At 46.1% G+C, this 144179-nt stretch overlaps 2 protein-coding genes and 1 long non-coding RNA gene across 5 annotated transcripts; 1 reads left to right on the forward strand and 2 right to left on the reverse strand.

The window, feature by feature from the left end:
* Positions 1 to 12287: 12287 nt before the first annotated feature.
* Positions 12288 to 45934, reverse strand: Creg2 (cellular repressor of E1A-stimulated genes 2). Of its 2 annotated transcripts, XM_006496005.4 has the most exons (5): positions 44388 to 45934; positions 41658 to 41827; positions 18752 to 18865; positions 17042 to 17125; positions 12456 to 16884 (listed from the first exon to the last, which is right to left on the reverse strand). In XM_006496005.4, the coding sequence occupies exons 1-5, from the start codon at positions 44820 to 44822 to the stop codon at positions 16839 to 16841; spliced, it is 849 nt and encodes a 282-aa protein (XP_006496068.1). In that variant the 5' UTR covers positions 44823 to 45934; the 3' UTR covers positions 12456 to 16838. The 2 variants fall into 2 exon arrangements, with proteins under 2 accessions (NP_733485.1, XP_006496068.1); NM_170597.4 differs by having other exon boundaries at positions 12288 to 17125; positions 44388 to 45064.
* Positions 45350 to 52301, forward strand: D930019O06Rik. Its single transcript, XR_001778897.2, has 2 exons — positions 45350 to 46151; positions 48859 to 52301. It is a non-coding gene; the product is annotated as an RIKEN cDNA D930019O06 (long non-coding RNA).
* A 6879-nt stretch (positions 52302 to 59180) lies between these two features.
* Positions 59181 to 114871, reverse strand: Rfx8 (regulatory factor X 8). Of its 2 annotated transcripts, NM_001145660.1 has the most exons (15): positions 114760 to 114871; positions 112300 to 112423; positions 105260 to 105321; positions 104040 to 104126; positions 89780 to 89843; positions 83973 to 84083; positions 82455 to 82532; positions 79377 to 79490; positions 77482 to 77632; positions 76791 to 76849; positions 74724 to 74880; positions 72539 to 72633; positions 66068 to 66182; positions 64152 to 64465; positions 59183 to 59539 (listed from the first exon to the last, which is right to left on the reverse strand). In NM_001145660.1, exons 1-15 carry the CDS (start codon positions 114822 to 114824, stop codon positions 59345 to 59347), a joined length of 1791 nt encoding a protein of 596 aa, NP_001139132.1. In that variant the 5' UTR covers positions 114825 to 114871; the 3' UTR covers positions 59183 to 59344. The 2 variants fall into 2 exon arrangements, with proteins under 2 accessions (XP_011236866.1, NP_001139132.1); XM_011238564.3 differs by lacking the exons at positions 89780 to 89843; positions 104040 to 104126; positions 105260 to 105321; positions 112300 to 112423; positions 114760 to 114871 and adding an exon at positions 85623 to 86115 and having other exon boundaries at positions 59181 to 59539.
* Positions 114872 to 144179: the final 29308 nt, after the last annotated feature.

A 144179-nucleotide genomic window follows, 5' to 3' on the forward strand; every position in this document is an offset into this window, starting at 1 on the left:
TTCATGTATTATTAATATTTGGTGACTAACTATGTTTAAACATCTGTGAAGATGAAATTTTGGAAAAAAAGGAGATTGTTTTGGTTGTACAATATGGTTGGATGTATGTAACACCATTGAATTGGGTTTAATTTTAACATGGTTAAATCTCTGTTTGGGGGATTTTGCTTCAATTAAAAAAAAATTAAGCATCCTTGTTTTACAATGAATATTTTGTGTGAACTGAAGTTCCTAGAAGAAAAAAAAAAAGCCATAGCTGTGTTAAAGATTCTGGAAGGATGAGGGGCAGATTAGAACTTTGGAATTGTAAAGACGTGCAATGTTGTATATCCGGAGCTAAATGAGTTTAGACGGCCTCTGCCCCTTTCCTAGTTATTCGCCGCCCACCTCTGTCTTACCTAATACCTCCTGACTCTCAGGAAAATGGATGAACTGACCATTCATGAGTTTTGTCCCTCCCAATGCTAAAACTGACAACGCCTGAGAGACACAGCACCTGAAACTTACAGCTAAGTTCGCTGTGACCGCCCACCTGCCGTTCTCACGAGTGTGTTTAGAAGCACTGTAATTCATGACTTTCTTTTGTTCTGTAAGTATAAAAACTTCATGAAACCATTTGCATGTTAGAACAAGGTATCTAGAGCAACTTGAATGAATCTGAGCTTCCAGGTTACGGCCACTTCTGTTTGGCTTCAGAACCAACTATGCCTTATTTCCTGTGACACCCGGGAAGCTGCAGTTTGCCCTGACAGGAGGGAGGCTGCCACCATTTCACCTTGATTCAAGGGTATCAACAGGAAAGCTCACTCACTGTCTGTTTTAGCTTATCTTTATGCCGAATGCCAGTTAAAAGACTTCTCAGATCTTAGGCAGTTTTTATCTTCAGTGAAGTTCATGAATTTTAATCGTATAATAGATAAAGCAAGCCGGGAGCGACTCCCACTAGCTATTAACTACATCAAAAGACTGAAAACGCCCAACTATTAAAAAGGCACAGTCGTCTCAAGATACTTCCTTATGAGAACTTTAAAAAGTGACTAACTTTAAATTTTCATGAACTCGCTAACAGGGGGTGATTGATTAAGAGAGTTATGATAAGATTGCATAACGTGAACACAAAGGCTCAGAGCCCTGCTCAGGAAGAATTTTCCGTGTTTGTGTCTATATGGATCTCAGCGTTCTCCTTTCAAAATAAGAAGAAGCAGGGCTGGCTGACGAGCATCCGTCATCTTCTTCAGATGCTGTCCAGGATTTTTCAGGGACGGTGAGATAGCTTAGTTGGTAATGGACTTCCTGCAAACATGCTGCCCCCATAAATAAATAATGTAATACACATTTTAATTAACTAATTAATTAATTTTGTTTTTGCTTTTTTCCAAGAAAAAAGCTCTGTGTAGCCCTGGCTGTCCTGGAACTCACTCTGTAGACCAGGCTGGCCTCGAACTCAGAAATCCACCTGCCTCTGCCTCCCAAGTGCTGGGATTAAAGGCATGCGCCACCACTGCTTGGCATAATACACATTTTAAAATATATCTTCAGGACTTAAAAATATTGTCTGTTGGTTTACAGAGCTGGGGATTGGACTCAGCGCTTTTTGCACGTGCCAAGAAAGGTCTCTTTCACTCAGCTATGACTCCCTCCCCCCGCCCTGAGGATGAACATCTTCTAATGTTTACAGGTATAAAGACAACAGTTTTAACTGTGTTTGGACAGTCAACTGGATGTGCATTGGAAGAATATATCCTTTGTTTATTACAGCTTATCTTTTAGTCTCAATTTAAAGCTTCAAATAATCTTTTTTTTTTTTTTTAAAGTCCAGGGTGTTATTTCCTTAATAGTAAATTTGTGGTGAGAAAAGTTGAATGTTGGGAAGGGGCTCCTTTCTGTCTTCTCACCTCATTCCATTTTGCCCCATTCTTACTTCTTAGGTCTTTGCCATAAAGAACTAACACGTATTACTCAATTATATTTGTTAATTTTTTTAAAAAAAATCTTCTTAATATGCCCCAGTACCAAGAAGTGGGAGTGGGTGGGTAGGGGAACAGGGCGGGGGGAGGGTATAGGGAACTTTCAGGATAGCAGTTGAAATGTAAATAAAGAAAATATCTCATAAAAAAAATAAAAAAACAAAAAAAAACCTTCCAGAGCCACCTGATTTGATCGACTCGAGCAAGGTGTTGCTCATTCATGTAAACTGAGGTTTGTTTTAGATTGGGTTCTGCATTCTGCATTAGTCAGCCTCCAGTTTACTGTGAGAAAACCCCTGGCTAACTGACGAAGAAGAAAAAGGTTCATTTGGCTCAAGATTTCGGCCTCTGACCACTTGGCTTCAGGGCACGACATGTGGTAAACATGTTCCAGAGCAAAGCCACCCACCTCATGGTGGTCATGGAAGGAGAGAAGAGGGAGGGCGAGAAGAGAGGTGAGAAGGGGAGAGATAGCTCATCACATACCCTTAAGGACAGACTTCAGTTAGGTTCTGACCTCCAGACAAAAGAGCTGCAAGGGGAAGTCTCAGATCAGGTTTATAACTGTAACTGACCTCTGAGTGGACGCCAAGGTCAGATTTGTAACAGTAAGTTTCCGCTTTCACTTGTTTGCCCTGCGAATAAATTTATCACTGTTATGTAGTGACCTGGCTTCCTCTTCCTGTATGACAAAACACCTTAAGCTCAATGGCCTAAGACCTGACACATTTATTATCTTAAAAAACGTGGGGGTGGCAGCGTCAGAATTGTAAATAAATTCTCGAGAAGAGTTAGAGTCGAGGTGTCAGCACAGCTGTGGCATTTTTCACGGGAGTGTCAGAACAGAATTCTTCTCTTCTTCCACCTCTGAGAAGGTGCCCATGTTCTCTGGCTCCTCGCTGTTTGTTCTTAAGCCAGATGACCTGGATGGTCTGGGGACTTATCAACAATAAGCCTAACCCTATTTGCAGTGAGCTTACTGAGTATATAGCAGGCCAGAGTACGAGAGTAACGAATAAGAGGTTGGTAGGTAAGAAGGTAGATAGTGCATCATCCAATATCAACAGAGAGAACACCATCAAATCTACGGTTCACAACATTGAAACTGACTGAGGAGGCGGAGGCAGTCAGGGGCGGTCCACACAGAGCCTTTTCTCCCTGGCTCAGCTCCTCACAGCGAAGCTTCAGGCCTCTCTGTATCACCGTAGTTATTTTTACTCCGTGAGATATTAAAATATAACATCATGAGAGATCAGATAAGGTCTGTTGGCACTGCTTCACTATCCACCGGTCTCAAGGGCACCAGGCTTGCAGTCGGGCTGTTTTGTTACTCTCTTTTGCCTGCTGCGGAGTTAAAGATGGAAAGAAAAATGATGGACAGGTGGGCGGGCGTGGGGATCTCAGGTCCAGACGAGGGTCTTGTGGGACGCTTGACATAAATACACTTAGGTCTAAAGTGTGCGTTAGAGGGGAGGAGGGAAAAAGAGGGAGGGAGGAAGGAAGAGAGAGAGAAGATGGGGGAGGGGAGAACAGGGGGCTGGGATATCCCACAGCCCTCCCCCTCCCCCTCCCCCTCCCACCTCCCCCCTCCCCTCCCCTGGGGAGGGGGCACAGTCAGGCATTGGTCAGCAGGCTTGAGAGTTTTCTGAAGTTTCTGGACCTAAATTGAACCAAGGCATCTTTGAACGTAAACCTCCAGATTTTATTTCTTACAGTGGGAAAAGGAGAAAGGAGGGAGAGAGAGAAAAATAGATAAATGATAGATGATAGAAATGGTTTATTTGTTCAAATAAAATTAAAAAGATGGCTTTTTAATGAATGGGTGTCTAGTATATTATAAAGATATACTTCATAATTCAAAAAGTAAGATGGAATTAATCAACTTCTCAAACAATCTTGAATGGTGTAAGATAACTCCAACCTGACATTATTGTTATAATTTATTATTGCAAATTATATTGTAAAATATATGTGACTATTATAAATCATTATTGCAATCCATTTTCAAAACAATCATAAAACATACTGGAGAATGATCGAAAATTTGTTTGAATTTGCTGTTTTGAGCGTGGAGCATTCAATTTGATAACTCAGCTCAAAGACTTTATATTTATTGGTTCGAGAAGGGTAAGTGCTTAGTCACAGCATTTGCACATTAGCCTGGTGATTGACAAGAAGAGCCAGAAGACAGGGAAGGAACCCATCTGGGGGTGAACGACTCCCCAGGTGTTATGGAGTGACACTGAGACGCCCCCACAGGTGTATGCTTTGATGCCTGGTCTCCGGCTGATGGTGCTAATTTAGAAGGCTCTGGAATCTCTAACAAGTGCTGTCTAGCAAGTACAAGTAGGTCATTAAGGGTGGGCTTCCTGCCTCACTGTCTGCTTACCCCGTCTACCAAGATGTGAACAGCCTTTACACACGTCTCCCCCAGTGTTCGGAGCTGTTAGGACACCATGGACCAAACAAACAAACACACACACACACACACACACACACACACACAAAACCAAAACAGAACAGAAAAAATACGTTTTTCTCTCTCTTAAGTTGTTTCCCATAGCTACTGTGGTTGCAGCAATGAAAAAGCAATGGCTACACAATTACTGGAAAAATTGAGAGAATTTACACCATCATTAATTAAATAAATCCACCAGAGAGATGACACTACCTGCCTGAGAATATCAGCATGTTGGAGGGGTGTGTGTGTGTGTGTGTCTCCTGCACCGTGGTGAGCCATGGTGTGTTCCAGGGGTTGAGGAAAAGGGAGGTTTCAAAAGCCAAGAAGAATTACATCTGATGTCTTGAATCAGTAATCCTTGGATTAGTAACAAAAGTGGCGTGGTGTCAATCTAAGGCTGGCCTGTTTGTGTGCACAGGTCCTTGTAGGACGCTGTGGTGTTCTTTGTTCAAGCTATACTTCCGGTGTAGCCTTCCAGATGGCTACTCTCCGGTAGCCACATGAACAAACCCTCCCTTCACAAGCTCCTCACCTTATCTTTTTTTTTTTTTTTTTTTTTGAGGGTGCAGGTGGTCCTATTTTGCCTCTGAGGGAGGTCTTCCACATGTCTGTCACACATGGATACAAATACTGTTTTCCTTGGTGACAGTATCCTTTGGCCATGGTAACAATGAGTAGTTTCTATTATAGGTGTCTCTGCAATAATTTTCACATTGTTCTAAAATAGCTTGACTCTTGATATTTTCATAGGGACTTCATTGACTCTGTAGATTACTTTGGGTAATGGACACTTAAACAATATTTATTCTACCCATGGGAAGATGAACATTGAAGCAATATTTATTCATCCCATGGGTAGATGGATATTTATACAATATTTATTCTTCCCATGCTCTTTCATTGAGCTACGCTCACAATCCCTATTTGTTTATTTTAAAGACTTAAGTCACAGTATGCTGCCTAGACTGATCTCAGACTCATGGATTCACGTGACTTCCCTGCCTCAGTTTCCCAAGGAACTGGACTACAGGCATATGATATTGTATCTGGTTGTACGGTGTTTAAAAAATTATATGTTGATGTGTGTGGGTTGGTGCATATGAGTGCAGTACCTGAGGTGGCCAGAAGAGGACGTTGGATATTCTGGCGTGAGCTATCCAAAGCTAGTGCTAATTACATATACATATACATATACATATACATATACATATACATATACATATACATATACATACATTCCCAGCCTCTGAAATTAAGTGAGATACTGGTGGATTTTTGTTTGTTTCTGGTCATTTGAGACAGTCTTTCATTGCGCAGCTCATACTTGCCTCAATTTGCCATCCTCCTGCCTCGGCCTCCTGAAAGCTAGGACTACAGGCATATACTACCATGCGTGGCTTATGTGTGTTGTTTTAAGTAACTAATTTGGGCTGTGTGCATAAGTAATCTGTATCAGAGCAGCAGATAACTAAAGCAATGAAACCCAGTCTATTACCTAAGCAGAGAAGTTGGTACTTGTCATTGTGGGGCATCCCCAAACTTTAGATGGTTGCAATTAAATCAACATATTACCTCACTAAAGAATGTCTCGTGAGCATGCAAGAGTGCCAGGAATGTTAGCTCCATCGGTGACATGGTGACACGGTGACATGGTGGCATTTAGTTGTCACGGTCTCCTGAGGAGGAATAGACCACCCAGTCTGGATTCTGGGTCACTTGACTGCATTCCCTGTTGGGAAATAAAGACTTTGTTCCATTTGTCTGTTTTGAATTTAGGTAAACACCTCTTCTAGACTTCCCCCTCCTCTCCTCCTCCTCCTCCTCTTCCTCCTCCTCCATCTTTTCCTCTTAAGACAGGGTCTCACTATGTAGCCCAGGCTTGTCTTAAACTCAGAGAGATCCACCTGCTCTGCTTCCCCATTGCTGGGATTAAAGGCACCACTGCCCAGCCATTCACTCTGCTCTTTAAGATCCGTGGGTGTGCTCATCACAGCTGTGTGGCTCCTTAACTCCTCTGGGGACTAGGGAGCAGGGTGGATTTGCCCTGACTATGATATTGGACTTGTGGGGGTCACTGTGTTGACTTAGTAAAATGCCACAGGGCACTTTAAATCAGGAGAGCATGGATCAGTGGAACTACTGGGCAGGCTACCAGAAACAGGTTAGGATGTTCCTTGGGGAAAAGAGGCTTATGGGTAAAAATTAAACCAAGTTAGGTTCGATGCCCTAAAGGCAGTGGCTCTCAACTTTCCAAATGCCGTGACCCCTGTGTCGTAGTGACTCCTCGAGCATAACATTATTCCATTTCTACTTCCTAACAGTAATTTTGCTACCTTTATGAATTGTAATATTAATATTTTTGGAAATAGAGGTTTGCCAAAGGGGTCTCGAGCCCCTTGAGGAAGGCTGAGAACCACTGCCTTAAGGTAAAGAGGCCTCCTGTGAGAGTCTAACCTACAGGTTAGATGCAGGGCTGTGCCTGGGACTGGGAAGCAGGGTGGCTGTTAGTATTGCGATGGAGCTGCACCTGTGTGGGAAAACTTCCGATCAAAGACTCAGAACCCCCCAGGCATAGGTGAAGCCTTTCTTGCCAAGCTGGTTCAAAAGTTTCTGATGTGTTAGGATGTGAGGAGAAAGTCTCTCTCCCACCCACTCCAGAAAGCCTAAAAGGCTCCATAGGGCTTTTGTCTGACCTTGGACAGCTGCACAGTGACCTTGAGGGGCTTACAGTTTTCAGTTTCTCTCACAGCTGGCGCTGTCTGTTGCTTATATCCTGGCCTGATTCATAAGACTCTTACTCTGAGGTAATTATTACTTTTTCAATAAAAGCATCTGGACAGAGATATTCTTTATAAGCGATATCCACCAGAATATACTTGCAGAATATAGGACACTATAGGACAAGCAGTAACAATGATTAATATGTCCCAAGACAAACAAACCCCACGAAACATTCAAGATAAATACATGATCTTTTCCAAGTATTTATGGAAAGATGACTTTTGCACAAGATAGATCTAAATCTAGAGGGCTTGGAGAGACGGTGCAGAGGTTAAGGGCCCACAGGACTCTGCAGCAGATGGAATTCTGGTCCTAGCAGCCTTTGGGGGCAGTTCACAACTGCTTGTAATTCCAGCTCCAGGGGATCTGGTGCCCGATTCTGGCCTCTGTGGGTGCTGCACTCACATGTACAACACTACATTTAGACACACACACACACACAACTTCAAAATAAATTCTAAAATAAAAAGATCTAGATGATGTTACTTTTAGTTTAAAGATCTTGACTGCCTCATTTGTGTTTCTGGAATCCGATGGCTCTTAGTTCTATCAGATGCAGTAAGTTTTCCTGGAACCAAGTACTGAAGGCTTACTTTATAGACAGTAAAATGATGAAGAAAATAGAAACAAGAAGGGGCTTTGCGGGCTCACGCTATTCCTCTTGGAAGGCTGCGACAGGAGGATGGACCAAGAGGATGAGATTAGGTTACCTCTGGTTTCTTTGTGTGAGTGTGAGCCCCTTGGCAGAGGCAGAAGGAAGTTAAGAATCACAACTGAAACAGGTTTGGGAAATTTGAGCATTAACCTTTTCTCCTGGTTTCTCAGAAAAATGGAGAAAAACTCCCTTTTGCCTTACTGAAGGGAAGTGTGGCCAGTGCGCTGGCCTTGCGCGCACTGGCCTTGCCTGTTTGTGGCAGTCACTGCGGTCTCTCTGCTAGGCCCTCGAGAGAAATGCTCTGACCCCCGTGGCAATGGCTACAGAGAAAAGTCCACACTGTTGGAAATAGATGTGTCTGGGGCCGGTACTTTCGGGAGCCGGTGCAAGCTGCGTAGCCTCTCTAGGTGTCTGAAAACATCTGGTGCTGATACGGCTCAAGGCCAAACAACCCAAAAGCCTCGGGCGGGCGAGCTGAGCAACTCCAGGACAGGTAGGTTAACACAAAGGCAGCATCTTCTGCAGGAAGTTAGGACCCAGTGAGCTCTTGATAAGAAGAGCATTTACAAGCTTGAAGACTGCAGGGGAAGGAAGCAGATGTAATCTCCCACTACAGAAGTTCCCTTTTCTGCCCTATAAAACTCCAACCCGCCCCACCCCCCACCCCCACTCCTAAGCACATTCCCCAGGAGTGGCTTCTGCCCTTGGCTGTTCTGATTAAAGGAAAACCTGCTTCTGTAGGGTCTGGTCTCCAATGTTCTCTAGCCTGGAGCGATTCTAACAATCAGCCAACTGATCTAACTCTAGCCTCCGGCTCACACAAGGCCTGAGTAAGCACACTTGGGAAAGGCTTCTCTGTTCTGCCCTCCTCATCTTTTACAAGTAGCTGTTCCTACAGCCTGTATCTGGATCCTGGACCCTGGCGGGGGCTTCAGTAGCTGCGCTGAGGATATTGAAGAAGTAAGAGAGGAGGGCAACCCCAGGAGCGGAGGAGTAAGACCCACCTCCATCCTTATTGGACTTCCCCAAAGCATGGGGGAAGGAAAGAAGTTGAGTCAAGATGGGGTTTAATGTTTGCTTCAAGGACAAGCGACTGTAAATAAAGTTCCACTGCTCAGTCACCAGGGGGCGCACTAAATCTTTGCCTCCTACAAAATTCCCAAGTTTGGAAACTGTAAGTTTGTTAGAAACTCCCAAAGGTCCCACCGCTTATCTAGAAATGTCCAGGAGATGAAGAAACCACCGTGAGACATGGAGCAGGTAAGGACGATCAGAGCAAGAAGTGAAACCATTCATCCTCAGATACCTCGGTTCTTGCCAGGGGGATCCGACAGTAGACAAAGGGCTTCTGTGGGATGTGAAAAAACGAGGGACGTCGAGGCACAGCCAGCACTATAGCCCCCCTACGGTGAGCCAAGCAGGCTTGGGGATAATCTCGTTCTAGTGGGGAGAAACTGAGGTAGAAACGAACCCCTCGTGCTTGAAAGTTGGTGAAGCAATGAAATGAAGTCAATTCTGTCTCCAAACCAATTTTAAGTTCTAGTATGGGGGAAGACACTACAGACCAGTGTTGGTGTCCCAGTGAGCTGAGAGGAGGAGGAGGAGGAGGAGCAGGAGGAGCAGGAGGAGGAGCGAAGCACAAACAAGAAGCAAGAAGCTAAATGGTGTTCCCGGCTTGTAGAGTCAGGGTAACTAACACCAATGACCAAAAAAAAAAAAAAAAAAAAAAAAAAAAAAAAAAAATGGCTGTTGCATGCCCGGTTATTTCTGTCACCGTATCCCATCCATTGAAACTAGTCTCTCTCTCTGATCTCTCCTCTGCTTGGTTACGTTTGTGCAGCTGTGATGGAAAGCAGAGAGCCAGACAGGAGTGAGGGGCAGCAATGACCTCGTAGGCCACCTCTATCAATTGGGACTTTTGCAGCTAGGCCCCACCCCAAACATTTCCCTACCTCTGTAAACTCCATCAATGGCTGGGGACCAGTGTTCAGACCACGCAGCAAGCCTGTGGGAGACTTGTTCTTTAAAACCAGAACATCCCTTAAGTCCAATTCCTCACAAGATTGCATTAGTCCCCTGGTTTCAGCATAATGGTTTTACACTCTAGCAATTGTGACTCCATCTTAAATTTTACCCTGGTCTTTTGGGGCTCAGTGTAGAAGCTCAGTCCAAAACAATAGCCCCCAGAAATTCCTATTTCTTTAAAAATTAATATTCCTGGGCCAGGGGATGTAGCTAGGTTGGTAGAATATTTATGTTGCATGCATGGAGCCCTGAAGGGTTCAGACACTGGCAGGACACAAACCTGGATGTGGTTGATCATGCCTGTAATCTCATGTTGAGGAGGAAGGATGCTCACAAGTGGAAGGATCAGATATTCAAAGTGATCTTCTGCCCAGTGAGTTCAAGGCCACTCGCAGGGACAGCCAGATGTCTCCTATAAGTCCCTTAACCATCCTTTTAGCTACTGTAGCTGTTCCCACCTGACTTTTGCTTTGCCTACACACAGAGCCATTCCGCAGGAAGAGAAAGCGTGGCTGCTGTCTAAGTAATCCCTTGAGGGCATGCCCAGTCAAATATGTGGACTTTAAAAATGTGGACTCCAGGTTTACAATGGGAGCCAGTCCTTGGGATGGATACATACACAGAGAGTCAGCACAGAGATAAATATAGGAATTGTCCAAGGATGGAGTGTGTTATGTGGTTAGCCTGGCAACGGCAGATGCTGAGGATGCTGGCTGAATTGGTGGACCTTGATATCCACAGGCCTACTTTGTGGGCAGGGTCACTGGCTTGCTGTCCACTGTAGACCTCTTCTGCTTCTCTAACCCTTCTGAATAGGCGTGGTGGGCAAGTAGCTGCTTGGGCTTTATGGCTAGAAGGAGGAAGAGTCTGGGCTCACAGTTAGAGGGAGATCAGTTCTGGAGATAGCCTGCTCCAAGGTGTGGGCAAGGGACTGAGGACTGAGGTGGGGGTGTAGCATTTCCCAACCTTGCTGCATGAAGACCCACATCCCACTCTGGGGTGAGCTGGCATTGTTAGCCTAAGGAGAGATATTGGTCCATCCGTGAAAGCCTCAGTCTCCCATGATGGAGCATTCTCATGGGTGCTCCACATTCTTGTATGACCTTTGATGTCTTCTTTTCGCGTATAAAGCAGGACTTTTTCTTAGTCCTGGTCTGTAGGAATAACAGCTGTATTTAAAACTTACTGTTTTTAATATAGCTGTTATGCTACACCCCTACCTCAGTCCCTTGCCCACACCTTGGAGCAGGCTATCTCCAGAAATGATCTCCCTCTAACTGTGAGCCCAGACTTTTCCTCCTTCTATATTATGCCAGGCAGTGGTGGCACATGCCTTTAATCCCAGCACTTGGGAGGCAGAGGCAGGCGGATTTCTGAGTTCGAGGCCAGCCTGGTCTACAGAGTGAGTTTCAGGACAGTCAGGGGGTACACAGAGAAACCCTGTCTAGAAAAACCAAAAGCCAAACAAAAGGAAACAAACTAGCAAATGCAGGGCCTGGGCAGTTGGCTCAGTCTGCAGAGTTCTAGCACACAAACCTGAGGACCTGGGTTCCTGTAAGCCCAGTACTGGGAGAACAGATTCAGGCAGAATGCTGAGCTCAGCAACCAGCCCAGCCAACTTAGTAAGCACCAGGGTTAGTGAGAGACCTCGTCTTAAAAACAAAGTGGAGGGAGCTGGGGTAATGGCTCAGCCAGTATAAATGCCTGTTAGGTACATATATGTCCTGATTTCAAATCCCAGCACCCATGTAAAAATCCAGGCCTGGCCACATCAGCACCACACACCTGTAACCCCATTCTGTGGAAGGACAAGATAGGAGGGTCACTTAGCTGCCAGTTAAGCTGTGGTTCAGAGAGACCCTGTTGCAGGGGAATAAGGTAAAGAGTAATGAATGGGACACATGATGTTCTCCTTTGATCTCTCTCTGTGTGTATATACACACATATACACATGCACACATACACACATGCACACATACAGACACATACACACTCACACATACATACACACACACTCCTACACATATACATATATACACACACACATACCATACACATACATATATACACATACACACACACATATACTCACACACACATACACACATACATATACACAAACACACACTCACATACACACACAAACACACACAAATACACAAACACACACTCTTAAAAGATTAAGGTGGGAAGCACTTAAGGAGAATGCCTAACATTGACTTCAGGCCTATAAATGTACACACATGGCATGTATGCACACCTGTATGCATATGTGCATACACAAATGTGTACATATGCAAACATATCTATATATAGTGTAGGCATACATACACACACACAATTAAATCAGCAGGCAATCAATTGGTTAACTACTTTAAGACTGGGAAATCTAAAACGTGGCAGCAATAGCATTTCTTTTTATTTATATATTGTTATTCTTTGACAATTTAGTATATGTTTACAAAGAAATATTATCATACCCCTCCACCCCAATTTCCCCCTCAGCTCCCCTGGGATCTACTCCCAAGTCCACCTCTCAATTTCACGCCCTCTTCTCTTCTCTTTGTTTTAGTTAAAAGAAAACCCCACTAAGCCCATTTATTCTGTGCATGTGTGTGCAGCCGTGGTTGCAGCTGGCAGCCAGGAACAGGGTCCCTTGCACTCCTGCCGCAGTTGGGCTGGAATTTACAACAGTATTTCTAGGTCAGTAGATAAAGTTCCCATAACTCAGAGCCTCATAAAGTCACAGCAGCCATGATCGATGGCAAAGCACGTGAGTCCCAGCAGCTCTGGAGGATTGCCTGAGCCTAGGGTTTCAGGATCAGCCTGGGCACGGCAGCAAGATCAGTCTCAGCAGGGAAGAGGTACAAACGCTCATTCTTTTCTTTCCGTTGGATGGGTTCTCAGCAGATGTACTGTATAGTAGCCTCTGTTCTTTTCAGGAACCTAATAATGTTGTTTATAACAGTTCATTAAGAAGACTGTGTAGAACTACCCAATATCTTTAGGATATCATAGTCAAGCACGGAAGTTGTACTAGGAATGAAACAGTCTTTGATGAAACAGACATACCTGGTGTGAAAACAGACTTTGTGCTCTCCGTGCAGTACCCGGGACAGACAAACCGCAATTAAGTTTCCCATGAGTGTCTTGCTACCACAATCGGATGAACATCAATGGGTGATCCTAGAGAAGTCTGCCATCAATAAATACTTCACTAGTGACAGCCATGTTATTAACAGTGAAATACAAGAACACATTTCAATCCTAAAAGAACACAGTCACCAAGAGTCAATATGTACTAAGGGCAGCAGAAGCAGCAGCGTCTCACTGACGTGCTAGCTTTGTGTTTGTGGCAAGCCATGACAAACTCATAGCAAAGACTACCTCCCATCCCAGATTAGAGGATGACTATTGGGGCGAGAAAACCTAATTGACAGACTTGATCACTTCTATATCCTCAACACGTATCTGCCAGAAACTTGAAGAAACCCATCTCTTCTAAATGTCTCGTAGAAAATTTGTACAGCATACCCAGGCACATCTAGCCAGTTTTCATTTTCATGGTGCTGGGGTTGCACCCCTGCTTCATGCTCAGCAAAGGCTCTGCTGAAAGGTACCCCAGCCCCTGCCAGGTGCTTAGTCATTTGTGTTCAGCATTAAATTGGATACATTTAGAAAACTTTTAAAAGAAGAGTCCATGGCTCCCGCAGATGTGTGTATATATATTAGTGATTAACAAGGGGAATGTCTCTTCTCTGCTACATTTTGATATGTAGTAGTTCATCTTGTCTCCTCTCTTGATATATTTTGGGAACAGTTCATCTTGTGTCATCTCTGCTATATTTTGATATATGACAGTTCATTTCCTTAGGGACTTACAAGTGAGATGCGAGAATGTCTACTTGAGTTTTCCCATTAAATAGTTCCCTCTGAGGTAATTGTAGATGCTATAGATAATTAAAGATGCAGATGCAGTTTTAAGAAGTAATATGAAGAGACCCTATATTCATCTTACCCAGTTTCCAATTTAATAATGATTTGGTTCAAGGTAGGGGGCTTCCATCACTGTAAGAATCCGTCATTATCTACTTACAGTTAGGTTCTCCTGTCTCACTCTACAGCCCCCTTTCTGAAAGGTCTTCATTCTTAAAGGTCACATTCAGAATGTTACATGAATAGAATTATATAATTTGAACACTCTTATGGCTTGCTTTAATCACTTAGCATAATCTTCTGAAGATTCACAAAAGCTGCCTCTTGTATCAGTAATTAGCTCCTTTATATTGTTGAGTACTATTCTATGGTATAGATATACCACAATTGGTCTCGCCAGACACCAGATCAAAGGATTGAAGGACATCTAGTTGATTCCAGGAGTGAGTGTGTTTGTGTGTTTGTGTGTGTGTGTGTGTGTGTGTGTGTGTGTGTGTGTGTGTGTGTGTGAGAGAGAGAGAGGGGGGGGGGGGTCTCTCTAGGTAACCCTGGCCGTCCTGAACATGTAGACCAGGCTGGCCTCGATTCCACAGAGATCTGCCTGCCTCTACCTCCCACGTGTTGGGATTAAAGACATGCAGCATCATGCCCAGCTGATTCCAGTTTTCTCATGTTAAGGATAATTCATGTGTAAGTGTTTTTTAATTGTGTGTGAATGGTGTGTGTGTGGGGGGGCACACATTATGCTGTAGTATACAGAAGGAGGTTAGAGGAAAACTTTGTGAAGTCATGTCTCTCTTCCCACCATTATTGGTGGGTTTCAGGAATTGAACTCAGGTCATCAGAGCTGCTTGGTTAGCGCCTTTACTGGCTGAACCATCTTGCTGGCCCCATCATTTGTAAGTCTTCATGTGTATGTTGGATCCCTTGGAACTGGAGTTCCAGACAGTTGTGAGCTGCCGTGTGGGTTCTGGGAATTGAACCTGGATCCTTTGGAAGAGCAGCCAGTGCTCTTAACAGCTGAACCATCTCTCCAGCTTCTGCTGTTTTTTTTTTTAAGTAGATTATGTGCAATTTTCTATGTAGTTAATCATGTCCTTGTAAATAAGGAGACTTTTATTCCTTTCTTTCCAATTTGTACACATTTAATTTCTTTTTCTTGCCTTGTTGCTATGTCTAAAACTACAAATTTAAACTTGCTATAAATTCCTGGAGATTTGCTGAAACACAAATTGCCTGAAGAGGGACCATCTGATTCAAGCCCATTGTTCTTGGTGTCCAGACCATTCAGATTTCATTTCTTGTAATTTTGATAAATAGCTGATAATGCTCTTTGGGGTTTCTAATTGGAACCTGCTCTTCAAAGCCTTTGACGCCTCAGGAGTCCTTAAGGAGCTAACTCATAACAAGCTAACATAGCAAAAGGTACCAGTGAGGTGGTCTGGGAAGCCATGATGAGGAAGCCATGAGAGGCAGTGATGCTTCAAGGACTGATATCTGAGGTTGACCTATGGAGTACCTGACACCTGCAGCTTGTTCTTCCGGCCCTCCACCTTCTTCTAAATTGGGAGTAGCAATAAATTTAAACCCTGGAAATAGGAAATACCTCTAACAAAGCCACCCTATAATTATGTATTAGAAATAATGATTGCTGGGAACTCTTGTGAGCTGGCTTATGTCAAATAAAAAAAGGATTCTGCAGCTCTGCTAGGTTTCTAGTAATTAGTACTTAGATAGGTTTTAACAACACAAGCTCTGTTCGCGTCTTACTTTGTTAAACAAAATTATTTTAAGAATGTGTATATTTTCTATGTTGGTGATGTGTTTTTTTGTTATACAACATACCTGATCCATCATAGAGAATGTCTTGTCATTGTGGAAAGTTAGAAAACTTGGCCTTGGCGGTGTGTGCTCTGGTCCAGTCAGGCCCCAGGTACGTACACAGTTTCAGTTTAGTCTCCTCCGAATGCCAGGAGCTCTTGTAAATGGTTTGTTGAACAAGTTCAGAGCATGCTACCTACCCCTGCACCGGGCACTCCCCCAGCAGGCCAGTTAGTCATTGTCCTTTAAAATCACAGCCTGTGTCTGATGACCCTCTGTGCATTTCAGTAACACATTTTAAAAATTGGAAACACAGGGGGAGCGTCTCGCCCACTGTGTGCGGTGAACACACAATGATCTTGGGGTGCTGACTGGTGCTTTCTAAGCCTCAGCCTCCGGGTCTGAAGGAGACACCAGGCCGAGCATCTGACTGGGTAGGGCTTAAGTGAGGTGATTCTATTGAGGGTCTGGCCTGAGGCTAGGCAGTGAGCCGACTCTCAGGCTCCTTCTGCCTTTGCTTTCTCCCTTGCATTCTTCCCTCTGTCTTTGCTACACCGTGTGGAAGGAGGCGCTTCTTACCTTGAACACCACACTTCCTGAATAGTAGAGGGGCACTTTCTACCGGAAATATTAACAGTGGGAATCCTGGAAGCTCAATGGCAAAGCTACTTCATTCTCGTTAATGTTCTGCTGTAGTCTGCTCACACAGAGCAGGCCATGCACAAACCTGCATGTGCTTACTCTATTTGCTATGCCACAGTGGGAGAAAGGCTCCCCAAGTGACCTGTACATTCTAGAAAACACATCTGCAACTCAGTGACCTAGTGAACAACCTTCAGACAAAGAGCCTCCCATCCCCCAACCCCACAGCCACGCTGTGTGATGCACGCCCAGCTCTTTTTATGCAACGAGCTTCCATCCAAAGCACGACTTGTGGATGGTAAGCAACACGGTGTTCTCATGATAGAAGGCAATAACATGCTACATACAGGCGTTGTTTGTTTGTTTGTTTTTAAAGGACAGGATTAGCAACTACCACTTCCATTTTGACAACCAAGATTTCCAAATGGGTGTGTCTGGATTGAGTACGGCGTACGGCATAAACAGAAACGTCTCTATGAGTGCCTGTGTAGATGATGGGTCGGCAAAGGACCACTCCGATGAATCTCAACTCTAGCCCAAGGCTCCCTGTTCATCTTTTCTCATTCTGCTGTAGGGTGACAGGGCAGCTGGGCACCCTTCAAACAAAGAGACGGCAGTCAGAGACTGTCTGGCTTCTTTACTTCAAAGGTCTTCATTTTGATGCAAACCCCAAGACTTTTGTGTTACTATCAGGCCTTCCTTGGAGCTGCCTTGAAGTATTCCTCCCTCGGGATGTCAGATACACCTCCATACCATTTCTGAAGCCAGATGTGTTCTACCCACATCTTCATGAAGAACCATTCATACTGTCGGGGCCACTTCCTCATCCCTGGGTGCCTGCAGGAGCAAAGGGATAGCGCAGTGAACCTTCAGTTCTCCACCTGGGCCAGTCCCAGGGGACCTCCCGCTTGTAGGCCTGATTTGGGTTGAGAGTTCTTCAACCCAGGCAGAGGTAGAATCTGATGAGCTGAGGGTGGGGGCCAGGGCTGGGGGAGCCCCAGGGAGGCAGGAAGCTGTAGTCTCTATACAGAGCAGCTAAGCGCTCAGTTCTGGAGCCTGCTAATGAGTTCAGATGCTAATGCTGCATCTATGGCTGTCTCCTCACCTGTTGCATCAGTGGTGGCTATGATTGATGTGTTTATAAAAAGGTAAAGAGAGAGACAATATGTCCTATGGGTGTGTAGTCAGGTATGGGGGAAGGCGATGTCTCAGCGGACCCATGCTGAGGCATTTCTTCGACGGTATAGTATAGAATAGAATTTACTTAGGGCATGGGGAAGGGAATTAAGAGGGTAGTACAGGCAGAGAAAGGTAGAGAGAGGGAGAGAGTAGAGAAGTAGAGGCAGGCCATGAACACGTGGAGAGAGAGGGAAGGGAATGGGGAAGGGAGAGGGGAGGGGAAAAGTCCAAGAGGGCAAGAGAGAAGCAAGAGAGAGAGGAGGGGGCCAACAGCCATTTTTACAGTGGGTTAGGCCTACCTGGCTGTTGCCAGGTAACTGTGGGGTGGAGTTTAGACAGAATGCTAACAGCAGTACTTATTACAGGGCTGTACAGGGAGCAAACAGGAGGCACCCACAGAGATAACATTCATTTCCAGCCAGTGCAGTGGATGGTGATAGTTGCTAGTGGGAAATATCAAAAAAGACCATGTGTGTGTCTGTAGGAAAGAATGGGGAGCCTGTGAAATGTGTCTCCTCCTGGGGAGATTTCCATTCCTGCAGGAAGCATGGACAGAGAGCTCCACCTGAGTCCCCTGCTACATTCTCGCCTGCCTTCCAAACACATTGTAATACCTACGGAGGCAGACACTACATTCCATCTGTTCTGTAAGATTTAATAAAAATAAAAGTCTCCATCACACACACACACACACACACACACACACACACATATATATATATATATATATATGTATATATATATATATATATATATATGATGTGATTATCACAAGTCAAGAGCCAATGGCAGGCCAGAAGGACGTCTGAAACAAACAAATACCATGGTGGTCTTTATAGAGATGTCTGAGCATGCCTGAGGCACAGATCGAGTTAGGAAAGCCCTCTTGCTTTCATGCAAGGCATGTATGTGTGCTGCTTGGTTCTTGCCAGCTTGACACAAGCCAGAGTCATCTGAGAGGAGGAAAGTTCAGTGGAGAAAAATGCCTCCATCAGAATGGCCTGTGCGCCGTTTCTTGATTAATGATTGTCCTGGATTAATGATGATGAGATGTGCCACCCCTATATAGGTTGGTCCTGGGGTGTTTGAAAAAGCAAACTGAGCAAGCCAGCGGCTACCATCTCTGAAATCCATTTATTCTTCTCTAGTTTGGGACAAGCCATTTAAAAAAACATATATATATATATCTTCCTGCCCCAGCCTTCCAAATGCAGGAGCTATAGGCACGCACCAACACACCTCACACCTGGCTTCGGGGAAACCAATTTTAAAGCATCCTCATACCTTGAAAACATGGCTTGCTTGGCGAACTCCACCTCCCCTGGTGGCACCGTGACCATCCGGCCGGTGAGCGTTAACCGGGCACATCGGGGGTCTTCTGGGTCGACGATGTTTTTTCTGCATGAGAAGAACATTGTTCATACGTGAAGGCAATGGCAACACAAGAGCCTGGAACACTGGGGATTTCATCAAACATTTAAAGTAGTCATATTGCCAATTATAGCACCTCAGATTTTTATCTTGTCCATAACCACTGTGAAATAGTTTATCATAGGCTGTGCAGGTTTTGTGCATATGCTGGATGCCAGCAGGGTAGTCAGAAGACATGGATACACTCCAGGCTCAGGTCCTCATGCCATGGAAATTGCAATTTGCTATTGTTACTATGGTAGCTTATGTGCTACCACACTTGGTGGGGAAAAGATCATCCTGAATTCTGGGTCGTGGTGGTGGGAGACTTTTATCCCAGCACTCACGAGGCAGGCAGATCTCTGAGTTTGGGGCCAGCCTGGTCTACAGAGTAAGTCCCAGGACAGCCAGGGCTACACAGAAAGACCCTGTCTTGGGAAAAAACAAAACAAACAAAACAAAACAAAACAACAAAAACACCCTGACATACTAAAACCAAGAAATCACAGGGTTAATGGAAAGCAAACCCAGGTTTATTTATGTGTAAAAGAGAGTCACAAATAGAGCAAAAGAGACAGAGAGAGAGAGAGTTCTGAGCCTCTTGGGCTACTCCCAGCTTGGCCCTTGGACGCCAAGTCTATCAGGGTGGTGTTCAATTTTGTCAGTGCATTGGAGTGTTCAGGTTAGGAGGAAAAACTGGTCACTCTGGTATTTCTCAAGCCTTGGAAGGCTTTGGTAGGTTCTGGAAAAAAAAGTGTTCCTCCAGGCAGGTTCAGTTCCAGACACTGTGTCTGTGAGGCCGTCCAGTCAGCAAATCTGTAAGGCTCAGGAAAGATTCATTTATCCTCTCCCCCATCGTGTGTGTGTGTGTGTGTGTGTGTGTGTGTGTGTGTGTGTGTGTGTGTGCTCACTTCTCGCCTCCTCCCTTGGTCTGTAGTCATGTTGAGTCATTTAAATAATACCCATCATGAAACCTTGTCAGATCTTAAAGTTTCATCATCTTTGCCCGGCCCTTCCTTCCTTCCTTCCTTCCTTCCTTCCTTCCTTCCTTCCTTCTTCATCTTTTTCTTTTCCTTCTCTTTGTCCTCCTCTTCTTCTCCTCTTCCTCCTCCTCTTTTTTCCTTCTCCTCTTCTTCTCCTTCTTTTTCTCCTCCTCTTCCTCAATTTCCTCTTCTCTTCTTTCTGCTCTTTCTACTCTTTTTCTCCTCTTCCTCTTTTCTCCTCCTCTTTCTTCTCCTCTTCCTCCTCTTCCCCCTTTCTTCTTCCCCCACTCCTCTATTTTTTTAAAGGAAGCAAGAGCAGTGACACCCTCCATATTTTTCCTGAATTCCATTTTCTTCCTGGAGTAACCTTTAGTGTTTCACATCTGACATTGTATTTTATTATTTATAGGCACCAGCAAGCAACATCTTGCTTTCTGTGGGCTTAACACGGTGTGCATATATCAAACTATAACCCTACCACTTGATGTTTCCCACCAGATTTGTGTCGAAGATTCGTTCATGCTGACAGCAGGTGGTTCGACTCCAATTATCTGTGTGCTGTCTGTATAGGTCTATGTGAAAATGTTTATGAAATTTATCTATTTGTTCTACTTTGGATGCCCTGTTTTCATTCTAACTTGGCTGTAAATGATTCCGTGGTAACCATTGCTGCATATGACTCCCTGGGCATAGATGGGAGAATGACCATTGGTTGGCACAGTCTCTTTGGCTTTGTGAAATGCTTTTGTAATTCATATTCTGACTAGGAAGGAATTTGTGGTTACTTATTCTCTCTGACATCTGATACTAACAGAATAAAGTTTTCACAGTTGAACATTTCAGTATTGTTTAGTTATAGCTTCTTGGTTGTATGTGAAGTTAAACATGTAACCTGTTTCTATGTTTATCACTCATTAGATTTTCTTTTCCAGTATTTCCTTTCCTGTTACGTTAAGTGGTTTGCCTCTTACTTATGTATCCATAACCATACTCTTGCATTCTCATATCAGCCCTGTCTCCAAATAGCAATCAATGTATATATGTATATGTTTATATTTATATCCAACTTTAAGTCTAAATCTTACTATGTAACATGTAAACCCAGTTAGAGTTTTCAGTTGAAAGAATTGACTAGGCCATACTCCCAGGAAGAAAAGCATTTGTTGATTATATGCAGTCAGTTTTTTAGCACTGAGCAAAGTCAGGAAATGGAGGAGGGTTCACTTTGGTCCACAGCTTCGGAGTTGTCAGCCTAGCATCAGCTGACCTGTTGCTGTGAGTCCTTAGAAAGCTGAACAGTATGATTAGGGAGCAGGGGGAAGGGAGATGCTGCTCACTCCATGGTGGATGGGAAGCAGAGAGGGACAGGAGAAAGGGATGCGAAGGTGCGATCTTTCTAGGGCTTTGTGATCCTTTGTGGCTATTGTTGGTTGTCAACCTGACTACATCTGGAATTAACTAAAATCTGAGTGGCTGGGCACACCTGTGAGGGATTTTTTTTTTTTCCCCCTTAAGTAAGTTATTTGAAATGGAAACAGCCAATTTTAATTCTGATCTTTTGTGGTGGGAAGACCCACCTTTAATCTGAATCACACCTTCTGTTGGCGGCCTGTATAAAGGACATGGAAGAAGGTAGCTTGCTATCTCTGCCTGCTTGCTCTTGCTGGCAAGTTCAGTTCCTCTCTGGTGTCCCAGCCTACTTGTTCTGGATTCCAGTGTATCCTGAAGACCATCCACCTTGTGGACTGAACTAAGAAGCCTTGGGCCTTCTGTTGGAGGACAGCCCTTGCTGGACTAGCAGGGCCACAACATGTAAGTCACTCCAATAAATCCTCAATCTCTCTCTCTCTCTCTCTCTCTCTCTCTCTCTCTCTCTCTCTCTTCTATAAGTTTTGCTTCTCTTAAGAACCCTGAATAACTCACTATACACTCTCTATAGAGTTATATACTCTAACTATGCTTCACCTTCTGAAGTTTTTCATCAGGCACCAAAATTATGCTATCAACTGGGGACTGAGTTTTCACCCATGAGGGAATCTTTTATATCCAAGCCATGCATTTTGCCTGGGCCCCAAAGGCTCATGGTCAACTCTTTTTTGTTTTTTTTTTAAAGGATTTATTTTATTTATATGAGTACACTTTAGCTGTTTTCAGACACACCAGAAGAGGGTATTGGGTCCCTGTTATAGATGGTTGTAAGCCACCATGTGGTTGCTGGGATTTGAACTCAGGATCTCTGGATGAGCAGTCAGTGCTCAGAACCCCTGAGCCATCTCTCCAGCCCTCATGGCCAACTCTTAATATCAATATGCATTTAGTCTATCTCCAATATTCCCCGCAAAGTCTGAACAGTTCTAGAATGGCTTAAAAGTTCAAGTCCAAAGTTTCTTCTGAGACTCAAGGCAAACCTGGCTGCAAGCCTCTGCAACTTCAAAAGACAAGTTGCACACTTACAACATAAAATAGTACAACCTAAACACTCCCAGATCAAAAAGGAAGGTGGGGACCAGAAGTAAGGGTGAGAGGGAAAGGAAGACCCAGACCTAGCAAGGTAAACGTTAAACCTTAAACCCTATAGCTCCATGCCCAGCTCCCGAGTGGTGTGCAGTGAGCTCCATTCCATGGCTTTGACGTTTGCAGCCCTGAAGGTTTCTCTCTCGTGTTGGCTCTATGTGCTGCCTGTAGCTTTCCTTAGGAGAAGTTTCACTTTCTGGGCTCTGACATCCAGAGTGTCCACTGCAGCTTAGGGTTCACCCTCAAGGCTTTACTCATTGCTCTCGCTAGGACTGCCGGAAGTGATTCTAGGACTGCCGGAAGTTACTCCAGGACTGCCAGAAGTGACTCCAGGACTGCCGGAAGTGACTCCAGGACTGCCGGAAGTGACTCCAGCCCCATTACATATTTTGGGGCCTTTTAAACTTTCCTTGACAATCTGGGTGTGTGCTTCCACGACTACATCACCTATGCATTCTGCATACATGCAAACTTAGGATGTACACAGACAGCGCCAAGTTCTGCTATCAGATCTAACAGTAGCCAGTCCTCCTTGGACCATGTCTTGGTGGTTTCTGAATGCCTATATAGCTGAGCAGAGTGAAATGAATTCTGGGAAGACAGTTTCCTTGGAGGCCTTTTGTGAGCAGAAAGTTCCAGAGCCCTCTTCTCCAAGCCAAATCTTTCAAACAAATTTATTCCTTTACATCTTTAGGCCAGAAGTGGACAGAATCTGGCCAATTCTCCTGCTACCCTCAGGAAATCTTTGCCAGTGTTATGGTGCAAAGTATGAAATTCCTTTTTTTATTGGTGTTAATCTGTTCTTTGATGCTGCCTTCCTTACCCCAAACTTGAAAACTACTTCTCTCCTGTCTAAACAAGTTTTTCAAATCTTCCTGATCTCTTTCTTCTTGCTCTCAAATTAAACACCCAGAGTTATTAAAAACACCCAATGTCTTACTTAGGGATTCTATTGCTAAGGCAAAAAAAAAAAAAAAAAAAAAAAAAAAAAAAAAAAAGCCATGACCCAAAAGCAAATTGGAGAAGAAAGGCTTAATTCAGCTTAATCCTCCAGGTCTTAGTCCATCACTGGAGGAAGTCAGGACAGAACTCAAGCAGGGCTGGAACCTGGATGTTGGAGCTGATGCAGAGGCCATGGAGGGTACTGCTTACTGGCTTGCCCATCATGGCTTGCTCAACCTGCTTTCTTATAGAACCCAGGACCACCAGCCCAGGGATGGCACCACCTACAACGGGTTGGGTCCTCCCCCATTGATCACTAATTGAGAAAAGGCCTTACAGTTGGATCTCATGGAGGCATCTCCTTAGTTGAAGCTCCTTCTTTTCTGACGACTCTAGTTTGTGTCAAGCTGACATACAAAACCAGTCTGTACACTCAAAATATCATACTGCTTAGCTTGAAAGCTGCAAAGCCTCCCACAAAGTCTCGGGGAAGGGATAAAATGCAGACCAGATGCTTGCTCCAATGTAGCCCACACAGACTGCCCTCGGTCCTTAATGGAGAGCTTGCTCCCACCTAATGTCAAATGTATCCTCTAGTCAACCAGAATCAGCCTCTTAGCTCACAGTGTTGTTCTCTGGCTTCTCCAGAGCACATTTCCAAACTTCTAGATTCATCCAGCAAACCAGTTCCAAAAGCTTCTAAATCACGTATCATGTTTTTACCACAGTTTTTCGCTGAGCAAATCAATTTAAGGAAGGAAATTTACTTTCTCTCATAGCTTCAGAGTTGCATCCCGCTGTCTGCTATTACTGTGGGCCCAAAGGGAGGCTGACTACCATAGAGCATCTGATGGAACAAGCTCGCCTTAAGATGGACAAGAGGCAGAGAGGACTGGGAGAAGGCAGCAACAGAATCTGTCTCTAATGACATGCTAGGCTCTAGTGATCCACTTGCTTCCACTGCCCCACCCCCCCAGAATTTTCTATCTCATTCCAAAGTAGTGCTGTGTTCTGGGGGCCAAGTCTTTACCAAGATGGAGGACACTTGACACTCAAACCATAATATGTGCAAGGCATGCCTTTCAACACAATAGTCCTTTAAATCCTCCTTTAAAGTTTGTTTATGTAATTATATACTTGGGCAGCCAGCACCATTGTCTAATTTTAGACCATGCATTATAGCTTGTGCCAGTCAGACTATGTGATGAGTATAACCTCATGTAGAGTCACAAAATTCCAACAGTCAGCATCACTATAATGAAGGGCAACAGGCTAGAGACCTTTCTCTGCCAGATGTTGACCTGCAGCAGAAGTCTGTAGTGTGTAGCTTTGATACCCTGCATAAGCTCTGGGAATGCGCTGTGCTACCAGCCCCAACCCAGATTACCTTGAATCCACAGATAAAATACGCGCACACACACACACACACACACACACACACACACACACACACAGCTCAATTTCAAGTTGCCTTTTGGTACAGTTGCTGGGTGCTATTTATCTCCCATCTGGAGAAGCAGACCCTTATCAATATCCTTACCTCCATACCTTTCCACCTGCCCTAAACTTTAGTTGCTCAGTTACATCTAGTCCCAGTTAAACAATCACTTTTAACCACCTGCCTATAGGAGTGGCCTCAGGCTGCCACTCTGCCCAAGATCTCAAATGGCTGGTCATCTTTTCTCCCTCAGAAGTGAACTCTCCTCTCCGCACCTTTTCTTGCATCTGTCTCCTGTCCATGGGACACTCCCCCCCCCAAGAAGTCCCACCTATTCCTTCAGCCCAGCAATTGGCCCATGGCTTCTTTACTGACAGATCAAGAACCAAATGGGGAACAGGACCTTACCATCAGTCCCACCCCTACAGAAGTCATATTCATTAAAGCAGTCCTCAGGCATTGATAAAAGAAGAAGGGAGAGAAAAGGCTCAGAAACACACCGTTCATATAGGATGCCTGATATTTGCGATAGAAACTAGCAGGTAAAGTTTTATTATTCAATAATCAGTGATGAAAAAGTTGACTATCTAGAAAAAGCTTTAACAATAGATCATTATAAACCAGACATAGTGGTGCACATCTTTAATTCCAGCACTCAGGAGGCAGAGGCAGGTAGATCTCTCTGAGTTTTAGGTCAGCCTGGTGTACAGAGTGAGCTTCAGGACAGCCAGAGCTATGTAGTGAGATCCCTTTTGGCTTTCTGGAACCTGTGCCCCAAATTCTTATGTTGCTTTGTGCACATATCGATTCTACACAGAATCAATGATTTAAATGTATAAAGCTGTAGAAGTTAGGGATGGTACTACATCCCAGCCCCATGCTCTCAAAAATAAAACTCAGACTCAAAATATATTTACAAATACCTTGTCCATATAGTTAGGTTCTTCTTTGACTAGATCATAATTTAAAATAACCTATTTCTTCTAATCTCCATTTTGCTACATGACTGGTTACCTGTGCTCAGGTACCATGTGTCCCTCTAGTCACAACTTCCTGGGTAAATCTTCTGTGCCTGACTTTCTCCCAGAATCCTTCATGCTTCCCAGATGTCTCACCTCCTATTTTCTGCCTAAGCCATAGGCCATCAAATTTATTATTGACAGGTGCCACATTCATACAGACAAAAGATATTCTTCTACATGAAGCAAAACTCTCTGCATTTGAGATGAAATATGGGAACTATATCATGTTTATAGCTTTAAATCTGGAGTTAAAGACAGTTATAAGCTGCCATGTGGGTGCTGGGAATTGAGCCCAAGGCCTCTGGAAGAGCAGTCAGTGCTCTCAACTGCTGAGCCATCTCTCTTGTCCCATAAATAGGATTTCTTAAATAAGACAGATGAATAGGTCATATAGACAGAATAGATTTCTTAAAATATCAATTTTGGCACTGAGGAGATGGCTCAGTGGATAGGGGGGCTTGCTATACAAGCAAGAAGACCTGAGTTCAGATCCAGCATCCAAGTAAAAGCTGGACATGGGTTTCACGCATTCCTGGAGCCTCAACACTGGAGAGCAGACACAGGTGGATCTGTGGAGCTCAATGGCCAGTCAGCCTAACTGAAATGTGAGCTTCAGCTTCTGCAAGGGACCCTGCCTCTCAAAAGAAGGGGGAGAAAAATTGAGAAAGACAACCTTGTTCTCCTCTGGCCTCTGCATGAGCATGCATGGATATACATTACAACCATGCACACACTACACTCGTGCACACACACCATGTAACCTTCTCATAACAAAATCTGCCTGCCTCTACCTCCTGAGTGCTGGGATTAAAGCTATTTGCCACATCACCTGGCTCACAATTAAATCTTTAAAGATCTAATCTTTGGGCTGTGGTGGTAGCACAGGTCTTTAATCTAAGCACTTGGAGTTCAGAGGCCATCTCTGCAGATCCAAATGGGTAGCTAAGAGTTGTGGATATAGCTCACAAACAACTTATTTTGGACTTCTGCATTGGTGTGAACTATTTTGATATGTAATTTTTATTCTCCTAACAGTTTATCTGGTCTTAAGTTGGTGTTCACTCTGTAAGATGATGGGGCACGTGGCACTCAAGGAACCACATGTCAGGTTATCCTCTGGCTCCATTCCCATGCACACATATGCATTATGAATCACATGGCCATCAAATCAATTCTATCTGGGTTTAACTATTTAAATGTGCAGAGCAGAATGCCAACACATTGGCAGAAGTTCATATTACATAGCTAACCTTTTCGCTATTAGAAGGTCTAACTAACTCCAGTAAGCCAAGACTGAGTCTTATATAATGTCTAACAAGCACTGGATTGCATCCCAGCACCCTTATTATGTTTGATTGAGCAGATAGGAGGCTTATATCCTGTCCATTCCCAAAGCAGAAGGGGTGAGTACACAGGTGCACAGAGATAGGGGTGAGTACACAGGTGCCCAGAGACAAGGGTGGGTACACAGGTGCACAGAGATAGGGGTGGGTACACAGGTGCACAGAGACAGGGGTGGGTGCACAGGTGCACAGAGCTTTGAGTTCTGCTGCCATCCTTACAGAGAGAATAAGAAACTAGACAAAAATTAGAAACAGAAAATTCAGCCAAAATGATAGCAATACTAGCGTGGACACAGCCAAGGTGGTCTCCAGAGTGCAATTGGAGGACCCAGACAACTATCCTTAATTGACTGTGCACACAGTAAGTATCCTGGTCAAGGAGTCAGAGCCCATGTCCTCTGGAAGAACAGTCAGTCAGTGCTTCCAACTGCTGAGCCATCTCTCCCTTGCACCACCACAGGTCCAGCTGTGTTTTTGGCAGATGTGGGTTGTTGTGGAGGAGGTTAAATGGAGGGGCAATGAATAATACACAATGCAAGCATGTATCAGTCTACACAAAAAACTTGAAAGTGTTTTTAAAGATTCAGGTTTCATAGAGACTGGTGGCTGTGTTTGTTACAGATCTTCTTCCAGGAAACCCAGGAGAGTATGGGAAAATACATTTTATATTTTCACAATCTTTAATATGATCAAACATGATGTCCTGGGGTTTATCACCAGGTAAGGACAACAGCGATGGTAGTGTTTGGCAGTACCATAGTGAAAGCCAGGCTCTATTTAAGTCAGATCGTGACTGAATCTTGTGGGCTACGCAGATTGGTTCAAATCTCCTAATTTAAGTCAGGTCTAACTATTTTTCAGGAGTATATTTTATATTTTAGAGGCTGATTAATTTTCACAGTGCCCATCTGATGAGGAACAGAGCAGCAATGTGCTGTCAGTAGAGGAGTAACTTGGAAGATGATCTAAGAAAGGTCCATCTTTAGGAGGACTGGCTGGCCCTCAGAGAGCCCCTGGGTGGCAGCCTCTGAGTCCTTTGAATGCCCTGACTGGCTCTGTACATCTGAGGACCTTGGCCACACCACACCATTTGGCCCCCTGGGGATTTAAAAAGTCCCGAGGAGCTAAGATCAGATGTAGTCAGTACGGTGTGCATAGGACCAGATTATACTAAACCTGGGTTACCCAGGACTGGAAGCTTGGTTGGCAATACTTTGTACCTGGCGCTAGGCATCATTGCTTGGAAAGTCGAGTTTGCCCCATGTAACTCCACCGCAGGAGACCCTTGGGAGCTTATGTCTGGTTTCTCTTGGACTTCAGGACACGCACCTCAAGCCTTCGTTCATCTCAGCCTGTACCTTTTCAATGCAGTAGCCCGTGAGCTTTTGAGTCCTGTGAATCTTTCTATTAAGTTATCAAGTCAGTGGAGCCTTGGGGGCTCTGATGTACCTGACCATACAAACGCTGACAACTACTTGTAACACTAACGGCAGGTATAAAACAGCTGTCTGGGGGCGTGACTCTCCCACACTCAGACTCATCCATCACGTTATGCTAATATCTTGAGAAAGATGCCTCTGTCAAGCCACATACATGCTTAGCTTAGACTTAAGAGACTTGCCTCTACCTGCCTGGAAGCTTCTCTTTATCACACACCCAGTGGAGTCCTAACAAGAGAGGGTAATAGTGACCGCACACACGTATTCAGACACATTGCTGCATGGGGGGAACATCGAGTTCCATCCAGAAGTGTTACCGTCGGTGTTTTCAACATGGCAAAAGTCTAGTTGCTGAGTTGGGAATTTTTCTCGTGGGCTAAGATAAAGGAATCACAGAATGCAATTGCAAGAAAAATGGAATCTACTCAGCAAGTTGTTAAAACAAACAAATGAACCAGCCCCGAGACACACAGGAGAAAATAAACACAACCAGCAAGTGAGAAATGACTCTACAAGCATTACAAGTAACTAGAATTTGTCCACACAAGAACATCATCAGCTTTATCTGTTCACAGTTAAAGCCAATTTCTTCTACAAAATCTCTCTTGAACAAAGCAATGGAATTAGCCCTCTTAAGTAAGTCACCACAGAATAATATTTATTTTTAATTTAGTTTAATTTTTTACTTATTCACTTTTACTTATTTACTTATTACTGCCCCTTCCTGATTACTGCCTCCCACAATCCTTCCCCCATGCCTCTTTCTCCTCTGAGTGGGTGGGGTCTCTTGGGTGTCCTCCGACTCTGGCACTTCAAGTCTCTGTGAGGCTAGGTGCCTCCTCTCCCACTGAGGCCAGACAAGGCAACCCAGCTAGAAGAACATATCCCATGTACAGGCAACAGCTCCAGTAAAACAGGATATTTAAATAAGGATTTTTTTCCTTCTCTATTGGTGATGGTCATACAGAATAAAAAAATTATATAGCTAATGTAACTATAGAACATTCCATGTGTACATTAGGTAGCAGCTTGTCTTGGCATCATTTTCTTTCTCTGTGATAGGCTGGCTAACAAGCCCTCAAAGGTGTTCACATTCACACGTCTGGAGCGAGTGAATACAATACCATAGGTGGCAAGAGAGAATTGAGGTTAGTAATCAGTCGGCATTGAAGGGGGGATTTTTCCTGGGCAGTCTGACTAGGTCCTAGATAATCATCAGCTTCTTTGCTCCTCCCCTTCTCTTCTCAATATTGGTGTATTGATATAAAGTCTCACTACCTTACCTAGGCTGGCCTGGAACTCCCAATCCTCCTGCCTCAGCTTCCTGGGTGCTGGGATTAAAGAACTAGGTCGCCACAGTTGACTACAATTTTAAAGTAGGAGAAGGAGGTTAAGGGTCATGTTGTGGGAGAGGATGTGAGAAAGACTTAGCCACCATTCCTGGCTTCAGAGTATGGCAGAGGGCACAAGCCATAGAAGCCAAGAGCCCTGACAACACCTCAATGTTGGTCCAGTGAGAGCTGCTGTTGCTTTCTGATGCCAGCCCTAAGATTACAACAACAACAACAACACAGCTTCTATCAGAATTCCGAGTTTCTCTGCGTGAAATCAAGCAGCCCAGGAGCTTGGCAAAAGCATCCAAAGGAAACTGTGGTTCCGTACATTTCCTCATTCACTGGGGCTAGAAACTTGACTCATTCTCCGTGAAGTCTTGTGATTCAACAGACACTGGCCAGCCACACACAATGGGCCAGGAAAAGCTGGAGGTAGAGCCCCTTGGGTGGGGAGGGAGGGTAAAACCACTCACTCTCCTGTGAGGGGCAAGTCACTGTCTGAATGAAGATTCTCTGGGCTTCCCTTTGTAGCTGCCTGCTGCTGGATTCAGGCTTGGAATACGGCAAGATTTGCCTTCACCAACTGAATACTGCCTGTATTAGACCCATGTTACCTTCTCTATATTTTTCTATGTGTGAAGGAAAATTTCCCTCAGCAGCAGGGCTTTAAAAGGGACCCATGGCTCTAGGGAGTCGGGCTCATGGAATTCCTACTGAGCAAATATGCCCCACCACACACCCAGAAGCCTGGAGGTTACACAAGCAGGCAATGTGACTTAGTCCCTGCCGCAGTTTCTAGGCAGTGGGAGCCATGCCCTCCCCGCGCTCTACCTCCAATTACAGAGATTGCTCTCAGACTCTGTGCTGGGTCCTGCCCTGCCCCCTCAGATCCTGCACCACAGAGGCGTGAGGCTCCTCCCCTCTCAGACCAGTCAGTCTGCTCTGGCCACTGAGGTTGATCTGAATCCTCATTTTTTTCATTTCTCTCTGGAAGAGATATATGCACCTGTGTGTGCCTTTTGTCCCTGTGTGTGCACATGTGTGTGGATGCTCTGGGGTTAGGATGTTAGGCATCTTCCTTGATCCCTCTCCACCTTTATTCTGTTTGAGGCAGACACTGTCCACTGAACTCAGAGCTTAAGTCCGGGTTTCACCAGCCAGCTGTTTCCTCCTTCTGCAGCTGGAACCATGGCTACCCAGCGGTGAAGAGTTCTGGGGATCCAAACCTGTCCTCTTGCTCATGTGGCAGATGCTCCAGTGGCTGGGCCACTTCCCCAGTCCAACGTCTATATTTTAAAACGTTTAGGTTATAAGTAGGCACAATCGTGACACCCCCAAAATATCAAAGGGAGGCGCTGCATACATTAGCATGAATGATCATGTTTTTGTCCTCATTTGCGAGCAGTAAAACCAGCACACTCGTCTGTGTTAGCTTAGAGGAACAGTTATAGATATAGATATAGAATATAGATAGAAACTCTAGAATTCAACAATGAAGTGGTAAATAACCCAGCTCTCCCAAGAAGAGGACAAATGGCCAATCAATACCACAGCCTTCAGGGACTGTACATCAAAACCACTGTGTGATGTCATCTCCACAACTGGACAGACTGAATAAAAAAAGACAGACAGTAACCAGATGGGCCAGGATAAGGAGGAGCCAGAATTCTCAGATACTGCTGCTGGTGTGGCCACTCGGGAAGACAGCGTGGCAGGTTCTTAAAGAGTTAATCATGGAATTAGCATGTGATCTAACAATTCGACTCCCATTACACACCAAACAGACTGGAACTATAGACCTGCCCAGAAACTGACCATGAATACCCACAGCAACAGGATTCTTGATTTCTGTAGCATGGGGACAAATGTTCACCAAACCACTCAGAGAGGGACAGAAACAGCCACGCATGGGGCACTTGAACAATGCAAAGCCTTTTGGCCACTAAAAGAAATGGATTATTGATAAACATTGTAAAATAATGATCCTTGAAAATATCAAGATAGGTCTTTTTAAAAATCACTTATAAATACCACACATTATGACTTCCATTTATATGATACCTGGAATGAATAAATAAGTTAGTTAAATGTCCAGAACACATAAGTCCATAGCGACATCATCTATGGGGCTGGGGCCCTTTGATAACACATTTTCATTCACCCTAAGAGGCTAAGTGCTTTTTAAAGTATCTACTCTGGGTGTTACTACCTTGTTTCATATTTAAGTCATTCCTGTTTAAGATGGAGACCTTTCCAACAACAATTGTGAACCAGAAGGAGTCAACAGAAATGTTCAGGCAAAGGCGAAGAGAAGGTGACATGGATCTGTGCGTCTACACACACATACATGCATGTACACACATATACATACATACATACACACACACACACCCGCACACACCACTTATTTAAAGGATTTATCAATTGCTTTCAAGAGGAGTGAATGAGAATTAGGAAAGAGAATTTGGATTCATCCCAGGTCTGATTAGGGCCGGGCCTTGTGCTTTGAAACACATGTCACATCTCTGGTAGATGAAGTTCTGCAGACAGAGTCACCACAGTCATTGCCTTAGTTGCTGCCAGCAGGTGCTTACAACACCTGATGGAGCTCAACTAGGAGCTGCTGAATCCTAGGAGGAGTTAGCGGAGAGTCGGTTAGCATCAGGCTAAGCAGAGGCTTACCACAGTCATTCACATTCATTCCCTTGTTTGTTTTTGTTCTCTGAAGCAGGGTCTTGCTATGCAGCCCTGACTGGTCTGGTGTTGACTATTTAGCTCAACTTGTGGAAATCCTCCTGCCTCAGCCTGCCAAGTGTTGGGATTACAGGAGTATACTACCCACTTTGCTCCACATTTTATTCTTGTAAGAACAATTAAGGGAAATCTACATAAAAACAAGGCATGGCCAACCCCACCCATGCCTGCAATCCCAGGGTTGGCAGGCACAGAGCAGTGGATTCTGGGAACAAAAATGTGAAAAGAGATAGAGGACACACACACACAAACACGCGTGCATGCACACACACACTAGTGCACACACGAGTGTACACACACACACACCCAAGTGCAAACACATATACACACATGGGTGTACACACATATACACATGCTCATACACATATGCACACACATCCTCAAGCACACATGCACACACACTCACACACACATGCATACACATGCACACACATACACACTTGCACATATATTCATACAGGCATGCACACACATATATACATACATGCATATACATACACACAAGTGCACACACACATATGGCTGTACACACATATACACAGGCTCATACACATATGCACACACACCCTCAAGCACACATGTGCACACATGCACATACACACATACACACTTGCACACATTCGTGCATATCCATACACACACATACATACATATGTGCACGTACACACACACACACACACACCATGTTATGATGAAGGGGCCACAGTGGCCATTGGTCACTGTTATTTCTAGAACCTATCTTTACATCTCACAAGGGAATCATTAAATTCAGCACCTACTAACTCCATTGTTTCTGCTTAGTAAGGATTGAGGGGGCTCTGAGCCCTGGTAGCATCTGTGACACCCCCGTATTTTTAATCAAGAGTCTTTGGGGGAAGAGAAGAAAGGCCTCTGAATCCTTGTTTATGATCAAGTCACACTCTCTGAGCATTTGTCCAATCTCCCTTCAAGTTGTTTTGACCTCAAGAAGAGCATTTATTAACTCTTTTAGTTCCATGGATAGCCCAGACATCAAAATGAAAACTGACCCATTACCCTCCAGGAGAACATAAATCAATAAAAGGCCCTGGCCCAGAGGCTATTAATGAGAGGCTAGCTTGCTCCTTAATAAGATACAGTGCTGAAGGCCACAGTGCAAGTCTGCATACTACAGAAAGGGAGAAACTACAACAGAATTTTTGCTTCTGAGATGCTGTCATTGAAAGTCACCACTGATTAGGTTTTCACACAGCCAAGTCTACTGTCTGAGTGTAAGTTCCCCTGAGGGTTGGGCACCTACCCATGCGGATGTGCATGTATGTGCTGACTGGGCAGCGAGTTGGTCCCTGCCCATCCATATGTGCGTGTATGTGCTGCCTGGAAGGGGAATGGAGGAAGGACTGCTGGTTGCCAGGATCTCTTTAAGATGGAGTCTTTTTCAATTTACATTCTTAACCTGGGCTGGGAAATAGATTCCCAGCCCTAATTCATTTGATTAATTAAATGAAGAAACCACAGCACCAGAATGTAAACAGACTAATTAAATAAAGTGCTCGAAATAAACTAATGATTATTAATAAAGACATAGGTGTGGGCCGTGATGGCTGACAAGTAGAGAACCCTCCTCCCTTGCTGTTCCTCAGACTAATCCCTTTCATTTCGAATATTTAATTATCAAATTCAGACTGAGTGCACAGAAGGTATGCAGTGCGATCACTCACTGTGTGCGTACATCGTGTGATGATTACCACAATCAACTTAGCGATTGCCTGCTGATCCGTGCTGAGCGTTTGAGCCCCAAACCCTCTTCCTGAGCAGGGGTGTCCTGTGCCCCACTCCTCTCTTCCCAGGTTCATGGGAAGCATAGTCTATTTTTGGCTTCCATGAGAGTTTAACTTCCTTAGATTCCACCTGTATGTGAACTCAGTCACTATTTCTTCTTTTGGCCAAACTCTCACTTTAATTTCAATGTACAATGGACATGAGCTATAGTATGGGCCAAATTACCACTACTCACAGGACTTTCTTGGCAGCACTAGAGATGAATTTTAGACTCACGAAAGTCTACATCTTCCAGAAGCATCAGGCTCACCATAGACCACCTTCAGACTACACACCTGTATACTTCCTAAGGTGGCCTAAGCGATGGATACGCCTGTCATTAATAAGTCTCTTTTGTCTCAGCCCTCCAAGTAATTGACAGGCCTCCTTCTCTTAAGTTTTGGGAGTTTGTACTTTATAATTTACCACCTTTGTAAAGATATACACACAGTTATCTCTTGGGACGCCTGTGGAATTCTGTTCAGAATGCTCCTCGGATGTCAAACTCTGCAGCTGCCTAATGCTCTCTATAAAGTAAAAGTATTCTATTACACCTTTTATGTAGTATATATATATATATATATATATATATGTATTGCATGTCATAGCACATGTATGGACATAAGAGAACAACTTGGGGAGCCAGTTCTCTATGCCATAAAGCTCTCAGGGATCAACTTTAGGTCTTAAGTCTTAGCCTCAGGCATCCTTATCTGCTAAACTAGCTCAGCTTACTAAAATAGAAGTATTTTAGTAGTAATATTTGCATATCATCCCACACTCCCCCGCAGACTTTAAATCATCTCAGGTTTCTTTTAACACCTATTTGATATAAATACTGTGCAAAGAATTGCTGTTCTAAACTGTTCAGGGGATAAAAGCTAGAAAATATCAGTTTATCTTCCATAGAGACAAATTTTTTCTGTAGTTGACTGAATCTGTGGATGGCACTCAAAGAAGGGCAGTCTTGCTGTAGGATACATGGCATCCTAAGTGCCTGTTCTCACCCAGGGTTCACTACGGCGAGGCCTACTCAACCACAGACTCAAAGGCCCTTGAAGTTCAACCCCACATTCTCCTGCATACCAAGGGAAATCTGAATATTTAATTTTATCCCAGCAGCAACATTTTGGCCACGAGGATGCATCAAAATGGCCAGTCTAGTGCTACCCCTATCTAGTACTGAATGTCACCTTAAATAGGTTTATTTATTTTTTTATGTATGTTTTTGCCTGCATGCACGTGTACTGCATGCATGCAGCACCTGCAAAGGCCAGTAGAGGGCATCTGAATCCTCGGAACTGGAGCTACGCACACTTGCAAGAGCAGCCGTGCTGGCGCTGAGAATCCATCCAGGGTCCTTTGCAAGAGCAGGCTGTCCTCTTAACGACCAAACCATCTCTCAAGTCCTGGATGTCACTTTTGAAGAGCAGGTGAAGCACTTAAACCAGTATGCCCTGGCCAGGACAACTTCACCCAGCTGACCTTAGTAACTATACTAGAACATTAAGCAACAGAGAACAACAGCAACCACAACAACCACAACCACAACAAATCAGTAAAACATCTGACTAGGTGAGGTGGCACAGCACAAATTCATTTTACAAGTTCACTTATAAACTCTCGGCCAGAATGGAGCGGTAGCTTGGTAGTTAAGTGCCAGGACTCAGGCATGAGGATTCAGGTTTGGATGCCAACACCCAGGTAACACACAGATGTTACCGCAGTCCCCTGTAACGCTATCTCTGAGGGATCTGTCACCCTCTTCTGGCCTTCACATGATTAAGCATGTTCACCTGTACACACATATGTACACATGACATACATATAAACAAAACAATAAATCTAACAATAACAAGACTCCTTCTGGGCCATTGAAAATCTGCCTCCCAGGAAGGAAGATGTATGTGTTTCATCTCTCAAGATACCAACTTCTCCCTCCTTTAGTTAAACAAATACCGTGAGCAATGTTCTCTTCATGGTTACGGTTCTCATGCCTCTGGAACCTGGATCCACAATCTCCTTCACCCATTTCCACTTAGATTTAACTTTTACAAAAAAAAAAAAAAGATTTTTATTTATGTGTGTGAGTGCATACCACATGTACACAGGTACCGGTGGAGGCTAGTAGGAACACTGGGATCCCTTGGAGCTGGCGGTTACAGATGGCTGTGAACTGCCCACCCTGGGGCTGCGAACCAAACTCAGGTCTTCTGCAAGAGCGGTAAGCATCATTAAGTGCTGAGCCATCTCTCCAGCCCCCCCGGATGGAACCTTTTAATACACAGCCAGCTAATGGACCGGAATACCATTTTGAGTGATACGCCGTGGGGGCCACTAAGTGGAAAGTGTTTTGTAGCTACCTGCCAAAGTACTTGTGCGAGCTTTGATCACAAAGAGCCTCGGGTCAGACTTTTAATTTGATAAAGCTGGATATAAATAAAATATTAAGAGAGTTGGCACAGTGAAGCAGCGGGCATCGTGATCTCTTCCGAGAAGGAATGGATGCCTGACCATTCAGGGCCCAGGAGGGCTCTGCAGATTTGCTTCATGCTTCCAGAGTTTAGCAGAGGGATGGCAGGATCTGAGTGGCCAGTAACTCAAGATGAAGAGTAAATGGGAGAGCAGCTGTGGTTGAATGTAGTGCGTGTTCTCGGAGAAAGATTGGCTATGTGAGAGGATCTAGTGGTTTGCTCTGGTTTGCGTGTGGTTTGAATAGGTCCCTAGAGGTTCATGTGCTTGGTCCCAGTGAAGCCATATTGAGAAGCAGAATCTTTAAGAGGTGGGATTTGGTGGTCATGGGGGCACCACCCTTGGAAAGGGTCAATGCTAATCTCGAAGTGGTCTAGTTATACTGGGAGTGCTTTTTTATTAAAAAAAAAAAGGGGGGGTTGGAGTTGGTCTGGTGATGCTATGTATTCAAATGCTAAAGACTTCCCCCAAGATCTAGTTGCCCCTGACAATGAGGAAAAGATAGAGCCTCGTGTACACCAAGTGATGCTACGTAACCATGCCCCCCCACACACCCCAGAGTTAATTGGTCAACAAAAGGCTAAAGCCTGTGATTGGGCAGTAGGTAGAGGTAGGCAGGTTTTCAGTTACCTGGCTGGAGTCACATGTGGAAGGGAAAGAGGGAGAAAGGACAGGACCATGAGCACATGGCCGGGAGAAACAGCAAGTAACAAGGGACTGAGATATAAATTAAAACAGCTCCAAACCGGCCCAGTCAAGGCTTACGGGTTGTAAATAAAACACCTGAATTGTGTGTCTTTTATACAGGCTAGCTAGAATATATAATTCCTTTTGCAAAACACCACGCCTGATCCCTCTTGCTTCCTGCCCTGTAATTCAATCTTTCCTCTGCACCTGCCAGTTGCTGGGGGTGGTGGTGGGGGGGGGGGGGCGGTAATGAAGCCAGGTGATCCTCACAGAGATGGGCACACACTAACACTACACTGTAAGTCTCTAGAAGTGTGAAACAAAAACCCTTTTCTTTACAAACCATCAAGCCTCAGGTCTGTTGTGACAGCCACAGGAAGTTGACTGATTTATCTATCCATGCTCTGCTTAGTAAGCACCCACCTTTTCTATGCAGCTTTATCAGGAAGTTGACTGATTTATCTATCCATGCTCTGCTTAGTAAGCACCCACCTTTTCTATGCAGCTTTATCAGGAAGTTGACTGATTTATCTATCCTTGCTCTGCTTAGTAAGCACCCACCTTTTCTATGCAGCTTTATCAGGAAGTTGACTGATTTATCTATCCATGCTCTGCTTAGTAAGCACCCACCTTTTCTATGCAGCTTTATCAAAGATCTGAATGTACAGAGACCTGATCAGTCTGCTCTTGTGACAGTCTTAAAGCTTATCCTGCTTGTCCTGGCTTATGTGTCCACATTGGTGAAGACAGAGCTCACCAAACTGTGCTGGCACCAAGCCTGTGGGAGTCAGGGTGTACCCTGATAAAGACATAGGTAGGCCAGCAGCCAAAGAGCTGCACACCCGAGGATGCCCAAGGAGCCATGGAGATGGTTTCCAAACCAGCCTTCCCTTTCCCTTCCAAACTTGGCTTGTGCTCTCTCTTCTGATGGCTCATCTAGGCCTGTGGGGACCCTGGGATGTGTCAGCTATGCTGCCCCACTGCACACAGCCCCAGAGGACTCTAAACAGAGCACACAGCAAATGGGCAAACAGCATGACTACAAGGTTCAGCCCACAGGATGCTTCATCACAGCACAAGGTGAGGCTGTTTCTTTGAACAAAAGTGACCGGAGCCTTCATGATCTTCACCATCATGCCATCTGGATGTTTCTGAATCCCCTTCCCAGTCCCCAGAATTGCTGTGAAGTATTTGACGACAAATCTTGGTCTCACCAGGGATATTTCCAGGTCTTGGGAACAGGCAGGAATTGTCTTGTTGGTCTCTCTAAACTCTACAAGGTTCTTTTCTGGGATGCAGTTCTGGTAATATCTTCTACCAGCTGTCTCTATCTGGTTAGGTGGCCCTGAGGAACTCCCTGCTTATCTGGGGGCTCTGGAACTTGCCTATCTTTTAATGCAGGCTTTGACTTACTAAGCCCTGAACTCAAATGTTTCTAACATTGTAGGTGAACCTCACATCTGGGCTTAAGTCATTCACAGGAAGGTAGAGCTTCATTTCAGAGCATCTGGTTGGAAGTCTGACCATTGCTAAGGCCAATTTAATTTATACTATGTTTCAACACTTCAGAATTTTGGGTAGTGCTAGGGATTGGCAGTTCTGGGGAACAGTTCTATGGAAAGATTCTAGACACAGGGGCCGGTAGGTGTGGCTGTTTCTGCGCATCAGTAGGGGATAGAGATGTGCCCTTGACCCTGGAGACATCATTTCTGGCCAGATGCTGTCTCATTTCTTACTCAGCATGGTACACCAATGTTTGTGCACATGTACACATACACACAGAGACATACAGACATATATATACACACATAGATGTTTGTGCACATGCACACATGCACACAGACACACACACAGATACACACATATACACAAACACAGAGACATACATGCAAACCAACACACACATGCACACACAGACATACACAGACACACATAAAACACACACACCGACACACAGAGTTACAGACACACAGATACACACACAGACAGACATACACAGACACACACACACAGATACACAGACACACACAGAGACACACGCAAACACACAGATACACACAGACACACACAGATACACAGACACAGACACACACAGATACACAGACACAGACACACACAGATACACACAGACACACACACAGATACACAGACACACACAGATACAGAGACATAGACAGACAGACCCCCCCCACAGAGACACACAGATACAGAGACACACACAAGCACACACACATAGAGACACAGATACACAGACACAGAAAGACAGACAGTCCAAAGTACGCAGGTAAGGGCAAGAGGCTGGAGACGGCCACTCTGAGACACTGCCCTCCTCCAGCCTCTATGAAGATTGCTTCCAACGCTCTGGTTTTCAGTCCCTGTATGTCTGCTTGAGGCCTGCTGGTAGGCAAATCTTGTGCAGCCAAGTGTGGCTGGCTGCACATTGCTCCTGGAACTGAACCCCATGGCTTGTCTTCCAGAGCAGTGCACTCTGGGTTCTGGGAGCAATGCCTTCCAATATGACTGCTTTTAGGACCGGCAATTTAGGAAATTCTCCTGGGAATATGTCTCTAGTAGCAGTGAGCTTGCTCAGAACAGGGAGAGCATTCCACGACAAAAGAATGCTATTTCCCTGGCTTCCCGTCATGACCTGGTGGGGAACAGCGGGAGTCCTGGAGTTTGAGTCTCTGTTGCTGAGGATAAATGGTGGGAGAGGGGCTAGCAAGGCCTTTCCCCGGCTGCATTTAGTACCCTGTTCTTGCTGTAATTGGTTTCCACAAGAACAAACAGGGTGGCTGCTTGTTTGCTATGCTATGTGTAGAGGGCAGAGCCTCAGAGGTGGCAGGGAGCCAGTTGCTGCTCTCAATCACCTCTGTGTTTGCAGATGAGATGGTAGATGCCCAGGCCTAATCTACCCTTCCCTCCAGGCCACCCTGTGATGATTGCTAATCTCTGGACTGCCACAGGATCTCAGAGCAGTGCCTCCCTGGCAGCAAGTGATTTGGGGGTTTGCATCTTGAATTTAGATGACAATGTCTGAATGAATGGATGCTCTGATTATTATTATTATTATTATTATTATTATTATTATTATTATTTTGCTTAAATGTTTTTAGAAGTCTTTTCTTCTTGAGAGTTTTTGAGAAATTGCATTAAAGGATTCTGGCTTGTATCCCATGCATCCCTTGGGGGAGAGAGGGGCTATAAATGAATTGAAAAAACAATAGGCTCCAGACTGAACATCCCAGGGAGACAAACTAACGGGTCTCCTTCTAGCCTGCAGCCTACTGTGCCCTTCTGGATGTCAGTCATATGAGGCATCTTGGGTTGGGCACATAGCTTAGATGGTAGAGTGCTCATCGAGGCCCTGGGTTCAATCCTCCAGTGCCACATTAACCAATGTGGTACACCCTTGGCTACAGGTTAGGTTCAAAGCCAGTCTGGGCTCCATGAAAACCAGTCTCAAAAGCATTTTGTCTCACAGAAGGCACCATGCCCAAGGCTCATAATCACTCCGTAGGGTAGACATGACTGCGCGTACCAACTGTGACTGTTCAGGGGAGTCTTCAGCTTTATGCCGGTTTCCAAGTGATCCACGCTCAACAAACCGTGCACTAGGGAATGTGCTCCTTTTCTAGACTGTGAGTACAGAAAAGTCCTCTGTGTTTCCCCTTTGAGTTCAGGATTCAACAAATTCCACCATCGAACTCTTACTAGTAAATAAGCTTTTTGTTCACCTGAAGTCAATGCTGGCACTCTGATGGAAGCTAAGGCAGGCCAGGCTGAGCAGAGAGGTCTGCTAGGCTAAGTGTAGCCTACACATTCCAACAGACAACAGTTTCTCTTTATAACAGGCTCACTGGATGTATCACCCCAGTGAAAGTCAAAACCCATGCACCCTCACGTTTTCAGATGAATACATGTGAGATAGCTTGGTCTACAGTGCAACTCTCTCAGAAGGATGTCAATGTACATCTAAGGTCCTATGACAGTGGCCATACAGCCCACCTTCTACCTCTGCCCAAACCCCTAGAAACAAACCCTCCCTCCTTTACCTGCAAAACTCCCCCTCAGACTCCGGCAGCACCAGCGAGGCTGTGGGATTCTTCACCAGGTCAGCCACCGCAGGGTCCTTGGCTGTCATGTAGAAGAAAGGGATCCCTGTGCTGTTGTGGACGGGGCCATCACTGATGGCCAGGCAGCTCCCAAAGGGCAGTCCTTGGATCTAACAAATACAACAATAACAAAGACAACAAGGGTTTGTGGTGGCAGAGCTACGAGTAACAAGCTGGGACCAAACTTGGTGTTTCCCGCTGGGACCGTGCTTGGACCACTTGCATGCCTCGGCGGATTTCACAGGGAGAATATTTGGGCTCTGTGGTCCCAATCTAAGCAACTCAAACCAGTGATGCTTTCAGAATTTCCCTGGGGGTGGGGCTGCGCGGGGAAGTGTATTCTGTCTGGAAGCTGAAGGGTTATTCTAGACGCTGACTTCACACAGTGAATGTAGCCGTTTTATTGAAGGGAGAGGACTACTAGGCTCTTGGAGAAGAAGACAGTGCTGGGCCTTTCCCACAAACTCCTCTTACATAACCACTGTGTTCCTCATCCCCTGCATTCTTTATTAAACTTTGGGGGATAGAACTTAATTAATTTTAACAAACTGCTTGGTCTTTGGAATGACAAGAATATTTTAAATTGCTTCAGATGGGGCAACAACATTTCTTCATCTATTTCTTCATCAGTTGTATGTTATATTATGATCAATAACTTTTCTTTATATAACTGAACAAGTTATGGGAAAGTGTTATGTTAGATACCATTCTAGCATAAATGGAAGCCACAGCAGCATGATATACTGATCTTTGCTTGTGCTCACCTAGTGGATGCTTATGTGACATTAAATTAAAGTGTTTAGGTCTTAGCTTTCCCCAAACTCTGCCATCCCTGCTTTGCCCCTTACAAAGAACCCTCCTGTTAGTGAAGCCGCCATTGTGTTCCAAGCACCTGATGTGGTGGGCAAGATTCTGAAAGGAAGGGCTTTAGTAATTTAGAAAAATGAAACATTAACGAGTTCTCCAAACGGTAGTATGACATCACCCACAGATTCTATTTCCAGGCTATCATGAACCGCTCAGCGGTTCATGCAAATGTTCTCTGAATTTACTGTTTGGATTCAAAGTCAACACTGGAAGAGCCTAAAGAAGCCAACAAAAGAGCTGTTGGAGGTCAAAGCAGCTTCAACACAACGACCCGCAAGGAAAGTGGATGGTTTCTCTTGTACATGTTTCTGTGAGGCAGGGCCGGGACATGTATCTAGAGTTGGCTCTGAACTCACAATTCTCCTGCCTTAGCTGTGTTAGCATGGGCCACCCAGGCTGACTGGCACCCGGCTTCTTCGTTTTGTGTGTGCCTAAGTGTGTGGTACTTCTGCATAGTGTGTATTCATGGCGGTCAGAGGTCCACCTCCTGGCCTCCCCATGTCTTTCCTCATGGTCCAGGACTGTTGTTTGGTTTTTTTTTTTTTTAAAGAAAGAGTCTGTCACTGGCCTGGGACTCCCGAAGTAGGCTAGGTTAGCTTGCCAGCAAACCCTAAAGATCCACCTGTTTCAGCAGACTCAGCACTGTGACCATAAATTAACACCACCCTGCTTGGCGCTTTATAAAAGAAAACAAACAAGCAAACAAAAGAACTCGGGTTCTGGAGGTTGAATAACACAGACTCTCAATCATTCTACAGCCGAGCCTCTTCCCTAGCGTCAGGCAGTAGATTTCTAATTGTCTGAACTGATTTGTTGTAAACCTAGAGATTAGCTTCATACTTAAAGTCTGTATTCTCTAAGGTATATGTTAAACGTGTAAAAAGTCTTTGAACCCTGGGAATACAGAACTGGCTTAGACTCAGATGTAGAAAGAGAACAAGATCATTGCCATTATTAGGATAAAGTTGTCATTAGATAATTTTTGAAGAAGAAGAAGAAAGAACTTTCAAGCTCTGCCCACCGAATTTCTTAGTTTTGTAGATGTTTTGGCCAAGCTGGGGTTAGTGAGACCCAGAGCTGTGGCAAGAACCAGACTCCCACACCGCGGGATACATAACAAAGCCCTTCCCTGCACAGATTCAACAGGGGCTGGGCCCACAGCTCTGTTTACCAGACAGGACTAGAAGCTTTCTGGAGGCTATTCTTAGGGAATACAGAGCCTCGGCCCCTCTCCATGCCATTCTGGGTGGAAGGAAGCAGGATAAAATGTGAATACAGTTTTGTGGATCGAAAGAGACGAACTGCAGCTGAAACAGCTCCTCCAGCTGTTACCTTTTGCTTAAGCCCTCTTTCTAAAAAACCTGAGTTCCATTTTTTTTTAAAGTGTAAATGTCTACCGGAGTGTGGATGGCGTTCCTCTTCCACACCCACTTGGTGTGGGAGGCGGTGCCAGAGTCTGTCTGCAGGACTGTCGGAGCCTGCAGGGAGCTGGGAGCTGGATGCGCCTCATCTGTGATTCCAAAAGCGATCCTGCCTACGTTCCAGGTTTCCAGCTTGTCACTGTTTATCTGATCATCTCTTTGGCCATTTTAGTACACAGGGATTCAATCACTAACCACGAGACTGTTTCCCAGCTTCTCCTTCCTCCCCACTCACATGCACTTGGCCAGATGGACCGACCCATGCACACGCTGGTTCCGTTATTCACAGGGCATTCACAGCCTATGAACCTGTGAAACCGGAGTCGCCCTGCGTCCTGGAAGGGAGACGCGCACCGCCCCCGCGTCCCGACCTCTGGCTTACCTTTTCGTGGGTGGACACAGTGGCCAGACAGCCCCAGGAGCTAGCGTGGGCTAGGGAGCGGGCGGTGCCGGCATGCACCCTGGGGCCAGGGGATGCCTCAGATGAGCCGCTCTCCCGCCGGTAGGAGAACATGCCACGCGCGGCCGGTGCGGGCCTGGCGCGGGCGGAGCCCCGAGGTCGCAGGTGCGTGTCCTCCTTGTGCGCCGAGGCCGGAAAGCTCTGCTGCCAGATGCTACTCGAGTCCTCCAGCAGCGCGGGCAGCGCCTCCTCAGTGGATGCACTGTCCAGCTCCTCATCTACCTCGTTGGTGACAGCCCAGGACACGGAGCTCACGATCACGTAGCCGGCGGCTGGGGACAACAGGGCGCTGCAGCATAGCAACCAGGACAGGCGACTCCCTGGCCAAGCAGGACGCTCCCTGCCGGACAGCGACATCTTCTTGGAGGCGACGCGCCCTGTGGCGGGGACCACTGACCAAGCAGCGGCCAGCCAGGGGCGCCCCCCTGCGGCGGAGCGTGCGTCGGAACCCTTCTCCTCGTGATAGGATTCCCGGGTTGAGGGTCTCCAATCAGTCCGGGGGCCGGGGTTCCCTATTGCCTTACACTCCCGTAAGAAGCGAAGTCTGCTGCACGACCAGAGTCCCCTGCGTCCACCGCCGCTGCTGGGCGCAGAGTCCACGCGTGTCTTGGTTTTCCGCAGGATGGCAAGCGTTTTGCAGCCAGAGGGTGGGCGTTCACAGCTCAGGCTCAATGCACTCCTCCGCTCGTCAGCTGTGCGACTCTACCAAGCTGATTAACTTCTCTGAGCCAACAAGAAGGGCATCACCAGGCTCAGTTATTGCACCCCATCACCTCCGCAGAACCGGGAACCACAATACACCCACATCTTCCATCACTCACCCAGTCAGCAGTGTCCTGCGGTTAGCGACACAGACTAATAGAACTTTATTGTTGTTGGGTGTTTTGTTTTGTTTTTTGTTTTTTGTTTTTTTTTTTTGTTTTTTTGTTTTTGTTTTTGTTTTTTTTCGAGACGGGGTTTCTCTGTATATCCCTGGCTGTCCTGGAACTCACTCTGTAGACCAGGCTAGCCTCGAACTCAGAAATCTGCCTGCCTCTGCCTCCCAAATGCTGGGATTAAAGGCGTGTGCCACCTCTGCCCGGCTTAATAGCGTATTTTAAAAACCATCTTGTTCCAGTAAGAAGTTTAATAGATATCAAAATAACTTCAAAGTAATTATAATTTCTTACCTGTTCTTATGATATCCAGTCTTTGTCCCACCATGGAATATTTTCTATCGCTTATATTCCTAAAATGCAAGAGTCCTGCACTAACTGGTTCTATAAGAAAGTATCTTGAAATGGGATTTGAGTTTTTCCTACATGTCTTCACTGTGCCCTGCTGTGAAACTCCTGTGACTCTTCCTGGATGCCTGGATGTCAGCTGTGAACACAGCTGGTCTCTTTCTCTTTGCATGGGAACTTCTTGTCTCTCCCTGGATGCCCCTGGCTGCTCTTTCTCTCTCTCTCCCCTCCCCACCCCCCACCCCACAACCCCTTCTCTGCTCTCCGTCTGCTTTGAAACATTGATGGTGTCTTCAGTTTCTCCCCAAGACATCTTGTTTACTCTCATGGCTTCTGCTGTTATCGGCTGCTGCTCTCTCCCCAGCTTCACAGACCCTCTTATCCCCTGTTTAGGGGAAAGATGTGTTCCATGGTCTTGAGAGGCACAATGGGGAGTCATGGAAATACTACACACTGCAGCCAGGTATGATGGCACACACCTGTTATCTATCCTAGCACTCGACAGGTGGAGGCAGGAGATTCAGGAGTTCAAGGTCAGACTTAGCTAGGTAAGCAAATTTGAGACCAGCCTAGACTACATGAGACACCACCTCAAGATCCACCATAAAAACCAACAACTCCTCCTCCCTGAAATACAAATTAAAAATAATCCAGATCTTGTCCTATCATGTTCTGATTGTGGGATAGTGGCATGTCACTGTTGCCTCTACAAAATGGGGACGGTTACATCTCCCCCACCGGGGTTTGGGTGTCAAGCCTGACATCTCTAGTTTCAGGGGAGAGCTTATCCTCAGAGGAAAAAGACGATGAATGTTTCAACCTCAGGAAAGGAAAAGGGATTGAACTGATATGTCAGTGTGGGGAGAGGACCTGCAGATGGTAATCTCAGTTCCTCTGTGGCTCTCACGGCAGGATCAATCCACCTTCTCTTTCCTCATGCCTGAGTTGGCCAGCTATGGCAGAGGCATGTGCCTCCTCTGCTGGAATGAGTTCAGCTGTAGAACCTCAGAGGAGTCCCACAGATCTCTTTTATTTCTATGGGTATCGAGATGTTGTATTGTAAAAGCTAGAGAGGGTATATTTGTACAGATTCACACGTCACTCCCGTGGACCTGTTAGAGGTCAAGACGTGGACTTGAGTGTATTTAACTTTGCTAGTTAATTCTGTGTAAAAAGTTGTTATGGGATGTCAAACTGGCTTAAACGCCAATTATACTATCAGAGTGTAAGAGCTCCTATTTTCTTCATTCTTATCTATTTAGATTATTGTCAGATTAAGAGACGTTATTGGCTCTTACCCATGTCTGGGAGAAGGGCAATGATAGGTACTCATTGACTTATTTGCTTTAACTTGATCACCAGTTGTATTAGCTGCCTTTTCTTCACTATGACCAAATTACCCAACACAGCAATGAAAGGAGGAAAGGTTTATTTTGGCTCCAGAATTAGTAGGATTTGGCCCATCATGGCAGGAAGGGCACAAGGCACAGAGAGGTTCATGTCGTGGCACATCAGGAAGCAGAGAGAGGGGAATTCTAGTGTTACCCTTTCCCCCATTTATTCCCTCAGACACACGCAGAGCTGTGCCTCGCCATCTTCTAGATGATTCTGCATCCAGTCAGATTGACAATTAAGGCCACATCACTGGAACAGGTTGTTTTCTGTTTAAGGATGTTGGCTCCTCACCCCACCACGGTGAGAGGCACAGCATCAAAGCTCTCCTCTTCACCATGGGTAAGAGGTCAGCTCAATACTATGCACCTTGCTGCGCATGCATCTGTAGAACATTGGTGTCCTGCCATCCTCCAAACATCAGCTTCCTGTTTCCTTAGCTCAGCCTCTGACAGGCATCACATTGCCTTCTGTTTTGATGAATTTGACCATTTTCATGCCTCAGACAAATTCAATCCTGCAGAGGACTGGCTAATTTCCTTCTTTCAAGGTTCACCCATGTTGTGGCATCTGACAGGGTTTTCTTCTTTTAAGAATAATATTCCACATTATTTGTGTGCTGATTTCTATCATTTGTCTATCAGTGAACATTTCAGCTGTTTCCACTTGGTGGCTATTATGAGGTATGCTATCATTAACTCAGGGGTCTAGATATATGGTGGAGGTGTTAAAGTGAAAATTCTGTTTGTTTGTTTGTTTGTTTGTTTGTTTGTTTGTTTTTTTGAGACTCAGTTAGGTTATAATGATGCTTTGCTGGGCAAATAGGTGAAAGAATGTTTTGCTAAAACAGACCCAAGAAAGAATGTTTTGCTGAAGGAGACACAGGTGAAAGGATTTTTTGCTATAGCAAACACGTAAAAGGATGTGTACTGCTTAGAAGGAATATACAAATGACCCTACAGTCAGTGGGAGCTCTAGTATTGGTTCACTTTGCTCTGCCTCTCTAGTCTTTACTGGCAATACACATGTATTGGTTCACCTTACATTGCATTGCTGAGTTCAACTTGTGGTGGCTTCATAGAGAGAAACTCGCCAAAGAACTTCTTGTGAGGTTCCTGTGGCTTCTTGCTGCTTTTGTGGACTCAGGCTGATTGGTGAGCCTAGAGGTTTCTTTTGGGTTGAACCACAGCTGCTGATTCATGTGTGGTATTGTTGGAGTTTGTTAAAAGATCCTCACTCACAAAGACCACAGAAATTGCCATTGCTGCAAACCTCATGAGGATTTTTATTGATCCAACATGTTGAGGATCCCCCTCTCAGCATGCAGGCCAGAGGAGAGACCCAGAACAAAGAAAGACACTTTTTATACCTTTGTAAGGGGCAGATTTGGGTATCAGGGTAGCTGGCTTATTCTAATTGGTGTAGAAAGTAACCTTTCCAGGCATTGGTTTGTTTGCATAGTGACTACCTTTGGCCTAGTGGCTCACTTTGCTTGCCCCCATGATGGGTTATTATGATTTGGTCAGCAAAGCAGTAGTACATTTTGAACTTATGGGTCAGCTATTAAGTTATAGCTGTTAACGTCAGGGGAATCCTAGCAAGGTCAGGATGGTTTGTGTTTTTAGGTTTTTTTTTTTTTTCCTCAGAATTCAGTGTAGGGCAGGGTGGGGGATTGCTAATCTTGTTATGGTAATTTCTCTGAGAACAGCTAATATTATTTTGGCAGCTGTAGGCTTAATCATTTTGACCACTAAGACTATGTTTTTATATTTGTTTAGTATCCCGAGCTTTTGTCCCCGCCGGCAAGAACACACTCAGGACAACCGGAATCTTCTGCGGCAAAAGGCTTTATTGCTTACTTCTTCAGGAGGAAGAGAGCGAATGTCGAAACCCCGTCCCTTTTATGGAGAATTGTCCTCAGCCTCGGACGTGTCGCTCCCTGATTGGCTGCAGCCCATCGGCCGAGTTGTCGTCAAGGGGAAGGCAGAGCACATGGAGTGGAAAACTACCCCGGCACATGCGCAGATTATTTGTTTACTACCTAGAACACAGGATGTCAGCGCCATCTTGTAATGGTGAATGTGAGGGCGGCTCCTCACAGTTTAGTCAGCCAGCTTTTTTATCTGACTCTGTACTTGGCCTGCTAGTACAGTTTGGAAAATCCTTTTCAAAGGGGGAAGGTACTGGGTGGTCTTGAATTCATTTTGGATATTATAGTATCTGCTGAGTGCACTGTACAGCGGCTGCTGATTCATGTTTGTGTTTGCTACTGGACTGAGAACAATGAAGATTGGGATTGTCCCAAAGAAATATTCAAAGAGGTCTACTTCTCCTGCATCCTAATAATCTTTCTTTTCCATTACTGGTAGGTGGTGGGCTAGAGGGGAGGTTAAATGCTTATTGATGTAAGTTATGAAAAATATATGCCTACAGGGTGTTATTCATTCTCTCAGATAAATACTCAGAAGTGGGATTAATGGGTCTTATGGTGGTTCTGTTTTTGTTTTCTTTTTTGAAATAGGGTCTTTCTACATATTCCTAACTGTTCTAGTTTATTTTTCCCTTTTGACATTAAATAATTAATGAAAATATATTTACATTATTTACCTCCTTCCCTTTCTTCCTCCGATCCTTAAAAAGTTACCCCCAATCACTGCCCTCTCTTCCCATCACTCCCTCTCAAACTCATGGCTTGGTTTTTTAAAATTATTTTATTTGTCTATACATACATACATACATACATACATACAGAAATGCAATCTGCTCAGTCCATTTAGAGTTGCTGCTGTGTACCTATGATTTCAGGGCTGAGCAATTGGTATTGCAAAACCAATCAGGGGGCTCACCTCTGAGGGAGACTAATTCTCTCTCTTTCGGGAGTCTTTATCTATGGGTGGGGCACCATGAGATTTCCCCTTCCATGTAAGAGTACCCAGGATAGCTGGTGTGCTTCTTCAGGTCCTGTCTGGACAGATCTATTATTGTGCTATCATGGCTAAAACTTCCCTGTTGCTCCCAGACACAATCACACAGTGGGTTTCTTGGTCCTTTGACTCTTACAATTTAATTTTTTTCATATTATCTCCAGCACTGGTTATTTTTTGGTTTTGCTTGTGTTTGCTTTTAAGCATTGGCTATCCTAGCAGGTGTGAGGTGATATGTCACTGTAACTTACGTCCATCCTTCCCTGATGACCACTAATGTCAGCCTCTTCTGGTGTGTGCTCTGCCCATGGACACAGCTTCTTGGTAGAGACTTTTATTTAGGTTATTTGCTCATCTAAAAACTGGATTTTATTTTTGCTGTTGAATTGTAGGAGGTTTCTGGATGTATTTTAGATGTTAACACTTTGACCAAGTTTGCTTTCTGTTAATGTGATAAAACACTTTGACCAAAAGCAACTTGAGGGCTATATCAGTTCAGTTTCTGTTGCTGTGATAAAACGTGGACCAGAAACAGCTTGGGAAAGAAAGGGTCTATTTTGTTCTCAAAACTCCCAGGTCACAATCTATTACTGAGAGAAGCCAAGGCAGGAACCTAGAGGCTGAAACTGAAGCAGAGCCCATGCAAGAAAGTCTGCTTTCAGGTCACATTCAGACACTTCTACACAACTCAGGACCACCCACCTAGGGGTGGCACCACCCACTAGTCTATTAATCAAGCAAATGCCGACAAGCCCACAAGACAATCTGATGGTGGCAATTCCTCAACTGAGGTTTCCTCTTCCCAGGTGTCTCCAGTTTGTGACAAATTGACACAAACTAGCCAATACAGGGGAGGAAAGGGAGGGTTTATTTCAACCTATACAGTATGGACTGCCATTGGAGGATCTCAAGGTAGGAACTAAAGCAGATACCGTGGAAGATCTCAGGTTGCTGGGTCACTCCCCGACACATGCCTAGCTGGTTTGTCTGTATAGCCAGCTTGCCTATCAGCAGTGGTGCCAGCCACAATGGGCTGAGCCTTTCCATATGAGTCAGACAGTCTCTCACAGACATGGCCACAGGCCAGCCTGACTGAAGCAGTGCTTCAGACAAGATTCCTGCTTTTTAGGTGACTTCTGTCAGGTTGACAGTAAGAACAAGCCAGCACACTCCTTGTCAGACACGTCGCTCACAACTATTTTCTCATTCCGTAACTTTCTGGTGTGTCATTCACCTTGTTGGGCCTTTTAATAAATGGATGCATCCCCACTTGTCTGGATTTGCACTTTCTGCCTGTACATGTGGTGTCATTTCTGATACATCACTGCCAAGACCAACCCGGGAAGCTCCCTTGCTGTGTTCTCTGCAAGCTTTCCCTGGATTTCACAACCAAGTCTTCAGTCTATTTTGAGTTAATTTTGTATGTGGTATAAGATCAAAGTATGCAGATATATAGCTTTTAAAACAACATTTGTGGAGGAGACTATTCTTCTCCCTGTTGTGTAGTTTCAGGGAACTTGCTGAAGATTAGCAGGCTCTGTCAAAAGCCACCTAATTTTTTTCTCCTTTCCTTGTGTTTATTTCTAATTAAATACTTTTATTTGTCTTCTTTCTACTACTTGTGGGGTTCATTTATTCTTTTGGCAATTTGCTGCAGTATAATCTTGAGTTATTTATTTATTTATTGAGACAGTGTTCCAGTGTGTAAGTCACTACATGGCCCAGGCTAGTCTCAAATTCCCAACATGTCTCTTACCCCATCAACCTCTCGAGTGCTGGGATTACAGGCTCACACAACTTTCTTCATTCTAAATGTAGGTATCTGATGCTATGAATTTCCTTTATTTCTGCTATTTCTGTGTCCCCTAAGTTTTGGTGTGTGTCTTTGGTTTTATTTGTTTGTTTGTTTGTTTTGTTTTTAATAGCTTGACATGACATCCTGGGAAGAGGAACCCCAGATGAGAAAATGCCTTCTTTAGATTGACCTGTAGGCAAACTGTAATGCATTTTCTTGATTCATGATTGGTATGGGAGGGCCCAGCTCTCTGGGGGATCCCTCCCCACCCTCATAGGCAGGTGGTCCTTGGTGGTGTAAGAAAGCAGGCTGAGCAAGACACAGGGAATACACTAGCATGGTGCACTCCTCCATGGTCCCTACTTCAATTCCTGCCTCCAGGTTCCAGTCCTAACTCTCTTTCGCGATGGATTGCAACTGTAAGACGACATAAACCCTTTGCTTCCTGTGTTGCCCTTTGGCCAGTGTTTCTCACAGTAGCAGAAATAAAACTAATATAGTATGTGCTTCGCTTCCTTTTTGTTTGTTTTAAAGTACACTCTAAATTTTTCTTTGGTTTGACCCCTTGGTTATTCAAGAGAGTATGATTTTCACATATTTTCAGATCTTCCAGGGCTTTTTCCCCCTGGTTTTAATTCTAGTTTCATGTAATTATGCTCAAATAATACTTAGTATAATTTCAGCTTCCTGGGGGCAAGTCCAATCTTCATTGTCAGGATATCCAATTTCTTCTTCTCCTCTTTTTGCTCATGACCACTTGACAAAATGCAACAGTAGCAACTTGGAGCAGCAGGGGCAGCAGCAGCCACCACAGGCCCTCTCAGGGCTCTCCCATTTACACCCTCTACAGAGTCCCCAAAGTTAAACTATCTGCAGCTGTCAAAAACATGCCCCTGCTAGAGCACAGGGCAAATCACAATCACCTGCTGTAAAGCAGCCTCTTATCACACACCTGGGACTAAAACAAAACTATATTCATACAACATAACTGGATTTTTAGAGAAACCAAAATTCTCAGTACGTTTTTTTTCTCCTTTATTTTAAAAATTTTCGTGTATGTGTGCTGTATTTACATCATTCCCTCAGTCCTTCCAGCTCTTCCTGTTTCTCCCCACTTCATCTCATATTCATGGTCTCCTTTTCTTTATAATTATTGCCACACACACACACACACACACACAAATATGCACACACACACACACACATACACCCCATAAATACAAATAAATGCACATAAATGCACACATACCATAGATACATGCACACACATATCCCCACACACACACCACTCCAACCCAGTTCAACTTTACCCTGTTTCCTCTCTCTCACAGTCCACCACCCCACATGAATACACTGTCTTTGTCTTCAGACACACCAGAAGAGGGCATCAGATACCATTACAGATGGTTTTGAGACACCATGTGGTTGCTGGGAATTGAACTCCCAACCTCTGAAAGAGAAGTTGGTGCTCTTAGCACTGAGCCACCTCTCCAGACCCCCCTCTCCATTTTTCTATAAGCTTGTGCATGCCCTGAAGTTTAAACATAGGCTATGTGGATAGATTATGTAGTTAGATTCCCGCTCCCACAAGCCCCCAGAAGTGTTTCTTTGCTCTGTCTTTCCACTGAACAGTGTAACCAACTAACATTTAAGGATGTTACTGATAGGGAAGAACCCATGGTCACCATCTGGCTGTTTTTGATCTAGTAGCTTCTGTCCCTTCCCCCTTCTGCTGTATTTGTGTACTGGCTAGTTTTGTGTCAACTTGACACAGCTGGAGTTATCACAGAGAAAGGAGCTTCAGTTGAGGAAATGCCTCCATGAGATCCAACTGTAAGGCATTTTCTCAATTAGTGATCAAGGGGGAAAGGCCCCTTGTGGGTGGGACCATCTCTGGGCTGGTAGTCTTGGTTCTATAAGAGAGCAGGCTGAGCAAGCCGGGGGAGGCAAGCCAGTAAAGAACATCCCTCCATGGCCTCTGCATCAGCTCCAGCTTCCTGACCTGCTTGAGTTCCAGTCCTGACTTCCTTGGTGATGAACAGCAGTATGGAAGTGTAAGCCGAATAAACCCTTTCCTCCCCAACTTGCTTCTTGGTCATGATGTTTGTGCAGGAATAGAAGCCCTAAGACAATTTGTATCCACTGACTGTCTTTGTTCTCAGTACTGACATACTTTGATTCTTTTTACAGTTTTGTTTGTAGGCCAATGCACTTGAAACTAATGAAACATTGTTTTAATTGCACACACAAATGTTACTCTTTTGAGTCCTCTGGACTTATGTAATTAATGTCATACACACACACACATATATAATATATCTTTTAGTATTGTATAGACATTAATATAATTTTATACATTCATATGTTCTTACACTTGTGGTTATTTACTCTTGTCTTTTCATTTCTTTTTGAAAAGATTTATTGTTATTTTACTTGTGCCTTTGGGAGTTCACATGCACCATGTGTGTTCATGGGTCTGTAGAGGCCATAAGAAGGCAGAGTTACAGGTATTTAACTGTTGCTTGCTGTGGGTGCAGGTCTTCTGCAAGAGCAGCAAGTGCTCTTAATCACTGAGCCATTTTCCAGCCCCTCTCTTAACTTCTATAACAGAATTAAATGTGTTTTTACACTATATCAGCATCAATACTATTTGTAGTTGTCTGTGTGTTTACTTTAATGTCTTAGTCAGTGTCCTATGGCTGTGAAGAGACACCATGACCACAGCAACTCTTATAAAAGAAAACATTTAATTGGGGCTGGCTATATGTTCACAGCTTTCGGCCATTATCATCATGACTAGGAGCATGGAATCATGTAGGAGACATGGTTCTGGGGAGTAGTTGAGAGTTCCACATCTTGATCCAGAGATAGGAGGAAGGGAGAGACAGAAGGGCGGGGAGCTAGCTTGAGCTTTTTAAACCCCAACACCCACTCTCAGTGACATAATTCCTCCCACAAGACCACACCTCCCAGTCCCTGTCAAGTAGTGCCACTCCCTAATGGCCAAGCATTGAAATATGTGAGCCTATGGGGGCCATTCCTATTTGAATCCATACTTGGCTATCCAGCTTTGGACTTTCATCTGATTTTCCGTGGCTGTCCGGTGTCTTTGAGCTCAAAGACCTCACTTGAGCATTTCTTGCAGCTAGATGTGATGGTGACAGGTTTGGGGTTTATCTGGCAGAATCTCTCCCCTTCATATTTGAAGGGCATCCCTGTTCGTTTTCTCCCTTATTATTATTCTGCATAGACTCCCTCTTCCTTCTGGCTGGCCATGCTTCCTGAGATCTTCCCATCACTACACAGAGCTCCCCTGTATGAGATGAGGCATTTTTTGTTTAGTTCAACTCCTTTGCTTCTTCCAAAATAGTTCAGCAGTGATGTGTCCTGAAGTGGACTTCTTTAGGTTCATGTGGTCAGAGTCCACTGGGCATCTTAAATTGGGGTAATCATTTCCCTTCACACGTGTGGGGAGTCCACAGCTATCATTTGAGTAAGCTTTGCATGTGTCTCTTTTTTGTTTTCTCTCTGGGGTCCTTATAGTATATTACTGGTACCTCAGTGGTGTCTGATGGGCCCTCACCTCTTTTTTCTTTTTATTCATTTGTCTTTTCTTCACCTCTGTTTGTCTCAAGTCTGCTTATGATTCTACCTTCTTGATCAAATCTAATGCTTAACTTCTCTGGTCATTTTTTAAAAATTTAGTTACTATGTTTTCATCTCTAAACATTCTGCTCTTTTCTCTCTCTCTTAGTTGATATAGGCTTATTAGATAATATTTCTTTTACAATTTTTTGATTAGATAGAAATTCTGCTATATAGGAACATTAAAATATTTACTGTTATAGTAATTACATATTATATATCTGATAACAGATTTATATCCATAATATGCAAAGGTCTTTTATAACTCAACAAAAAGAAAATAAAGAACCAAATTCTAAATAGGGGAAGAATTTAAACAGCTGTCTTCCCAAGGAGAGAAGCAAACGGCCTCCAAGTACAGGAGAGGATGCTCAGCATTTGTCAGTAGGGGTAGGCAACTGGAACCATGAAACACTCCTCCCTCCTTACCCAGGGTGGCTGCAATCAAACAGGGAGGGCACCCATAGGAGGAGCACGCTGATGAACTGGATCCTTCCTATATTGCTGATGGTTTAGCATGTCACCACTGGGAAATCACTTTGGTAGACACAGATAAGCCAGGAGTTCCACTGCTAGGCATAAATGTTGTGTATGTGTCAATAATTCTTGTGTATCTGTCCGGGCTGTTGGGTGTCTGCCAGTGCTGTTGTGTATCTGTCAGTGCTGTTGTGTCTCTGTCAGAGCTGTTGTGTGTCTGTCAGTGCTGTTGTGTGTCTGTCAGTGCTGTTGTGTATCTGTCAGTGCTGTTGTGTGTCTGTCAGTGCTGTTGTGTGTCTCTGTCAGTGCTGTTGTGTGTCTGCCAGTGCTGTTGTGTGTCTGTCAGTGCTGTTGTGTGTCTCTGTCAGTGCTGTTGTGTGTCTGTCAGTGCTGTTGTGTGTCTGTCAGTGCTGTTGTGTCTCTGTCAGAGCTGTTGTGTCTCTGTCAGAGCTGTTGTGTGTCTCTGCCAGTACTGTTGTATATCTGTCAGTGCTGTTGTGTGTCTGTCAGAGCTGTTGTGTGTCTCTGCCAGTACTGTTGTGTGTCTGTCAGGATGCTGTGCTATCAGATATCACAGCTTGATAGTAAAATGGATGTCTTAGCCTTGGGTTTTTGTTTCCTGGGGAATGAATGAATGCTTCCGTGTGTAGAGGACAAATGCTCTACAACTGAGTTACTTCTCCCTTAGAAGACAACACTGATCAGAAATCCAGGAACCATTTTAAATTCATGGCTCCTATCTCAAGGGTGACCCTGGACTGTGGGGTATGGCCACACACTTCATTCCGTTCTCTGGCCCTTCTGGAACTCACTCTTTCTTTTAACCTCCTTACATTTGATTTCAAATTGCACGCTGTGAGAGAGACTCTGCTCCTGTGCCCCTCAGGAAGCCCCCAGCCATCTCTGGTACCCTGTGGCTCTCTAATGCTAACCCCCAGCTAAGATATTCTGCTTTAATCTGTCCATTGAATCAGTCTCTGCGGTTCTCTCCCGGTGTGTAAGCTTCACCGACATCAGAGACTTGCTTCTTTACTCATGGTACCTGGGAAAAGAATAAATCTATGACAAATGCTTAATTTTGGAACATACTGCTATACATTTTAAATGAAAAATCCTTTTCCGGGAAATCTGTCTGCTGCCAGAATGTTAGTGGGTTTCTAACTTATCATCCTGAGGGAAAATTTATGTTCCAAGATGTCTGTGGGTGTAGCTATTATTACCCCAGAGAGAGATGTGATGTGCCTCCCTTTCTGTAAGCGCCACACTGACAAACAGTGGTATGCCTTGGGGCGATCCCTGTCTGTGCAGGGTCTCATCAGTATTCCTATTTCCAATTATTGTTCCAGAAAAAGTCCTATTGCTAGTGTGCATTCCTGGGGAGCCTGTGTTTCTGCTACGTCATTAATTTAGAAATGCCACAGAAGTGATATGGGGTCTGCAGAAGGTGCTTCCTCTTGTCTGATGTCATTGAGCAGCAGTTCAGGCTGTCCTAACAAGACAATCGGGGACGACTGCCTAGACGTTATTGGAGTGAGCTGAAGTCCATAAGTTGTGTGGCAAAGTGATCGAGGCAGCTCCGGACCCTGAACACCTCCTGGTGCTCACCTGTTAGTGCCACTTCTTCTCTGGCTCTGAGCACAGCAATATGACTCGCTTGGGCCAATGGCACATGAATAAAACGAAGATACCATGCTGTGGATCTCCGCCTCTGCTCTCCTTACGGCTCCCTCTGCAAAGAGAATGCGTGCTTCCCAGACGACAGCCAAGTCATCCCAGGCAAAGCTTTCCTGGCCCAATCGACCCTCAGCAGGTCTGTTAGGGGCCACCGCAGGAAACCCCAGCCCAAGCCTTGTCATGTGAGCAACTCATCTTAGTAGTCATCGATTTCCAATATCGGAGACAGAGCCCAAGATCTTATATGTGCTGAACAAGCGCTGTACCACTGGCCACATCCCCGGTGCTCAATTTCTTGTTTATTATTATTTTAAGATTTTAGTTCATTACATTTTTTGACTTTTCCAGTTGATTAATTGTGCATGTGGTGGTGGTTGGAGGGAGAATTTGGAATCAAGTCTCTCCTTCCACCATGTGGGTCCCAAGGACCGAACTCAAATCATCAGGCTTGGTAGCCAGTGCCTTCCCCTGCTGAGCTGTCTCAGTTGTAGCTTTTCGCCCATGACTCAGCAACCAACGGCCTGTCTGTTTATGTGTTAGCAAACAAGAGACACAAACAAAACAGCCTCTGGCGGGAAGGAGAGCATTGTCAGTGTCTGAATTGTCTCTGAGACTGTTTACCTCCAGAGAGCTTGGGGCGGAGGTAGTTAGGGTGGGGTCTAAAATGTGATTAGCTTAAAAACTATGGTGATGCTTATTTTAAAACAACTTTTATTTTGAAGTTTAATCTGTGTGTGTACACATGGATGTGGACTTATGCACGTGAGTGCAGTGAACAGAGAAGCCACAAGAGGGTGTTGGGTCCCCCAAAACTTAAGCTAGAGGTGGCTGCAAGCTGGGGACAGAACCTGACTCCTCTGAAGCAGGATGGAGCACTCCTACCAGCGGTGTGCTCTCTCCAGCCCCAAAGATGACAAATTCTGGTGTGACCCAGCTCCTTGTCTTCAAACTCCTATGCATATAGGAAATTAAATTCATTTCTGCAGGCAAATCTAATTCCCCTCATCTGTGGAACTAAATGATATGTAATTTCTCAAGTCATTTCATTTACACCAGGAATCGTGTTAATCATCAACCAGTTGCAGAAATTGTATCCGTACAGCAGGGATACACAAACTTTCAACAACTTTTAATATTGTGCTTCACAAAAGGGTCCTGTTGTAGACATTTTTGGATTATAATTCTACCTCATGCTTTGAAAACTGAGGTAATGAAGTGGGTGGTTAGCCACACCAGGGAGTGCTAGAGAGAGAGAGCGCGTGTGCGCGCGCGCGCGCGTGCACACACACACACACACACACACACACACACACACACACACACACACAGGAATGGGCAGAAGGGCAGGTCTCAGTGGGCTCCCTCCTGCTCTTCATGACTGATGGGTTTTTCTACAAGTTCTGTTTTGATGGGGCCACAACAAAGGGGACGAGAGAGAAATACCGGCTTGTATTTCTCAAACTGTACCCTTCTCGGGAAACCTAGCCATTTCTTACTCCACGTGAGATTTCTTAAACTGGTCTCCTGTCCTGTCCCCAGAGAGGACTGTCTAAAAAGATCCAAAGGAACAGCAAGAGGCAAGACGGATTATTCTCAAAATTAGTTTATAGTTTGATCAAATACAATTCCTCAAAATACATACAAACATAAAACGCCTCATCTATTATATACATTAAAGTCTCCGAGATCAATACAAAAACTTTAGGGTTCCACACATGTTTGGAGAACTCAAGCCTGCTTCCTCACACCCTACTCCAGCAAACCACCTTGCACGTTCGCGTTGCTTTTCCTGCAATACGTGTTTTCTGAGCTTTGGGGCACATCTGATATGTGGATCACAAACCTCTGTCCATTGCTTAGGGTTATGAGGGCCTCTTGTCCCACGGGAAGGCTGAGCTTCACAGCGCTCTCAGTGGTTTTGTCCTCCAGCAATACCTGGACAAGCTGCAGGGGTTGGGGAGGGAGGGAGGGAGGGGTGGGGCAGGGGGTGGCATTTGAAGGGAAAAGACAAAAGAATACCATTATTTTAGTCCTGGTTGCAGGAGCCACCCACTTGGGGACCTAACGGGAGTGAGTGCATTTCCTTTGCTCCTGCTGAGGGACCCTAATTTGCCACAGGATCGTCCACACCTTGTGGAGATTTCCTGGGAAGACCCGCCAATCAGAAGACGAGGCAAAAGGGATGGTTCATGTCAAGTGGATTGCCTTTAGGAAAGGCGTGAGGATCTGCAGTTTTGGGGAGACACCTGGGGCTGATTACGTCCCATAAAAACCTCCCCCACCATTCCTCAAAGTTAAACTTAGAGTGGGGGAGGGGCTGTGAAGACAGTTGCCCTCCGCTGGTTGACTGGACACTGGATTGGGCACTAAAGGATTGCAGAGGTTCACGGGCACAGCTCATATAATCTGTCTTGCTGACCTGCTCACACCAGGGGGACAGGGAATGGAGAGGGATGACTGTGTACCCCTCAGCTCTAGGGTACTTGGGAGATCTGCAAAGCATTGAGCATGACTTTAGGGACTTTAGATATGAGTATCCCTCATCTTGGTCTGAGTTCATCAACAAGTCTTCCGTAAGTGCATATATTTTTCAAAGATGTGGGCAAGACAAATGTTAGGTGCAGGACTCACAAAAATCTCTCTCTCCAACTGCAATAATAAACACTCTACCCTCGAGCACAACTCAAAAGTCTGTCTTTGGGCTAGTGAGATGGCTCAGCTGGTAAAGGTGCTACCAAGATGGATGAGTTTGATCCCAGGGACGTACATGGTGGAAGGAGTGAATCAACTCCCATGAGTTGTCCTCTGACCTCCACATGAGCACTCTCCTGCACACAACCAACCCCTACCATGGGTACAAAGTCTCTCTCTGCTTTAATTCTAAATATGTGAAGGTAAAAATCAGTTTGTTTTTTAACATTATTCTCCTTATCTGATGTCACCAACACCTGTGACTTTTTTCTTGAACATGCCTTGACATCTTAGTCTTTGGGGTGTTGCCATAGTTCACAAGACTGGCAGATGGATATGTCAGTCTGGAATGCTGACTTCGGCTGTTATCCTGGGTACAGGGCAGAACTAAATTGTTCTCAGAATGAGACTGTCATATAGATGTGCAGTGCACAGGGCGTTAACTCTCAGCAGATGAGTGCAGATGGGACACAGGCGTGTGCGTGTGTTTGTGTGTGTGCCTTTTTTCATTGATGATGCGCACACATGCTGGATAATGAATGCTATGGAAATCAGAGGCGTGTGACTTCTCAGTGTTCGCTTGTTTAAGTCATTACAGCTAAGTCAGCAGGCGTGAAGAAACAGAGCAGCTTTAATTAATCTCTAATGCATATTACCTTGGATTATCTGTCATTCATCTGCTTGTACTGCTTTATTACGAAGTTCAATTAAGTTTTTAATGTCTTCTCTATTGTTTCCGCCAATTAAACATAAGTCAGACTTCACTGTAATGAGCTTCCGGGACTATGGAGTTGGGTGGCGTTAAGGGCAGGTGCTCAGAGCAAGGAGCTTGCCAGGGGGAATCACCATGATGACTAGTGGATGACTGGATGTTGTTTTAAAGCATTTCTCAGTGATTGGCTTATTTAAACCTATGGAATTCAGCTGCTTGCTCTGGGTTCTCAGGTAACACGTGAAGAGGTGAGATTCTGCAATTTGTGTGCAAGAACTGCACACTTACCAAGTCACTGAATTAATTTAGAAGTAATTCCATTGGTGGAAGACCCACTGAAAAGAGGATGCTGGGAGGGTTAGCCTTGGAAAGGCACCAGTGCAGGTGTGAACCCTGAGTGCTCAGTGAGGTGATCTTGGGGAAAATCCACCATCCGAAAGCCTCAGGCGTGGCACTGTAACACAGATCTGGTGACATCCTCTTTCCCACATGGTGAGCTGATGCTCCTGCCTGCTCTCCAACCTGTTCAACTGCGGCTTGGGAGGTCAAAGTTCACTTGCTCACCTTCCTGACTGAAAGCAGGCAAACTTTGACAAGATTCTCTATTTAGCTAAACATAACCCCAGATCTATCTTCTCCTAGAATTATCTATTCACTTAAAGGAATCTCTAGTCCATTTGGAAAGATCCCTACCATCCCTGATACTCCAACATCCTCCATACACAGTTCCTCAGCCTTCACCATTCCCTGGGAAAGGTATGGGCACCGTGGTCCATTGTCAGAAATAATCCTATCAAGCTGATTTACTCGGAATCTTCCTGACGTTTGATGTCTCCTCCTAGTGATTTCTACTCACTGACTGCTCCTTGATCCGCACCTATTCGCCATCATTGTTTTTAAGAGTTGAGTGAGACCCCGTTCAGTGGTCTTTGTACCCACCAGAGTAGTCTTGAACAAAGTGTTCCCCGTCACGTCCTAACCTACATCACTGGATGACACTTTTTATTCTTCAACAGATTCCCATGCTGTAGTTCATGCTCTTACTGGATACTACAATCCAGCACTAATGTAGGTGGTACAATTGAGTTCTACGGAATGCTCTAGAATAGGCTCAGATGGGCCGGCTACACCTGCTGCTAGCCCACACAGATTTTCTAGGCTACTACCTGGGGAGAGTCATTCCCTGTTAGCCTTCTTCATAGGGGCCTGGGCCCCTTTCTGTCAACGCTCCTGGAATGTTGGTTCCAACTCCTCCTCACCTGAGGAGGCCCAGCTCCCACTGTAGTCAGGTCCTTGACTTTGGGGTCAACAGTCATTAGTTCCTGGCTCACTGACTAGGCTCACTCACACACAGGAGAAGTCTGTGGGACTTCATAGGGACATACATTGTAACAGGCTGACTCCTTTGGCGTCATCCTTGGAAGGACTACTGTTTATCCATCTACAAGGTTGCTTCCTCTCCCTAGTCCTTCTCCATCCTAGTTCTAGGCATTCTAAATCCTAAAGAGAAGCCCTGCCTAAATTAAGATCTTCCCTTAGATTGACAGAACCCAGAACCTCTGGTAAACACTAGAAAGTACGATACTCTGTAATCTTTAGTTTTCTATCCTCAATGAACACATAGCAGGAGACTAATAAGAGTCTACCAAGAAGAAAGGTGATATTTGTCTCTAAAGTTTAGAAGCCAGGCCATGGTGGCTAAGATCTACTGCAGTATTCTGGACAAGAAGGGAAACAGAGATGCACAGCATAGATGGCAAAGATGTACCTAGGATGGAGCCATCCCTCTTGGCTCCTCTCTTCCCTCCCTACCAGAGGTTTCAGCACTCCAATCCCTTCAGGATAGAGCTTTGAGTCACTGGCTCCTTTGTCTTTCCAAGACAGTGGCCCCTGAACAAGCCTGATTTCTTTCTCAGTGTCCATCTGAATGTTGGCCATGGGGAGGGTGAGCAGCCCATACCCACACCAGGAACACACAGAGGCTATTAACACAACTGGATGGACAAGTTGACTATTCCAAGATGAAAAAGCAAAGTCTAAGCAGAGACAGACAGACAGACAGACAGACAGATTATTTGATGCTTTTCTGAACATCTTGTACAGAATCTTTGAACTCTGAACACTTAAGGATTTGTTTTGCAAATACAGTTCCCTGTATTTCAGGGAATACTGGGTATGCACAGTTTTCATAGCCACTGCTGACTGGGTCGTGGGCAATGCATCGTCTTCTATGTAGTCCATCTGCTCTAGGGGGAAATCTGATCACAAATGGAGAACTAGGGATGGCGACTAAACTCCAAATGTGTGAAGGGGTTAAAGAAATCAGGGCTGCAGAAAGGGCTCAGTAAAGACCTTGCTTTGCAAGTATGAGCACAATTGCAGAAGCTTCTGAGAAAGGCCAGGTGGGGACAGAGACAGGTGGGTCTCTGTGACTCAGTTAAGCCAACCTAGCTTAATGGCCAGTTCTAGGGCAGTAAGAGATTCTCTCTCAAAAAAGCCAAGATGGACACACCACACACACATACACACAGATGCATAAACAGACACACATGCCCCCCACATGCACAAATGCACATACACACATGCTCCCTACATGTGCACACAGACATACACATTCACATACATGTTCCCCCATGCACACACATGCATGCACATACATGCATGCACATGTACACACACACACAGACAAACACACACAGACCAGCAGTGGGCAGGCAATCTATTACAGCAGCCCTTGACAAAATGACTACAAACAAGAGGGTTCTGGAGGCCCTTGCCACTCTTCAGGCCATGCATGCGCTCTTCATTAGTTTCATAACTATTTTTCATGTTATTAATTCTCTCCCTCTGTGTGTATGTCTCTCTGTCTGTCTCTGTATCCCTCTGTGTCTCTGTCTGTCTCTCTGCCTATGTATGTCTCTCTTTCTCTGTTTCTCTCTGTGTCTGTATGTCTCTCTCCCCATCCATGTCTCTCTTTCTCTGTCTGTCTCTGTCTCTATGTGTGTGTGTTCTGTCTGTCTGTCTGTCTGCCTTACTCTGTGTCTCTGTCTCTCTGTGTGTATATGTCTGTCTGTCTTTCTGCCTCTGTGTGTGTGTGTCTCTGTCTCTCTGTGTGCATGTGTCTGTCTGTCTTGTCTGTGTGGGTTTCTCTACCTTATTGCCTGTGGCGGTGTCCACCAGGAAGCCCAGCACCTGGAGAACCACGCTGCCCATGCCCATGGGACCGCAGCTCTGGCTCGTGTGTTTCAGCGTCACCTGAGGTGACTCCACATTCCGGCTTGCACATTCCGATGTTGGCAAAGAATCCAGAGGGTGGAAAAGGGCCTGGTCTGGCTGGGTGAGGAACTGGTCATCTGACAGCAGGTCCTGGAGGCTCCCCAGGTCCTCCTCTTCCTCCTCTTCTATGCATGACTCCAGGATGTGAATCACATATTCCAAGAGCAGCAGATGAAACAGATGCCAGGCACCTACATTTAAATGACATCCAAGGTGAACACGTGTGACAAGTGGCAGGAAGCGAGACAAAGGTCAATCTTTAGGGAACGGTGGCTTTGAACTCACTTGGTACCAGAGAGTGGCCTCAATGGCTGCTGCGGTTGGTGGGAAGGGACTTGAACTTTGACCCCTGCAGCTATCTACTACTCAGGGAGCCCTGCGAGTCAGCCAGACTGACAGAGAGGGCCAGAAGCTAGGGCTGACTCGGTAAGAGAGAAGTTGACACCCATCTGGTGTGAGACGGGAGGCAAGTGCACTACATAGGAGACCGGCGTAGTCCCTTCTGCTCTACCGGAGAGAGGTCTGCCCTTGATGTTTGCCCAGGAAACAGAATAGGAGACGTAGCCGGTGCAATCTTTAAAGATACTTTTAAAACAAAGCAAAACTGTGGCTCTTGTGTGACCTTTGTAAGTTATTAATGAGAAAGGGGCTGGGGGAGATGCTGTAAAAGGATAGAAGAATTGGAGTTACTAAACACAGGCAGCAGTGGGGAGCAGTGGCCACGTGTTTTACAAATCGACACAGAGTGAGGGTGCGCGGCAGCCTGTGGGGGGAGGCTGATCCTGCCTGACTAGTGCGTAGACCATGGGAGTGGAGGCTTGGTTTCCCTTTGCTGTACACTTCATCTCTGGGGTTGTTATCATCACTGGGTCCCACAGAAGCAGCCTGCGGGAGGGCCAGCTCCGCTCACTGTTTCAGAGGGTTCAGCCCATCTTGGTGGGGAAGGGACTGGCAGCAAAGCAGCTCAGACCATAATGTGCACACATGCCTTCTTTTATTCAGGCCCTAAAGACGGGATGCACCACTCACGGAAGGCAGCTCCTCCTTCTTCAAGTAATCCTTTCTGGTGATGTCTTCACAGACACACCTAGGGGCGTGCCCCACCAGTCTCCTACAGCATTCTAAATCCAGGAGAGTTGACGTGCTGTCTGCCCAGAGGCCATGACAGCACCTGGGACATTACCAGTGGGGACATGGAGGTTAGGGGGGAAAAAGCCTGTTCATTGACTGATTCATCTCAGGAAACTACAAAAAAAAAAAAAAGTTCCCTCCCATGACCTGGTTATCCTTCCCAGAGGAAGACCGTCACTGGGCAGGAACTCTGTCATCTGCACACGGTGACAGCTTTATCAATTGTTCCTAACAGTTGAAAACAGCTCTTCAGCGCTTCAAAGAACATGCCGCCACCCCCACCCCCGCCCCAATCCCTGGGTGATGTCCTCAAAATGTCAGTTTATGCCTCAAAAGCAGCAGTCTCCTACTGTGAGGGAGTGAGGAGGACACACAGTCTCTTTATTTAGTGGACACATAACTATGGTTTTCTGTGTTTGTGTCGCAAGCTACATAAAATATTAAGAGAAAGATAAGTAGATTCTACACAGCAACATGAAAACTTGTGCTATGGTAACATTCTTATTATATATTTATTTATCTTGTCTATTAGCATTTATCTCATAAAGCACTATTATTTACTTACCTAAAGTTTTATTATTTCTTTGTTTTTCAGTGTTAGGGCTTGAACTGTACACCATAAACAAGTGTAGTAACAATGTGTCTCTGAGTGTCAGACTCACCGAAACTGTCTCTGTGGCTCAGGGTCATGGCTTTGCTCACGGCGGTGAGAAGAAAATTCCATTTCAGTTGAAAGCTGGCAGCGAGCTTGATAAAATCCTCTTTGTTTTTGCTCGGCTATTATTGTTTTCCGAGTAAGAGGGAAAAATGGCATTTATGATAAAATAAGGAAAAAAACCCTCATGTTTTCAAAAGCCCATATTTGTCATGAGCAGACACTTTAAAAAGGAAAAGGACAGAGAGGGAGATGAGAGACTGACTGAGGCCAGCTCTGTGCAAGGGCCTCGGCCTGCTCTTACTGCGTTTTGTTTTGTTGGGTTGGCTGCTGTCTTTTGGAGGCCTGCTGTTTTCTCAAGGGAGGTAGAGAGGGAACGGGTCCAGGGAAGAGAGAGGGGTGTATCTGGGAGGACTGGAGGAAGGGGATACCAGGGTCTGGGTGTATTGTACAAGGGAAGAATCTATTTGCAGAAGGCAAAGGCAAGCAGGGGCCCTATTTCTAGTCTTGTAAGGACATAGTGGCTGCTTTTGCTTTTAGTCTGGACTCTTTGCTTGGACTACAGACACCTGCTGAGTCCTAAGGTCAGGGTTAAAGCTGGGCTCAGCAGATAGCTGTTGGCATAGTGTTCGCCTCATAAGCAAGAGGACCTGAGTTTGGTTCCAGAACGCAGAAGAATCCAGCCTGTCTACCAGTGAGTTCTCAGCCAGTGAAGGCGCCTGTCTCAAAGGATGCCGGGGATGTCTAGGGCCAGACACCAGCAGCAGAAAGAGGAGAGGCCCTGCCTCACACAACATAGGACAACCAACTCTAAACGTGACCTCTGACCTCCACACAGACTGCCTACACTTCAGCCCCCAGCAATCCTGCATTTATTTCTTTACAACATTTGCAGGGAGGTGGGAGGCGTCTCTATCTCAAGAAAAAATGGTGGCTGGGGTCTGAGGCCCAGTGGCAAGGTTGACCTTTGACCTGTGCACACGTGGGGATGGATGCACTGCTCCTCCACAGATAAGACTCCCCCTCTCCTCCCCTCCCTCTCTCCTTCCCTCCCCCTCTCCTTCCCTCCCCCTCTCCTTCCCTCCCCCTCTCCTTCCCTCCCCCTCTCCTTCCCTCCCCCTCTCCTTCCCTCCCTCCTTCCCTGCTTCCATTTGTCTCCTTTGCACGGAGTTACCTTTTAAGGAGGTCCCCTTTGATTTCAGAGTGGATAAGCCTCATGTGACAAGACTCATCCTCTTCCCACAGACAGGAGCAACTGTCATGTGACTGACAACCCCTCCTGGGCTACCATCCCCCCAGACAACCTTCCCCCATATTCATATCCTATCCAGTGCTGTGTGTGTGTGTGTGTGTGTGTGTGTGTGTGTGTGTGTGTGTGTGTGTGTACACGGGGCCTGGGAATGACATTAGATGGCACTAGATTCATTGGAGCAAGAGTTGCAGGCATGAGTTGTCCCATGTGGGTACTGGGAACTGAACTTGGGTCCTCAGGAAGAGCAGCAAAGTGCTCTTAACCACTGAGCTGTCTCTCCGGGCCCTGGGCCCTACGTTTCCCATTCGTTTTGAGGGATGAGTGGCCAGAGTTGATTTGTCAGGATCACTGGATTCAGGCCACCAGTCTAGCAGCAAGTTTGCTCCATTTCCTGTGGCTCATTCTGGGTCAGAGCCCTTTGAAGTAGGTAGAGAGGAGCAGGGAGGAGAGAGATTGGTCTGTTTTATTTTCAGTCCCCACACAATATTTAAAATGAGGTCTACTGTGAAATGTAGTAAGCAGACATTATGGGGGGATATTGATTTGAACTGAGTTCTCACACTGGGTCCCAACAGGTCCATATGGATTCACTCAGACTTAAGCTGTCACTGTGGTGGTTTGAATATGCTTGGCCCATGGGAAGTGGCACTATTAGAAGGTATGGCCTTGTTGGAGGAAGTGTGTCAGTGTGAGGGTGGGCTTTGGGGTCCTATGCCTAAGCTCTGCCCAGGACAGAAGGAACCCTCTTCCTAGCTGTCTGGGGAACCGTCTCCTTTCTGCTGCCTTCAGTTCAAGATGTAGAACTCTTGGCTCCTCTAAGTCGGCCTGCATGCTGCTATGCTTCCCACCATGGTGAATGGGACTCTGAAACTGTAAGACAGCCCCCATGAAAGGTTTTCCTTTGTGAGAGCTGCCTTGGCCATGGTGTCCCTTCACAGCAATAAAACCCAAACTAAGACAGTCACAGAGAGGAAACTAAGGTTTTTATTTGGCCTGAGATATCAAGAGAGAAGGGTATAGAAAAAGAAGGGGGTTGGGGGGAGAAGGGGAGCTAGCTAAAGTCTCAGCCCATAATTCTTGGCATGGTGTAGCTTTGCTTGACCCTTAATGGACAGTTGACTCTTTATCCTCATTTCTTCAGCCTATTCCTGTCAACAAACACTGCCCATATGACAGAGGGGGCCTTCTCTGGCTTTGAGGGTTGCTCAATGCAGGAAATATTCTTTGCTTAAATTAATTTGGTTCAATTAATTTTTCCCAAAGTGTTTCTTTAGTTGGTATCAGAGAGAAACATTGTAGCAGCCTCACTGAAGTGCCTTGGGGAGGCTCTGCTGGCAGGGTTGGTGGCAACTGCAGACTAGCTCTGCTGCAGGCCATGTCTGACTGACCGAGGGCCACAGAACCCCCAGCACTGAACCTGAGGGTGTCTGTGTGGGAAACTCAGCTCTGGCTGCTAGGGTGTGAGCATGTAGGATTGGTGAGCCCTTGTGCCCAGCAGAGCTCTGGCCATCTGATGGCCAAGGTTTGTATTAACCTGGCTGTCAATAGGATGCTGCCGTATGTAATAAAGATGCTCTTTGTGGAGAATGAGAGCAGCATCCAGTTACACGTGAACTACAACCATGAAATGTTGTGATTTTTTTTTCAAGACAGGGTTTCTCTGTATAGCCCTGGCTGTTCTGGAACTCACTCTGTAGACCAGGCTGGCCTCGAACTCAGAAATCCGCCTGCCTCTGCCTCCCAAGTGCTGGGATTAAAGGCATGCATGCGCCACCATACCCAGCTATGCTGTGACTTTTAAATGTGTATACTCGACTTGTGTCTCTAAGACCGAGTCTCTGTCTCAGGCCATGTGGTCCAGGCATGACTGACAACTGTATGCCTTTGAAGGTAAGAGGGAAAGTGTGGCTGGAAACAGGGAACTGTCTTTTCTTCTTAACTGCTTTTCATCACACCCCCACAGAAAACCAAAGGACATCTCTGTGGGTTACCATCTTTCTTACCACACTTCTCACCTCCGAGGGAGCTCCTCAGTGTGTGAGAGAGTGTGGGGTTGAGGGACATTGTGAAAATACAGGAGCATGTGTGTATGTGTGTGTGTGTACGTGTGTATGAATGTGTGTGTATGTATGTATAGTGTATGTATGTATGTATGTATGTATGTGTGTGTGTGTATTTATCTATTCATCATCTCTCTGTATGTTCATCCATCTATCCATCATCCATTCATCCATCCATCTATCCATCCATCTGTTATCTATCTATCCATCTATCCATTATCTATCATCTACCAATCCATTATCTATCCTTCTATGTATCTATGTATCTATGTATCTCTCTATCTCTCTATGTATCTCTCTATGTATATATGTATATATGTATCTGTAATTCTACCACCCTACCTACCTATCTACCTGTCATCTATCCATATATCTATTTTCTATCTATCTATCTATCTATCTATCTATCTATCTATCTATCTATCTATAATTCTACCTATCTACTTATCATCTATCCATACATCTATTTTCTATCTATCTATTTATCTATCTATCTATCTATCTATCTATCTATCTATCTATCTATCATTCTACCTACCTATCTACTTATCATCTATCCATACATCTATTTTCTATCTGTCTGTCTATCTATCTATCTATCTACCTACCTACCTGTCTATCATTTATTTATTTTTGAAGCAGGGTCTCATGTAAGCCTGACCGGCCTCAAGCTTGGTGGTGAATTTCTGGTTTTCCTGCCACACCTCTGAAGCTTGGGGTAACAGGCAAGCATCACTATGTACAGTTTTATGAGGCGCTGGGGATTAGACATCATCTATGCTAAGCAAGAACTCTACCAACTGAGCTACATCCTCAGTCCAGTGTGGGTGCTTCCTAGAGGCAATCGGGTGGGAGCTCTGGGGGCCATAAGTACCAGTGAGAATTTGTCCCACCGCCAGCAGGAACTTCTTGCATTCTACATTTAGAAAGTATTCTTGGATCCAAATTGCATAAGGCAAAAACAAAGTTGGACATTTTCCTCCACTAGCATCCTGCCAGATGCTGACAACCAAAGCCATTAGTCATCTCTGACAAGTCCAAAGCTCCACACTGACTGTTTTATTGACAATCATCTTTATTTTTAAAAAATCAGCTAAGCTATTTTATAGTAACAACCCCTTCCAAGGCATGTGCTTTAAAAACAACTTCACTTTTCTTAACATGCCTCACTGGTGAAGGATGCAGAGAGGGTGGTGGACCAGCAACACATGGTGGTGTCACATGGCTTGCAACGTGAACGAGTCAGTCTAGCTGCTTTGAGGCCAGAGTGGCATTAAAGATTTCATGGTTAAAGATGGTGGCTGAGTGACTATGCAGAAACAAGATCAGACCCTTGAAAGTGTCAATGACATGCCAAGTCAATCACTGTCCAGTACAGAATCTGGAACAATTATTATTATTATTATTATTATTATATTATTATTATTATTACTTCTATTTTTTTGCACAGGGTCCAGCTGTGTAGTGCAGGCTAGTCTTGAATTCGTGATGCCCCTGCCTCAGCTTCTAAGCATTGTGCACCCTCCTCACATAGTTTGGGTGGTTATCTTTTAAGAAGCAAAGAGTGGGGAGAAGAGTTAGGAAGGGCTTCCTGGCTCTTACCTTAGGCATTTTCCAGGCTCATCCCTTAGAGATGCAGATCCTGGTTGGAGCTACTAAGAAGGTTAGACAGGGAGGGCCGGGAGGTGCTGTCTGAAGCCCCTTTCCAGGTCTCAGGCCCAGGGTCAGGTTCTGGCCTGCCATGTCTATTCCTCCTTCTCCATAGGCTCATCTCTGCCTGTGGTTCGGTCCCCACACCTTTGCCCTTCTCTCTCCGCTAAGACATATGCTGTGTGCCTTTCACAAGCCACTTCAAGTCCCATGCTTTCTCCAAGCCCCCTGTGTCACCTTGAAGGTGTCTGGATCCCATCTCAGTTCCAGCTCAAAGCTCTGAGCTGCCCCTGTCCTATTGAGTTCAATAGGGACCTCGGGTACGTGGCTACAGCTTCTCCATAGCCGCCCTTGGCTCTTCACGGCTTGCTGTCCACTTGGACAGTGATGGAGGTCAAGCCTGGGACCCCAGTAAAAGGAGTCCCTAGAGGCACACCTGCCAGGAAGCAATCGCCTCACATCCACTGACAACTCAATCCACCTTTTTGTTTTTTTTGGTCCTGGGAGTGGAATCCTCAACCTCACATCATATGCAAGTGCTGTACCATGGATCTACACACAGCTTTAGCCCACCTTTCCATCTTTTCTTCCCTCCTCCTTCCCCCTCCTCCCCTCCCCCTCTCATTCCCTTCCTCCTTCCCTCGCTCTTTCCTTCCTTCTCTCCTCTCTCTCTCTTTCTTTTTTGAGACAGGGTCTCTCTATGTAGTCATGGCTGTGTTGGAGCTTGCTCTATAGACCAGAGTGGCTTCAGATTCATGGAGATCCTCCTGACTCTGTGCAGGAATTAAAAGCATGAACCACCACGCCCACTCTTTAAGGTTTTTCCAAACCACTTCATTGGGATATGTCTGTGAAACACCCGGATGGACACTGCTATTCCCAAAGGCAGAGCTTCCCTCCTCCTCAACTGTCTGCTTCATGCACACACACTCAGCACATGGTCTCCCTGTCTTTCAAATCCTCATGTGTACACCTACCTGTGCTCATCTGTACACACATCCCCTATTCTAACATATGCCCGCTTACCCAAACACATATACATGCACAACCGTGTTCCCTATTTCCTCCCATTTCACACTTAACACTCACAAATGTGTATGAAACCCACATTTACTCAAATACCACACACAGGCACACACACACACGCACACATACTCACACTTGAACACACACGCACACATACACATGTGCGCATGTACACAGTGCTATGCCACCTCATTTTGTGCCTTGTTAGAGAGGTGAGAGCCAATGTTCCTACATTAACACCCATACAACCCTGACTTCCTTGTGGCCCCCAGAGAACCTCTTTCTCATGCCCCCAGGGACAGATAGAACTTCAAAGGGTTCCTCCCAAGGCCTACACTCTTTGGAAACAAAGGATGAATTCTGAGCTGAGTTTACTGCCTCTATGGTCATCAAGGCTAGAGTCATGCAGGTAAGTGCTGGGTACCTGAGGCTGTAATTTAGCTAGAAGGATCAACGCCCACTTCTTTCCTGTAAAAATCCAGTTTCGTACCTGGAAGACAAGCACTTGGAGGTTTGAAGACACACAGTTCAGGAGTTCAGCAAGATCTGTTGAAGTTTCCAGCAAAGAAATTAAACAGCCTAAGCCTGCAAGGAGACAGAGTGAAATAAACAGGATTGTGTGAGCTAGGTGCTCATGTCAGACACCTAGGGCACAGACCTGAAGAACGTGCGGGGGCGGGGGGGGGGCTGTCCTGGGACCCCACATTCATCTTGGACACAAGGGATCAGTTCTCTGGCTGGAGCTTCTGGGGACGCCTTCATGAAAATCACAGTCCTGTCTCCACCACTTGTTGCGAAGGGAAGACGTGTCCTGAGACAATAGCCTCACCTGGCAATTACACGGAGTCTGGCTTCAGATGAGCTCACTGCACTGTGCAGACGTGACCTCACCTATCCTTGACAGCTTTGCAAATGAGCTGGCTCATTCATGTCACTTAAATGATGGGGGCATCAAAGGCTGTGAGCGCCTTGCCTGGGGTTATGTACACACACAGGTGGCACCCCAGCCTGTGTGTGAGCCTGTGTGTGACATGAGGTCTGGGTGTCCCAGGTAGCACAGCTGGAGGATGAACAATACGGATCAGCCTTCCCTCCCAAGGGCCGAGGCCCAGAAAGTGGAGTTCACGAAAACAGCAGGCCCTCCCTGTGGCCCCTGGCTTTAGAAACACCGGGCCTGCAGGTACCAAGAGCAGCTGGTAATACGCTGGCCGGACTCTGCATCCTCTTTGAGACACACAGGGGTGACAGTGCTCTAGGCAGGCCAAGAGGAAGTTTGTAGATATCTAGGGCTCTCTGTAGGTAGGTCAGGGCTGGGGGCAGGAGCATTGACGGGAGTCCCGTTTGGGTTTCCCGGGGAAGTCAGTGCTGTGGGAGGGGAGACTGTGAGGCTCCTATCATTGGTAATTGATGCCCAGAGCCCTGAAACTTGCTCGGCTGAGGAATTGGGACATCACAGGGGGCATGTGGATTGGGGAGAGCCAGGGTCTTAGGGACAAGAGACACACAAGTGAAAAGTGGTTACTGGGCACAATAATGAAAGCACGGATGTCTCTTAGTACCTTAATAACTAGCACAGCCGTAGCCAGGTCAACTCTACTTCAAAGTCAGAGAAAAGATTATTTTGCAGGTGGCGTTTGCTACAGAACCCATGTGTACACTGGGTCACAGAAACTGCAGTGTTGTTGTATAGAAGCCTAAGAGAGGCACAGCTGACACCCCAAGGGGCCTGCATTTTTACAGGCAGCCAGGGCTTTGCAGACTGGTGAGGGATTATGCCTGCAGAGGGAGCAGAGGAGCCTGGAACCCATGACCAACTTCTGGTAACTCCCAACTCCCCTCCTGAAAGTCACTCTGGGAAGGTCCCTGCCTCGTCCCTCAAGCAGTGTGTCACCAGCAACTGGGCCTATTTATAGAAGAGAGATTTCCCTTCTTTGGAAAACGATTGCAATGACTGAATATCAAGAGGATCTCTACATCAGTTGTTTGTGGAGTACCGCCATGGTGGGCGGCTCAACCCCTACGCCGCTCAGTGTTAGACGTCTACACGGCTAACTGCAGGTCAGCAGAACCCTGGTAACTCATGGAGCTAACTCCATCCAATCACACAGTGTGGAAGAGACACTGGGGTTTGTGTGTGTGCAAGATAGATGCACAAATGATCTCCCGTCATGCTCCTGGGGTGGGGGTGGGGTGTCTGCAAAGAAATACTGTCAAGCTGCAACACTGAGGTCTCATCTCTCTGTGTGCTTGCCCCTCAAACATGCTCTGGCACTGACATCCTATCTGACACTCAGGAAGGTCCTGGGAGCAGATGCTATAGAGCAGTGGTTCCCAACCCGTGGATCACGATCCTCTTGTGGGATGCCTGACCCTTTCACAAGAGCTGCGTATCAGATATTTACACTATGATTCAAAACAGTAGTGAAATTACAGTTATGAAGTAGCAATGCAATAATTTTATGATTGGGGAGTCACTACAGTATAAACTGTATTAAAGAGTCAGTCACAGCACTAGGAAGGCTGAGAACCACTGCTCTTGGGGAGTTCCTGGGTTGCCTGTCGCCCTCTACAGGAAGACAAGTGTGAGCACCTTCAACTAGGTAACTATTCTGCTGCAGTGATGTAGGGACACCTTCCCAGTGACGCCCCAAATGGAGAGTGTGAAGGAGGGTTACATTTCATCTCTGTGTGGCTCTCTGGCTCCTCTTCATGGTCGGAGTCACCTTCCAGGACCTTCTTCGAAATATCCAGAGTGCCTTCTCTGATGATGGCACGAAGGTCTGACTTCAAGAGGCCGATTCTCCTGCTGTTCTTCAGGACCATTTTCATCGTCTAAGGATGAGGAGAAGGAAAATGATCAATTTGTGTCGCATTCCCGTTGCCAATCCCACCTGGACATCACAGAGCATCCTGTTATTGTTGAGGGGGTAGGGACAGTGGCTGTGGGCACTGACATCCGATCTCAAATGACACGACACCTTCTAGCTCCCCATGTGGGGCTGCTAAGCTTCCTCTTCCCCAGTACCCACACCCAGGCCCAGGTTACTCTAGGAAGGAGAGTGGAGGGTAGCTGGTCAGTATCTTATAACATTGTCCTTGATCCTAAGCAGACAGCTGTGGGGTCGGAAGCCTGCCTTCTCTCCTCTCTACCTCTTTCCTTGCTCTGAAGTCACCCTCTGGGTCCTGCACACCACAAGCATTCACCGTCTCTGAGCTACATCCCTGCTCTGTCTCTCTGCTTCCTGTTGGGAATCTTCAAGCATGAATTTAGCCTTTTGGAGCTGATTTACTGAGCAGTCAAGTGGGGGATGACAGAAACCTTTTCATTTTGTGACTTCATACAATAGGCACTTGGTCATCCATAAACTACAGCAATCTCCATGTTCCAGAGGAGGAAACGGCATTGGGGACGGAAGTAAATGTCCTCAAGGACTCATAAGAGCAGAGACTGGCCCAGAGTGGGCTCACTTTAGAGCTCAAACGCGCAACTCTGGTGGGGTGAGATCAAGGACCATAGTCACTGCCAGATGGGCCCATCTAAGTGTATGCAGCCCAGGGATGGCTTGAGGACCAGCCGAGAGCCCAAGAAACGCTGGGTGCTAATGGATGGGCTGGTTCACAGAGGATCTGGTAAGCTCCTCTCCAGCTCTGATGGACTTGGGCCCACATCCAGGGTCTGGCATCATACCACTGCCCCTTGGCACCAACTTGGGGATTTTTCCTTGATGCCAGTGTACAGAGAGAACTGAGGAGATTGGAACTTTTCAGGGCAAGGGACAGGGTGGGATCTTGCTGAGTGCCATGAGGCCTGGGGCCCCTTCTGCTTGTGGGCGGGATGAAATGGATGCCAAGTTTTGTGGATGCTCAGGTCCCTTACATACGTAGTGTTTGCTCACAGTCCGGACAGTCTTCTGTACAGCTTAGACCATCTCTGGAGGACTTGGGGCGCCTGGTACACTACACTCCGTGTGAATAGCTATTGCATGGTATTGTCCAGGGGACAATGACAAGGGATGACTGTCCACACACAGTACAGATGCAGCTGTCAAAGACCTTGGAACCATTTTCAGTGAGAGGTAGGTTGAGCCCGTGGAGAAGAAATTAAACATCCAGGAGGATTGAACCATGTCACCATCCTCTAGCACAGGGGTTCTCACCCTTCCTAATGCTGCAACCCCTTAATACAGTTCCGCATGTTGTGGTGACCCCCAACCATAAAATTATTTTCATTACTACCCCAAAACTGTACTTTTTCTACTATTGTGAACTGTAATGTAAATATCTGATACGTGACCTCAAAGGGTTTGAAACCCACAGGTTGAGAGACATGGGGGCCTAACATGTCGGCTACAAAGTCAACACTGTAGACAAAGGCTCAGCGCTGAGGAGACTGGAACCCCAGACATGCGGAGTTCAGAGGGACACATGTAGAGGGGAAGGAATCTGTCTGTCTGTCCACCTGTCTGTCAGGGGCCTGCTATGATACCTCTTTACCTCTGACACCAGCACCCCCAGGCGCATCCCTCCCGCGTTTATTAGCTGCTGCCTGCCTTGTGTTCTCTCCTGTGTAGAGAGCAGAGATGGCTGGAGCTTTTCAGGGCAAGGGTGGGCTTCCAGCATTGCACCATGGGTTCTCCTGTCTGCCCTCTGCCTGTGGGTGGGGTGAAAGGGCTTCCTGCCTGCCTGCAGGGACTGCAGTGTGTTGACCTTGCCTCAGGAACCTTCAGGGAGCTGCAACATACCTTCGCCATGTTGGAAAGGTACGTCTTTCTCCTGAGTCTTTTGACGAATCCAGTGACTTCTGTGGAGGACAACACACAGGGCCATTACTGGTGCTGCCCACTCTAGCTCCTCTGTGCAGGTGGTAAGGCAGGCCCCCGAGGCTAAGCAGCAAAGCTGTCCTGCCTCAGTCTGTGCCTGCTCCTCCTCGCCCATTCGCCAGCTTCTTTCCCAGTGGCTTAGGGATTCTGCTAGGGGCAGCATGCCCAATCTAAGCCTGTGTGGCAGAGACTTGTAGAATCCTATTATCTGCTACGGGATGGCTGCTACGGGACGCTTGGTGTTCCTCTTATTCATGAGGTGAAGCACCACCCCACAGTGACAGTACTGAGAGGAGGTGCCCGATAAAGCAAACTCTTCGAAAACTCAAAACTTTCCTGAAGAGATTGGTGCTCCTAAAAGAGGAGACCTCAGAAAGAGTCCTCGCCTCTCCCTTAATGTGAGGGCAAAGCTGACAGACTGTCTCTGAACCAGAGAACAAGCCCTGACTAGATGAGATCTGCCACTGCCCTATGCTGGACTTGTGGCCTGTATGTTATCCATTGGCACAGAAGCAAGCGAGGAATGCATCTCAGCTGTTTGTGAGCTGCTCGGGGCATGATGCTGTACATTCCTCCTCGCTGTACAGAATTCATGCTTTGTGTGGAACTCTACCTTTGAGCTTAGAGATCTGTAAGATGGCAGGAAACCCTTCCAGAGCACCGAGAAGCCACAGTTTAAATCTCTTACTAAACAGCCGGACAGATTTCAGGTACTGGATACTAACGTCCTCCAGGAAGTCGGGGAGCAGCATGTCTTCCAGGCCCTACAGAGAAAGGAGCGAGCAGAGTGACTTGGCCTGCGAGGGCAGGGCCTTTCGACAAGTGACCCAGAGACAGGCTAGGTCATGGCAGGTCTGAGGGAGGTCACTAATGACCTAAGTCAGCCACTGCTTCCAGCACAGGACACCCTGCCACCTTGGTGTGTGCCGGAACTGGCAGCTCAGTATTTCAGATACCGATAATGGAATCTCCCCCACTCCCACCCCACATTCTGTGGATGGAACCCAAGGCCTTGTGCATATGCCACTGGGGCATACCCTCAGTGTAGGCCCTGATTCCATTAAAGTAAGCAAACAAAACCCAGAGCCAAAACAGAGCAAGCAACAGCACCACGCCCACTCTGGCGAACGCAGAGGGTCAGGACCAACATTAGGAGCCGCGTCAGTCAGCCCTTTTATTCTACGTCTGTGGTGACAAACTAGAAGCATGAGCTCCCTAAGTCCGAACCAGTGGGACTCTTGATGAACAAAGACCTCAGAACCGATGTCCACCTGACCTCCTAAGTGCTCCAGAGACCGGCGTTCCTGAGCAGAGCCAGCCTGGCAGTGGCGCTGCTTCAGAGTGATCAGCCATGGCTCTGCATTCTGAAACATCTTTTCTGGATGTTATTTGTTTTATGTGTATTAGTGTTAGCCTGAATGCATGTGTGCAGTGCCTGAGGAGACTCAGAAGCGGGCATAGATTCCCTGGAACTAGAACTACAGAAGGTTGTGAACCGCCGTGTGGGTGCTGGGAATCGATCCTGAGTCCTTTGGAAGAGCAGCCAGTGCTCCTAGCCTCTGAGTCTTCTCTCCAGCCCCCTGAAAATGCCTTTTTAAAAGACTGGCCTGGGAACACCTATAATCCCAGTACTCCAGAGACTGAGGCAGGAGGATTGTAAGTTCAAAGCCAGCTTTGATTACATCAAGGGGTCCTGTTTCCAAGAAATTATATATATGCAGAGAGAGAGAGAGACACACAGAGAGAGAGAGAGAGAGAGAGAGAGAGAGAGAGAGAGAGAGAGAGAGAGAGAGAGAGAGAGCGCACACACATCTTTGGTTGAAATGTTCAGAAAATAAAATGGGCTAAAATCTGAATCATGGATCATTATATTCTGTGTTTGAGGAAATTTAAAAGAGCAAAAGGTAAAAGGCCCTGTCCATTGTACACAGGTTTGTGTGTATTGTGGTGTGCTGTTCTGGGCTGGTGTGTATTGGAGGTGCTGTTCTGGGCTGGTGTGTATTGGGGGTGCTGTTCTGGGCTGGTGGGTTTTGGAGGTGCTGTTCTGGGCTGGTGGGTATTGGAAGTGCTGTTCTGGGCTGGTGGGTTTTGGAGGTGCTGTTCTGGTATGGTATGTATATTGGGGTGTGCTGTTCTGGGTTAGTATGTACTAGGGGGTGCTGCTCTGGGCTGGCATATGTATTGGGATATGCTGATCTGGACTGGTATGTTTATGGGGTATGTTCTGTGCTGTTGTGTATTGCGGTGTTGTGTATTGTGCTGTTGTGTATTGTGCTGTTGTGTATTGTGCTGTTGTGTATTGTGCTGTTGTGTATTGGAGGTGCTGTTCTGGGCTGGTGTGTATTGGGGTATGCTGTTCTGGGCTGGTATATATTGGAGGTGCTGTTCTGGGCTAGTGTGTATTGGGGGTGCTATTCTGTGTTGGTGTATATTGGGGGTGTTGTTCTCACCTGAGTACTGGCATTTGTTTCTGGAAGGGATGCCCAGGGGAGTCAAGGGTCCACCCACCTTATACAGCTGCATGTCATAGCATCCTAAGAGCTGGCGCACGTCGGGCAGAGACATGAGCATGACTGTGTCTTGCTGCCGAGATTTCCAGAAGGATGTGATTAAATCCTCCACCTAATGTGACAGAACATATCATCAGCAACCCAGGCTGTGCCTTGTGGGCCTCAGCCCTTCATAGTCAGTGACCCCACAGGCCATGGCAAGGCCTCACACCAGCGCATGCAAAGTTATGATATCAGCTTCACAGGCTGTGTTTGGAAACTACTCTTCTTACTTGGTGGGCGCTGGTGTTTTGCCTGCACTTATGTTTGTATGAGATGTCAGATCTCCTGGAACTGGAGTTATAGACAGTGGTGAGCCACCATGTGGGTGCTTGGAATTGAACCTGAGTCTTCTGGAAGAGTAGTCACCACTCTTAACCTCTGGACCATCTCTCCAGAGGAAACACCTCTTTTTAGCAACCATAGCAGATCACTCTGCCTTGGCCCTCCACTAGGAAACCTACTTCCTTGAGGGTGTTTCCTACAGGGAAAGCTGTTTCTGGCCACCAGAGGGCCCTGGTTGATTACCATAAGATGAAGGCTACAGGGGCTTTATCAAGGGTTGAGAAGAAAAGCTTACTGACTGACTGGCTGGCTGACTGATCACTTTGCTCTTTTTCCAGCTTAAAAAAAAAAAAAAAGAAAAAAGTAAGAGTATTGCTCCTCGTGCCTAACTCCTCAGCACCAATTGTGAAGCCACATGAGCCCCTCTCAGAGATCAAGTAGGGGACACATCAAGGGGCCAAAAGTCAGGTTCCTTCTTTTTCTGTTTTATTTGCCTGTTTCCAGATTCCAATTTTTGAATTAGATTGGCAGCTGCCAGCTGATAAAGACCACCCACCTCCTTTAAAGGTTTATTATTAATTCTGTATGTGCTCGCGTGTGTGCATGCCTACAGAGTCAGAAGAAGGCCTCAGAGCCCCCAGAGCAGGAGTTACAGCTGTGAGCCACCGTGCTGGTGCTGGGAAGTGGACTCAGGTCTTCCACAAAAGCAGCTAGTGCTCTTAACCACTGAGCCATTTCTCTAGCATAAGGCTCCTGTCCTGTGGGATTTCCATGGGCAGGGACATTCTAAGGTATCCAGGAACCCCAGGCCAGAAGTGATTCCTGGCCAGGTAGTGAGAGCCACCAGGAGGACCATGACTTGGGATCTGTGTCAGGAACACTGACAGACTTGTCCAAGTAGATTCAGGAAAGCTGTCCACTCATAGCCTGGTTGGCTACCCATGTTCCAAGCTCCCTGCTCCTGCTCATTAGTGAGTAAGAAACACAAGTGTTTCTCCAGTGTGTTCCCTCTACCTGATCCTGTGACTGCCTGGACTGAACTGCCTTGCATTACAGAAGGCCATCGAGGTAGAGGCCTGATGACTGGATGCTCATGACTCCATAAGAAGGCGAGACAGACAGATGGACAGACGCACATGCACACGCACACGAGCTCCTGTGTTGCTCTAGGCTGCCAACAAGAAAGCTATCATCCTTAGACCTTCAACCTTTAAAACTGTGACCCAAAATAAACTTTTCTCTTTATAAAGAAGCCCTCCCTAGGCATTTTGTTTATAATAATTGTTATAGTTTGAATCTAGAGTGTTTCCCCATGGCCCACTGCTTAAAGGTGTGGTCCTTGGCTGGTGTGCTAATCGGAGGTGGTGGCACATTTGGGAGTTAGGCCTAGTAGGCAGCATCCCGGCCACTGGGGCTGTGAGCTTTCAGAGGATGGTGAGACCTCCGGCTCTTCCTCTTTCTCAGTGTCTCGCCCAGGAGGAACAGGCTGTTCTGATGCTTGCTCCCTGCCTCTTCACAGATGCAAACTGGAGGGCAGTGCCAAGAAGACATGGGCCAAAATTCCCCAGACCATAAATTAAAGCCAGTATCCCTGCGTTTTAAGTTTCTTATCTCGGGTATTCTGTGGGAGTTAACAGTTGCTGACACACATCAGTCGAGAAGGGGTGACTAACGGACAGGGGCAGGACTCGTCAGCCTTACTGTGTAACGTTGTTCCCCTCATTACCAAATTACACATTCCTCAAGCCTTGTGGAAAATGACTTCCTAGTCCCAGAAACAGAGCTGTCACGGGACATGATTTAAGCAAGTATCTGCTGAGTGGAAGGAAGCTGTGAGAGGCTTGGCATCACGATGCTGCAGAGACAGAGAGGGGCACACTGGTGTCTCCCACTCTGCCATGCTTCACTCCGGCTCCACGGCGCGTGTGCTCACGCTGAGAGCCTTGCCGCTCAAAGCTGAAATGCTTAGATACCGGAAGCATCAGGAAAGCTCCCATTTGAATGTGCTCTTGCTTCTCTGGATTCTTATCTCATACATAGAGGAGTAAAGTCCAGGCAGTCGGATGGCTCAGTGTGTCCTGCCAAGCATGGGTTCTTGAGTTCCATCCCTGATTCCCACAGGCTGGCAGGACAGAGCTGAGTCCTGAACACTGTCCTCTGACCGCACGCGAGTCAGGCTCACAATAGGCTAGATAAACTCTAATTTAAAAATGTGTTTCCCACATTCAGTTTACACCCCTCCTTGTGTAATGGGGAGACCTCAGAGCGTCACCCTATAGGTAGGTGGTCACTATAGGTAGGTGGTCACTATAGGTACGTGGTCACTATAGGTAGGTGGTCACTATAGGTAGGTGGTGTGTCACTGAGCAGTCACCAGTTCTACAATAAAATCCGCAACACCCATCCGTGCCGGATCGATCACCTGCCTCAGAGTCCCTTTCCTTTGCCATGGCATGTCTTGATATGATGTGGCAGGCATTACTGGGGAAGAGGTCGGTATTACTACCTACACTCTACTCAGGCAGAGCTGAATCTGCTCTTCAAGCATCGTGACACCCATATCAGAACCTCTGAGAATTTCCAAATGACTAAGCCGAGACAAGACCACTTTCCAGAACTCACCGGTGACCAGACCAGCTGGATGAGCTGTTTGATGCAATGGGCTAGCTCTTGCTGTCCCTGGAGGGGTCCTATCAAGTTAAGTGGTTGACAGCCGGTCATAAGTGCCTGTATTTCATAGATAAAAGCCTACCTTCTCCAGTTCTTGGTTCCTCACATTCTGTAAAATGTCTCGACAGTAGTTGCAGTATTCATCAGCAAGAAAGACCACCTAGGAAGGCAATGAGTGTTAGCTCCTCTGTTGGGCCTTCACAAACAATCAGCCTGAGAGACCCAGGGGATCGGTTCTCTAGGGACAATCTTGTCACAGCTCTGGCGTGACAGTGACAGTAGCCAGGCTTTTCACCCGGCCTGTGCTGTGTGCATGGAGTCAGCACAACCTCCTGACAGCTCATGGCACTTCCGGTTTTCGGTGGTCACTCACACACTGCCAGGGTCAGTTCTAGCACTCTAACTTTTGAGGGTGTGTAATATTTTTTTTGTATGTGTTTTGTGTGTATGTGTACTTGTATGTCTGTGAACATGTACATGCATGTGCAGAGGCCAGAGGCAGACATCTAGTGTCTTCATCTATAATGTTCCACCCTTAAAGTCTTTAAAGGATTTTTGTATGTATTTATCCATGCATGTGGGTGTACATGGGAACATGCATGGCACAGCACATGTATAAGGTCACATTCATGAATGTGGATATATATGGGAACATGCATGGCACAGCACATATGTGAGGTCATAGTTATGGGTGTGAGCATATATGGGAACATGCATGACACAGCACATGTGTGAGGTCATATTCATGGGTGTGGGCATATATGGGAACATGCATGGCACAGCACATGTGTGAGGTCACATTCACGCATGTGGGTATATATGGGAACATGCATGACACAGCACATATGTGAGGTAGAGGAGGCTCTCTCCTGCTGTGTGAGTCCTAGGGATTGAACCTAGGCTGTCAGGCTTGGTGGTAAGCCTGCTGAGCCATCTTGTGGACTTCCTCTTTTTGAGGATTGGTGATGATGGTGGTGGTGGTGGTGGTGGTGGTGGTGGTGGTGGTGGTGGTATTGGTGGTAGTGTGTGTGTGTGTTATGCCTGTGTGTGCTTACATAGGCCCAAAGAGGACACTAAGTGTCCCCTCTATCACTTTCACCTCATTCCTTGAGACAGGGTAGCACTGAACCTGGGACCACTGTGGCTAGGCTAGCTGGCAAGTGATCAGCGATCCACTGTGGCGCTGAGACTTTAGACCTGTACCTCTGTGCTCAACTTTGCCTGGCTGATGGGTTCTGAGTTCTGACCCTCAAGCTGGCGAAGCACCTGCTTGTGATTGCACCAGTGTTCCAAAGGCCCCGACGGCTGACACCCGGGTTCCTGAACGCTGCCACCCGAGTTCCTAGAGGAGCCAGGGGTCTGCTTCCCTTTTCTAGTCCCTTCTTTCATGGGGAAGCCCTCACTTCAGAGGAGGAAAGACAGCAGTCCCAGGGGGCCTGGCACCAGTTCTGAGGGAAGACATCCATTTTCAGGCCCTGGAGGAATGCTGGCCCTCCTGGGTCTGAGAGTAAGGAGGCGGTTCCCCGGGGCAATGACCACACCACAGGAGGAATAAGAGGGCACTGATGTGAGACCCACACCCCTCGGGGCACAGACCTACCAGCTTACAGGAGTACTTGTTTGCCAGCTCTTGTTCCCAGACCGGACATCTTCTGAATGGAGACACAGGTGAGCCCATCGGGTCCTTCTTTATTGGTGAATGATTTTCACACTGCAAGTCATTTATACCATGATTGTTTCTTTAAAATAAAATGCATCCCCTGGCATATAAATGAAGTTGCAGTCACAGGTTACTCAAAGTTACCACAGTCTTGAATGTGGTGTTGTTTCTGCAACTTCCCCTCATATTTTGTTACAATGTTAATGGCTCCTATAATACTGTTCACTACAGCTGGGCGTGGTGGCGCATGCCTTTAATCCCAGCACTCCGGAGGCAGAGGCAAGCGATTTCTGAGTTCAAGGCCAGCCTGGTCTACAGAGTGAGTTCCAGGACAGCCAGGGCTACACAGAGAAACCTTGTCTCGAGAAAACAAACAAACAAACCAAAAATACTGTTTTGTAAAAAGTTAAAAAAAAAAAGGGAGGGCTTTAGGCTTTAATATGTTGCCCAAACATATCACTCTCGGTGGTGGTGGTGGAAAGTTCTGAGTTACAGTCAAGAGCTAAAAGAATCATCATGCGCAATACAAATATCATCTATGAGCAGCCTGATGTTGCTATGTATTTTTAGAACCTTCGTCTGTTGAATCGTTGCTCCCTGAAATAAAATTGAGTCCTGTCCTGTCAGGAACCCTGGGCTGACAGGAAAATGCAGGTTACTGACTTCATTTCTGAATGACAAATTTCAGACTAAAAAAACCCAAAAAAACAAAAAAACAAAAACAAAACAAAACAAAAAAACCCGGAAGGGTAAAGGGTCTCGGGCCCTCCTCACAGTGCTGACTGGCAGAAGAGGGACCCACTAGGGCCAGAGCACACAATTCTACTTGAAATGATTTCTCCGGGACTTCTGAAAGATTTCCTTGGAATTCTTTCAGTGGGCTGCCATGAGTCCCACTGATGGCACTTTGATGCAAAGTCAGCCACAAAGAACTGAGACTTTTTAATCTCTCTCCTTTTACCATCTGCTCACTTCTGCTGTGGAATTCTGGCAGCTTCAGGGTCAGCATTTCACACCCCAGCCGTGGCTTCCTCAGTTCCTATGTGCACCTGGCTGAGTTTGGCTACTTGCTGGTCTCTCAGGGTTTTGGCTCTTGGGGGTCAGCAGCTTCTTTGAACTCGCAGGCACCCTTCCTCAGGGCAGATGGCTGTGCTCAGCCATCATCCCGAAGTGAGCCACACACAGTAGTGAACACCTCCTGGGGGGTTGCTCTCTCTTTGTGATACCCCTGGTCATTACCGAGACCTACCCTGAGGACTAGAGAGTTGGGGATACTGCCCAGCAGCCATTGCTCCTGAACTCTGAGCACCTGACCCTGAACTTGGCGAAATGCGTCCTGTGAGTTCCGTGTTTCCAGTGTGCTGCATCCACACCCCTCCTGGAGGACTCTGTGACACACATGGGGCAGGAGTGTTGAGGGTGATGCTCAAGGCTTCCTTCCATGTCCTGCCTGTTCTTCCCACCCCCCTCACTGTCCACTGTTGTCTGGTCTGTGGGGGGTGCTGAGGTACTCGACCATCCGTTCCAGCCCTGAGCAGCTTCTCACGGTGACAGCCCAGTTAGGCCACCTGCCCTAAAGTCCAGACTGACCTGGATATTTCTGCTCTCTGGCTGCTGCTGCTGCTGCTGCTGCTGCTGCTGCTGCTGCTGCTGCCGTTCCCAAAGCAAAGTGTGGTTTCTCAAAGTGTGGTTCTGAAACCACGTCCTGGTGCTAGGGAGCCAGATTCCTCGTCCCTGGATGACTTGGAGGAGGCCAGAAATCTAGTGCTTCAAACATTTCTCTAAGAACACACTGGGCGACAGCTGTAAATGTAGGCAGGTGTGTGTGTGCACGCATGCATGTGTTTTGCACACATGAGCTCCCGTGTGGAGGAGAAGGTGGAATGCCAGGCATCTTCCTCTGTTGTCCAGCTTCTTGCCTCAAGACAGGGTCTCTCACTGAACTGGAAGCTCTATGTTTTGTCTAGGCTTGATGGCCAATGAGCCAGCCAAATCCTCCTGTCTCTGCTCCTTAATGCTGGTTTTACAGGCATGCACAGCTGTGCCTGGCTGTTTCTGTGCATGCCTGAGATTCAATTTCAGACCCACACTCTCACCACCTAGACACCCTACGTAAGCTCTCTATTTTCTTTTCCTCCCTCCCTCCCTCCCTCCCTCCCTCCCTCCCTCCCTCCCTCCCTCCTCCTCCTCCTCCTCCCTCCCTCCCTCCTTCTCTTCTCTTCTCTTCTCTTCTCTTCTCTTCTCTTCTCTTCTCTTCTCTTTTCTTCCTTTCTCCTCCCTTCCTTTCCCTCTCTCCCTCCTTTTATTCTGAGACCACCGACGTTCTCTATTTCAACATGACAAATGACTGTAGTGCCACCCAGATGTCACACTATAGTGTAATGTCAGGACACTGATGGCTTTTCAGTGCCAGACCGGACTTCTCTATCAATCAGTTACCCCCTGCAAGGCTCAGGGAACATCTCAGAAAGGGGTGAGGAAAAAAAAAGTAAGAGCCATGAACTGCTATCTTCTGGATGTAATGTGTCCGTTGTGCTCATGAGTTCACAGCTACACAAACACACAAAAGATGGAGCCATCCAAGCATCCAGTGTGGATGCAGGAGGGGCTCACCAGGCCCTACCCCTAGCTTAGGAGCTATTGGCATTTGATGGCTGCCAGAGGAGGAAGAGTCACCTTTTTCTGGGGATGTGGCCACTGACAGGTTGCTTGTGCTACGGGGAATGGCCCTCACTTGGGTGCATATGGAGAGAACACACTGGACTAAGAGGAGTGTGTTTGGAAGCTCTCTGGAGGGAGCGGGGTAGATATGATGAAAATGTAATATATACATTATGAAATTCTCAAAGGATAAATTGTATAGAGATACAAATGACTATAAGAATATAAAAGTGCATTGTCATGAGACATCAAATGGAAAATTCCTGAGTGCCTGAAACGTAGAACAATTGGTTTCTTCCTCCTTCTTTTTCATGTCACAGCCATGAAGTGAACAGCTTTTCTCCAGCACACACTCCATATCAGGACACTCTGCTTCACCACAGCCCCAGAGGCAGCGGGGCAAAACCATAAACGTTTATAAAAGTTCCAAAATGTAAGCCAAGGCAAACCTTTTCAATTTTTAAGTTGATCAAAGCAGGTATTTTGTTACAGTAACAGAGAGCTGACTAATGAGAAGCGTATGTATCCGCCCCTGAGGATACAATGAGATGCCTTCTTACTGTTGCCAGATCCCCAGGCGTCACGTGCCAGTTCTGAGTTACATCCCTCAGGAAAGTTTGCTGGCTTGCCTTTTGTCCTTTCTACATACTCTGTCACCCCTCCCAGGATGTCCTGTCCTTCTTTTGAAGAGGTTTGATAGTGTTCCATACCCTCCTGAGTCAAATCCAAATTCCGAAGGCTGGCATTAGCATGCTCTTCACACTTGGCATCTGTCAAGACCAGTCCTCGAGGCCTCCACACTGTTAGCCCTACCTCTCAGGTCAGATGCAAGCTACACCCCAAGGCGAATCCTCTCCCAACGAGGATTCTGTGCAAACCTTTGTACCAGGCAGAACTATGGTGACACAGAACACCCATGCTCTAATCTCCAGATACTGTGACTCTGTCACTTTGCGAGGCAGGGGGATCTCGACACAGGGAGACCTTCTCTTGCATGTCAAACAATCACAAGAGTTCTTGAAAACAGATGGCTGAACTCAGCTCAGAGAAGGACTTGGCTTACCCTGTGCTGGCTTTGAAGACAGAGTGTGGGGCTATAAACCCAGGAATATAGGTGGCCTTTAGATGCTGGAAAATTCCCCCAGCCTGCAGTTAGAAACCTGCTCTACAGACACCTTGACCTTAGCCTGATGAGAACTGATGGGGGGACTCACACCCCACAGGACACAAGACAACCATTCTGTGTTGTTCAGAGCACTGACTTTGTGTTGATGTCTTAGAGCGGCCACCTCACCTGTGAGGTTCTCCCTGGCCGTCTGTCATAGCTAAAATGAATGTCAGGCTAAAGCGGTCAGGCAGGAGCCCAGTACTATAGGGAAGACAAATAAGAGGCTTGCAGCTGGGTGTGAAATAGTCAAGCTGACTGGATAAGAGGAAGGACAGGATCCAATTAAAGTAAGTCAAGCCAGGCCGGGCAGTAGTGGCACATGCCTTTAATCCCAGCACTTGGGAGGCAGAGGCTGGCGGATCTCCGAGTTCGAGGCCAGCCTGGTCTACAGAGTGAGTTCCAGGACAGCCACAGGGCTACACAGAGAAGCCCTGTCTCGAAAAACCAAAAATAAAATAAAAATTTAAAAAGTCACAAAGCACCTTGACCCTTCTTTCCTCTGGCTAGCTTCTCAGTTTTATGGATAAATATTATTTTATTTTCTGTGTATAGGTATTTTGTCTGCTTGCACAGGTATGAGCACTATATACATGCCTCGTGTCATGAATCCCCAGGAATTGGAGTTACAGACAGCTGTGAGCTGCTGTGTGAGTGCTGGATCGAACCTGGGTTCTGTAGGGGAGCAGCCAGTGCTCTAACTCCTGAGCCACCTCTCCGGGCCCCTGGATGGTTACACTTTTTGATGCATTCTTGCATCTGACTTGAACAGACATTCTGAATTGTGGCTAAGGATGGCTTGGCTCCTAGGAAAGCTTCTGCCAATACCAGGAAGGAGATGACTCGGGGGAGAGAAAGAGCACCCTGAGACTTGGAAGTCCAGACACCATGGGTCTGCAGTCAGCTCAGTCGGCTTCCACAGCATGGCTGATGCTTAGCCAGCTGCTGAGCATCCACGCTGCTGGCCTGCTCTGCCGACCTGTGTCCTGGGGTGAATTCCTGGCAGTATAGAGACTGCCAGGGCACTTGGCGGGGATTCAAGAGGAGAGACCAGCCCTCGTGGGTAACATCTGACCCACCACAGCCCCTTCTGCAGTTCTGGACTCTCTGTCCCTCAACACAGTCCCAGTGTCTTTCTGAGTACAGACAATACTTTTCCAGCACAAGGCCACGAGATTTTGTCTTTATAACTTTTGGGTACTAGTTACCCCCCCCCAAATGTTTTAAAAAGTGGTTCTTGTCAGTGAGATCGTATCTGCTAGCAACAGTTCCTTCTAATCCCTATATTGATATTGTAATCAACCTGTGAACAGACTTTAGAAGTGGAACTCTGGGAGGTGGTTAGGTCTGGAGGGTGGGGTGGATATTCATTAACTGGTTCACTCACAAGTATGAGGTCAGAGAAGGCTCTGCTACCCAGGATCAGCAAAAGCAGCCTGCTGGCCACAGCTCAGCAGGCGCCCTCGCCAGAACCACCTGGAACTATGAGACATCAGTGTGTTTAAACTGCTCAGTTTAGAGTAATTTGCTTTAGCAAACTTAGCTGAAATGGGATCAAAGTCCTGTCATGATGTCTTAGCCAACTAAAGTGAGGCTCAACGCACAGTGTCAGAGATTGGCTATTAATAGCTCCGATGTCCTGATTCTAAGAGTTGAAAGAATACCATAGAGGCATGTTGCAGCAAATTAGTCACTAACCACCTGTGTACCCTTTAGAATTCTACCTCAAGAAGTACAGCTCTGCAGTGACTGCAGCTGAGCAGTGTGGTCCCCAAGGGCAGGGGCCAGGTCTGTCCTAGCTGAGAGTGATGTATGCTGGACACTCAAAGGCGAAACCAAAAGGGTGAAGGAATAAGGACACAGCTGACATGCGATCCCTAATACTGGTGGATTTGTTAGAATGTGGCTATTTTATACTCACTGTTTCTTCCTGCTGGAGAACGTTGCTATAGTCAGGAAATTTTCCGAAGGCAATAAGATTGCCACTGTGTAAAAACAGACAACAGAGAAACCGTATGACTAAGATACCCGTCCCGGAACATAAGAACAGAATTTCCTCTGCAGCGAGCTTATTTGTTTGGGGTAAAACTCTTTATCAAAAACTCATCCTCCAGGTTCCTGTGCACATATGGTGATTGTCACGTGCTTGGGGATTTTTTAAAAGTTTATTTCTGTATCTGGGACAACCTTGGAGTTTAATTTTAAATGCTTTGTTCCCTTCAAAAGCAAGGGTCTGACATCATTAAGGTCACAACTTCATTCCTGTGGGAAAAGAAAACCCACCGTGAAAATGGAGTCTTGCTGCTTTCTGATTTGGTGTTTTCCACTAGTGACCCAGACACGAGAGTGGCGTTAGGTGATAGATGCAGCGGGACATGCTTCCACAGAACACAGGAACTGGGGGGTTGATGGTAGATCTGTAAGCTCCATTTGTCATGTCTGTGGGGCTGCCATGTGTGTTAAGAGACATATACAGTAGACAACAGACTTCGTCCCAGTTGCACCAGGAAATGTGCCCCCTCTGGGTGTGAGAGAGGCGGGTGTCTTCTTCCCTGTCTGCCCCAGGGCTAAGGCTAAGCTGAGGAGGAGGCGTGGCTTAGAAGTTTCATCTACCCAAGTCAGCATAGTCCTCTTGCCCGAGAGTGCAGAGCTGTAGACTAGATTGTCTCTCTCCCCTCAGAGCATGGAGCCATGGTCAGGAGGACACCTAGGAGCGTTGGCCAGCACTGGCTTTCACTGCCTCCCAGAAGCCTCTCTTCTAAAAGTTTGTGTCATGGTGTCAGTCTGTCCTCCCTCCTGAGTATTTGATATATACATAAATGTGAATGATAATGTTTCTGCACAGTACTCTAACCGCAAGTGTGGTAGACTACCTGAATACAAGCCCTTCAGGGAGGCACACCCTTCATCCTGTGGTGAGAACTGTTATCGAAACATCCATGTTACTTTGGACATTCCAAATAGCTCATGGGATATGGGCTCCATGTCCCAGAGATATAGAAGGGTGGATTCTGCAAAAGTGCTAGAAAAAGGAGAATTTGAATGTTTTAGGAATTTCATTTAGGGCTTGTATTTTGGACTAAACTGTACCCCTCTTCATAGACTGCAGTGTTAGCCTCACTGTAGCTATAGTTGGAGACAGAATTGTGTGTGTATGTGTGTGAAAGAGAGAGAGAGAGAGAGAGAGGAGAGAGAGAGAGAGAGAGAGAGAGAGCACTTGTATGCTCTCACACTTGAAGCCTGAAAGAAGACTAAACTTTTGAACAGTGTTGAAACTATGAAGGTTTTGGAATGAATGCACTTCGAGTTATGGGGCAGCCATGAGCCCATGGGGCCAAGGGTAGAATTTTATGGTTTCAAAGTGGTCAGCTATCCAGTTGAAGAGGGTGGGCTTGTGATGGTGAACGTGGATCGATCGCCAACTTGCCTGGCTTTAGGAACACCTGGGCCTTAATGAGACGAGCTTTGGATGCCTATGTATGCACCCAGAACCCCCGAGTAGGAGGGAAGACCGAGCCTGAACGTGGCTCCACCATCTCCTGGGATGGAGTCTTGAACTGAATCAGGAGTGGGGAAGGCAGAAAGCCATGTGAGCATTAGGCTTTCTCCATTCTCTGCTTCCTGGCCAGCACCTAAGACAAGCTTCCTGCTGCGGCACCTCCCCCTCCACGAGGGAGCGTATCACTCCAAACTCTGGGCCAGCACACCTGCCTCTAGGCTTTTTTCCAGTGAAACAGGAGGAAATACGATTTCTCTACAATCCTACATTGTGCCAACACAGAATTCCTGGATCTTTTCTGTGCAGAAATGAATACAAGAACACATATAAGATGATATTCAGGTCCATTTATCCACCCACCGACCTTCCCTCTCTTCGTCCAGTCTGCCCATTTATCTATTCATCTTCCGGTCCACCCATCCACCCACCCACTCACCATTCATCCGTTTAACTATCCATCTGTTTCTCACTCAGTCACACTATGCATGTCAAGTGTCTATCACAGGACAGGCATTTTGTTAGCTCTTTGCCAGCATTTTGTAGGGGGGCATAGTTGTGATCAAGATATAACAAGAGCCTTTATCATCATCATTGTAATTATCACTATCACCAGCAGCAGCAGCATCACTAATAGTCTGGTTTTGCTTTTTGCTTTTTCGAGGCAGGGTGTTTCTGTGTAGTCCTGGCTGTCCTGGAACTTGCTCTGTAGACCAGGTTGGCCTCGAACTCAAAGAAATCCACCTGCCTCTTTTTCCCCCGAGTGCTGGGATTAAAGGCGTGTGCCACCACCATCCAACTAAAAGTTATTTTGAGAGACAGAGGGAGAGAGAGAGAGAGAACAGAGGACTCCTGAGGTCTGGCCATAAGTCTCAGTCAAAAGTGCTGGTACACACAGGACCTGGAAGACTGGACACAGGGAACATTGCAGACATTGGCTGTGCTTGAACATGCAGAGCTGGGCTAGCAAGTTAAGGCTGTGGTAGATCTGAGTTCCACTTTCCCTGCACTGGAGTCTACTGCCACCCAGGCTCAGCACAGTGAGAGTAAGGTCAGAGGGGGTCTGAGGGGGTCAGAGGGGAGGAGTCCAGGGTGCCAGACAAGAGGGCTGTGTGTCTCTGGGCTCACTGGCCCCTGCGTCATTTCCCCAGTGCGGTTCTGATTCAGACAATGAGGACATTTATTAGGCCCTAAGCCAAAGCACAGTTGTTGCTAAATTATGGCCACAGGGAAGCCACACACAATATCAGAGCTGGCCTTGAAGAGAAGGAGGGTCCACGTCCTGCCGGGCTGTCCCAAGCCTCTGGCAGTTTCTAATCACCAGAGCAGAATAGAGAGCAAGCCTACGGACCAGCGGTGGCCCTGTGGTTAGTCTGTGCCTTGAAGAACTGCAGTCCTCATCGGCCACCCCCTGAGCTGCTGTATCCTAACCTAGGTTGTTAGAATTTCATAAACAATGGGGCAGGGGCAAGGCCAGCCAGACCGGGGGAGGCAGGAGACCAGGGAGGACAGAGGTGACATCCCACTGCAGCAGCTAGTGGCTGCACTTCCTCCAGTAAGAAAGACCCTTGGGTTCTGGTGACCCTGGACAGGAAAGGCATGGGGTCAAATGACTCTAAGTACTATTTAAGTCCCAGAGTTTCACCGGGCATGGTGGCACACGCCTTTAATCCCAGCACTCGGGAGGCAGAGGCAGGCGGATTTTTGAGTTCAAGGCCAGCCTGGTCTACAAAGTGAGTTCCAGGACAGCCAGGACTATACAGAGAAACCCTGTCTTGAAAAACCAAAAAAAAAAAAAAAAAAAGTCCCAGAGTTTTTAAATATTTGGTAACATGTACACTCAGGCTTCCTTCAGACTCACCTATACTTAGATCCTGAGTCTCCCATGGAGAAAACCCAGGGAACTCTTGTTTCTTTGGGGTCCAGCAAGTGCCTGCTTGCTTTATGTAGCATGAGAATCACATTAGTTTAACCTGTTTTCATAATCACTTGGCACTAAGGAGACCAAGATATACTTCCAGGGCACACTGTGATCTTAAATAAGTAGGTAGGTAGATAGGTAGGCAGACAGACAGACAAATAGACAGACAGACATCCCAACAAGTCTTCCAAGCATGGTGTTAGCTCTAGCTCTGGTTTGCTTCCACATTCTCGGGCTTTGACATCACTGTCATTAATCCAGACTCCCATTACATCACGCTGGCACCCCCAATCTCCCTTGCACATCACTCAGCATCAGGGAAAACAATTTAAAGCAATTACAAAGATAAGGAGATAGTAATGTAATAAAATCCTACTCTCAGATCATGCTGTCTAGGCCGAGCACTGGGGCAGAGCACTATCCTCCAGTCCCCAGGGTCCACCTCTAGGGCTCTCTTACCACATCTGAAAGAATTATTTTGGTTCTGATCAGAAGTGACCCTTCACAGGTAGTTTTGGATATGAAGTTAAAATGTAAACATAGATTCATCTGGGGACACATAGTTGCATAATGATTATAAAAACTTGAGCAATGTTGTTACATTGCTTGCAGGCACCTGTAAGATGCAGCAATCCCTTATTTCTTTGGTGCTTTACTTCATTGGCCTAACCCTCAGACCACCCTGCAGATACTGGCAGTTGAGAACTGTTGTCCCATTTCTCAGATCTGGCAAGAGTTCAGAGCGATTACCTATTGTTCTGTTCTTTCAGGGTACATATATGGGGCAGAGGCAAGGTCAGCCAGACCAGGGGGAGGCAGGAGACCAGGGAGGACAGAGGTGACATCCTGCTGCAGCAGCTAGTGGCTGCACTTCCTCCAGTAAGACCTTTGGGCTCTGATGACCCTGGACAGGAAAGGCATGGGGTCAGAATAATATAGGGGCGGAGGATGTAGCTGAGTTGTAGAAGCTTACCTACCACACATGGGCACAGGGCTCCATTCCCAGCACACCAACACAGACATTCAAACACACACACACACACACACACACACACACACACACACACACACACACAGGCTCCATCCCTGCCAGAACACAGACCTAGACATTCACATAGCCACTGAAACACACACACACAACACAGTGCAAACGTGTTTTGAAACTAAAAATGTGCAAGAATTGTGCTACTGGGACAAGAGGCTAGCAGGCAAGAAGCCTTGCACGGCAGCTCAGTCAACTTCTGCATGAAGGGAGGTTGCTACTCAAGTATTTAACCATCTCCAGACCCATTAGATTTAATGAACAACTTAATTGCAAAATGAATACCTGCGGGAAGCGTTGAAAGTATAAGGGGTCCATGCTTGCTTTCTTATGCAAACTTCAGCCTCTGGGAGTGAGGGGATCAAGTTTCACAGGCAGCCAGCAAATAACACCAGGCACTGCATTGGGTGGCTTCCCACAGAGGAGGGCCAGGGAGGGGTGCTTGGAGTCAAGGATAAGTTCCTAAGGGTGGGAGGGTGGGGGTAAGGGTGGCCTCTGCTTCCAAAACCTTTGCAGAGCCAGGGTGTCGCCCAAGGCTTGTGTTTTTGTTTTGTTTTGTTTTGTTTTTGTTTTTTGTTTTGTTTTGTTTTAGGCTGCTAGAGAACAAGCGGGTAATGCATGCGTTCAACTTTAACAAGTTCTAACCAGCCCTGGGAACCACAGGGTGGACAGGGCCAAAAGGCTGGTTGTAACTTGGACACCTCATTAGGAGGGAGACTCATCACCAGTCTCGCTGGGGGGTCCTGGCCCCAAAGGCTCTGTCTCATCTTATTCCTTCTTATACCCTAGCTGACTAAACAAGGAAGAGAGACCCTTGCTAGGCCAGGCAGGGGACCCTCTGGCATCCTCCCGTGGTGGTGGCCACAACTGTCAGGCTGCAGCTGGCTCGTCGTGAGCCTGCTTTCCCCAAGGTGGGAGGGGCTGGAAGATGAGCACTCGGCCTGCCCGCCCCGTGGTGCTTTGTTGGTACATGGATCCAGCTGCCGACCCACAGCTGCATTCCACAGGCTCCTGCTGCCACCCCAAGGCAGCCCCCTGAGCTCAAGAGCTGGCAGGGGAACAAAGACAAGCAAGCACAAAGGCTCGGCATGTGAGGGAGGGACGGATTAGACAGTTGCTAAGCTGGGAAAGCAGTGTGTGCATATGTGCTTGTGCATGTGTGTGTGTGTGCGCGTATGTGTGTGTGTATGTGTGGATATGATGTGTGCATGTATGTCTCTGTACATATGTATCTGTGTGGCTATGTGTGTATGCATATGAATATGTGTGTATAGGCTATGTGTGCCTGTGTGTATACGTATCTGTGTGTGTATGTCTATGTACACATGTATCTTTGTGTGTGTCTCTGTGTGTGGTGGCAGGGAGGAAGGCAAAAGTTGGTTCCATGACATCCCGAAGAGAAACGGGATCACACACGATACTTTTCGGAGTTTATATTGAAGAGGATGGGAAAGGACAGACATTTCCTTTAAATTGTGTTAACTTGGGGGTTTAGGTTGAAGGGTTGCTTCCCTGGGTTTGATTAGGCATGTATGCACATGTACAGGTGCACACGCACACACACGCACACACACACAAACACAAAAGAGGCAAACATTTTGCTCCTTGGCCCCAGACTGTGAGTTTCTGGGTCCACAGCTCAGTCTGGTTGCCCGAGAAACACAGTGGGATCTTGGGAGCCCTGTTCCCTGAAAACTCGTGTGACCCTGGAGACCTAGCAGAGGAGAGATGGCTCTGGGCTTCTTTTTCATATGGTCATTTCATTTGACAGTCATTTTGATGAAGAAGCAAACAAAAATCTCATGTTTTTCTCAGATCTTGGCCTCTCCTGGGTCAAGGGTGAGAATAACTCCATCCATCCATCTCTCTCACAGAGACTTCTATCTATGCCTGTCACCTCTGCAGGCAGGCAGCAGACATCTGGGTCCTGGTCTCTCCGATGGGACCAGACCTCCTGCTGCATCTTGGCATATTTCTCCTTCCCAGCTCGGGATAAGGAGGGAGGGGTGTGGAGACTGTTCAGTGAGGTAGCCAGATTGAAGCGGTAGGGAGCAAACAAGACAGGCTTGTCTGGACATTGAATATATTTTAGCTAGGCTATGTGCTTATTTGGAGTGTTCGGGGACAGTGGCATAATGCTGAAAGCCACCTTTCCTGCTCTTGGACGAATCTCTGTGCTAATGTTTTCGTGGGGATGTGTGGCTGGGTGTTTCCATTTCTTTCCCCTAACACAAAGCCCAGCAAGTGTGTGTGGTGTGGGCGGGTGGGGGAGGGGTTAAACCAGACTCTCAGAAGCCTAGGCGCAGGTTAGTGTTCCAGCCGGTTGCTTTAAAGAGCATGTATGCTCCACTTATCTTTCTTTCCGTGGTGAGGCTGTAACTCAGGACTTCACAGAAGAGCTCCGACACTGGGCTACACCCCCAGCCCAAGGCTACCTCCCCGATGGAATCTCCACCTCGAGCGCCTCGGTAAATACCAGAGCTGTTATACATTAGCCTTCATCTCAACTCATAAAGAACCTCTGGCCTCGGGGAGGCGGACAGTTTCGGGGGAACCTCAAAAGCTCTCATCTGAAGGCTCTCCCTTGGGTTTTGAACCTGGGGAAGCAAGGGCAAGCAGACCCAGCTGCCTTCCCTGGGGCTGATGGCTTCCAGGTGTGCACAGCCAGGCTCTGCCTTGCTGGCTTCCCCTTGCTAAGGTCCCAGGCATTTCAGATCTGTTAGAGACAGACACTATCATCTCTCATCTCTCAGGTGAGGAGAAGGGCGAAGAGAGCTTTGAAGGGGAGCAAGGATTGGAACGGAAGTGGTTCACAAAGCTCTGAGAGCCCCCGAGGATCCCGCTGGGAGACAGCACGGGGCCTACCACAGCCTTTTCTCCACGATTATGGAGTTATGCTTGCTTTATTATTTTTAACTGCATTTTTTTACTGATGTAATTATAGATTTCTATGTAGCTGTAAGAAATAATTAAGGGAGAGGCCCCTTTTATGCTCAGCTCAGTTCCACCCACTGCTAACACTGTTCACAAACTGTGGTACAATCCTCCCTTCAGATCCAGAGGCACTGCCTCCAGAATCCTCTAAATCCCTGAGGAAGTCTACCTCCAAGGCTGCCAGGCCCCGGGTCTCCATATGAAACGTACAGTATTTGTAGAGACCTTGTTGTACACACCCCTGCACACTCAAAATCAGCCCCAGCTGACTCAGTACCTAGAACAATGGAAATCCTATGTAAAAAGCCGGGACACCATATTGTTTAGGAAATAATGCTAAAAACACAAACAAACAAAACCAGTTCCTATGTTCAGTCAAATTTTTTTTTTCCAAATAACTCCCACCCATGGTTAGTTGAATCTGAGAGAACAGAAGCTTCAGCGTCAGAGGTCGAGCTGTATCATATCACAGCCCAGATGCTGCCATTGGTACAGCCTCACCATCTTCCTTACAGTTTCTGTTTTACTTACACTTGTGCATATGCGTGTACGCATGCGTGTGCGTGCGTGTGCATGTGTGTTATGTGCATGACTCTGAGAGTGTGTTGTGTGCACATGTGCATGTGTGTGTGTTGTGTGAGCATATGTGTATGTATGTACCTATGTGTGTGCATGTATGTGTTGTGTGCATGTGCACATGCATATGCATGTTGTGTGCACGCACATGTGTGTGTATGTGTTGCATATGTGTGTGTAAAAAAATCTTATCATCTTCCTATGTTCATGTGTTTCTCACCACAGCCAAGATATTGTTCTAGGGAAATTCACGGGATAAAGATGAAAAGACAAGATACAGAATTCAAGAAAATATTTGCAAAGTACATAAACAAAAGAGGGATAGTATGTGAAATAGAGGACAATGAATCAGACTTGCAGAAAGAAAGCTGCCCGGAGGGATGGTGCTTTGATAACCATGTTCATTTCTTGCTCTCCTCACCCCTAGACCATTCACCTCTGCCAACCTCTAGCCTGTCCCTCATTTCCTTGTTTGAACTTGTTGTATAAACAGAATCATTTAGGGTTGGGGCTATTTTCATTTAGCCGAGTCCCACAGAGATCTCCATGCACATCAATGGTCTAGTCCTGTATACTGCTGGTGGTTTTCTGTGGTACAGATGTATCACCATTAGGTTAACCAGTCACCTGCTGAAGGACACCTGGGCTGCCTCCAGTCTGAGCTGCCACTACTACAGCCACTGAGGACATTCTTGTGAGGGTCTGCACGCAGGTGCTAGCTTTCATTTCTCAGGAACAAATGTCTAGATCAACAGATGGCTGGACGGGGCTCATGTCTGTTTTTATTAAAAACTGCTAAACCATTGTCTAGGGTGATGCATCATTTTCCATTCCCACCAGAGGAGTGGAACTGGCCCAGGTTCTCAGCATCCTCACCGGGATTTGGTGATTTATTCTTGTCAGTCTCACAGGTACGTAGGCAGTGTGCACCTCGGAAAGGGCTGGCTTTGTGACAGGTTTGTCTCTTGTCCATTTTCTAATAGGATTGTTCTGCGTTTTCATACTGTTGGGTTTTACAGACTCTTTCTAGATTCTAGAATCTGACAACAGTGCAGGCTGCATACATTCTCCTTCAGTCTGTGTCTTTTTCATCTCCTCTGCAGGACTTTTGAAAAAGCCTAAAGTTTTTCATTTTATGGCTCCTGCATTTAGTAGCCAGTCTGGGAACTTTCTGTCTAGCCATAGGTCCCATTAAGCTTATTCTACTTTTAAGTTTTGATATTCTTTTGTTTGTTTTTTGGTTTTTTCGAGACAGGGTTTCTCTGTATAGCCCTGGCTGTCCTGGAACTCACTTTGTAGACCAGGCTGTCCTCGAACTCAGAAATCCTCCAGCCTCTGCCTCCCAAGCACCAGGATTAAAGGCGTGCATGGCCATACTTGGCTCAGGTTTATTATGGCCCTTATGTTTTCAGTTTAAGCCTTGGATCTATCGAGCTAATGTTCATAAAAGTTGTTGGGTTTTTTGTTGAAGTTCATTTTTCTTTTGGACATGCAGTTTTCTTCTCCAAGCTCCCCTCTTCTATTACATTACTTGTGTACCTGTGTTTTCACCCGAGGGCTGGCAAGATGGCTCAGTGTTTTCTGTCAGGCCTGATAACACACATCTGATCCCTGGGACCCACATTGTGGAAGGCGACCCCATTCCCACAAGCTGTCCTCTGATCCCTCTGATCCTTGTGTACTATATAGTGTGTGTGTGCATGCACACATAATAAATAGCATATAAATATTTTAATTAAAAATCAGTTGGTCATATTTCTAGAGTCTCTCCCCTGCCTGGGTTCCCGTGTCACCACTGGAAGCACAAGACTTTGGTTGTTGCAGCTACACAGAGCGCTTGGTAAGATGGAGTGTTTCTAGTTATTCTGCCTTGTTAAGGCCTTTGAGCTCTCCGCTCTCCCATACAACCTTTGAATAAGCTTTTATGTCAAGAGAAAAATCTTGCTGGGATTTTTTTTCCAAAAACAACTTTAGTAAGAGACACAAGTCAATCATTTAGAGAGAGGAAGAGAGAGATTCAATGCTTTCTTAGTATATCCACAGACTTGTGTGCCTGCATATCTATGAAAGGTGACCCTCAGGTCAGCAACAGGGAGCCTTGGGAAGGCCTGTGCAAGGTCAGGCCTTGCTGGAATCTGGGAACTTGGCTTGCAGAGAGTTCCCATTCGAAGTTTGCTGGTAAGAGTGGCTCTCAGAGTGCAGACTACACAAGTACAGCTTATGCAGAACACCTGCCTTGCTTTGTTACTTAGACGTGTGCTGGGCAGAGGGGACTGCATGACAAATGCCCGATAGGAACTCTGAATATCCAGTATCTAATAGACATGCTTCCCCAAGTAAAAGCCGTGACTCACCTGCTGCTACATTTTGTTTGCTGAGGAATGGGCTCTGCAGGACTGAGCATGGAGACAGCCTAGGGCGACCTCATAGACGGTCCCTCCACTTTCACTGTTTCTATGTGTGTGCGTGTCTGTGTATGTCTGTCTCTGTGTGTGTGTGTCTGTATATCTCTGCATGTGTATGTCTGTGTATGTGTGTGTTTCTGTCTATATATCTCTGTGTATTTCTATGTGTATATGTGTCTCTCTGTGTCTGTCTCTATATGTGTATATGTGTGTGTCTGTATGTCACTGTATATGCCTGTGTGTGATTGTGTATGTCTGTGTATGTGTGTGTGTATATGTATCTCTATGTATCTCCCTCTCTGTGTCTCTGTGTGTATGTCTCTGTATGTGTCTCTGTATGTGTCTGTTTGTCTCTGTACATGTGTGTATGTCTGTGTATATGTGTTTCTCTGTATGTATCTCTACGTATCTCTCTCTCTGTGTTTATGTCTGTGTGTGTATGTCTCTCTGTGTGTCTATGTGTATATCTCTTTGTCTCTGTCTCTCTGTGTGTATGTCTGTGTATATGTGTTGTGTCTCTATATATGTATCTCTGTGTATCTCTCTGTCTCTACACACACACACACACACACACACACACACACACACACACACAAACACACACACACACTAGTACATGAGTGCAGGTGCTTACAGAGGCCAGAGGTGTCAGATCCCCCTGGAGCTAGAGTTATAGGCAGTTGTGAGCCACATGGTGTGGGTGTTGGGAATTGATCTGGGACCCTCTAAAAGAGCAGTACATGCCCTTAACTGCTAAGCCACCTCTCCAGCCCCCAGTGCTATATTATTTCCATTAAAAATTTAAAAATACCTTTCAGCTTATCTAGGCCTTCAAATTTGACATATGTTTCTTGTTGGCAATACAAACCTGAGTTATTTTCTTCTTTTTAAATCCACTCTGCCAGTTTTATCTTTCCGTTGGTGCTTGTAAATAATTTACAATTACGGTAATTGTTGGTATGCCAGCTCTTACTTCCCTTTTATGCGCCTTGTTTGCATTTGTTTCCTTGGGTTCTCTGTTCTGTTTCTGCGTCTTGCGTTTATCAGAGTTACTTTAAGCACAGGATTCCATCTTGCTCTAATTACGGCATCTTTTGGCACACGTCAACGTCACTCTTGTGGCAGTTGCCTGAACCCACAGCCCGATGTTCCTGTGCTTCATCCCCTCAGACGAAGTGTGGAAACCTCTCTCCATTTAGACCCATTTACCTTCCTTACTTTAATGCATCTCTGTGTGGGGCGCAGGTCTTTGTCAAAATGATGGACTATGGCCGGTACACCTCAAGAGGAGGAAGACAGCCCTGCCCTCTGGCACACTAAGATGGCACAGTGTCCTGTATCTCGATAGAGAAGATGGCAGAGAAAAGGGCCTATTCTCTATTCTCTCCACTCTATTCTCATGAAGCAGAAGAAACAAAAGGGCCAAGCAGTTTCATGAGGGTAAAATGTCACTCATTCGGGTACCATTCTTATGGTTTTTATTGCTCAAAAAGGCTGTGTCCCACAGTGTGTATGTGCACATGCGTGCACATGCATGCACATAGGCTCCAGCTTCTAACACTATACATTGGGGTTTTAATTCATCTTGGATCTTGGTGGGACGTACATGTATCTAAACCACAGCATGGTAGAAACAAATGAAGTTCTGTAGCTCTGCTGCTGTGAAGAGTCTATTCAGGAGCCCACCCAGTGTCTCAAGGGGCTCCTGGACTGCCCCGCCCCAGCCTCGAAGGCCATGGCCTCTCAAGTGCCTTCCAACATAGTCTTCTGCCACACTGCACAGATGGACAGCTGGGAGCCCACACTTTCCCATCCCTTCCTCTTCTCCACCCAAGCCATGCCTGCTGCTCTCTCCCACCCCACCCATCAGAATCCCATCCTGTCTGCCCTTCATGGCTCGGCTGGAACGCAACTCACTCCTCATTCCTTCTGACCTCTGTCAAGAGGCCTGTTATCCGCGCAGAGGCCTTGTGCATTTCCGACCTTCTGTCACACATGCACCACATTAAATGCACATCTTAGCTCTACTACTAAGCAAGCAGAGGAAGGGGCCATGTCTCATCCACACAGCAGCCTTCCTAACTTTGGGCCTCAGCAGCCACTCTCTACGGAGGGCCCCTCATACAAACTTGCTATTGTCAAAGTTGGAAAGCTTAGAGAGTGACAGGGTGGTGGTGGTGATGGTGATGGTGATGGTGATGATGGAGATGCTGTGATACAAGTGAAATCACCCTTGGTTTCTCAGGCACACAACCACCTATTTACCTATTTATAAGCCAAATGAAGGCCCAGTGGACAGCTAATACACAGGGCGGAAATGCTGGATGAGTAGAGTCCATGAGCAGTGTGGAAATGTGAGGCAAGGGGGCTATCCTGGAGCTGGCACTGTTGAAGATGGTCTCCCTGGAGGGCTGTCAACACAAATGGTAGATCCAAGAGGACCCCAGAAGGAGGGATTGTGGAAGGCTGGAGCAGGGTTGGGGGAGGGCACAAAATGGAGGCATGTGCTCCTGAGTCACAGAAAGGTGAGAATGGCTGGGGGCGTGCAGAAACACCAAGCAAGACAGACAGCCTGCCAGCAGCGCCTGGGGGTGGGGGGCGGCCTTCACCCCAGGTGCTTCTGGGAAAGAAAGAGGAAGGCAAACTAGCATTTGAGGAAGCTTAGTCGAGTGGCTGTGTTTAGAATAGGATGAGGCTGAGAAGAGAGCAGCTGTATGAGGTTCATAGAGTCCAGCTGTCCCTCAACATCCATGGGGGGCGGGGTCCCTCAGCATCCATAGGGGACTGAGGTCCCTCAGCATCCATAGGGGACTGGGGTTCCTCAGCATCCATAGGGACTGGCCCTGGAGTTCCTCCAGTGCTCAAGTCCCTTCTATAAAAAGGAGTTTCTGCAAAGAGCATAACTGACTCCCTGATTATGCTATAAGCCATCTCTAGATTACTTAATACTGAAAACTCCTATTTAGGATGTGGTCATGATGTATGTGCATGCTTAGGCCTAACTACCAAGCACCCAGGTTTAGGTTTGGTTGCATCTGAAGATGCTGGCCTTCAGTGTGGCTCCATCTGCAGATATGAAGCCGTAACGTAGCTGTTCTCTGAGTAGGGTGACAAGAGCATATGTGAACTCTTACCACCTCAAAAGGGAAGAGTGGAGAGGGTTTTGCAGCCCAGTGAAGTCAGGGGTGGCTCGGGGTGAGCATCAAGGAAAATCGAGGTGAAGACGATTTCTAGGGAGGTTCTGAGTCAAAGCTTCCATGTCCTGAGGGTGAGGCTCCCATGGGTCATCTCAGTGGTACTGTCCAGAAACAGCCAGAAGGGAATTCCTAGGGAGTGAGTGGGGCAAGGACGGACCCGAGGTGATGATAGAAAGCACCCTTCTGGAGGGAGGGAAGGGACGGTAACAGGCAGAGCACAAGAGTCTCCTGGGCCTCCCGGAGTGAAAGTCTGCACTGACTTTCACTGAGAAGGGGAGAGCTTAAAGTGAGGTTAGCCCTGCGACGGAACAGTGGGGTCATGAGGTCAATGACGTGTCTGGGAAGACCGGATCAGCAACGGCTTAGGTGACTGAGAAGATGGTTAGAATCAGTTATCTGAGGAAGTCAGGTAGAAATGGGTTTCTCTGGCCAGTAACATTGCCAGAGGTTTCCCCGGGGCATTAGCCACATGCTGGCCTGTGCTTTTCTGCTCTTCATAAGGACCTGTGGTAGACCATCCTACAAATCAGTTAGCTACAACTAAGATCCGAGTGGTTTTCAAAGAAACCAGGCCATGTCCCATGACCAAGGAACCCAAGGACAGACTAACCTGTGACAGCTCTTTTTACCCAGCAGGTAGCAGTAATGAGCGTAGAAGAAGGAGCTCTTCTTGATGTAGATCCCATCATAATGATACCTGAAAACAGAGGCGGCCTGTAACTTACCTCCGCATACGCCATTGCAGATAGTCCAACTTCTTGCCTGCCTCTGCAGTGGCTTGGTGCCATATGAATGTACTGTACACATATACACCCATATGTGCATATTGTATGGAGAATTTTGAATGTGCATCTTTTCACTGGCTAGTATCTGTAGGATGATAGTCACAACCCTGGACAGCAGCAGGGAGCCCCACACCCCACAGTGCGGCACCTCTCACTGAAAATGGCAGGCAGGTTAGGTGAACCCACCACATCCTCTACCCATCATAAGACACAGCCCATTACACGCGTTTCGTTGTGGCAGCCTACAAAAGCACTGTTGGGTGCTTGGTTCTGTTTTCTCGGTTTCTCATCTCAGAGAGATGTCCTGGGACAGGCCTCCTGTCCTGACGCCTGACCTTTCGGAGGACTCAGCCTGCAGGAAGCCAGACTCCCCCCACACAGTCTCATCTCCTCTGTGGCATCCAGGAAACTACAGTGTGTGCCCGGGCTAAGAACCAGGTTTCTTCAGCTTACTTCCTGCCCAAGGTTAGATTTGGCAAACTTGCCACTGTCTTCAGTTTCTTTATGGGCTGCTGGCCTTTCCTCTAATTGGCTTCTGTCCCTGCTCACTGATTTCCTGTCTTGATTTTAAACAAATGGCAAAGGACAATGACAACTGTGTGGCAATTATTATAAGGACATGCTTGATGACACTGGAGCTTCCATCCCTGTTAAAACTATCACCACAGGCCCCAGCCTCCTGAATACAACTGATAGGCTAATTGGCCAAATGCTTAAGTTATTTCAGTCCAAAGAGTAATTAAAAGCAATTGGCATTATTCTATGTGTGCAATCATTTGAACATTTTAATAATTGGGCACATTTCTTAAATCTAAAGTATATGTGGTAATCTCTATATTTTAACAAGATTTTGAATCACATGAGCGCGGTGCTGCCTGGAGTCTCCAGATGATTGGGGGTCGGGGGGGGGTAGTCTCAGCCACAGCACCCTTTGGTGAGAGCTGCCGAGTACAGCTTACTCTGTGTCACACATTTTATTGATTATTGTGATTTCCCTGCATTGTCATTTTCTTCATTTAACACAAAACAAACATTAAAACCCTACCTGGCACTTCCTCGTGTGCCCAGCCTCCGGGTGCCCAGGTCAGGGAAAACCAAGCGCACAAGCTGTGGGAATGAGACAGATTTAAAGATGCAGTTTGAAAACTGAAAACAAACTCACTTCATCTACACTTACTGAGGAGCCATACAAATGATCCAAGCTGGTTCCAAAAGGGATACATACAAAGGAAATTAGAACACACCAGATGGGCAAAGTCACAGAATGAAATCCTGGTGTCCCATCTGGGGCAGGTAATGTCCTGGCTTAGGTTCCCAGTACCAAAACTCTAAGGCAGCAGTTCTCAGCCTGGGGGTCTCAACCTCTGTGGGGGAGGTCAAACCTTTCACAGGGTCGCCTAAGACTATGAGGAAACACAGATATTTGTATTACGATTCATAACAGTAGCAAAATTACAGTTGTGAAGTATCATTGAAAATAATGTTATGGTTGGGGTCACCACAGCACGAGGAACTGTATTAAAGGGTCGCAGTGTCGGGAGGTTGAGAGCCTCTGCGTACTGTCCCAACAGTCAGGCTCTCCAGACTGAATTGCTGGCAACGAACTCCGTTTGGTCTTGCTTTCTGCTCTCTTCAATGCTACATTGCTGACTGGCATCACGAAGACTCTCTGGAAATTGGATTATTGACAGCTGTTGGGTCTAGCCTGTGGCTGCTGGGTCTAGCTTGTGGTTGCCGGGTCTAGCCTATGGCTGCTGTTGCTCTTCTGCTGTTTTCCTCTTTCTCTGGTATCATAGCTACTTTCAGAGTTGACCATGGGTCTTCTCATTTCAGAGGGTTTAGTGAGTGGATGGTACTCAACTGTAGAATAACAGTCACTTGGATTCCGATTCTCATCTCCCGCCCGGCTGAGTTACCTTGATGTGTTTTATATTCAGGGACACTACTCGTGTTCCAGTTTTCAACCGGACTCTATCCCGGTGGCCATATCCAGGGATTAACTACAGGTAGGGTATCTAGGCTCACACCTGCTGGAAGGGGAAACCCTGCATGTAGGGACAGTTTAGAAGCCGGGGCAGGGAAAGCCACAGGCCTGCCAATGACTTCTGTTGTTCCTCTGCAGAGCTGTTCCGCCCAGCTCCTGCTTGGCTGTGTGCCGCAGCCTCCCTTTGTATGAGCTCCCAGGAGCAGCATTTGAGAGAAGTGAGACGGGCTTCCCCTTATCTGACTTCTCATCTTTCTCTTGTCCATATCTGTCTGTCTGTCTGTCTACCTATGCACCTATCATCTATCCATCTATCCAGCTACCTGTCTGCCTACCCATCAGGCCTCCATCCATCCATGAGTCCATCTTTAATCTACTTACCCTTGCAGTATCTACACAACAGGATGGAGCAAAGAGATGACAGATGGATGAAAGAATGGATGGACAGACAGACAGATGGATAGATGGATGGATGGATGATCAAATGGAGGGATAGGACAGAAGGATGGATGGATGGATGGACAATAGACAGATAGATGGGCAGATGGATAGGTGGCAGATGGATGGACGAACGGATGGATGGATGGATGGATGGATGGATGGATGGATGGATGGAAGAACAAACTGCCTGACAACACATTCAAGGGGCTTGCATCTGTGGGCATCTGCAGTGAAGCAAAGATGAGGACGTGTGAATGGCTTCTTGCACAGAGGCCCCCTTCCTGGCTGTGAGGGAGTGTGGGAAGGTTAGTCCAGTCACTCAAAGTGTTTTCTGGGAGGCTACTGCAGTTGCCATCTTCTGACAACCCAGAATTCATGTGGGTAGGACGAGGAGGGCCTCAGTAGCTGAACAGAAAGGCCACTGTGAGCACCATCCACAGTCTGTTCAGGCCAAGAATCATCACGCACTTTCTGCAGTCAGCAGGGCAGGAGAAAGATGGGCTTGCCCTGTGTTGTTCTTGAACATGCAGAAAGCAGGCAGATGCCAGCAGGCTCCTCCAGAACACCGACTACCAAGCCAAGGAACACGTACTGGAAAGTGCCCAAGGCGGGTACCAAAGAGCCCACCACACCAAAGGGTCCAACTGGCTCGTATAGAGTAAAGCCTCTCTCATTTTCCTTTCTTCTTCCTTCCTCCCAGGAAGGTTCAATCAACAGCTGGCAGCACAGTCGGAAGGAGAGGCAGGAAACGAGCCTCTACACCTGCTTTGTGGCATGCCACAGTGCTGGAGGAGAAGGGGAGACCACACCACTTGAAAGCTGTGTTGAGTCTGGCCACTCGTCGAGTGTGGTTAATCCCAGAACTTGAGAGGCAGAGGCAGGCAGATCTCTGTGAGTTCAGGGCTAGCCTGGTCTACAAGGCAAGTTCCAGGATAGACAGGTGTCTTGCACAGCCCTAACAAAGCAAAGCAAACAAAACAAAGAATTTGTATACTCTAAGAGGCTGGGGTTTCAAGAAGCAAGCTGCTATGGTTGAGTGGATTAGGAGGACAAGAGACGTTCGCCTCACCCAGGGCTTCCAGGGAGGCCTGCTGCTTGCTCACCAGCTTGTCAGGACAGAAGGAGACAGATGGCAGGACACAGGGACAAGGGCAGGATATGAAGGCTGTGCTTCCTCCCAGCTCCTGCTTGCTGTTCACACTAGTGTGTGTGCACACGTGTACAAATGGACCATGGGAGCAAGTACACCTTTGGGGGTGGGGCCTCAGCCAGTCTTTATTTTTTTCCCTTCTTAACACTTTTCGATTTCCACACTGCTCACAAAGGAGACGCAATCTGATTCTAATCAGAGACACAGTCGTTGACGTTATTTTAGCAGAGGAAGCCAACCTCCGGAAACTCCCCAATCTGTGGAAGATACGGTTTGCGGCCAGAATGAGCACCACACAGAGCACGCCGATCCTGAATCATCTGTGCAGGAACTCCTTCGGAATCAACTCAGTCCCCGGGGGAGGAGGGAGGAAGTGAGAATTGGATATTTTGTTGTTTTTCTTGTAAACATGGTTTGTGGTCATATCCTTTCCCCTTCCTTTCCCTTCCCCGTTTAGAGCAGCTTTGGCACACAGGATACATTCCCAACAATCGGTCCCTTCCACTGGCCTATTCTCTAGGCAACTTGCCAGCCAAACTTAATGTTAGAACCTTGGCATCTCTTGAGTGGATTCTAAGGGAAACATTAAGACAAAGAATTCAAAATAAACGGAGGGGTCAGACACTGAGGTCTCCTTGCTTTCCTTTGGAATGCTCTGCAGCGTGAAACAGCCTCCTGACAAGAACTTTTTCCTGTTGTTCAGTGCAGAGACTGGACAAGGGGGTTCCACATGGCTAAGCAAGAGCTCTACCACTGAGCTATATATTCCTGGACCCTAGATCTTAAAAAGAAGGGGAAAGAGAATTTTCTGCTAGAAGTGAACAACCTCTAATGACACCATTCTGGAGAAAGAAAAATCTCCACAACCTTAGCAAAGATTGGACCCGGTGGAAGTTACCTTCTTCCCTCCGAGGAGGCCCGCAAGTGGGCAGCTAAGAAAAGGCTGCTGTGCCAGGCTACCTAGGGCTCATCAGAGCCTTTGATGACATTTCCTAAAACACTGAGTGTCAAAATGACAACTGTTTGGGCTGCAGGGTAACAGCTGGGAACTCCCAGTGGGTCAGAAAACCTTTCTGAGTCACCCTGTAGGACACAGAGATAAAAGGGACCTTAAATGCAGTTTCCCTCTTTGGTTTTTATCTACTTATGTTAGAGTATTTACAGTTTATAAGCCAGTCTTGGGAGACCTAGATTAATTTGACTTGTATGTGTGTGTTTTGGGGGCGGGGGGAGTATTTATTCTTGTTGGTGACACATTTAAATTGAAACAGAGAGAATGACCGGAAGGATAAAAGCCCCAAAGAAAATAAAAACAAACGGAAAACAAATGAATGGAGCAAAGGAGAAAGCAAGCCTGTGCCCGCACACACCGGAGAGGAGAGGCCTAGGCGGCATCCACAAACTGAAGCCCACAAACTAAAATGGGTCTGCAGGAAGGCAATCAGGAGCAGCCGTGACCGAGGCTCGGCGACGAAAGTAATTGCTCCCTATATTAAAGCAGCGGACGTGTTGGAAGATCCAACCACGCTTCAGAAGCACAGAATGGCCGTCAGGGCTGGACACGTCAGCCTCAAGGACTGAGTTGGAAGAAAAGGTCTAAACGGTTCAGTGTTTGGGAAAACACGGCAGCATCCCCAGGATTGCTGCTGGAAGATAAGGAGAAGCCGCTTTGCGAAGAGCTTGGTCTGTGTGTGTGATCAGACACCTTGTGACTCTCCCTTGTCACTCTTCAGGTTCACGCCTGATAGAAGATCCTCACTTGCTTTGCCCTGGCACAGGCTTGGTCCCAACAGCAATGCCAGGAAACAGTCCTGATGCCTGCCACCGTGGAGGGTTTCACAAAGCGGGATGTCACACATAGTATTTAATGACAAAAAGCTCACCAGTTGGCTGGAGGCTGTTAAGACCCTGGATGTGCCTGTCTCTGTCTCCTTAGTGCTGAGATCACAGATTTGCATGACCACACCCAGCTTCTCCCAGGGATGCCGGGGACCTGAACTCAGGTCCTCAAGCTTGCTAGCAACGCCTTCCCCTGAATTATCTCCTCCATTAAAGTAGATCTTTTGTCTTCATCAAACTCTTTGGTCTTACTATCCAGACAACAAGAAGGAGGTAGAGAAAGAGGAGGAGAAAGACAACAAGAAGGAGGTAGAGAAAGAGGAGGAGAAAGGACGAGGAAGAGGAAGCTTAACAATCAGGCCATACATTTACCAGTGATCAAATAACATCCTAAAACAACCCAATTCTGTATACACAAGGATCCTTGCAAAGAAGGGGGGGAGTGACTGGTCAGCGTTATGACCCCCTGAGCAGGCTTCTTGTCACTATAGTTGTAAGAGATAGGTAGGTATTGGCTCAGGACTCACAAGACCAAATTCTCAGCACAAAAGCAATGTATTTGATCTAGAGAGACAAAGGGCATGATAAGAGATGAACACAGGAGATAAAAGACAAAAGAGAAGGGGAAGGGAACAAGAGAGAGGGAGGAGGGATATTTGTCCCAAGGGGACCAAAGGGCTGCCTCTGGATAGAGAGGAGACAGCCATAGCCCATTGACAAATGGCGGTTTGTAAAGGGACAAAGGAAAACCCAGTGTTAGGATGAGGTATTTAATTTTAATTGGGCATGTTAATTAGGTGAGCCAGTGGGGGCTGCTGATTGCTGGACTAAAATACTTTGACGGCTGGACCTTGGAAGTCAGTTCAGCCTCAGGAGGAGGAAGTGGCCAAATAAGGGAATAGAGCTGTTAGGAATGTCATCTAACAGTTTTTAGCAAGGCAGAAAAAATGAGGGAAAAGGGAAAGGTCTGTCAGAGGTGTGCTTATTAGATTTGAGCTAGCTAGAGTCCCTTCACCTGCCATTTAAGATTAGCTAGGATACATGATGTGGGTTGTCACCTGTGCTGAGGCCCCCCAGGGAGGACCTCGGCGATTTTCATCAGCCTGCATTCTGTGGTCGGACTACAGACCTGGCATGGGCTGTGTCTGTCCAGAGGCAATGCCACGCTCCCCTTGGCACCAACGTACTTGCTTGGTCCTCACTTAGCTTCAGACAGGGCACACAGCTCTCTGATGAAGTTTACAGCCAAGGTAAGGTGCTTAGAAGGCGCTTGTGCCCGATGGGCATCACTCAGACCAGGTGACCTCCAGTGACTCTGTACACTGTGTTTTGTTTTGTTTTGTTTTTAATTCTGTTTTGTTTTATTTCGGTGGAGTCAACAAGTGGCTGTAACTCTGCACCTGGTTCAGGAGGTTAGCTCTGCTAACCATGCATCGTGGCCAGCCGTGGGACCCTTGGCTTTAATAATTCTGGGTTTATTTTGCTAAGCATAAAACAACACAATGCTATCTGCCTCAGCCTGGCAGCCCGGACAGTTAAGAATCCAGCTTCAGAGAGGGCTGGACCCCAGCAGCTAAAGCAGGGCCTACCATTAAGGAGCTGCTCCTAGGAGCTGTTGAACCAAGAGGGTCTCAGACTGTCACTTGGTCGTGTATCAAGTGTTCTCAGGTGAAGTTCTCAGATGTGAGTGCCAACTTCCGAAGCCAATGAGATCTCTAAATCCCAATGAGCTGCAGAGAGCATCAATCCTTGGGTATCATGAGTGGCTCAGAGCTGTGTTCTGAGAGCTTTGACAGTTCTGTGCAGAAGTAAGGGTCCAGCAAACCGGGTCTTTGCGGGGAGTGTTGGGGTTGCCATGGAAACAAAACTGCAGCTTCCCCCTAACCACTGTAAAGTGTGGAGACCCCCCAACCCACTATAAAGTGTGGGGACCCCAACCCACTGTAAAGTGTGGAAAGGCAAAGTGGATTTTTCAATACAAACAACTAGCTGCTCCTGAGGACAAAGCCACTGTACCCGCTTGTATTGGCTAGTTTTGTGTCAACTTGACACAGCTGGAGTTATCACAGAGAAAGGAGCTTCAGTTGAGGAAATGCCTCCATGAGATCCAGCTGTAAGGCATTTTCTCAATTAGTGATCAAGGGGGAAAGGCCCCTTGTGGGTGGGACCATCTCTGGGCTGGTAGTCTTGGTTCTATAAGAGAGCAGGCTGAGCAAGCCAGTAAAGAACATCCCTCCATGGCCTCTGTATCAGCTCCTGCTCCCTGACCTGCTTGAGTTCCAGTCCTGACTTCTTTCAGTGATGAACAGCAATGTGGAAATGTAAGCCGAATAAACCCTTTCCTCCCCAACTTGCTTCTTGGTCATGATGTTTGTGCAGGAATAGAAATCCTGACTAAGACACCGCTGAAACCTCATTAGACCCAAACACACTTTAGACTTTCCTCAGAGAGTCAGCAGTCCGTAAGGCTTTACCATCAGCGACACTAGCTAGCTCAGTCTGTGTTTGGCCAATGGCATAAGCTAGCATTACTCAGCATGTATCTCCACCCGTCCCACCTGGGGCTGTAACATTGAAAGAAAAAAAAAAAAAACAAAAACAAACCCTCCAAAAACCCAATGAGAAACAAAACAGCTCAGCAAGCATAGACTTGTCACATCTCCACACTTACCTTCCCAAATGTCGCTGGGTTGACTTGGTTCTGAGCACTCTGCCCACAGGTCTCGACATAAATCTCATACATGAGACATCGGGGCACGCTGAACCCTTCACAGATGCAGAAATTGTCAACCAGCCTGCAAGGGGGGCGGAGGGGTGGGAGAAACAGGACATTGGTGGCTATTTTTCCCTGAAGTAAGGATGTTCTGACAGAACTCATGACTAGACATGGGTGTGTCCAACCAACCAACCTCTGTCTAGGTGACTGAATGGAACTGTAGAAGCTCACAGGCAGAAGACAATGATCTCTTTTATCCTGGGGTCAGGGTTAGGAATACAGACTATGGGTTTTCAGTTGTCAACCTTGGAGAAGAATCTGCATGCTAAAAAGAAGTAGCTACTGTCTGATGGACCGTTTAGGAGCTGCAGCCGAGATTTATGTTAACCACAGGGTAGAGAGAATGATGTGCCTGGTAAATTAAAATAATACCACAGTGGACTGTGAAGGAGTCCAGGCAGGTAGGATGGTGTGGATGTTGACTGGTCCCTGAGCCCCACAGGCTGACTGACAGCCTGACTTCTCTTCCTTATGGTGGAGCCTTTAGAAGGTGGAACTGGTTAAGGAAGTAAACGACTCGGGGTGGGCCTTTGATGGGGATTATTCTACCTGGGGTCCCCTCCTCTCGGATTTAAGGCTGCCATTAGCAGTACGGCTGCCTAAGATATTCTCCACAATGCTCTGTCCTGCTGCAGACACAGGAACAGTGGGGCGGGTTGAGGACCGAAAATTCTGGAGGAGCTATTGGTTAAACCATTTTCTTTATTAACCTGATTTTTTTTTTCAGCGATTGCCATTTTTATCTCTCCCATCATAATGTAAACAGAAGCAAGAAAGTCACGGGCATGGCGGCAGCACACTGCCCCCCAGGGAGCCAGTCCCAAGGGAAACCTGCTCTGCTAAGCCTGACCTCTATTGCATGCGGCTCTGAGGAGAGGGTGTGAGGCAGGTGACCACCACAGGTGACTCTGGTTAAGGGGCTGCCATTGTGCCACCAAAATGCCCCTGTGCTTTACCTGAGATTAGATGCCAAGGCCTGACCCGGGGTCTGCGTCTACACTATTGTGTCCAGGCTTGTGCTCCCTCGTCTGACCATGTCTCTTCCTGTCTCTGACTTGGAGACCTTACTTCTGTTCCCCCAGACTGGCCAACATCCTGACCTTTCTCCCAGGGACAATTTATCATGTTCAGATGACAGTGGTAATCATGGCCCAGATAGGACCCCACCTGACTGATCGTTGTCCCTTCTAACAAGGCACTGACTGGAAAACAGGGAGTGATGTAATCCATAAACAGGGCCCTTCTTCCACAGGACATCTGGGGCCTCTCCCTACTCTCTCTTGAGCTGCCTCCCATGGTTCCTCCAGCTCTAGCCACTGCTGCCCCCATTCTGGGCAGCCTGATATCTTTGTTCCAGGATTCTATCTTAGACACTGGGGCAGTGGTTTGAATGCCAGTGTTAGGAGAATTGAAGTCTTTTGGTTTTCTCAGTTCTGAAGAACCTATGGCAAAAGGAAATCTGGCCACAGTACCTGACCTAAAGAGGATGCCCAAGTAGTTTAAACTTTGTAATCATTCTTTCACTTCTCTGTAGCAAAAGTCTCTGTAGCAGTGGTGAGCTGAAGTAGCTAATTAAGGCACCGAACTGACTCTTTTGCTAAGAAGGCAGGCAAGGGGGTCTGACTACATTTTTTTTTCCTCTCGCAAGATAAGATGGGCAATAAATTCTCTTTTGGAACAAAGTAGTAACTATAATCATAAACATATTCTTCTCTTTTTTAAAAACTACTTCTTCCTCAGGTGACTCTTAAAAAAAAAAGTTTCCCCTGAGAAATATTTCTTAAAGCTCACACAAAGAAAAATGTATGCTGATATATAATAGTCACCTTATAAAGCTACAGTCTGAGGACTGGCTTTAATTATTTTCCTATTTATAAAGAGCCACAGACTCTTTTGAGTTCAGGCCCATGAGCTGAGGGTATTTTTTTTTTTTATAGTTTTCCTCTCCTCTATTGAAATAGCCAAGAAATGACTTTCACAAGTAATACGTAGTGCATTGTTGAAGCTAAACGTTGTTTTAAGTTAAGACACTTCCATTCTAGAGCTCTTGCCAGGAGGAAAACAACAACAACAACAACACGCTTCCTCCAAGGCCAAGGCCTGCCAGTGTTTCAGTAACAGGGCTTCGCTCTGGTTGGAACAGGCTGGATTGCTCCCCCACGGGAAGTGGGACCCACCGGGACAGCTAGGTGGAAAACCAGCACCACACCGGGTGCAGATACGAAGACCTTGTGTGTGTGTGTGTGTGTTCCCTCGTTCTCCGCCAGGGTCTCCTGAACCAGGGGTGCTCCTCTCCCGTCCTCCGGGGCTCCCCACCTGCCGGCAGCGCCCGTATCTCCCTGTCCTGACACTCACCATTGAATGATACCCCGGTGCAGGCCCAGGCCACTCGCAGGAGAGGCCGGCACCGCCTCCGCCATGCCTCGCCCAGCGGGCAGCGAGCGGGGCACCGGTCCTCTCCGCCGTGTTTACTTTAGAGCGGGGGCGCGCGGGGGGCGCGTGCAGCTGGGGGGTGGGAGGGGGGATGCTGGGCCCACGCCTTGCACCCAGAGGTGCGGGTTGGGGTCTCTTCCCCGCCCACCGCCACCAAAGGTCGGAGAGGCACCTCCCATGTCGTTCCCCATCCCCCATGCTGCCGCCCTTCCCCTCTCTGGCCAACGTTGGGCTAACGGATCAAACCAGGGAACAGAGAAAAGCTCAGGCATAAACTTTCGGCCAGGTCGGTGGCAGTGTTTGATCACCAAGGGTCTGTAACTGGACAGCACTTGAGAATTATTTGATTATTTCCGCACTTTGAAAAATACTGATGATCAGCTAACACCTCCTTTCCCAAAGGGTTCAGTATAACGGGCCCGGGTGGTGGTGGGACATGGGGAGGGGAGTTGGCCCGGGAAAAGCCCTTCTCTGGACAAGAGGCTGTGTTCCAGGTGACCTAGATGGTGAAAATAGAATCCCAGGGAGAGGGGCCAACGTGCAGCTTCCGGTGGCTGCTGCTGCAGACCGATCCCTCCAAGCCTGCAGGGACAGCTGTCTCAGAAGCTCACACCTTTCATGGGGAAATAGGCTATTGTATCCAGTGCTACTGGACAGGCGTGGCACACTTTTAAGACTCCGACCATAGGGATGTGACATTGGCTGCTCACTGGTTACAAGTCTCAGAAGGATGTCTCAATCTCGATGAAAAAAAAAAACATACTTGCCAATCATAATAACACAACATCAAAGTTCAACTTATAAACGAGTGAAGGGCATGAACAGGCCGTTCTCCAGAGATGACACACAGCTGTCCACAAAGTTCCTGCTCGATTCTAGACGACAAGGAGACGCAAGCCCAGGCTGAACCCATTAGAATGACTTTTTTGTTTTTGTTTTTTAAAAAAGATTTATCTATTTATCTATCTATCTATCTATCTACTTATTTTTTTTTAATTTTTTATTAGGTATTTAGCTCATTTACATTTCCAATGCTATACCATAAGTCCCCCATACCTACCCACCCCCACTCCGCTACCCACCCACTCCCCCTTTTTGGCCCTGTACTGGGGCATATAAAATTTGCGTGTCCAATGGGCCTCTCTTTCCAGTGATGGCCGACTAGGCCATCTTTTGATACATATGCAGCTAGAGTCAAGAGCTCCGGGGTACTGGTTAGTTCATAATGTTGATCCACCTATAGGGTTGCAGATCCCTTTAGCTCCTTGGGTACTTTCTCTAGCTCCTCCATTGGGAGCCCTGTGATCCATCCATTAGCTGACTGTGAGCATCCACTTTTGTGTTTGCTAGGCCCCGGCATAGTCTCACAAGAGACAGCTACATCTGGGTCCTTTCGATAAAATCTTGCTAGTGTGTGCAATGGTGTCAGCGTTTGGATGCTGATTATGGGGTGGATCCCTGGATATGGCAGTCTCTACATGGTCCATCCTTTCATCTCAGCTCCAAACTTTGTCTCTGTAACTCCTTCCAAGGGTGTTTTGTTCCCACATCTAAGGAGGGGCATAGTGTCCACACTTCAGTCTTCATTTTTCTTGAGTTTCATGTGTTTAGGAAATTGTATCTTATATCTTGGGTATACTAGATTTTGGGCTAATATCCACTTATCAGTGAGTACATATTGTGTGAGTTCCTTTGTGAATGTGTTACCTCACTCAGGATGATGCCCTCCAGGTCCATCCATTTGGCTAGGAATTTCATAAATTCATTCTTTTTAATAGCTGAGTAGTACTCCATTGTGTAGATGTACCACACTTTCTGTATCCATTCCTCTGTTGAGGGGCATCTGGGTTCTTTCCAGCTTCTGTCTATTATAAATAGGGCTGCTATGAACATAGTGGAGCATGTGTCCTTCTTACCAGTTGGGGCATCTTCTGGATATATGCCCAGGAGAGGTATTGCTGGCTCCTCCGGTAGTACTATGTCCAATTTTCTGAGGAACCGCCAGACTGATTTCCAGAGTGGTTGTACAAGCCTGCAATCCCACCAACAATGGAGGAGTGTTCCTCTTTCTCCACATCCACGCCAGCATCTGCTGTCACCTGAATTTTTGATCTTAGCCATTCTGACTGGTGTGAGGTGGAATCTCAGGGTTGTTTTGATTTGCATTTCCCTGATGATTAAGGATGTTGAACATTTTTTCAGGTGCTTCTCTGCCATTCAGTATTCCTCAGGTGAGAATTCTTTGTTCAGTTCTGAGCCCCATTTTTTAATGGGGTTATTTGATTTTCTGAAGTCCACCTTCTTGAGTTCTTTATATATGTTGGATATTAGTCCCCTATCTGATTTAGGATAGGTAAAGATCCTTTCCCAATCTGTTGGTGGTCTTTTTGTCTTATTGACGGTGTCTTTTGCCTTGCAGAAACTTTGGAGTTTCATTAGGTCCCATTTGTCAATTCTCGATCTTACAGCCCAAGCCATTGCTGTTCTGTTCAGGAATTTTTCCCCTGTGCCCATATCTTCAAGGCTTTCCCCCACTTTCTCCTCTATAAGTTTCAGTGTCTCTGGTTTTAAGTGAAGTTCCTTGATCCACTTAGATTTGACCTTAGTACAAGGAGATAAGTATGGATTGATTCGCATTCTTCTACATGATAACAACCAGTTGTGCCAGCACCAATTGTTGAAGATGCTGTCTTTCTTCCACTGGATGGTTTTAGCTCCCTTGTCGAAGATCAAGTGACCATAGGTGTGTGGGTTCATTTCTGGGTCTTCAATTCTATTCCATTGGTCTACTTGTCTGTCTCTATATCAGTACCATGCAGTTTTTATCACAATTGCTCTGTAGTAAAGCTTTAGGTCAGGCATGGTGATTCCACCAGAGGTTCTTTTATCCTTGAGAAGAGTTTTTGCTATCCTAGGTTTTTTGTTATTCCAGATGAATTTGCAAATTGCTCCTTCTAATTCATTGAAGAATTGAGTTGGAATTTTGATGGGGATTGCATTGAATCTGTAAATTGCTTTTGGCAAGATAGCCATTTTTACAATGTTGATCCTGCCAATCCATGAGCATGGGAGATCCTTCCATCTTCTGAGATCTTCTTTAATTTCTTTCTTCAGAGACTTGAAGTTTTTATCATACAGATCTTTCACTTCCTTAGTTAGAGTCATGCCAAGATATTTTATATTATTTGTGACTATTGAGAAGGGTGTTGTTTCCCTAATTTCTTTCTCAGCCTGTTTATTCTTTGTATAGAGAAAGGCCATTGACTTGTTTGAGTTTATTTTATATCCAGCTACTTCACCGAAGCTGTTTATTAGGTTTAGGAGTTCTCTGGTGGAATTTTTGGGGTCACTTATATATACTATCATATCATCTGCAAAAAGTGATATTTTGACTTCCTCTTTTCCAATTTGAATCCCCTTGATCTCCTCTTGTTGTCGAATTGCTCTGGCTAATACTTCAAGTACTATGTTGAAAAGGTAGGGAGAAAGTGGGCAGCCTTGTCTAGTCCCTGATTTTAGTGGGATTGCTTCCAGCTTCTCTCCATTTACTTTGATGTTGGCTACTGGTTTGCTGTAGATTGCTTTTATCATGTTTAGGTATGGGCCTTGAATTCCTGATCTTTCCAGAACTTTTATCATGAATGGGTGTTGGATCTTGTCAAATGCTTTTTCTGCATCTAACGAGATGATCATGTGGTTTTTGTCTTTGAGTTTGTTTATATAATGGATTACATTGATAGATTTTCGTATATTAAACCATCCCTGCATCCCTGGAATAAAACCTACTTGGTCAGGATGGATGATTGCTTTAATGTGTTTTTGGATTTGGTTAGCGAGAATTTTATTGAGGATTTTTGCATCGATATTCATAAGAGAAATTGGTCTGAAGTTCTCTATCTTTGTTGGATCTTTCTGTGGTTTAGGTATCAGAGTAATAGTGGCTTCATAAAATGAGTTGGGTAGAGTACCTTCTACTTCTATCTTGTGAAAAAGTTTGTGCAGAACTGGAATTAGATCTTCTTTGAAGGTCTGATAGAACTCTGCACTAAACCCATCTGGTCCTGGGCTTTTTTTGGCTGGGAGACTATTTATAACTGCTTCTATTTCTTTAGGGGATATAGGACTGTTTAGAAGGTCAACTTGATCCTGATTCAACTTTGGTACCTGGTATCTGTCCAGAAATTTGTCCATTTCGTCCAGGTTTTCCAGTTTTGTTGAGTATAGCCTTTTGTAGAAGGATCTGATGGTGTTTTGGATTTCTTCAGGATCTGTTGTTATGTCTCCCTTTTCATTTCTGATTTTGTTAATTAGGATTTTGTCCCTGTGTCCTCTAGTGAGTCTAGCTAAGGGTTTATCTATCTTGTTGATTTTCTCAAAGAACCAACTCCTCGTTTGGTTAATTCTTTGAATAGTTCTTCTTGTTTCCACTTGGTTGATTTCACCCCTGAGTTTGATTATTTCCTGCCGTCTACTCCTCTTGGGTGAATTTGCTTCCTTTTTTTCTAGAGCTTTTAGATGTGTTGTCAAGCTGATAGTATGTGCTCTCTCCCGTTTCTTCTTGGAGGCACTCAGAGCTATGAGTTTCCCTCTTAGAAATGCTTTCATTGTGTCCCAAAGGTTTGGGTACGTTGTGGCTTCATTTTCATTAAACTCTAAAAAGTCTTTAATTTCTTTCTTTATTCCTTCCTTGACCAAGGTATCATTGAGAAGAATGTTGTTCAGTTTCCACGTGAATGTTGGTTTTCTATTATTTATTTTGTTATTGAAGATCAGCCTTAGTGCATGGTGATCTGATAGGATACATGGGACAATTTCAATATTTTTGAATCTGTTGAGGCCTGTTTTGTGACCTATTATGTGGTCAATTTTGGAGAAGGTACCATGAGGTGCTGAGAAGAAGGTATATCCTTTTGTTTTAGGATAAAATGTTCTGTAGATATCTGTCAGATCCATTTGTTTCATCACTTCTGTTAGTTTCAGTGTGTCCCTGTTTAGTTTCTGTTTCCATGATTTGTCCATTGGTGAAAGTGGTGTGTTGAAGTCTACCACTATTATTGTGTGAGGTGCAATGTGTGCTTTGAGCTTTACTAAAGTTTCTTTAATGAATGTGGCTGCCCTTGTATTTGGAGCATAGATATTCAGTATTGAGAGTTCCTCTTGGAGGATTTTACCTTTGATGAGAACGAAGTGCCCCTCCTTGTCTTTTTTGATGACTTTGGGTTGGAAGTCAATCTTATCAGATATTAGGATGGCTACTCCAGCTTGTTTCTTCATACCATTTGCTTGGAAAATTGTTTTCCAGCCTTTCATTCTGAGGTAGTGTCTATCTTTTTCTCTGAGATGAGTTTCCTGTAAGCAGCAAAATGTTGGGTCTTGTTTGTGTAGCCAGTTTGTTAGTCTATGTCTTTTTATTGGGGAGTTGAGACCATTGATGTTAAGAGATATTAAGGAAAAGTAATTATTGCTTCCTGTTATTTTTGTTGTTAAAGTTGGCATTCTGTTCTTGTGGCTGTCTTCTTTTAGGTTTGTTGAGGGATTACCTTCCTGTTTTTTCTAGGGCGTTGTTCCCGTTCTTGTATTGGTTTTTTTCTGTTATTATCCTTTGAAGGGCTGGATTCGTGGAGAGATAATGTGTGAATTTGGTTTTGTCGTGGAATACTTTGGTTTCTCCATCTATGGTAATTGAGAGTTTGGCTGGGTATAGTAGCCTGGGCTGGAATTTGTGTTCTCTTAGTGTCTGTAAAACATCTCTCCAGGCTCTTCTGGCTTTCATAGTCTCTGGTGAAAAATCTGGTGTAATTCTGATAGGCTTGCCTTTATATGTTACTTGACCTTTTTCCCTTACTGCTTTTAGTATTCTATCTTTATTTAGTGCATTTGTTGTTCTGATTATTATGTGTCGGGAGGAATTTCTTTTCTGGTCCAGTCTATTTGGAGTTCTGTAGGCTTCTTGTATGTTCATAGGCATCTCTTTCTTTAGATTTGGGAAGTTTTCTTCAATAATTTTGTTGAAGATGTTTGCTGGTCCTTTGAGTTGAAAATCTTCATTCTCATCCACTCCTATTATCCATAGGTTTGGTCTTCTCATTGTGTCCTGGATCTCCTGGATATTTTGAGTTAGGATCTTTTTGCATTTTCCATTTTCTTTGATTGTTGTGCCGATGTTCTCTATGGAATCTTCTGCACCTGAGATTCTCTCTTCCATCTCTTGTATTCTGTTGCTGATGCTCAAATCTATGGTTCCAGATTTCTTTCCTAGGGTTTCTATCTCCAGTGTTGCCTCACTTTGAGTTTTCTTTATTGTGTCTACTTCCCTTTTTAGGTCTAGTATGGTTTTGTTCATTTCCATCACCTGTTTGTATGTTTTTTCCTCTTTTTCTGTAAGGACTTCTACCTGTTTGATTGTGTTTTCCTGTTTTTCTTTAAGGACTTGTAACTCTTTAGCAGTGTTCTCCTGTATTTCTTTAAGTGATTTATTAAAGTCCTTCTTGATGTCCTCTACCATCATCATGAGATATGCTTTTAAATCTAGGTCTAGGTTTACGGGTGTGTTGGGGTGTCCTGGACTGGACGAAGTGGGAGTGCTGGGTTCTGATGATGGTGAGTGGTCTTGGTTCCTGTTAGAAAGATTCCTACGTTTACCTTTTGCCATCTGGTAATCTCTGGAATTAGTAGTTATAGTTGACTCTGTTTAGAGATTGTTCTTCTGGTGATTCTGTTACCGTCTATCAGCAGACCTGGGAGACAGATTCTCTCCTCTGAGTTTCAGTGCTCAGAGCACTCTCTGCTGGCAAGCTCTCTTACAGGGAAGGTGCGCAGATATCTTGTTTTTGGACCTCCTCCTGGCCGAAAAAGAAGGCCCAAAACAGGGCCTTTCTCAAAAGCTGTGTTGCTTTGGCAGTTCCCAGAAGCTGTCAGCTTCTGTGGTGCAGACTCTCACCTGTGCAGACTAAAATCCTAAGTTCCAGGGAGTCCTGGAACCAAGATGGCGACCGCTGCTGCTGAGGCCGCCTCCCAAGCCAGGCGGACACCTGTCCTCTGGTCCGGACGGTGGCCGGCTGTCTGCGGCCCGCCAAGGGTGCTGCCTCAGCGGCTCTGTGCTTCTGCCTGTTCCAGAAGCTGTCCGGTTCTCTGGCACACCCTCTCACCTGTTCAGACTAATTTCCTAAGTTCTGCTGAGTCCCGGAACCAAGATGGCGACCGCTGCTGCTGAGGCTGAGGCCGCCTCCCCCTACTTATTTATTTAGTGTATATGCGTACACTGTCACCTCTCCAGACAGCAGAAGAGAACATCAGATCCCATTACTGTTGGTTGTGAGCCACCACATGGTTGCTGGGAATTGAACTCAGGACGTCTGGAAGAACAGTCAGTGCTCTAAACCCCTGAGCCATCTCTCCAGACCTGGAATGACTTTTTAAACTAGAAAGCAAATGTTGATGAAGAGGGAGAGAAAAATTGGGACCCTTGTTTCCTGCTGCCAGTACTGCATCAAGTAGAGGAGTTGCTATTGGAACCAGTTTGACTGTTTGTTCCTCCGGCTGTGGAATTAACAAGGGACCAGGTGGTGTCCACTTCTCGATGCACACTCAAAGAAACTGAGAGTGAGCATTGCTGTTGTGCAGCTGAGTTCACAGCAGCACTATCCATGGGGAAACCATGTGTCTATGGACAGACAAATGGGTAAAGTAGATGTGGCATATCCAAACCATAAGCTAGTAGTCATTCTAAAAAGGTAATCAAACCAGACACGTGCTGCAACGTGGATGGATTTTCAAAGCCGTTACACTGATCGAGGAAGACCCCAAAGCATGTTCCTACTTATATATCTGGTAATCAAACTCAGAGAAAAACATAAATGGTAGTTGTCTAGCTGTATTTGAGATGGGTCTTAATTGGGGAATTTGTATCTATCACGGTAGAGTGTCCATCTAGCACAGTGGGTTTCCACCTAGCAAAGTGCTGGCTTGTGACCCCCTTCACAGGGGTCACCTAAGACCACCAGAAAACACAGATCTTTACGATTCATAATGGCAGCAAAATTACAAAGTAACGGCAAAAATAACTTTTTCTTATTAAAGGGTTGCAGCATTGGACCATGGTCTTGCACGATGAAATCCTCTAACAATAGATTATCGTTACCAGCAGTGTGAATATACCTGATGCTGCTGAGTAAATGGGAAAATGCTTTATGTGATATACACTTATCACTTTTTGAAACAAAACACACCTATTTGAAAGCCACTTCCAAAAGCAGGACAGAGAGATTCATTAAGCCAACTGCCTCCCACATTTGCGTACATCCCATTGTGGCAGCCTCCCTTCCCTGAGAACAGCATCATCAGGGGTAAGCTTCCAAGGCGGTTCAAAAGGAGCGATTACAGGGGGAACCTTAACCTGAGGTGTGACTGGGTCACTGGAGCTGATAGAGGATGGTGTCTGGGCTTTCCTGGGGACACTGCACTACACCGGGTGACTTCAGCCTTGTCCTGGAGCAGAGAATGTTCAGGGCTGGAGTGAGGGTCGGGTCCAGGAGCTGATTCAGCCAACAAGTGGCACCAGTTTTTTGACTGAATTTTCTCAGTTCAGTCTCTTTGTTCGAGAAAGGCTGTTTAAAAAGCCACCTGATAGGGACCAGTGACCTTGCCTAATGCTCTCAGAGTTCCAGGTTGAGAGGGATACTCTTCTGGAGAGTACACTTCAGGACAGGGAAGGCTGGGTGTAGGTGTAGGTGAGAAGCAGGTCTGAATGCTGGTCCCAGGCTCATGCAGGAGAAACAGCTGCAGGGAGAGAGGGCAGCAAAATGGCGACTTCATTGGAGAATTAGCAGCAAGAGAAGAAAGAAGGGGAAGAAGGCTGGGAAGGACCCCCACAGCAGCTGTCTTCCAGCCAGCCCTCTCCCAGTCAGCGCTCTTTCTTCAGTTGTATCTCTAAGTGGTGCTAGGTCCTTTTCTGCTCCAAGAGGAGAGTGGAGACCCTTTCACGTGCTTTACCCAAGAGCTCAGATCCTGGGCTTCCTGCAGTGAACAGGTGGCTCCTGCTCACTGGTTCAGGGCAACAGAGGCCATGGCTCCTCCCATCCCAGAGGCTGATTCATCATCAGCCGATCCCCCTGCCACTCAGGTAGTGGCGCAAGATACCAGCTCCTGTCCCCAGAGACTAGACAGAACCAAGGCGAATGCCTGTCTGTCATTCCAGATCTTGTTACCCCACTTAGATTGTGTAATGTTTGTGTGTGGGGCGAGCACCAACGAGTTCCTGGCTTATTGTTGGACATCAGAAATACAGGTGACACTGTGACTCTTGGGTTGACTACTGGTTTCTGTGAGTTGTTACTTCCAATGGTTGATGCTACACAATGCAAGCATTACCTCATTTTAGCCCAAAGCTATTGATGCCTATTGATTAGAGGGCTCAGGAAGTAAGGCTGCAGGTCGAAACAGGGTCAACTTCACACCTTCTATGCCTCAAGGGCCACCCACATCATGTGATCAAGCATGTGACAGATTCAAACTTTGATTAGTTACATGCCAATGCAGTGACATTCTTAGAAGGTTTATCCCCCAGCCCAAGCCTTCTTAATGAGCTAAGTATGCAAAGGGCGCATGACTTTTTACCAGCATAATATTTGTAAAACTACCTAAGTGCTATGTAAAAGTACACTTAGAGACCATTTTCATTTCAAAGGATCCACAGCAACTGACATAATAAAAACTTTTACTTGTAGCTGAAGGGACAGCCTGACCCATGCCTAGAACTCTCCCAGATCAGAAAAGCCCCATCGCTGTCTGATTCTGGCTCAGCATTTCTGCTGTCTTACACCGATGCAAAGAAAATAGGTTTGAATATTTCTATCACATAGAATTTCAGTTCTTTAAGCTGCATCTTAGGCACACAACACTCCTCTGACGGAGAATGCATCTCTTATATCTACAGCGACTTCTTTTTCCCCCTTCAGGCTAATTGGTCTCTAGATTATCCAATTAGTCTCCATTCACCTTCTAAGAGGGCAGCAGCTGGGCTTTATCTGTGCACAAAGCCACCTCTGATGATCCTGGATGCTTAATTTTGTCCAATTCTTGCAATTATCCACGTTCAGTGGATGGACCCAGGTGCCCCCAGGCAATGATAGGTTTTTAAATAAACCTAATGAGCACAAGGAATGCATCGGGTCAGAAACTCACAGTGTAGCAGGCAAATGAGCAAAGGGGCCATTGCAGAGAACAGCCAGCTTGGACTGTCCGTCTGGGCCTGCAAGACACTATTTAAACCGGTAGGCTGCAGACTTTCAAATTATAGTGCATTAAAATTCTCACTGGAGAGAGTCAAAATCATTCCTACATAGCACTGTACTTTCCTACTCTACACTTTGCTTTTGACTAGTTGGATGTTGCCCCAATTGAGATCAATAGGAACATTGAAACTAACAATATCCCCTCCTCCCCACCAGGTCTTACTATGTTGTGTAGGCTATCCTGGAACCCCTGGGCTCAAGTGATCTCTTTGCTTCAGTCTCCTAAGTAGCTAGGACTACTTAGGACTACAAGGTAGTAATCTGGGGCACCATAGAGACACCCACTTGTCATAGAGGTCTCTTTCCTTTCTCCTGTTCCCCAAGGCTGTACGGAAAGCTAGCTATGTGGTGTAACAAACAACATTATCTTCGGAGGAACTCAGAGAATTCGAGGAATGAGAAGAAACTGCCCTCATTTGTCACAGAAAGCGGAGCCCATTGCAACTCAGAGTGTATTGTATTTGAACTCTGGCACACCGGAAGCAGACTTCTCCGGAAGGCTAATAGAAGATCAGGCAAGAGAAAACTGGGAAGCACAGGGCTGGCAGGAGCTTAATGAGCTGTTGCGTAAAAGCTGTCAAATAAGGGTGCGTGGGGTGGACAGTTAGGCACCGTCTCAAATTGTAGCTGCCCACAAAAGTGTAAGCCTTTGTCTACTTTGTTGAGCAATTTTTTTTAAAGAATGGGTGAAAACCCACCCTAAATCGTTACTTTAGATGTGTGGAAATATTTTTAAGCATTTTAAGGGTGAAAGGGTTAGTTTGTAAAAGTGGGGCACAGTTCTTCGTCTTCCTCTTGCCTTATGCTGTGGGTCACTCTGGTACGAACACAGACAAACAGCTGCTGGCTCCTGTCATCTTGCATGGAATCATCTCCCTGTGCAGACCCCACCATGAAATGAGTTTTACTGAGGCATCTTCAAACCGCACATGTGTTTGAGATAGCTTCCTGTTGGTCATGGGATGCTCCCACTAATTACCATTGGGATTCCTCCGCAGAAGGAAGCCGGAAGGAGGCATCGTTTACAAGGGCATCTGCCTGAACTCCGCTGGAGAACAAAGGTACACGAATCCCAGTGGATGTCTGCAGATGGTTACAGCAGAGTGGGTTTTATAATCCCCGCCTTCGCAAACAAGCCTGTCTTCATAAATGCTGCCAGCGGTAAGACCCTCACAAGGCCATGCCAAGTGGTAAATAGAGGCCGAGTCTTTGAATTGAATGGTGGGTCCAGAAGAGTCTCTGATCTCAGATTTATGTATTATATTTGGAACATTTGCATAGACATAATGAAATATCTTGGGGACAGGAGTCGAGTCCAATCACAAAATTTACTTATGTTTCACATACACCACTGGGTTGATTGTAAGTGGTCACACCCTGGTGTGTGAAAGGTCTCCACTCCTGGCATCATGTGACCGATCAGAAAGGTTTAACTTGTGGCCCCTTTCAGATTTGTGATGTCTGGATTAGGTGTGCTCAGCTTTCGTTGTCAAGGGCAACTTCTTTTTTTGTTCTTTTTGGTTTTTCGAGAAAGGGTTTCTCTGTGTAGCCCTGGCTGTCCTGGAACTCACTCTGTAGACCAGGCTGGCCTCAAACTCAGAAATCTGCCTGCCTCTGAATTAAAGGCATGCACCACTCCTGCCCAGCCAAGGTCAACTTCTTAAATAAAGTTTTCATACATCATAGCTGTGCCAGACTCCTGACAATGTGTTCAGAGCCTTTTCCAAGCAGACGCAGCTAGACCTCTCTACCTCCCTCTGATTACACTACCCGACCACTCATTGTGGTCATGGTTCCCAAAACTATGCCCAGGGAAGCTGGGGGGAGAGGCCACAGAAGCCCAGTTGAGGGACCAGAAAGGACAGATGCCTAAGAGGTCTTTGGTTCTATGTAACCTAACTATCCCTCCTAAAGCGAAGGACCGCATGGGTTCTCTGTGTTCCCTGGCAGACTGACATTCCACTTGAGCAAGCTTGCTCTCTTTTTTGAATGGATGGACTTCTAATATCTGTTGTTTCTCCTCTACAGAGAAAACCCTGAGATAATCTTATACCAGCCCAGAGGAGCTGTCTTAGTAAGGGTTGCTATTGCTGTGATGAAACGCCAGGACCTTTTAAAAAAGCAAGTTGGAGAGGAAAGGGTTAATTCAGCTCACACTTCCAGATCACAGTCCTCACTGGAGGAAGTCAGGACAGGAACTCCTGCAGGGCTGGAATACAGAGGCAGGAGCTGATGCAGAAGCCATGGAGGGGTGCTGCTTACTGGCTTGCTCTGCAAAGCTTGCTTAGCCTACTTTCTTATAGAACTTGGGACCACCAGCCCAGGGATGGCACCACACACAATGGGCTGAGCTTCCCCCGACCCCTATTGATCACTAACTGAGAAAAGGCCTTACAGTTGGATCTCATGGAGGCATTTCCTCAAATGAAGCTCCTTCTTCTCTGATGACTCTAGCTTGTTTCAAGTTGACCCACAAAACCAACCAGAGTAAGGGCGGCACTCAGTTATTCATTCACACAGCAAATATCCAGGAAACCCCTGTGTCCAGTTTTATGCTGGGGCTTGGAGACCCCAGTAAAGGCAGGTTGCAGTGTCTGCTTATGCACCTATGATAACTGCCATGCTTCATAGATAAGCAAAAATAAAATATGGCTACTCCCAACATGCCTCCAAAATAGACTATATTGGATAATAGCTAGAGACCTGAGAGGTCATGTGCCCAAACCACAGGGATCCTACAGGGAACACCTGGACCACAGGGGCCGGAACACCACAGGGATACATCTGAGATGAGAGGAAGGTGGGGGCTGAGGTCCAGTCACGCCCAGTCCCGTGTGGCCATGGCCGTCACCGGAGCAACCATTACTCCAAAGCACAAGGGCTTAATGAAGACGACAAAGCCTTGGAAGAGATCATACAGTCGGAAACTGCCTGGGACGGTGCCCGTGTATGTCTGTCACCTCCCTACAGTTCGTCCTGTGTTTCTTACCCACTCTGGAGGGTGTTGGGACTTGATCTGTGAGTCACAGTTGCCCTCCACACTCGCCGATCTAACCAACGTGCTCAAGGATGTTCAGGGGAAATGAAACACAAGTTAACCTTCCCAATCCTAGTAGATAGGATGCAGAACGCTTTGGGGCTGGAATCAGAAATGGATGCCACCTCCAAGGGCCTTCAGCCACCTGTGTCTGAGAAGTGTTAGTGACATTTGCCCTCCCCACTTGTGGCAGACGGTGCCCACACAGAGATAAATATTCGTTTGTCCCGAGCGGGCTAGGAAACAGATGGCTGCAGTGGTTTCTTTCGGGCCTCGCTTCCTGCCTCGCATCCTGAGTCACAATCACACACATACACATCCTCTGGTTTTCCTCTCAGCTCGCACAGGAACTCGCATTTCGGTGGACTGAAGAATGCCCAGAAGTTCCAACACTCTTGGCACGGGATTTTTCTGCTCCTGGACGTTTATTGGGCCTTTTGATTCAGAGTAAGATGATAACTTTGCAGTGGGTCCCACCTGCTCGGGCTGAATCGCAGGCTGCATTTAAAGACATTTTACACCTCCACTCAGCACGCAACGGACCAACCTCTCTGCCTTGTCACCCTCTTGTAGCCCCGGCAAGGACCTCACCTCTTCCCACTGTCCAGGCAGGCTTTCCTCAGTGGCCCCTCAGAGGCTCGGGAGGCTGGAGTTCTGTGTGCCCACTCTTTCCGTCTCCATTCTTCTCTATTCCACACTTTCCATCTCTCATATTCCTAGGGTTGGGGTGATGAAGATCAGAGTGAAACTAACGTAAAACCTGACTGAAGTGCTCCGTGATGTCACCCTGTCACGGTGGCTCAAAGCACCCATCTAGTACTAAGGCTGGGATGCCTGTCCTCCTCCCCCACTGCAGAGCACCCACGTGGAGACCTGGTCCCATCCTTAGCCCCAAGACAAACAGAAACTTGTTAAAAAAAAACTTTCATGTCTACTAGTCTATGGAATAAGTATTTTATCTATCTATCTATCTATCTGTCTGTCTATCTATCTATCTATCTACCTATCTATCTATTTATTTATTTATTGTTGGACAGGTTCTAACTTTGTAGCCCAGGCTGACCTCAAACTCAAAGTCCTCTGCCCCAGCCTTCAGTGACATGATTATAGGTATGCACACCCATGCCCCTGGGCTTGGATGTATCTATTGTTTTATAAATGGGATCCCTGTGAATGTAAGCAGTTTGCTCACAATGTATCATTGTCATCATTTCAATGGTAACTAAGTCTGGGATCACATACACAGGTTCTGTCCTTTACATAAACTTCCCTTTGCGCCCAGTCCACTTCTCTTTCTCCTGGTTTACTGGTGTCCACACTGCTTCAGCTAATCTGCCTTTGTGCTGAAAGCCCTCCCAAGGGGCTCCCAGTTTCAGCCTTGCCCTGCCTGTGGCTCATGTGTGTCAGCATTGCACAGATAAGACTCTAACACACACCCTGTGCTTCACTCTTTGCCAGAGTGACAAGGACTAGTCTGGTGGTCATCCAGATATATACTGATATCCAGCATGTGTCCGTGTGGGCCAAGTAAGGTTCCATAGCATGGCTGAGGAAAAAAGTCTTCTACCCAGAGGTGGTAGAACCAAAAGCTGTGTGTTTTTAAGGCACCGTTGGTTTGTGTGTGTGTGTGTGTGTGTGCCTTTTGCTGTAACATTGAAGCTTCAGTTTCTCAGGGTGGGGGTGGTGCTTTTGTTTGGAGCCACCAGGAGCTGACACTTGTCACTTGAACTTCCTGACTTTGTTGGCTCTGCCAGGCATGCAGGGGCCTTTGCGTTTGATTTCCTCTGTGAGGAAGAAAAACAAAACAAAACAAAAAGTCTCAATTTATCATGGGACCCAGCACAGGAAAGCTTGCACAATAGACCCCAAGCTCCCTCACTTGGGAAAGCTGTCTCAGCCCGGGGAAGAGAGCTCCTCAAATCCAACAAAGGCCACTTTTCTTCCTGGAGAAAGCAGCTCTGCCTGTAGCTGGGAGACATTCACGCGGAGGCGGCTGATGGTTCAGTGGCTCTGTGAACCCACAGGCCAGTCAAGGAAGGAAGGAAGGCAGTTAGGGTCCCCTGGGGAACAGAGCCATTTTACTGGGGCCACTGGAGGACAGCAGCAATGAATTACGACTTCTCTGGCTAATCCGAGTGTTTGAAAACATAGTGAGGCCATCAAGTGTTTAGGAGGAAGCCAGAAGCCCCAGACCTGAGTCAGCAGATTAACATCTGCCCTATCTTGTTTGCCCCTCCCTCTCTTATAGTCAGTAAAGAGTGCGCTTTGTGGCTCCACCCACAATCCCACCCATTGGCCCTTCTCAAGGCTGTCTAGTGCAGTTGGTTAACCATCCGGATCTCATTACAAAGCCTTAAGAACCTTCCTCCCCTTTCTTACCTCTTTTTGGATTAACTTAATATTTTCATCACTTCATTTCGAAAAAATCCTTGAAAAAATGGCAGCAGTAACTGTTCTTCTGCTGTTAATAATAACTACAGAAAGTATGGCACAAACAGTTATCCTCTTGGAGTCTAAATCGGTCCAGCAGCCTCGCACTGACGATGGAAGCGCATAAACGCTCCCTTTTGCTCGTTTGCCTTTCCACACCCGCCTAGCCTGAGACGCCATCAATTTCCACATTTCTCCAGCCCCACTGTCAACCATAAAGCTGTGGCCCAGTTACCTACCTACCTAGTCTATTCTGTTGTTTCCTTTATGGCGGCTCGATCTACCATCGCTCTCCTACCTAAAATCCATCCTTTAGGATTAGCCTAGTTGATAATCCATTCTTGGAAAGCCTAGTTTTTGTTTCTAAATATGTCTTATCTTCCCACTTTCTTGAACTGTGTTTACACTGGTCTAAAAGTCCTTGATGGCGCTTACTGCCTTTGGCACATAGACGGTGGGCTCCACCATCTTCTCTCTCCCATGAGCCACTGGGAAGTTTGGCATCTGTTTACAAGTGATGTGCCTTGTTGTTTTTAACCCTTTTGCTCCTCTAATAGTGTGGTCTGTGTGCATTGCCCTCCAGTTTCACAATAATGGAATTCGGGGCACATTTCTTAAACTTGGTTTAGTTTGGGAATGGTTAGGTCTCTTCAATCTTACAGCTTAGAGTCTCCCTTTGGTTGTGAGAAACTCAGCCACTGTCTCCAAATGTCTCTCCTGTCCTTTTGGGGATGTTACCACGTGACAATAGATTGTCACTTTTTAAATCTGCTTTTATATATTTTCTTTTATTTTGGTTAACATGTGGATTTTAACTTTGTTGTTTTGTTTTGTTTTTGAATTGCAGCACATACTGTTTTAGAATCCACCAGAGAGCTGAACATAGAGGCGTTGGCAGCTGGGTGCCTCTAATTACCGGCTGTGTTTTGGTCACTTGACAATTTATCTTTGGGGACTTACCTGTCTTAGACAGAGGAAGGCACGTCTCTTCTGGAGAGAGTCCTTAGGTGTGGCAGGACCTTATGAGTACAGAAGTATAAATTCAGAACACGAACTTTTTGGACCACACAGAAAATCTGCTTGTGGTCATGATTCTGTAGGGAAAGCGCGATTGTCTTTGCCTTGCTTGGTATTGATTGAATATTCCTTAAAGTCTTTTTTTGCTGGAAGTTTACTTAAGGATCAACTTAAAATTTGTTGATTTTAGCTTTATGAAGGGAGGGTCCCCTGAGACCAGGCCACTCTGATGATGTCCAGTGTTGATTTTTATCCACCGTCCTGTGAGGCCCATGGTCGATGCCTTCAAAACGCAGGTGTTAGAATTCCTCTTGCCCACTTAGAATCTTGTCAGTTCTGTGCTGCTTTAATATATATTTAAAAAACATCCCATATGTTAGCCTTCACTGACTTTGAGTAAGAATACTATTTCTCTGCATTTATTGAGAGAATCACATGATGCTTCGCCTTTACATTGGACACATGTGGCAGTAGAAGGAGGTGTCCCCTGTAACTCGCCGCCATTTGAATACTTGGTCCCTAGCTGCCGTTCCAGCTGCCATGCCTGCCTGACGCCATGCTTCCCCACCATTGGTGGTGGGCTTTTAGCCCTTTGTAACTAGAAGCTGAGATAAACCCTTTTTCTGTTGCCTTGGTTATGGTGTTTTATCACAGCAATGGAAAAGTAACTAAGGCAGAGCAAATTATTCTAGTTGTCCTTTTTGGACTAAACCCAACTCGATCTGATATATCACACTGTTAATACATTTGTTTATTGATACTGTTGATACTACCGACTGTGTTCGTCTCCCACCCAGGCTTGAACACTGAAACTGACTCCTCAATGTGATAAGATTTTGAGTTAGGATCTAATGGATAACTTAGGCTGTCAGTTTGACAGAATTTAGAATCACTTCAGACACCTCGGACGGTGTCTATGGGGAATTTTCTAGTCTAGGCTAAGGGAGGCTGGAAGACACACACTAAATTTGGGTGACCCAGTCCATAGGCTGGAATCCTGGGCTGAATAAAAAGGAGAAAGCCAATGGAGCCAGCCAGCGGCATCTCTCTTTGCTTCCTGACTGTGACTGCTGCTTGACACCCTGGCATTCCCAGCAGGATGGACTGAGCCCTCAAACTGTGAGACAAAACAAACAAGGCTTCCTTTTACTTTGCCTTTGTTGGGGTGTTTTGTCATAGCAGCAGGAACGATGGGAGGGGAGAAGAGAACGCCTCCACCCACCTGTGAGTCAGGCAGGACTCTTCCTTCTGTCTTCTCTGACCTGTGTGTACTACCTGGGAGGGACCACCTGGATCGGGGATGCCGCTCAAGGTTGCAGTCGTGGTTCCAACAGTAAACCGCCTACAGGGTCTGTGAAGTATCTTTTTCATTTCCCCCCCCCCCCTTGGCACCAAATTGGCAAACTGGACTTTCCTGGGATTTTTTTTTTCTCTCTTGCCATTTTGTTATCTGCAATGACATCCTTTATCTTTCTTGTATTATCTGTCTGTCTTTTTCTTTTTTTTCCTCAAGAGTTCTTGCCACATGAATGTTTATTTATTCTTAATCTTTTATTTTCTATTCTTTATAAAAAATTATTTTATATTTTGGGGAAACGAATCTTTATCTTTTTCCAGACCCCCCTTTTTCTTTTATTTTCCAAATCTTACTGTTTTGAGCTATTTGAAAAATTATCATTGTATGTGCATGCATGGTGTCGCGTGCTGTGTATGTGTGTGTGTGTTCATACATACTGTGAGGTGCATTTGTATGTGTGTGTATGTGTCTGCATTCATGTTCTGTAGGGGGTGTGCGTTTGTGTGTGTGTGTTTGTATGTGCATGCATGCTGTGGGGCACGTTTGTGTGTGTGCACATATGGTGTGGTGTGTGGTATGTGTGTGTTTGTATGTGAACGTGCCTGCATAGTGTTGTGGTGTGTGTGCGAGTATGTGCATATGTGCTGTGGGGTTCATGCATGTTTGTGTGTGTGTATGTGCATATGTGCTGTGGGGTTCATGCATGTTTGTGTGTGTGTACATGCATATGTGCTGTGGGGTTCATGCATGTTTGTGTGTGTGTATGTGCATATGTGCTGTGGGGTTCATGCATGTTTGTGTGTATGTATGTGCATATGTGCTCTGGGGTTCATGCATGTTTGTGTGTGTGTATGTGCATATTTGCTGTGGGGTTCATGCATGTTTGTGTGTGTGTATGTGCATATGTGCTGTGCGGTTCATGCATGTTTATGTGTATGTTCACATATGGTGTGGTGTGTGGTGCATGTGCCACAGCAAGTAAGTGAGGGTCAGAGTTATAAAACTTCTTTGAGCCAATCCTCTCCTTCTACCTTTGAGTGGATTCTGAGGATTGAACTTGGGTCTTGAGGCTTATGTTGCAAACTTCTTTACCTACTGAGCTACCTTGCTGGCCACCGCAAAGGGGCTGCAGAGATGACTCAGTGGTTAGGAGCACTCGCTGTTCTTGCCAAGGATCCAAGTTCCTCTTCCAGTCTCAACACTGAGACACACAAGTGCCTGCACCTCCACCGCCAGGGTTGCCTTTAGCCTCGGGCTCTCCTGCACTCTCCTGTGTGCATGCCAACCCCCCAGATACACACCATTTAAAACAAAATATATCTTTAAAAATGCTAAGTGACTGTTATTAGCATATTGCTTATGCAATACATTAAACAGCTAAGGAAAGTTCTTGATTCCAGGCCACATGGTGTCCTTTTGATGACTCTCATTAGGTGCTGGATGCTACTGTGACCTTCGGTGTCCAGGGTAGGCACTAGGGGACTGCAGACAGAATTCTTCACTCTGTGTGAAGTGATGCTAAACAGTGACATGGCACGTCACTCCTGCCCCAGAGAACACACAGCTCACACCTTCCAAACACAGACATTTAAATATATATATATTGCTCATTCCTTCTTGGGCACTAAGGAAAATGGGGTCATATTTCATTTTCTGTCCCAAGTCCCTCCCAAGGGGTTTCTAGTGTCCTACTGAGTCCCCTTTCCTGCATCTCTTTCCAGGGTAGCCTGAACTCGGACTCTGAGTCAGTGTCTGCCAGTTATTAATTAATTATCTTAGTTAATGGTTTCATTTAAAATTATTTAATTATTACATAATTATTGCAAATGCCCTCACACCATTAATTTTCTGCATCGGGCTAAGTGCTTCCTGTATCGGCCCCTGCCACCATGAAGGGACAGAGCCTACTTCTCCTGCCATACAAGTGCTAACTGGCCTGACACTGCTTTAGACAGTCTCAGGCAAGGTCAGGATGGTATGGTCATAGACAAATCCGTGTTTTTCTAAGTTATCTGGCGTATTTCCCTTCCTTTTCACTGTGGAGACAGGGCCTGTTCTCTCTGCTTTGGCAACTTGAGAGAAGTAATCGCCCCCGTGAGCAGCTGTTTGACTGCACACAGAGGGAGGCCTTGCTGTGAGCAGAGCATCAGATGACTGCACACAGAGGGAGGCCTTGCTGTGAGCAGAGCATCCGATTCTGGTTTTGAGATCATTTGTCCCAGGTGAACTGCAAAGGGCTAGTGTCAGATTTTATGTCTACTAACATCACGGAGCCATTCTGATACAGAACACTCAATGTCACCCTCCTTCAGAGCCCCGGTGGCATAACGCAGAGCTTCTACAGCCTGGACATACCTCCACTTCCTCTGGTACTCCCTGGACCTGGCTTCATTTGATGATCTGAAAGTCTCTTGTGGCTGGCCCTTTGGATACTGAAAACCTCTCAGGCTTGCTTGACCTAGGACAACACCAAGCATGAATTGGAGGACTGTCCGGGCAGCAGGCTAGCTCAGGTCCCACTGGGAGGCTCAAAGCCAAAAAATCTGCTGAGAATGCTGATCACTACCCCAGATAGCAGGGGCATCAACAATAACACATTCAGAAATGAGCCCCGAAGGCACAGTGCCAAACAGGAGGCAGCCAGGGGGAGGATTTTCGTGGGCATTTTTATTTTGTTTTTTCTTTTCCCCACATTTGTTTTTATTTTTGTTATTGTTGTTTTAAATGGGGAGGAACTAGGGCCTCACTTGGTAGTCTAGGCTGGCCTTGAACTTTTGATTCTCCTGTGTCAGCCTCCCAAGTACTGGGAATAAAGGTATAAGCAGTCTTGTCCTAATAGTTTACTATCATGTATGTGTGCATGCGTTTGTGTACATGCACACGTGCATGTGTGTGTGTGTGTGTGTGTATACTCCTTAATACATAAATACAAGCTGTTTAATCTCTATAATGTTACTTGTATGTATGCTCCAGGATTAGCCATTCAGGAAATCCTAACCGGAAACCTAGCCCCAGGACTAGTGAAGTCTTGAATCTTGGAGGAGAACCTGTAGCCTCCACTTTACTGAAACAACATAATCCTTAACTATATTCTAAACATCTGTCCTTAGGCTCACAGATAAGTATAGTCCTCACCCTTCACCAAAGAGATGTCTCTTTGCAACAGATGAGGCTACTACAGAAATCCACCCTTCATCAAAATGCAGAGCTGTGGAGCTCTGATATGTTTACAAAACAGCTCTTCACCTACAGCTCTGGCATGTTGTGAAAGACTCTCAGAGCCAAAAGATCAAAACCAAAAGAGTTTGCTGTGTGACTATGTCTCCTATGAAGTTACGCCCATGAAGTCTCACCAGCATGACTGCCTACACATGCCTAAAGATGACATCAATCCTGCCAAAGTGGATGGAGAAAAACACACAAAGAGCCACAGGGAACTAAGGCATGCTGAGAGCAGGAGAAATAGTCTTCCCCAGGGAAGAGCGCACAAACCCAATGCCAAATGGTCGGCCCTGAAAACATACACGCAAGTGTGGGGATCAACCATGTCAAATTACAATGTTCAGAGGGGAAAAACACAGGTTTATTTAACACATCATTAAACCTTATCTTAAAAAAAAAGAAGCTGTCTTAGTTAGGGTTTTATTGTTGTGAAGAGACACCTTGACCAAGGCAGCTCTGATAAAGGCAAACATTTAATCGGAGCTGGCTTACAGATTCAGAGGTTCAGTCCATTATCATCATGGCAGGAAGCATGGCAGCACCCAGGCAGGCAGGGTGCTGGAGAAGGAGCTGTAAGTTCTACAACTTAATTCGAAGGCAGCCAGGAAGAGATGGTCTTCTTCAAGTCGCCAGGGGAGGCTCTCTTTTGGACTGGGTGGAGCTTCAGCATAGAACACCTCAAAGCCCTCCTATACAATGACACACTTCCTCCAGCAAGGCCACGCCCACCCCAACAAGGCCATTCCTATTTTTTATTTCATCCCAATTCCTTATTCAAGAGCTGGTGACACAATACTTCAGAGCAGAGAACTTGCAAGCATCCTTCCATCTCAATACTGCAAAACCCAAAACTTTCATCAGCCAGGAGAGGCATGCTGAGATGACCTCAGAGTATCAGTTCTCCTGGGAAGCTGTAACAAAATGCTAGCCACAGGATGGTTTAAACATCAGAAATATATTTTAACACAGTCTAAGCTCTGTTTTGGCAAGGCTGGCCCCTCCTTGGCCATCCCTGTTGGATTACCTACTTGTGGGTCCCTCCTCACCCTCTTGGGCACACACTCCTCCTTCTGTATCTGTGTTCGTCTTTTGTTGTTGTTGTTGTTTTGTTTTTGTTTTTCGAGACAGGGTTTCTCTGTAGCCCTGGCTGTCCTGGAACTCACTCTGTAGACCAGGCTGGCCTCGAACACAGAAATCCACCTGCCTCTGCCTCCCAAGTGCTGGGATTAAAGGCATGTGCCACCACTGCCCGGCTTGTGTTCGTCTTTTTAATGAGGACATGGGTCATATTTGGTTAGGGCTCACCCCAGTGACTTTATTTTACCTTGATCAGCTCTGAAAGGACCCAGTTGCTAATTATTCTGAGGAATGTGGATCAAGGCTTTAACGTGAATTCTGAAGTGCAACCCACAGTTCACCCTCTAACAATAAGCAGCGAACAAAACTGTCTAGTGGCCTAAGGTGGAAAGAAAAACACTATCTTTGACATTTAAAAAGTATTTTTATTTTAATTATTCCTGTGTGTGTGGGGTATGTGCAGATGAATGTAGTGCCTGTGGAGGCCAGAAAAGGGCGAGACACCCTAGTGCTAGAGTTTCAGGTAGTTGTGAGCCATCCTGGTACTTGGAACAAAATTGCAGTCCCCTGGAAGAGCAGCAAGAACTCTTAACCACTGAGCCATTTCTCTATTCCTGAAATTACAAGTCTTACAGTAGATTGAAACCATTTGCAACTCTACTGGACAAAGGTAAGAAGAAGCCCTGGACCATCAACTGTCATCAGTAACTTCAGAAAAGGTACATCCCTGGAACCGGTCTGAGCCAGTTCAACAATATCCGCCAATGACTCTATCCTCCAATGACTCTAAGAGGAAATGCAGTCACTCTTTGATCCTATTTCCTACTTTTGCAAATATAACAAAACCAACAAAGTGGTAAAAACACCAGAATGACAAGGCCAGAGGCTGGGAGAACACATGATTCATGTGTATACTGCATGGTCACAAGCCTTGACCGCTCTCCTTCAGTGCAACCCTCCAGTGGATTTGCAAAAATCCACTTACTAACACTGAACTGTTTTGTTGGTTGCTTCAATTTATTTGTAGATTTAAAAGTTACAGGCTGAGAGATAGCTCGGCATCAATAGCACATGCTTGGCAGCTCGCGGCCATGTACAACTCCAACCTCAGCTTCAGGGAGTCCAGTGCCCTCTTTGGGTATGCACACGCACACGCGCGCACACACACACAGAGTAAATAAGTACATAAATAAATTAATTAAATCTTTTAAAAGTCCCTGTAAAACTCTAGGTATTCATTTACTTGCTTAGTCACAGGCTCAACAGCACTGCATTGTGTAAAGATTCTTAAGAAACGGACTCTATTTTCCCCCAAATAATTACGTTTACTTCAACAAGAGTTCTTTTCACTTTTGTGTGCCCAATAATAATTCTTTCCATCTCTCAGGATAGTGGATTCTCAGAACCTGCCTTCCCTACTACCGTTATGCTGGCTGAAACTGACTTTGGTGAGACCTTCAGAATTCAGTCATATCCACAGTTTTCAAGTTGTCTTTCTCCATGGTTTATAAAGTGGAAATATTTTACCATCCATTTTGGAACATGCCAATCACACACTTTTGTCTTGCCTTCCATAGACTTGGGCTTCCTGATACACTCTAAAGGCAATGTGTACTCCCTGCTTAATGAGCAGCAGGTGTTATGCTACCTCGCTGGAAACAATAAGCAACGGGTGAAAGTCTATGGCTACACACTGCGTGAATTACTAATCTTTTCCTGGAAGTAGAATTGTTGGGTTAAGTAGCGTGTGTGTTTAAATTATTATTTTTAATTTTTGTTTTCTTTATGTATACGTGTCTGTGTGAGTGTGCTTGCTTATGAGCACAGGAGCCCATCAAGGTTAGAAGAGGGCTCAGATCCCCTGGGGCTGGAGTTATAGGAGGTTTCGAGCCATTTTAACCCTGGTGCTGGGAACAGAACTCAGGACTCTGTAAGATCAGCCCATGTTTAAAGTTTAATGATATGTCAGATTGAGCTAATAAAAGGCTATTATAACTTTTCCTGCCATACACCATTCAGATGCTTGCCTGCTTCCGAATGCCCTACCCAACCCCATTCTACTGGACGTTAGTGATCAGCAAACCCTGCCCCTGGTACTATTCACATGTGCCTCGATTTCCCTTCTGCTTCTCAGATACTGTCTGGCCTTGTAGCCTCACCCTGCCTTCAAGCTGTTGGGTCCTCTCTAGCGCAGGATTATAGGTGTGCACTGTTCTGCCTGGTTCTGTTGTTTGGCATTTGTATGCTCTTTTATTAATTGACTAAATCTGTTAACTCACTTCCTATCAGTGATTGATCTTGTAGTGATTGGAAAAGGACTTTCCTATGTAAAGACTGTAATTTGTATAGTAACTGTTTCAGTTAGAAACTATTTCCTCCTAGTTTTTCTTTTGATTGATGGACTGATTAATTTGGTTTTGATGAGTTCTTGCCATGTATGAGTCAAATGCATATATATATATATATACATACATATATGTATATAACATATACATATATAATAAAATGCTGTTGCATATATGCATATATGTGTGTATGTTGCACACATGCATATATGTATATGTATACATACATATATGTGTATATACATGTATGTTGCATATATGTATATATGTATGCATATATGTATGTGTATACATATATATGTGTATATGTTTATGTATATACATATGTGTATATGTGTATATATATGTGTATATGTATATATATATATATATATATATATCTATGTGTGTTTATCACTTGGCATCATGCTAAAATAAGTATATATTTTAAAGTAATTTCTTATAGGGATACAGGCATCTCCTTTATAATATTCTGGAAGTTGAGTAATGGTGAAACAACAAATTTAAATACAAAACCAAAAATCGATTACATGGCAACAACTAGTGTCAAGTTAAGAAAAAAGATGTCTGAGAGAAAAACAGAAGACTGAAAAATTTCCGAGGATGTACATATAGAAAAATGTAAAGAAACGGGAGATGATGAGAGCAGCAGTTGGTTCATTCTGGACCTTCCTGCCAATATAATTGATCTTGAAAAGCTGAAGTCTCTGGAAAAAGAAAGGCTTGGGAAAGTGGGCTAATTTTGTTTAAAAATGCATGAAGCCCTTTGATAATAACGGCCTGTTTGGGGGAGATGCCAGGAATTGAGATTTAGCCACAAGAACAAAGCTTAAGGTCTTATGTCATGAAACAAAGTAAAAATGTTCAAAGGAGAATTCCAGCAACTTCCCAGCTGTTTTCCAGGAGCCCCTTCACAACCACAGGCGGCAGCTGTGGTGACCAAGAGTTATCTGGGTCGCCTCAGCGTGGGATGATAACAAGGGCTCAAAGAAGCCTGAGCTCAGAGCCAAGAAAAACTCGAGTGACAAACACGAACCATAAAAGGAAAGGTTAAGCTAGCGGATAAACGTGTGGGGTGTGAGTTTGTGGTCTTGAAATTCAGAAAGACCAAAGAGGTAAACTCTCTTGTCACTATTGCCTTTGCATTTTCTAAGAGCCACTGGAAAATTCTAGAGGCTTCTCAAACAACAGGTGTTCAGATGCAGCTTCCAGCCTGAAATCCTGCTGATTCCAGTTTCATTCACCATGATGTCAGGGCAGAAAAGCTGGAGTTAGCCTGGACATCGGTCCTGCTTTGTTTCCTGTGTTTTAGACAAACAACAGACATGGCGTTTCTCTTCCAGGCTTTCTCCACTTCTGGTGAATGCCATTTGGTCCTTTGACTATGATACTTTCCCTCCCTCCCTCCCTCCCTCCCTCCCTCCCTCCCTCCCTCCCTCCCTCCCTCTCTTCCCCCTCCCTCTCTCCCTGCCCCCCTCCCTCCCTCCCTCCCTCCCTCCCTTTCTCCCTCCCTCCCTCCCTCCCTGTCTTCTCCTTGTCTTTGTCCCTCCCTCCCTTCCTCCCTTAAAAAAAAAAAAGATGTTATTTGATTTTTAATTGTCTGTGCGTGTAAGTGCAGTTTCCCTCGTAAATCAGCAGCAGATTGCTGGAGCTGACGTCACAGGTGGCTGGGGACCACCCAACATGGATGCTGGTATCACACATAGACCCTCTGTGAGAGCAACACAGCAGCCTCGCCAAACCCTCTCATCTTCCGTCTAAAAACAAAAACAAACACACTTTTATTTTATTACATTTTTCTTCATTTAGTGTGCATGTGTGTGCTCCCGCAGGCACAGCCAACCGCACACCTGAAGGTCACAGTGCAACTTGAGGGAGTTGGTTCTCTTCCACCATGTAGGTCCTGAGGATCAAACTCAGTTCATGAGGCTTGGCCCCAACAACTCTCACAGAATGAACCATTTCTCTGACTCCGACCATAATTTTCAAAGGAATGTTTTTCTGTGTTTGGGTTTATGATGGCTGCTTGGTATTTATTGATCTGGGTAAACTCTTTAAAAAAAATTTTTTTTTTTTACTTTTATTTGATTGGTTGGTTGGTTTTTGAGACAAGGTTTCTCTGTGTAGTTCAGGCTGTCCTTTCACTCTATTAAACCAGGCTGGCCATGAACTCACAGAGATCCACCTGCCTCTGTCTCTTGAGTGCTGGGATCAAAGGCATGTGCCACCACTGCCCAGCCTTGTTTATTTTATTTTATTTTTTTAATATTTATTTATTTAATGTAAGTACACTGTAGCTGTCTTCAGATACTCCAGAAGAGGGCATCAGATTTCATTACGGATGGTTGTGAGCCACCATGTGGTTGCTGGGATTTGAACTCGGGACCTTTGGAAGAGCAGTCGGCGCTCTTAACCACTGAGCCATCTCACCAGCCCTTGTTTATTTTTAATACAAACATTTTTATTCGATATATTTTGACCATGCTTTCACCTCCCCCAACTCCTCCAGGTTCTCTCTACCTTTCCACTCACCAAACAATGTTCCCTTTTAAAAAGAACACACACAAAAACAATACTAAAACCAGACAAACAAAAGCAAAAACAAAAGAAAACCAAAACAAAAAACAAGAAACACACACACAAAACATCAAAATCAAAAACTAGAATGCTTAAGCAAGAGACCAACAACACAAATGATGCCCAAACAAAGCAATATGAGACGAAAACACCATTGAGTTTGTTTTGCATTGGCCAACTACTCCTGGGTATGGGGTTTACCTGGAATGTGCTTGCTATAGCCCAGTGAAGCTCCATTGTGACAACGTTCACTCTACCAGGGCTATTAATTGTAGATCGCTTCTTGGTTAGGGGTGGGAGCCAGTGTCCTCTTCCCCTCTCAGCGCTGGGACCCTGTTCAGTTAGAACCTCTGCAGAGCCTGCAGTCTCTGTGAGTTTATGTGTACATCCATCCCATTATGTCTGAAGGACAGTTTCCTTGGAGTTATCCATCTCTTCTGGTTCTCACAGTCCTCGCACTTCCTCAGCTGAAGAGATCCCTGAGCCCCGAGGGGAGGGTTTGATGGAGACATTCCATCTAGGACTGTATGTTCCATGTCTCTCAGTCTCTGCACACTGTTGGGTTATGGGTCTATTAATTACCATCCGCTGCAGGAGCTCCTCTGAGGATGGCTGAGCCCTGGGCTCACCGATAATGAATGACCTCCTGTTGCACCTGCTTTCCTGACAGTAACATTGTTGCATTCTTTGTGGCTGAAGAAACACTGTTGCACATAACATCACAACTAGTACTTGTGAGAAAACGCCAAGAAAACCAGACAGGAGTCTTGTCACCTCATTTTCTTCAAAACACGGAATTGTTCCTTGAATGTGTTTCACACCCCTCCCAGGTGTATTGGAGAGAAGTGATCTACTTCAGATTATTTATTACAGCTGGTTAGTGTTATCTCTTTACATCTAAGGGAAAACCTGGTCTTGCCTCGTGCAGTTTGTCCTTGAGAATGGACTGCTTAACCCTCAGAGTATAAGTTGCTTGAATAAAGGTGGCAATTGCATGAGACTTGAGTCTGCCTCATTTTTTGGTCCTGTTCTTTCAGGGCCATGCTGCCAACTAGAGAAGCAAACATAAATGTACCTCTGATCTCCCTTGATATTTATAGCTCTTAATAGCTCTCTTAGGTCAACAAAATGAGATAAAGACCAAGGTTGTTCTTGTCCATTTAGACCCATAAAGAAGGGAGGGGACTGACACTTGGCTGTTTAATGCCAACAGTCTCCATTCATCCATTAGGTGGATGATATCTGCTATTTTGCTTGTGGGAAAGAGGGGAGAGCAGAGCTCACTTCCGGAATCTGGATGTTTACTGCCTCACAGAGGGAGAAAACACTGTCTGGTTAACTCAGCTGGCACCTTCTGCAAAGGTGACACCTTTGCAGAGGGGAGTCAAAACTAACATCTTTCAACTTATTGGGACTCCAAAAGATGGCTTTTGATTTTGTGGCCTTTGTTTCACTGGGAGAGTAAATGGCAGTTGTGAAGGCAAAGGGGAAAGGTTTGGGAGTCCTCCCTTGTGGCGCCTCCTCTGCTTGGCCTACTGAGAGGGAGGCTGTATACAGCTTGGAGCCAGCCTCTGCTGGCTCTCCCTAGAGGGACAGCTGCAGAAAAGCAATCAAAGACTGACAAAGCTGCAATGTCCCCCCTCCCCCAACTGCAGACTGAGAGACACCATTTCCTGTCCATTGTGGCTGGGCCCCGGATGCTGCTTGATTAAACCTTGGGTTTCTGACATGTGCAAGAAGGGAAAGGGTCGTGGAAAACATAAAGGAGCTGGAATGTTCTCTTGCTTAGGGCTACTGATCTTTCCTAAACCAATCCTCTGTGCTTCTCAAATGTTTGCTATATTACAATGCAGGATCTTTCTGTATCATTTTCCCTTAAGTACTGACTGTTATCCCACTTGTAGGAATGGACTGACTGTCAGACAATCAGCTTCAGAGATCAAAGGGATGGTACCAGGCTGCAAAGAATTCATCTCTGAGTTCTAAGCCAGCAGCCCACTGTTGAGCACAGCAGCCCATTGTTGAACACAGAGATTGGGAATTTGTGT

This window comes from Mus musculus, chromosome 1 (genome assembly GCF_000001635.26).
Source record: "Mus musculus strain C57BL/6J chromosome 1, GRCm38.p6 C57BL/6J".
In the NCBI taxonomy this organism is placed as follows: Eukaryota; Metazoa; Chordata; class Mammalia; order Rodentia; family Muridae; genus Mus; species Mus musculus.

What these genes read in the sequence shown, in the direction of transcription:
- Creg2 (NM_170597.4), bottom strand. Translation starts at nt 44,822, where the DNA reads ATGTCGCTGTCCGGCAGGGAGCGTCCTGCTTGGCCAGGGAGTCGCCTG. An exon ending in TCTGAGGGGGAGTTTTGCAG is followed by an intron (nt 18,866 to 41,657) that starts GTAAAGGAGGGA and finishes CTTCTCATGCAG; the next exon opens with AAAAAACATCGTCGACCCAG. An exon ending in AAGCAAGCCATGTTTTCAAG is followed by an intron (nt 17,126 to 18,751) that starts GTATGAGGATGC and finishes TTGCTCCTGCAG; the next exon opens with GCACCCAGGGATGAGGAAGT.
- Rfx8 (NM_001145660.1), bottom strand. Translation starts at nt 114,824, where the DNA reads ATGGCGGAGGCGGTGCCGGCCTCTCCTGCGAGTGGCCTGGGCCTGCAC. An exon ending in TTCTCCAGCAGGAAGAAACA is followed by an intron (nt 84,084 to 89,779) that starts GTGAGTATAAAA and finishes AATGACTTGCAG; the next exon opens with TGTGAAAATCATTCACCAAT. An exon ending in ACAAGTACTCCTGTAAGCTG is followed by an intron (nt 82,533 to 83,972) that starts GTAGGTCTGTGC and finishes TTGCCTTCCTAG; the next exon opens with GTGGTCTTTCTTGCTGATGA.